At 42.8% G+C, this 143,738-nt stretch overlaps 2 protein-coding genes, 1 long non-coding RNA gene and 1 pseudogene across 19 annotated transcripts; 2 read left to right on the forward strand and 2 right to left on the reverse strand.

Moving 5' to 3' along the window:
- Positions 1 to 604: 604 nt before the first annotated feature.
- Positions 605 to 110,719, forward strand: LOC309615385 (zinc finger MYM-type protein 2). Of its 14 annotated transcripts, XR_014236790.1 has the most exons (28): positions 616 to 760; positions 1,696 to 1,764; positions 26,727 to 27,583; positions 32,286 to 32,571; positions 33,907 to 34,072; positions 34,860 to 35,072; positions 50,216 to 50,287; positions 54,984 to 55,134; positions 55,601 to 55,716; positions 58,458 to 58,574; positions 60,361 to 60,511; positions 62,780 to 62,952; positions 69,840 to 70,005; positions 70,656 to 70,690; positions 75,826 to 75,955; positions 76,906 to 77,021; positions 77,630 to 77,798; positions 79,030 to 79,155; positions 79,967 to 80,061; positions 81,318 to 81,486; positions 82,370 to 82,521; positions 87,545 to 87,659; positions 88,288 to 88,539; positions 88,831 to 88,951; positions 97,011 to 97,893; positions 102,252 to 103,552; positions 104,123 to 104,944; positions 105,037 to 110,719. XR_014236790.1 is itself a non-coding variant. In XM_082364895.1 (26 exons), exons 3-26 carry the CDS (start codon positions 26,737 to 26,739, stop codon positions 90,421 to 90,423), a joined length of 3,870 nt encoding a protein of 1,289 aa, XP_082221021.1. In that variant the 5' UTR covers positions 616 to 760; positions 1,696 to 1,764; positions 26,727 to 26,736; the 3' UTR covers positions 90,424 to 91,104. The 14 variants fall into 14 exon arrangements, 8 of the variants coding, with proteins under 8 accessions (XP_082221018.1, XP_082221019.1, XP_082221020.1 ...); XR_014236789.1 differs by having other exon boundaries at positions 104,123 to 110,719; XR_014236792.1 differs by lacking the exon at positions 102,252 to 103,552 and having other exon boundaries at positions 97,011 to 97,290; positions 97,844 to 97,893; positions 104,525 to 110,719.
- LOC309615404 (DNA repair protein RAD51 homolog 3 pseudogene) lies at positions 35,846 to 37,627 on the reverse strand (annotated as a pseudogene). Its single transcript has one exon. The product of its transcript is annotated as a DNA repair protein RAD51 homolog 3 pseudogene (transcript).
- Positions 110,720 to 114,851: 4,132 nt separating the features above from the next.
- On the reverse strand, positions 114,852 to 137,260 carry GJA3 (gap junction protein alpha 3). Of its 3 annotated transcripts, none has more exons than XM_082364958.1 (3): positions 137,102 to 137,260; positions 122,847 to 124,049; positions 114,852 to 118,715 (listed from the first exon to the last, which is right to left on the reverse strand). In XM_082364958.1, exons 2-3 carry the CDS (start codon positions 124,030 to 124,032, stop codon positions 118,573 to 118,575), a joined length of 1,329 nt encoding a protein of 442 aa, XP_082221084.1. In that variant the 5' UTR covers positions 124,033 to 124,049; positions 137,102 to 137,260; the 3' UTR covers positions 114,852 to 118,572. The 3 variants fall into 3 exon arrangements, with proteins under 3 accessions (XP_082221084.1, XP_082221086.1, XP_082221085.1); XM_082364960.1 differs by lacking the exon at positions 114,852 to 118,715 and adding an exon at positions 121,722 to 122,042; XM_082364959.1 differs by lacking the exon at positions 114,852 to 118,715 and having other exon boundaries at positions 121,722 to 124,049.
- Positions 124,002 to 127,397, forward strand: LOC309615425. The gene is made up of 2 exons (XR_014236815.1): positions 124,002 to 124,088; positions 126,590 to 127,397. It is a non-coding gene; the product is annotated as an uncharacterized lncRNA (long non-coding RNA).
- Positions 137,261 to 143,738: the final 6,478 nt, after the last annotated feature.

Consider the following 143,738-nt stretch of genomic DNA (forward strand, 5'->3'; position numbering starts at 1 on the left):
TCCAGCCTTCGGAGCGCGCGGGCCCCCCTGCTGCCGGCCTCCCGGCCCCCGGCTCCCGCCCGCGTCGCCGCAGCCCCTGCCCGCTCGGCCCTCACGGGGCTCCCAGACACTGGACAGGGAGGGCGCGGGGGCATCGAGGCCGCGGTGCTCCTCGGGCGGCGTCGCTCGCGGCCGCTGCAGGGTCAGGCGGCCCGGCTCAGGCCCTCGGGCCGCCCGGCCCCGATAGCTCTCGGCCCCCAGGGGCCGGGCCGAGCCGAGGCGGGTGCGGCGATCACAAGAGTCAGCGGCCCGACCCTGACGGGCCGGGCCGGAGTGGGGGCGGGGAAGGGGGGGGTGGAATGGAGGTGCAGGGGTGTGGCCTGCGCCTGAAGGACAGGGCGTCGGACCACCCCCTCGAGGGGGGTCCTGAAGGAAGGCGGACGCAGCCAATGGGCGTGCCCGAGGCCCCTGGCCCGCCCTCCCCGGCAGCCAGTGAGGGCGTGGGGGGCGGGGCTTGCCGGGCCGGGCCGCGCCGCCGCGGCCACAGCCTCCGCCTCCTCACAGCGCTAAAGCCGGGACTGGACCGAGCGGAGTTGCGCGTGTTGCCGAAGGGGGGGGGGCCGGGGGCGGGGAGGTTCGTTCCGCGGAGCCGCAGCCAGAACCGGGTGAGGCTTGTCCCCGCCGAGTCTCCAGCCCAGGGCCGCCGACAGTGGGGGTGGCCGGGAGCGGCGCAGCCTCCGGAGGCGGAGGCGGAGGCGGAGGCGCCGGGAGGCGGAGATGGGTGAGGGCGGCCTCCGGAGCCTCCCACCGACCCGGGACAAGCGCCCCGCGGCGCGGCCGCCGTCGCCGCTACCGCGTCGGGGCCTCGGGCTGCCGGCGGCTCCGCTGATGTCCCAGGCGCCTTGGCGGGCGGCCCGCGGGCTGCGGGAGTGCGGGCGCGGCCGCGAGGGCCGGGTGAGGCGGCCGCCGGCGGCGGGGGTCGCTCGGGGCCGCCCGGGGCGGGGGCCGGCGGCGGGGGTCGCGGGGGGGTGGGGGTGGGGCGGGGTGGGGGAGGGGCGCCTCCGTGGGTGATCGGGGCCGCGCTCGCACCCTCTCGGCGGCGGCGCGAGGTCCCCAAGTTTGGCGGCGAGGGCGCGGGCCCCCCGCGCCGGTCCCCTCCTCTGCCGCCCCGGCCCCGGCGCGCGCGCGGCTCGGCTCCGCACGTATTGTTTGGCCGGGTCTCTAATGGCGGACGGGGAGGCAGCGCTGCCGGTCGCCGACTGCGGGGGGGCAAGTCTCGGGCCCGGGGCAGGAGCTCGGGGCAAATGCGGGGGGTTTCCGCCCCGCGGTGACGCGAGCCGCCCCCCGCCCCTGAGTGGATGCGGGCGCGATGGGGACGGCGCTGGGTGGGCCGATTCGGGGGATAGGATTCCCCGCTGGCGTCGAGGCTGCGCTCGCCCTTCCCCCTCCCCCTCCCGGAGCAGGCCTGCTGCCCTCCGCCTCCTCCCTCCAGGGTTTGCCTTTCACGTGGGTTTTGGTCCCAAATAAAAATTTTACGCCGTTTCGCTCTACTTTACGTAGGAGGGGGTTGTTGGTCACGGGCTGGGGAGCAATAATCGAAGGTCCGAACCTCCTTGACCTCTTATTCCCTTCTCTGTCTCCTCCTGGTGGAAGGGGCTTGGTTCTCCCACCTGGTTAGGTGTTCTTGATCCATTTTTCATTTTTCCTCTTACCCAGGACCAGGAGTTGCCTTCATCTCTACCTGGTGCATCTCTGGCAGAACGTGAGGAGGAAAACACCCCCATTGTGAGTCTTTTGCCCCTCATTTGAGGCTCTTGAGGACGTTGTCAGGTTGTAGGGCCGGAGCGTCTCCGTTGTTTTGAGGGGGAGGAGCTTTCCCCTGGGTGGCAGCTGCCCCCGGGGCGCAGCCTGGGTAATGGCTGGTGAGGCAGCTGGGAGTGGGCGCTGCTGTTTGCACCGCTGCAGACATCTCTCCTGCTGCAATACCAACCTCAGCAACCAGACGACGGGCTCCTGCAGCTGCTCACGTTACCCGGGAGGAGGGGTGGGGGAAGGAGGGCATATTGCTGGCGCCCTCTAGAGTTCCAGGGCGGGAAGTGAAGTTGTTGCGCTTCTGATGCTCGGTGTGCAACCATCTTTAACACTTTCTCTTCCTTTACAATGGAGAATTGATTGAAGGGGTTGGAGGAACAGAAAGACGGATTTCACTCTGTGTGTACGACGTAAAACACAAATTTTGACTCTTGGGGTTCATGAGTTGGTAGATGTCTTTGATGTGTTTGCTTAGGAAAGGGCATGAGGTCCACTCCTCCAGTTCTCTTAGTTTACCAGCTAGTGTGCTGGTGAGACCAGTCCGCTGCTCTGGTTACTCTTAGTCCCCCATATTTTGTGATGCTTAGTCTTCAACTTAGTCTTCAAGTTGTTCTTGAACGTGTTATCTGAGGGTTATCGTTTATTGCTTTCAATTTGTTGGTTTTAAGATAGTCTTGGAATGTGCGAGACACTAAGGTAAACATAACGAGTCATTTTCCGTCAATTGAAATTAGTTACAAAATATCAGTGAATTTTAGCATTCTAGACAAATTGTATCTCTGGAGCCTCCTGACAATTGGTATTGTAACTTGCACATCTCTGTCAGAGGTGAGTCATGAGTATAGTAGCTCGTGCTTAAATATTAAGTCCCAAATGGGTCAAAAAATAATTGATGATGAACATACTGATTGCATACTGATTGTGAAGGATGATGTGAGGATGGCAACTTGTATGAAACGAACACTACTTTAGGCAGGTGCCGGGCACTTTCATGTATTATTTCCTTTACTCTTGGCAAATAGCCTGCAGGGTAATAAAAATAGCATGCATTGAGCCCTTATTGTATGCCAGCACAATAGTAAGCTAAGTTTTTTTAAAAAGTTAACTATGAGAACTTTCAAATTTATGAGTGAGAATAGTATATTGAACCTCTTTGTACCTATCATTTACAGTCTATAATTATCAACACATGTCCAGACTAATTTTTAACATGTATTAAGTAATTTAATCCTCATGAAAACCTAGTGTTTTTATTCCTAATTCGTAGAGGAGGAAACAGAGGCATAGGCAAATACCCAGGTAGTAGTATTTGGTAAAGCAAGGATTTGAACTTAACCAGTTTGATTACAGGCCTAAGTTCAGCAACTGTGTTGTCCTATTTTATTTTTAAGTTTTTTATTTATTTTATTTTGTTTTATTTTTTGGCCACGAAGGGGCGGGGGGTGGAATGTGGGATCTTAGTTCCCCCACCAGGGGTTGAACCCACGCCCCCTGCATTGGCAGCTTGGAGTCCTAACCACTGGACTGCCAGGGAAGTCCATGTGTTGTCCTGTTTTAAAGTATATAATATGCTTGTTTTACAAATTTAGAAATTGAAACTGAAAAAAATTGAAGGTTACAATTTTCTCAGCGTATATTGTTTTCATGGAGAACAGTGGGTAAACAAATACAAAATGTTTGACTCTTACTGAGTACCTTTTAAAAAAATAGTAGTACCACAGTTATCAATTAGATTATTTGACTGCCTTAAAACTAACAGGGTCTGTTTGAATCAGAAATAATATATTCTCTTTTTTCAGTGTGTCTGTGCAATTTAGTATCTATAATTGTTTCCTAAATACTGTAACTTTAATGACTCTAACTTCTGTAATGAGTTTAAAGCTCTTTTCAGGCATTAGATCATTCAGATATAGTGGATCAAGGATTAGATCTTTCAACTAGATGGGCATTGCTTATTTTATCACCCCATATTTTCACAAAAGATTTACCTTTCTGAAATTTTTTCCTTTGTTCTTATTTGTGACGTTGATGGGGGAAGGTCGATTGGTTGGTTAAGTAAACATTCGGAGATGAGGACATACAAAATGTATAATCAGGACTTTCCTGTAATGTCAACACATGTATACTAATGAAAACCATGGTTCTTTCTAATACAGTTGATCCTTGAACTACATGGGTTTGAATTGTTGGTCCACTTATACCTGGATTTTTTTCAATAGTACTACACTATCTGTAGGCAGTTGGATCTGTGGATATGGAGGAACTCAGTAAAAGGAAGGACCATCTATAAGTTATACATGGATTTTCTTCTCCCTTCCTTCCTTCCTTCCTCCCTTCCTCCCTTCCTCCCTTCCTCCCTTCCTCCCTTCCTCCCTCCCTCCCTCCCTCCTTCCTTCCTCTTTTCGTGCATGAGGGATCAAACCTGTGCCCCGTGCAGTGGAAGCTTGGAGTCCTAACTACTGGACTGCCAGGGAATTCCCTATACATGGATTTTCAACTGCTACCCCCTGACCCCCCCAGTTTTTGAAGGGATGTAGTTCTTGTTTTCCTTAATGATTTAGCTCAGAATTAAAAATTCTTTTACTTAAAAACACCAACTAATGGTGCTTTAATGTGCCAGACAATAAGATGAAGATAAGCTGACAATTTTAAATTGACATTGATTAAATCAAAGTTCTTTATTATACTTAAATTTATTGCACACTTAATGTGAGTTAGGTGCTTTTAGATGTACTTAAAAGTATTTTGACATTTAAAAATACTTCACATATTTATGGTACCTTTCTTTAATGCATCCTTAATAGTATGTATTCCTCCCATTGTCCTTTTTAAACAGTTGAGGGAAAGAGAGAGTGGTCTCTGCTTTTCCATGTTCTGCTTATATAATCTCATGGGCTGGAGTTTTGTTTTGTTTTGTTTTTAAGTATTTATTTATTTATTTATGGCTGTGTTGGGTCTTCGTTTCTGTGCGAGGGCTTTCTTCAGTTGTGGCAAGCGGGGGCCACTCTTCATCGCGGTGCGTGGGCCTCTCACTATCGCGGCCTCTCTTGTTGCGGAGCACAGGCTCCAGACGCGCAGGCTCAGTAATTGTGGCTCACGGGCCCAGCTGCTCCGCGGCATGTGGGATCTTCCCAGACCAGGGCTCGAACCCGTGTCCTCTGCATTGGCAGGCAGACTCTCAACCACTGCGCCACCAGGGAAGCCCTGGGCTGGAGTTTTGTACCTCATGTGGTGGGACATCTCTGAATCACTCAGATGTCACACAGATGCTGACAATGAATGTTTCAGACTTTTGTGTGGATATGGAGCTTGACATACCATCTTTGTACAACAGTGTTCATATCCTTAAAAGTTTTATTGTATGTTGCCCTTGTTTGAGGTACAAAAGTGCCTAAACAATGCATTTGAGACAAAATGAAATCTTCACCTTTAGTCAGATGCTGTGTTATTACTGTGATGGAAAGAATGTGTATGAATGCCGGAGCTCTATCTTTGTTGTCAAAAGGTGTGGTATAATTAGAAATTTTATATCTTTTTCTAGGCATTCATGTCTGTGTGCCCCATTAACAATATTATTCACACATGTATTATTTTACTGAATAACACTTACTATAAGAGGACTTCGGCATATTCAACTTGCATGTGTTTTTTTTAGGCAATGCAAGATGAGCTTAAACCCAAGTGCTTTCTCCGGTTGGATTATCTAACAGTATTTTATGTAGGGCATTTTAAGTTAGGAAACAAGTACACAGAGAGATTGTGTTGATTCCATGCATTTTCCATTTTTTCATTTCAGTTGGTTAATTTATTTCTGTTCCTGTCAGAGCATAGAATTGGGATTTTAGAATTGAACAGGACTTTTAAGCTAATGAAATCTCAGAGTTTTTATGGACAACTGCAATATGGAAGAACCATAAAGTTGTCACTGAGAAAAGTTGCTTTTAGATAAATCAGAAATTTTGAACTATGGGGCTCTGGGTAACAACTGTAGTTTTTTATTTTTTATTTTGGTTGTTTACCAGCAAGAAAATTGTTTTACATAGTTGGAATTGCAAATTTTTATATCTGTAATCTGTTTTTTAAACAAGTCACTTTTGTAATCTTAGGTTTCTGTTATTAAAATAGTAATGAGAAGAGAATTATGAAGGCCAGCACTAAACACTTAGTAACAAGATAAGTTGGTCATCTTGAAGTGTTAAAAGTTGGATTACAACACATTTGACCATATCTGTTGTTTTATTGCATATTTTAAAATGTATTAATTTTTTTGGATCAAGTTTTGCACAACACTTGAAGCACTTTGTAACTGCAGAATAAATTTTTGTGAACTATTGAAAAGTCTAGAGTTAAAATGTGTAGAGAGGTTTGCTAAACTGCTTGCTCACATGACTAGTTTGGGATTTGTTCTTAGTTCTATTTTATTTTTAACTTCATAGCAGTCCATTGAAAATTACAAGTAATAAAATTTAAGAAGAATTTGGGGTCTTTAATTTGAAAGAAGGATATGACTGTTGGGGGTTTTATTTTTACTGATTTGATCAATGTCCCATAAGTGTTAATGTTTACTACATCAAGAAATGATTTAAGAGTAAACTTTGGATATTAGGATAAATATTTGATAGTCCTGGCTTTAAAAAAAAACAACCAAACTTTCACATATTTGTGTTATTAATGTGATCTTGTTTTTATCTTTCTTCAAGAGTTACCAAATTATTGTTAGAGAATTTCAGCCATTCTCTTTAATATCAATAGGCTGCCAAGGGTCAGATTTCTCTTCTCCAGAGGGTTCTAGATATTTTTCTCTCTATGTTCCTAGTGAATTTGAAGGGCAGATTTGTTTTTGTGAATTTAAAGTATTTTATCCTTAAATTATTAAATATTTTAGTGTGATTCTGATATTAAATTGTGATTTAAGATAAATTTTCTAGGAATAGGATTAATTGTTGCAACCTCATTAAAATTTTTGGGAAGGATCTGTTATAGTTCTTGCAATAAACATTTTTTTTTCTAACTATACATTTTGATTGGATAAGAAAAATACTTAGGACTTCCCTGGCGGTCTAGTGGTTAAGACTCCGTGCTTCAACTGCAGGGGCCGTGGGTATGATTCCTGATGGGGGTAAGATCCCGCATGCTGCGCAGCACGGCCAAAAAAAGAAAAATACTTTTTAAGTAAATATTTTAAGTAAAATTGTGATGCACAGTTAGAGGTTTCAGACAGAAGAAAGTTTATAAAATATGACTAATACAATGAAACAAATTATTCAGTTGTTTTACTTTATAGCAATGCCATGTATATGTTACTTTTTCTGTAGTAGCCTAGATTCCTTTATTAATTGTAAGAATTTAATCTGAAATTATGGTTTTGTAACTTAAAAACATTAAAGAAACTTTGTAATACTGGAACAGTTTCATAATCATTCGTTTCAAAGAGGTATATCTTTTGCCTAGGAAGAGTGATGTTTCTTGGACTATTGAGCTGGACTAGACTGAGAATAGTTCAGGGTAATCAGGGCACTGTGGAAATCACTTATTCAACAAATTGGGTATCGTATACCATCTATTATATATCAAGTAGTCATAAAAGATGTGTTCTGTTAATGTTGGCTAGCAGTTTCTTTGGTGCTAGTGCTCATTTGGGGTGACCCCAATGATTATCAGATTAGTGAATTTTGTTTCCAGTTCTGTGGAAGTAAAGAAATATTAGAGTGGAAGTAAAAATTTAGGTTAAATGAAATTTTTATTTTGTCTTTTTGTTTTAGATTTCTATTGGTATTTTTTTCTTTGAAGCTTGTTTTATTTTAATTATTTTAGTTTATTTTGATTATTTCTGGCCCTCACATGGTATCTGAATTCTCGTATGTTCATGTTTGTATGTTTGTTTTTTTCCTTAAATTATTTTTTTAAATAATTAATTAATTAATTTCTGTCTGCGCTGGGTCCTCGTTGCTGCATGCAGATTTTCTATAGTTGGGATGAGTGGGGGCTACTCTTCACTGCAGAGCACGGGCTGTAGGCGCGTGGGCTTCAGTAGTTGTGTCACGCGGGCTCAGTAGTTGTGGCTCCCGGGCTTAGTTCATCCGCTGGACCAGGATTGAACCCGTGTCCCCTACATTGGCAGGCGATTCTTAACCACTGCACCACCAGGGAAGTCCTGTTTGTTTGTTTTGAAGTAATGAAAAATTTGCTCTTGTTTTAATTAGTTATATAAATTTGTCGCTTTAAAATTAAACTTGTTTTAGCATTACAACTTTCATTACTATGAATATTGTCTCACTTTCTATGTTTATTTTTGTATGTCTGTTTTAATACTGTGAAGTCCTGTTTCCAGGAAGTCATTACATTCTATATCTGCAAACAGTTTTAGTTGCTCATCAAAGCTTGTGTTGAAGTTGGTCTTTTTCTTCCATGACACAAGCTCCTGACTGCCACTATTCCTTGTTGTCTTCATTTGTATAATCACGTTTTCCATCCTTGATGTCCTTGCCCAGCTGTTTTCATCCTATCTTCCTCTTGGACTTAAGTGTTCATTTGCCTTTCCTAACTTTCTTTTGCATTAAAAAAAAAAAAAATTACCACACAGTATCTGGAAAAGCATCCTATGTTGTAAGTCTGATTTTGCTGTATTTATATGAGGCGTATCCAGATTTTATTAAACTTTTGAATTTGATGAGATCATGGAAAAAATTTGCTGAAAATTATCAAATTTCACTTAAAATAAATTTTATTTTATATAAATTATTCCTCAGTGAAACCGTTAAAAACCATTTTTGCTCCACCATTTACCAATTTGTGGTCTCTGGTAAGTCATTTAACCTCTAAGCCTTAATTTACTCATACGACAAGTAAGTATAGTACTGTCTGCTTTCTTGAGATTGCTGTGAGGTCGGTTAAAAATAATACAGAGTATGTGATTGGCCAATAGTAGGTGCTCAGTTAACAGCAGCTACAGTTCTTCCCTATTTATATAGAGCAAACATCATGAATTTGTTGCCACCACTGGGACGGTAAACTCAGTGAATGCTCATGCGATAGAAGGAATTACGTTCCTGTTCACAGCCTTCTCTCTCTGACGGCTCCTTCATTAGTCTTTTAAGTGTGCTAACATGCTGTCTCCTCCAGAATCTCTGCACCTTTCCCAAACTTCCTTTTCCTGTACTTTTCCAAAGAAACGCACTGATTTGCACTCTCAACACTATACCAAATCTGCTGTTTTGAGGTCACTAGTGACTTAATTTTCAAATCTTAGGTGCCTCTTTTTTTTGTCTTAATTCTGTAAGATTTGAAATTTATTATATTCCTTGAAACTGTTGACTTCTGGGACTTTGAACTTAACATTATCTTATACTTCTGATGATCTCCTTCACGTCCCCTCATTAGATTCAAATATAGAGACCTTTATGTATCCTTATTTCCTAAGGTACTTAGCCCTCTCCTGTTTTGTTTTGTACTTTGACCTTAGTCCATTTTGTTAGAAAGTGGGAGTTATATTTACAAGGCACATTCATCCTGTTTCTTTCTCCAGTCTACAGCCAGATTAATTTTCCCTAAAGCCCAGTCTGATCACATCACTCACTTTCCAAAATCTTCAGGGATTCTTGCTGGCATGTGAAACAAAATAACAAACTTATAAACTAAGCCTGGGCTTTAAAACCCTTAAAAAGAAGAAATCAATTAGGAAATGCATAATATGTGATTTTTTTAAGGTAGATTCTCAGTGTTCAGATTATGGAGACAGTCATGTAAATGAATAACTGTAAGCAATGAAGCATAATCGGTGACCTACAGAAATGAGTAGTTGTATGCATATCAGAAAAGACAGTTCTTAATATTTTGGTTATAAAGATAAAATGTGCCCTTACAATCAAATAATAAAGAAGTATGTGACATAGAAAGTGTAAGTTCCCCCATAATCCCATGATGATTTTTTCCTGCTCATCATACTAATAATTTTGCATATATATTGTTATCAACAGTCAACATTTTCGATAATTGCTTCCCTGTCCTTATGTTGCCAAAGTCTTCAGCTGATTAATGTTTGAATTCTACTGATCAGTGTATTAGAGCAGGTCACAAATCTCAGTTGTATATGATAGAGGGTAATGTGGTAGCATTAGTTCAGCAGAAGCTTAATGAGCAAGGTGGGAAGAGCGGTGCTGAAACTGAGCCTGCCCTGAAGGCGGGGTCAGATCAGGCAGGAGTCTTATATAGGAAGTAGACTGGAAAGCCACGGAAGAAGCAATTGATGTAGTCTGATTTAATTTTTAAAAAGATCTTTAGATAGTTTGGGGAATATAGTAGGTGACGTCAGTAATCCAGCAGAAAAATGGTGATGAATTTCTAGGGCTAGAGGAGTGTCAGAAGAGATGGTTAAAAGTGGACAGTTTCAAGATTTATTTTGGAAGTAGGATAGGAATTGGGGATGGCATGGCTGTAGGTGAAGAAAGGAGAAGAAATAAAGGCCTCCAGACTTCTGGTATGAGTAGCTAGACGCATAACATCCCCAAATGGCAGAGACTGGAGGAGGGGCAGATAAAGAGTGAAAGAGCATGCTTGAATAACTAGATGTAGGGAGTAGGCAGTTTGGGGCTTTGAAACATCTTGATTGAGATAAATTAAGGACTCTGGGACATTGAGGTATTATTTAAAATCATGGGAGTGGATGAGATCCCCAAAGAAAGTTAAAATTACTTGAAAGTACATTGCAGTTAAAGTTTGGTCCTATGGGAAAGAAGAGATTATTCCTTACCCCAGAAATTCTGTGCCCTAGAGCTAACCTGAATCAATTAATTAATTAATTAATTTACTAGATCAAAAGGGATTTTTGTTTAGACGCTGTCATAGCCCTTGAATGGATTTTTAGTATGTTAATTAAATGATTCCTGTCAGCTTCTAAAGCCAGAGTAGCATTGTTGTGGATCTCTGATAAAGATATGTTATAAAATGATTTCATGGCTAGATGGTAAGCAGCATGAGGTCATAATCTGTGTTCATCTATCATTGACCCCTGTCCCCTTTGCTCACTCCCCAGAGGTTAGTGGTAGCATCAGTTTAGTGTGTATTACTATAAATCCTTTTTGTGCATATACTAACATGTACCTGTAAGAGTAATAAAGTAAATTTATACGTGCATTTTAAAAACATGTATATGTATCTTTCTGCAACTTGCTTTTTCACTTAGTGGTATGTCTTAGACATTTTTCTGAGTTAGTACGTAAAGGTCTTTTTAAACTGTTGTGTGATACACTTCATGACATGGATTTAACAGTTTAGCTATTCTGTTGGTAGACATTTAGTCTATTTGGAATTTTTTGTTATATATAAAATGCTGCATGAAATATACGTGTAGTAGTTTCTTTGGGTTCATGTGTGTTTTCTCTGGGGGAGATTCTGGAGAATAGGAATTACTGAGTCAGTATGTGCGTATTACATGTTTTTATAGGTACTGCCTAATTGCCTTCCACTGGACCACAGTACTGACTACCCTTTCTACTAGTTTCTCTACATTCTTGACAACACTGGATGTTCTCAAATAGTTAAAGTTTTGTCAATTTAATTTATGTTCTTTCTAAAGTATGGATATCAGTTCTTGTTATATCGATTGCAAGTATATTATATATACACATTATATATTATATATAACGTATAATATATATATTTTGTATATTTTTATACCTTATTTATGGTGCTTCTTTGCTATGTAAACATTTTATAATGTAATGGGAAAAATCCATTTCACTATTGCAAGAAATAGGAACAATTATAATGAATATGCAAGACTTTTATGAAGGAAATTGTAAAATAATACAGTAGGACATACGAGAAAACCAGAATGGACAGATTTACATATATCTGGATGGGAAGACTTCAATAATGTAAAAATAATAATACTTTTGTCTTCAAATATCTCTAAATTCAATGAAATCCTAACTAAATACCAGAATAGATACATATGGTACCAAATTTAAAAGGTAAAAAGGGTAGAAAGGTAAAAAAGGTAAAAAAAAAAAAAAGGAAGACTCCCCCCGCTCCATCCACATGGTTCTCTTCCTTAGAAGCAAACCACTGTTGTCGTTTTCTTGGCCGTTTATCTAGAGTTATTCTGTGCATGTGTGTGCGTGCTCACGGTGCGTGTGTTTATCTGTTGTTAGGTGCCTTGCTTGCATTTATTTTATGGGAGAGGTGGTTCCATGTTAGTGTGGAAGTATGTTGAGAGCTGCCTCAGTTGTTTCCAAGGCTGCCTAATATTTCACTGTTTGTCTTTATTGTCATTCATTTTATCAGTTGTCTATTGAGAGACATTTAGGGTGTTTCAGTCTTTTAACTTTACAATGAATGTCCTTCTACATTTTGTTCTTTAAAACATGAGATGATATATCTGTAGGAAGAATGTCTAGAAGTGGGATTGCTTGGTCAAAGAAATACTTTTTTGAGTTGCTGTCAGTAGAAGTTGTACCAGTTTACACTGATTTACACTATGAGGGTACACAGTTAAACCTTTTGATTTTTGTCAGTGTGTTAGGAGAAAATTGGTGGCCCTTTAGAGTTTTAACTTGGATTTCTCTTAAATATTTCATATATTTAAGAGACATCTGTATTTTCTTTTCTTGTGAACTCTGTTCACTTTTTTTTGGTCCTTTATTCTCACTGGTTGTTGGTTCATCTCATTGATTGTAGGACCTCTTTGTCTTCATTTTTTTAGGATATGAGTTGCAAATATTTCCTTTGTAGTTAATCATTGTTGTATGTTTGGTATTTTTTCCCCCCATAGAGGTGTCTTCTATTTTTTTTTTTTTTCAGAAAAAATTCTGGTAAAATGTATTAACATAAAATTTACCGTTTTTACCTTTCTTTTTTTTTTTAAAGGTAGAATAAGAGACTCTTTTTTTTAAAAATTAATTTATTTATTTATGGCTGTGTTGGGTCTTCGTTTCTGTGCGAGGGCTTTCTCTAGTTGCGGCGAGCGGGGGCCACTCCTCATCGCAGTGTGCGGGCCTCTCACTATTGCGGCCTCTCCTGTTGCGGAGCACAGGCTCCAGACGCGCAGGCTCAGTAATTGTGGCTCACGGGCCCAGTCGCCCCGCGGCATATGGGATCTTCCCAGACCAGGGCTCGAACCCGTGTCCCCTGCATTGGCAGGCAGACTCTCAACCACTGTGCCACCAGGGAAGCCCCGTTTTTACCTTTTTTAAATGTATAGTTCAGTGGTATTAAGTATATTCATAAGTGTTTTTTAAAAGTCACCACTGTTAATTTCCAGAGCCTTTTCATCATTCCCAAACAGAAGTGCCATACTCATTAAACATAATGCCCGGTGCCTCTTTACCACAGCTCCTAGTGACCTCTCTTCTACCTCTGTCTCTATGAAATTGCCTATTGTAGGTACCTTAAATAAGTAGAATCTTTAAATGTTTGCCATTTTGTGCCTGGCTTATTTCACCTAGCATGTTTTCAAGGTTCATCTATGTTGTGGCATATATCAGAATTTCTTTCCTTTTTAGGACTGAATAATATTCCATTGTATGCCTACATTTTGTTTATCCATTCATTTGTTGATGGACCCTTGGGCTCATTCTACCTTTTGGTCATTGCGAATAAGACTGCTGTGAACATTGGTATGCAAGTATCCATTTGAGTCCCGGCTTTCAGTCCTTTTGTATATATGTATATAAATAAATCTAGACGTGGAATTGACTGCTCACATGTTAATTCTACATATAACTAATTTTTGTATGTCTCTCCAGGACTTGTTATTTTCCTTTTTAAAAAAATAACATCCAGGGCCTCCCTGATGGCGCAGTGGTTAAGAATCTGCCTGCCAGTGCAGGGGACATGGGTTCGAGACCTGGTCCAGGAGATCCCACATGCCGTGGAGCAGCTAAGCCCGTGCGCCACAACTCCTGAGCCTGCACTCTAGAGCCCACGTGCCACAACTACTGAGCCCACGTGCCACAACTACTGAAACAGGTGCACCTAGAGCCCATACTCCGCAACAAGAGAAGCCACCACAAGGAGAAGCCCACGCACCGCAACGAAGAGTAGCACCCGCTTGCCGCAACTAGAGAAAGCCTGCACACAGCAGCAAAGACCCAACACAGCCAATAAATAAATAAATAAATAAATTTATTAAAACAAAACAAAACATTCAGGGACTTCCTGGTGGTCCAGTGGTTAAGACTTCATGCTTCCACCATAGGGGGTATGGGTTTGATCCCTTGTCGAGGAACTAAGATCACACATGCCGCATGGCACAGCCAAATTAAAACAAAAAATCCATCTTCATTGCTGTGAAGTGGTATCTCATTTTGTTTTTTTTTTTAATTTTTACTTTTAACTGTGGTAAAAAAAAAAAAAAACACATACCATAAAATTTATCATCTTGGCCATTTTTAAGTTGTATAGATCAGTAGTGCTAAGTATATTCACATTATTGTGCAGCAGATCTCCAGAACTTTTTCATCTTGAAAAGCCGAAACTCTATAACGATTAAACAATTCCCCGTTTACTCCTCAGCACCATCCTACTTTCTATTTGTATGATTTTTGACTTCTTGAGGTACATTATATCCTTTATGTGTGATCATACAGTGTTTATCCTTTTTCACTTAGCATAGTGATCTCAAGGCACATCCTTGCTGTAGCATATAACAGGGTTTCCTTTCTTTTTAATGCTGAATAATGTTCCATTGTACGTATATACCACATTTTGTGTGTACATTCATCTGCTCGTGGAACTTTTGGTTGCATCTACCTTTTGGCTATTATGAATAATGCTGCTGTGAACATAAACATGCAAGTATCTCTTCGAGATCTTGATTTTAGTTATTTTGGATATAGTATACCCAGAGTGGGATTGCTGAATCTTATGGTAATTCAATTTTTAATTTCTTGAGTAACCTCCATGCTGTTTTCTATAGCTGCTGCACCTTTTTACATTCCCATCAGCAGTGCACAAGGGATCAAGTTTCTTCAACCAACCAACCAACCAACCAACCAACCAACCAGTTTCTCTTCAATAATACGTGTTACTTTTTGTTTGTTTGTTTTGATAGTAGGCATCCTAATGGATGTGACATGTTTCCTGGTTTTGATTTGCATTTCCCTAATGACCGATGATGTTGAGCATAGCATCATTGGGAAGAATTTGAGAAGGATCAGTGTTAATTCTTCTTTAAGTGTTTGGTAGAATTCACCTGTGAACCCCTCTGGTCCTGATTTCTTTGTTGGGAGATTTTTGATTACTGATTCAATCTCTGTGCATGTTATAATTCTATTCAGAATTTGTATTTCTTCTTGAGTCAGTTTTGGTAGTTTGTATTAGGAATTTGTCCATTTTGTCTTGGTTATCCAGTTTGTTGGCATGTAATTGCTCATAATGTTCTCTTACTCATTTCTGTAAAATCAGTAGTGCTATCTTATTTTCATTTCTGATTGTTTTTTTAACTTTTTTATTTTTGGTCTGCTATTCACATATCAATTGCTTTCTTTCTTTTTTTTTTTTTTGGCCGCACTGCATGGCTTGTGGGATCTTAGTTCCCCGACCAGTGAAAGTGCCAAGTCCTAACCACTGGGCCCCCAGGGAATTCTGTTTGTTTCTGGTTTTAATAATTTGAGATTTTGTTTCCTTGTCAGTCTAGCTAAAGATTTGTTAATTTTTTCAAGGAACCACTTATTTTTTTCTCTATTTTTCTGCTTTCTGTTTTGTTTATCTGTGTACTCATCTTTATTACTGCATTCTTTCTGCTACCTTTAGTTTGCTCTTTTTCTGGTTTCTTAAGGTGTAAAGTTTGTTTATTGATTTGAGATCTTTTTAATGTAGGCATTAATAGCAATAAGTTTTCTGCTGAGCACAGCTTTCATTGCATCCCTTAAGTTTTGATATGTTGTGTTTTTGTTTTTTGTTTCAAAGTATTTCTTCACTTTCCCTAGTGATTTCTTCTTTGGCCCATTGGTTGTTTAAGTGTGTTAATTTCTACCTATTTTGTGATTTTTCATTTGTGCTTCTGTTATTTCTCGTTCCATTCCATTGTGATTAGAAAAGATACTGTATCATTTTGATCCTTTTACATTTTTAAAAAAAAATAAGTTATTTTTAAATTTTATTTGTTTGGCTGTGTTGGGTCTTTGTTGCTGCGCACTGGCTTTCTCTAGTTGCGTTGAGCAGGGGCTACTCTTCATTGTGGTGCGCGGGCTTCTCATTGCGGTGGCCTCTCGTTGCAGAGTACGGGCTCTAGGTGCGCAGGCTTCAGTAGTTGCAGCATGCGGGCTCAGTAGTTGTGGCACGTGGGCCCTAGAGCGAGTGGGCTTCAGTAGTTGTGGCGCACGGGCCTAGTTGCTCTGTGGCACGTGGGGTCTTCCTGGACCAGGGCTCGAACCCGTGTCCCCTGCATTGGCAGATGGATTCTTAACCACTGTGCCACCAGAGAAGTCCCTCATTAACATATATTGATAATTATTGTTTTATGCATTTGCCTTTTAGATCATAGGGAAAAAAGTAGTTATAAACTGAAAGTACATTAATACTGGCTTTCTATTGATTTTCTATATTTACTTTATATATATATTTATATATTCATTTGTGTTCTTTATTTCTTACGGTTTCAATTTACTCTCTAGTGTGTTTTTATTTTTGCCTGAAGGATTCCCTTTAGCATTTCATGTTGGGTAGGTCTGCTGGTAATAAATTCCCCTTTGTTTATCTGGAAATGTCTTAATTTCTCCTTAATTTTGGAGGAGTTTTTTTGTTGGATATAGAATTCTTGGTTGACAGATTGTTTTGTTGTTGTTCACCTTTTTAAATGTCATGCCATAGCTTTTGGCTTCCATGGTTTTGGATGAGAAATATACTGATGATCCAAATCTTTTTGAGAATCCATTGCATATGATGAGTCACTTCTCTCTTAGTTTCAAAATTCTCTTTTACTGTCGGGTCCACAATTTGATTATTACCTGTTTTGGTGTGGCTATCTTTGAGCTTATCTGGCTTGAAGTTTGTTCTCTTAGTTTCAAAATTCTCTTTTACTGTCGGGTCCACAGTTTGATTATTACCTGTCTTGGTGTGGCTATCTTTGAGCTTATCTGGCTTGAAGTTTGTTGAGCTTCTTGGGTGTGTATATTCATCTTCATCATATTTGGGAAGTTTACAGCCATTGTGTCTTCAAATATATTTTTTGTCCTTTTTTTTCTCTTTTTATGTTACATGTGTTGGTGCACATGGTGGTGTTTCACAGATCCCTCAGGCTCTGTTCATTTTTCTTCATTCTTTTTTTCCTTCTCCTCAGACTGGATAATTTTAATTTTTCTGCCTTTCAGTTTACTGATTTTTTCTTCTGCTTGCTCAGATCTGCTATTGATCCCCTCCAGTGAGTTTTTCATTTCTGCTATTATATTTTTCATCTCCAGAATTTCTGTTTGGCTACTTTTTTTTTTTTTTAATTGAAGTATAGTTGATTTACAATGTTGTGTTAGTTTCAGGTATATACAGCAAAGTGATTCAGTTATACATATATATATTCTTTTTCATATTCTTCTCCATTATAGGTTATTACAAGATATTGAGTAGAGTTCCCTGTGCTGTACAGTGGGTCCTTATTTATCTATTTTATGTATAAAAGTAGTGTGTATTTATTATAAAAGTAGTGTTTATCTATTTTATATATAAAAGTAGCATGTATCTGTTAATCTGAAACTCCTAATTTATCCCCCTCCCCCATTTCCCTTTTGGTAACCATAAGTTTATTTTCTCTGTCTATGCGTCTGTTTCTGTTTTGTAAATAAGTTCATTTGTATCATTTTTTTAGATTCCACAAGTAAGTGATACCAAGTGATATTTGTTTTTCTCTGTTTGACTTCCCTCACTTAGTATGATAATCTCTGGGTCCATCCATGTTGTTACAAATGGCATTATTTCATTCTTTCTTCTCGCTGAGTAATATTCCATTGCACGTATGTGCCACATCTTCTTTATCCATTCACCTGTCGATGGACACTTAGGTTGCTTCCATGTTTTGGCTATTGTAAATAGTGCTGCTATGAACATTGAGGTGCACGTATCTTTTTGACTTAGAGTTTTATCTTTTCCAGATGTGTGCCCAGGAGTGGTATTGCTGGATCATATGGTAGTTCTGTTTTTAGTTTTCTAAGGAACCTCCATACTGTTCTTCACAGTGGCTGCACCAATCTACATTCCCACCAACAGTGCAGGAGGGTTCACTTTTGTCCACACCCTCTTCAGCTGTTTGGTTACTTTTTTTTTTTTTTTTGGCCGTGCCACATGGCTTGCGGGATCTCAGTTCCCCAACCAGGGATTGAACCCGTGCCCGCTGCATTGGAAGTGCGGAATCTTTTTTTTTTTTTTTTAAATATAAATTTATTTATTTATTTATGGCTGTGTTGGGTCTTCGTTGTGGTGTGCAGGCTTCTCATTGTGGTGGCTTCTCTTGTGGATCATGGGCTCTAGGCACGTGGGCTTCAGTAGCTGTGGCACGTGGGCTCAGTAGTTGTGGCTCATGGGCTCTAGAGCACAGGCTCAGTAGTTGTGGTGCACAGGCTTAGTTGCTCCGCGGCATGTGGGATCTTCCCGGACCAGGGCTCGAACCCGTGTCCTTTGCATTGGCAGGCGGATTCTTAACCACTGTGCCACCAGGGAAGCCCTGGAAGCATGGAATCTTAACCAGTGGACCGCTAGGCAAGTCCCTGTTTGGTTACTTTTTATGATTTGTATCTGTTTGTTTATGTTTTCATTTTGTCCATACCTTGTTTTTGGATTTCCTTTAATTCTTTGTCCATGCTCTCTGTTAGCGCATTGAGCATATTTAAGGTAGTTGATTTAATGTTTTTTTTTTTAAATATGTATTTATTTATTTGGCTGTGTGAGGTCTTAATTGCAGCATGTGGGCTCTTTTAGTTGTGGCGTACGGGATCTAGTTCCCTGACCAGGGATCGAACTCGGGCCCCCTTCATTGGGAGCGCAGAGTCTTAGCCACTGGGCCACCAGGGAAGTCCTGATTTAGTGTTTTTGGCTAGTTACTCCAGTATTTGGGATTCCTCAGGGATGGTTTCTAATTCTTTTATTCCTGTGAATAGGGTGTACTTTTCTGTTTCTTTGTGTGTTTATACCATTCTGAGAGTATTATAGCTCTGGGTATCTGATTCTCCCATTCTCCTTAGATTGCTGATATTTCCTTGGGGATGGAGCTGTTTATTTTTGACTTTTTAAACATTTTTTTGCAGAGTGTGAATTTCCTGTTGCTTGTGTCCTTGAAGTTACTGTTGCATCACCCCTGTGGTGAGCTAGTGACCTGACAAAAAGTTTACATAAATGTCTGGAAGAAAAGAAAAAGAACGTTATACAGGGTTGTGTTTCATTTAATCTGAGAGATGCTACTGGGAATGCTTCTGCTGCCCAGAGGGCTGAGACCAAGAGGAGCCCAAGCCACAATCCCAGATTTTGTTGGAAGTCCCTGACCGCCAGTCCTGTGTTCAGCCAGACCCCGGAGGACTGCAGGTGCTGTCCCCTTGGCCGAGCGGGGTTAGAGGAATGGGGGACGCTCGCCCACTTAACAGTGAGCAGCAGCCTCTTCGTCACACACTCCCCTGGTGCTTAGTGTCCAGTCAGGTGCAGAGATCCAAGAGGTTGCTTCCAATCCCTCTGTCCAGCTCATTAGTTACTTGGGTAAAGGGACCCATACCCAGAACTTCTGACGCTGCCATTTTGGGTGACATCTGTCTTCATCTGTTTTTAAGGACCTGTGAGGACCTGTTGCCTTATTCTTCTAAAAATTATGTTGATCAGGATACTTCCTACTTTATGACAAGTGAATGTTGACTATAAGTTTAACTTCATTTGTTATCCGGTCATTTCAAAACTTTCTTTACTGTGGGTTTTTGAGGTGTGCTGAGTTGGTTACAATGAGTCATGCTCCTTTGCTTTCCCTCTTCCAAAGTTTTGGTGCTGTTATCCCTTGTTCTCCTTGTTCTTGTGGGTTTGTCTTTTTTTTTTTAAATCTCCTTATTTAGTTGGTCTTTTGATGGAAGCAAAATTTTATCTCTGTCTCCAGTTGACCATCCAATTAATTTAATATTAATTTCTACATATTAAGTTTATACCCATCACTTGACTAAATGACAGGCATACCGTGTTTCATTGCACTTCTCAGATATTGCATTTTATTACAAATTGAAAGTTTTTTGTTAAAAATTGAAGGTGTATTGAGCAAGTCTATCGGTGTCATTTTTCTAACAGCATTTTAAAATTAAGGTATGTACTTGTGTTTGACATAATGCTGTTGCACACTTAATAGACAACAGTATAGTGTAAACATAACTTTTATATGCACTGGGAAACCAAAAAATGCATGTGACTCACTTTACTGCGATATTTGCTTTCTTGTGGTGGTCTGGAACTGAACCCACAGTATCTCTGAGGTATGTCTGTATCACACTGTAGTAGTTTTTTGTTTTTGTTTTTTAATTTAAATTTATTTATTTATTTATTCTTTTTTTGGCTGTGTTGGGTCTTCGTTTCTGTGCGAGGGCTTTCTCTAGTTGCGGCAAGCGGGCACCACTCTTCATCGCGGTGTGCGGGCCTTTCACTGTCGCGGCCTCTCTTGTTGCGGGGCACAGGCTCCAGACGCGCAGGCTCAGTAGTTGTGGCTCACGGGCCTAGTTGCTCCACGGCATGTGGGATCTTCCCAGACCAGGGCTCGAACCCGTGTCCCCTGCATTGGCAGGCAGATTCTCAACCACTGCGCCACCAGGGAAGCCCACTGTAGTAGTTTTTCAGGTAAATTTTTTGAGTCTTTTGAGGTAAAGGCTAATACAATTTGCATATAATGATAATTTTCCTTATTACAAATTGTTATATCTTCCTTTTTCATATTATTACATTGGACGGTACTTCCAGAGCAGTGCTGTGTAGTAATAATAAAGAATATCCTTACCTTAACCTTGACTTTAATGGTAGTATTTTAATATTTCCCATTAAGCTGGATGATATCTTTTGGTTTGATAAATATATTTATAAATCCATCTTTCCCATTTTATTAAGAAATTTTATTCTTTTCTTTCTTTTTTTTGTGGCCATGCTCTGTGGCTTGCGGGATCTTAGTTCCCTTACCAGGGATTGAACCTGGGCCACCGCAGTGAAAGTGCCAAGTCCTAACCACTGGACTACCAGGGAATTCCCAAGAAATTTTATTCTTAAAATTTTTAATTTGTCATACTGCCTCAGAACTATTACAAGTGTCATTAACACATGTTGAATAATACCCTTTCCTCTAGAGTAGAGAATAATTCACCTTAGCTTTCTTTGTACCTCTTACGGTACCTAGAAAGCTCTGGGGCTTATTAATGAGAAAGTGATGAATGTTTTTCTTGAATCACTTTGAAATGCTTTCTTTGTGATTTTCTTTGAAAGTTCATAAGCTTTTCTCAGCAACTACTGATACTTTATTGTTATGAATGTCAACATTTTATTTTTTAACTACCTTTTCTTTGTTTTTTCATGAGAACATCAAGCATTATGTTGATTCTCACTGAATCAAAATATTATAAAGCTGAAAGCATTTATAATTTATGGTGATTGTCTCAGTCCATTTGGGCTAGTGTAACAAAAGTACCATAGACAACAAACATTCATTTCTCAGAGTTCTGGAGACTGGCAAGTCCATGATCAAGGCTCCTGCAGATCAGGTTGTCTGGTGAGGGCTTGTTCCTGGTTCATAGACAGGCTGCCATCTTGCTGTGTCCTCACATGGTGGCGGGGGAAAGCAGCTCTCTTGGTGTCTTTTACAAAATGGTCACTAATCCCACTCATGAGGGCTCCACCTTCCTGACTTAATCACCGCTCAGAGGCCCCACCTCCTACTACCATCTCGTTGGAGGCCAGGATTTCATCATGAATTTGAGTGGAGACACAAGCATTCGGTCCATAACAATGATGGAGTATCACAAGGAAGCTTAAAAATGAATTAGAAACTTACTGAAATCTTGAGGTATAGGCAAAAACTGCCTGGTAGTTATTAGGAGTTAACTGTGTTAATTGATTTTCACATTCAGTTATTTATCTCTTTAAATTCTAAGAAGAACCCTGGGAACTATTTTTATATCCTTTTATTCTAGGGAAAGTTGAAGCCCAGAGAAGTGAAGTTATTTGCTTGACGTTAAATAGCTAATTAGAATTGACTTAATGTGGAAGAGTGGCTAAAAGGAATAGATTTTATTTGGATAAGGTAGAAATGATCAACTTTAATCAGATTCTTTTCTTTATAGGACTAAATGAGTGTTTGGTAGTTGAAGCATATTCTCAGTGACATATAGAAGTGACCAAATTTATTTATAGTCTAGGATTTGAAAATAACTGTTATGGTTGAGTAATTATTCTGCTTGGGAAGTGGATTACTGCAGAGAACTGTGTAGTAAAGAAAGTCTTATTCTCTGCTCCACGGTTATCTTGTGAGGAGAATGAATGGATACCTTACAGCCACCAGAGGGCACTGTGGATTCAGTTGTGGCTTAAGCTCCAGAAATTGTTGTTTTCTGTTTTAGGTATGCTAAAACATAGACAAGATCGAGAAAACTCGTGCTTTAAAAGTGTTTGCATTCCATAACCTCAGTAGATCTACGCCACATTCCTCTGAAAATTGTTATTGTTGATGAGGATACTTCCTACCTTCTGGCAAATGAATGTTAACTACAAATTCAGCTCCATTTGTGTTTAAAAAGCTCGGCTCAGTGCTCTGTGTCAACCTAGGTGGGTGGGATGGCGGTGGGGGTGGGAGGGACATACATACAGCTGATTCACTTCGTTGTGCAGCAGAAACTAATGTAACATTGTAAAGCAATTATACTCCAATTAAAAAAAAAATCTCATTTTAGCTTGGCACTTTGGGCTTCATATTTCTTTCTTTTGATACCTGTGTATTTTGAATATTGATTTGGTTACTGTTTTATTGAATGGCTGTGTCCCTTTTTTAATTAATAAGAGCTGTGCTACATTATTTTATTGTTTAATACTTAATCACATATAACATAGTAGTTATGAATATTCAAATCCTGACCTCTCCCACTTCCTGGCTGTGGTTTTGGACAGCTTACTTTTTTTTTTTTTTAATAAATTTATTTATTTTTGGCTGCGTTGGGTCTTCGTTGCTGCACGTGGTCTTTCTCTAGTTGCGGCAAGCGGGGGCTGCTCTTCGTTGCGGTGCACAGGCTTCTCATTGCAGTGGCTTCTCTTGTTGCAGAGCATGGGCTCTAGGCGCTTGGGCTTCAGTAGTTGTGGCACACGGGCTCAGTAGTTGTGGCTCGTGGGCTCTAGAGTCCAGGCTCAGTAGTTGTGGTGCACGGGCTTAGCTGGTCTGCGGCATGTGGGATCTTCCCGGACCAGGGCTCGAACCCATGTCCCCTGCATTGGCAGGCGGATTTTTAACCACTGTGCCACCAGGGAAGTCCCTTGGGCAGCTTACTTTTTTTTTTTTTTAATTTTAACAATTTCATGTATCTTTATTTATTTATTTTATTTATTTATGGCTGTGTTGGGTCTTCGTTTCTGTGCGAGGGCTTTCTCTAGTTGCAGCAAGTGGGGGCCACTCTTCATTGCGGTGCGTGGGCCTCTCATTATCGCGGCCTCTCTTGTTGCGGAGCACAGGCTCCAGACACGCAGGCTCAGTAATTGTGGCTCACGGGCCTAGTTGCTCCGCGGCATGTGGGATCTTCCCAGACCAGGGCTCGAACCCGTGTCCCCTGCATTAGCAGGCAGATTCTCAACCACTGCGCCACCAGGGAAGCCCCTTGGGCGGCTTACTTTTGAGGGCTGGATTTTTTTAAAAAAATCTGTATAAGGGAGATAATGATTTTACTTCATAGTGTTGGTTTAATGTTTAACCATCATGAATATCTGGCTCATAATAAGCATTAAATAAATGTTAACTATTACTGGATGAATGTACTTGTATTTTAAGAGAACCTAATTGAATTAGTTATAAAGATTTTGAATCAAATGTTATTCAGCTTATTTCAACCTTTAAAACTTTCTGTAATGGTAATGTTAAAAATTTTTTCATGTTTACTTAAAATTAAGTGAAGGCCTTATATGAAGGTTTCCCCCAGCATATTGCTATGGTTTTACCATAAAGAGGTCTTTCTTACTGAGGAGCTGTGTTCGGGTGATGTAGTATATATTTTAGTATTTGAAAGTGTATTTAAAGTGTCTTAGAGTATGGAATGGTAATTTGTAGCTCTTTGGGTAAGGCAGATAGTCACCCCTTAAGTTTTTAAATGGAATTATCCATTTTCTTTAAAGCAGATATAAATGTGTCTTTTCCTGTTTTCCAATATTAGCATGTCTTCCATCCTGACACACACAGCTTTGGTTTAAGAGGAATGAAGAGGGTTTTAGAATCAAGCTTGATTCATAGTGCTTGAATCCTGATGTTGTCTTGGAACCTTGGGCATTTTTAATTAATGTATCTGAGCTACTGTTTTTTTCTTAATTGAGGTGTAGTTGATTTATGATATTATAAAAGTTTCAGGTGTACAACCTAGTGATTCACAGTTTTTTGGGGTTTTTTTGGTTTTTTTGGCCACGCTGCGTGGCTTGTGGGATTTTAGTCCCCTGACCAGGGATTGAATCCAGACCTTAGCAGTGAAAGCCCAGAATCCTAACCACTAGACCACCAGGGAACTCTCAAATTCATGATTTCTGACGGCGGGGATGTTTATCTGTTTTGTTTATTGATTTTTCTCAAGTGTCTAAGACAGTGTCTTGTGGATATTGGGTGCTCCGTAAATCTTTGTTGAATGCAGTTAATTACTTGTTGCCTTTGGTATGTTCTGTGCTTGTCTTTATGTCTCATCTCATCCTGTTCTTCCCCACCCACCTTGTTCCAGCCACGTTGGCCTTTATTCTGTTGCTTGAATTTTCCAGCCTCACTCCCTTTAGGCTTTTGCAGGAACTGCCCTTACTTCAGTTTTCCCACAGTTAGATCTTTCTCATCAGTCCAGATCTCAGCATAAATGTCACCTGCTCGAAGAGGTCTTTTCTGACTCCAAAGTAGAGTAGTTTTCTCTTCATTCTGTTATTATCACTTTTTTTTTTTAAATTTAAGTTTAGCTTTAAAAAATAAGTGAGAAATCATGCTCAAAAATTAAGAAAATGCAACAAAATATACAGTGAATAATTTCTCCATCCCTGTCAGCCGTCTGTCAAAGTGATAATTATTTATCTTAGTGTTGTCCTCATCCTTCCAGAGGCTTTTATAGCAATGTAAGCAAAGGGCAATATGTATGAAGCAGTAAGTGTTCTTAAGCCCATTTGTTTTGAGACTGGGCTGAGTGGCCTTATAAGAGAGAGGATTACCGAAGAGCTAAGAGTTGGCCTTGGGGCCCTTAAACCAGTCTTAATGCCTGTACAGCTGGTGTCTCCTCACCTTCTCTGAGGCTGCAGTGAATAAACCACTTCACACTCGTATCTGTCCGTCTGCAAATTGACCTGCAGTCTATACTCACCCTTCATTTCCCCTTCTAGTTGGTTTTTTCCTTGTTTAGTCTCTGCGATTAAGGTGATCCATGTTCAGGACTAGTTCTACTACCACCTGTGCCCATGACCTCATCCCCTCTGTGTGCTCAATAACTTATTTTCTTTCTTTTCTGGCTTTTTTTTTTTACTGTTAACTGCCTGCTGTCTCTTTGGCTTTAGCACAGCTCTGCATATCTAATTGGTGCTCAGAACTATGAGTTAACTGTGGCAGAGTCGTGAAGAGTTTGGATTGTTGAGTTATAAAGACCTGGGAATGAATTCTAGCTGTGTGACTTGGGCTAGTCAGCATCTCTAAGCCACAAAACGGGACAGATATTGTAACCATATCAAGGGTTGCTTTGAAGATGTAACCAAGGAGTGGATGATATTTTCCTAAGGCTGTTGTAACAAGTCGCCACAGACTCGGTGGCTTAAAACAGACCTTTTTTCCTTTAACAGTTCTAGAGGTCACAAGTCAGAAGTCAGTGGCCCTGGGCTCAAACCAGGGTGTCAGCAGGGCCATACTCGCTCAGGAGGCTCTGGGGGAGGGCTCACTCCCTGCTTCAAGTTCTGGTGCTGCCGACATTCCTTGGCTACATCACTTTCATCTCCTCCAGGCACCTCTGTGGTTACGTTGCCTGGAATCTCCTTCCACCTCTGTTGATGAGGCCACTTAAGATGCAGGTAGGGCCTGCCCAGGTAATCTCATTTTTAAGTCCTTAACCATAATCATCTCTGCAAAGACCCCCTTTCCATCCAAGGCAACATTTACAGCTTCCAAGGATTAGTATCTGATTTCTTTGGGGCCGTTATTCAGCCTGATACATGGATATAAAGGACATGGCAGATGGGGATTTAAGGTTTCTAGATGGGGTCAAGAAAGATTTCAGATTCTCAGGAGGATTTAATCATACAGCTGTGGGAGCCAGGGAATATGGGAACAGTAGATTAAAAAAAAAAAGATAAGGGAAATTAGGGATTAAACCATGTCATTTTATTTAATACAGTAGATAAATGGGATAAATATAGAGAAGAGATTTTCATGATCAGATTTTAGTTATTTTTTTGTTCACATGTGTGTAGAAGGATTTATCTGTGTTTTCAGTGTTAAAATTTATAGGGTAAGCAGTGGTGGAAAGGAGGTGGTAGACATGGGAACATACTGCATATTCTTACTGAAAATTCGATAATTACCTTTCTTTTTATATTGCAAGAAGTTCACATGTAAACTTTATGAAATGATTAGTGAATGAGAGATCACAGAATGCATATAAAATTTTTCCTGGATATTAGATAAGAATGATTTTCATTTAGAGTAAGAAAGAAAGTAAAAGTACCTTTAAGAAATTTTTTGAATTAGAGTAACATCAAAAACCATATAGTGACATTTGTAAAATTTTTTTTTCCCATCGCCTTAACAGGTTCTTTGGCATGGACACAGGTTCATCGGGAGGAGTAGAAGTGGCTGATCAGACTCCTGTTTTGCTGGGGAGGACGGCCATGGCAGCTAGCCTCACGGACGCAGGACATTCATTTAGTGGGCCGCCTAACCCTTTAGTGAACAGAGCTAGTAAATTCCAGAACTCAGCAGTGGAAGACGATGATGATGTTGTGTTTATCGAGCCTGTACAGCCTCCTCCGCCTTCTGCTCCAGTGGTGGCCGATCAAAGAGCCGTGACATTTACGTCATCGAAAAATGAAGAGCTACAAGGAAATGACTCCAAAATTCTTCCTTCCTCAAAAGAATTGGCTTCTCAGAAGGGAAGTGTAAGTGAGACAATTGTCATCGATGATGAAGAGGACATGGAAACAAATCAAGGGCAAGAGAAAAATTCCTCCAATTTTATTGAACGGAGACCACCCGAGTCTAAAAACAGAACCAATGATGTGGATTTCTCCACTTCCAGTTTTTCAAGAAGTAAGGTAAATGCAGGAATGGGTAATAGTGGTATCACCACAGAACCAGACTCTGAAATTCAGATTGCTAATGTTACGACCTTAGAAACAGGTGTCAGCTCTGTGAGTGATGGCCAATTAGAAAATACTGACGGGCGAGATATGAACCTAATGATCACACACGTAACATCACTGCAGAATACCAGCTTGGGAGATGTCTCTAACGGACTGCAGTCGAGTAACTTTGGTGTTAATTTGCAAACATACACCCCGTCTTTAACTTCACAGACCAAGACTGCAGTAGGACCTTTTAATCCTGGTAGAATGAATGTGGCAGGAGACGTATTTCAGAACGGAGAGTCTGCAGCTCATCACAATCCTGGTAAGCCTGGAGGGGGCTTCTGCCCCGTGGAAGGGATTTTGCACTGGTGGATTCTTTTTTTTATTGTAGTAATTGGTGCTACTTTGGTTAGTTTATTCATGTAAGATACATTAATTCTATTGCCTTTTAAGTTTGAAATTTTAACTAATAAGAGATGTAAAACCGTGTATATAGTATTTCTCTGTAGATTATTAGAAAATCAGATAAATTAATGTCTAAAGGAAGTAAAACAAAATACTCTATATTTACTACCACTAAAGTCTAATAATTTGGCATCTTATTTGTCACATACTGACTTTATGCTAGTGTATTTTTTTTTTTAATTCATTTATTTTTGGCTGCATTGTGTCTTCGCTGCTGCGCGCGGGCCCTCTCCAGTTGCAGCACGCGGGGGCCACTCTTTGGTGCGGCGTGCGGGCCTCTCATTGTGGTGGCTTCTCTTGTTGTGGAGCACGGGCTCTAGGCACAAGGGCTTCAGTATTTGTGGCGTGCAGGAGCAGTAGTTGTGGCGCACGGGCTTAGTTGCTCCACAGCATGTGGGATCCTCCTGGACCAGGGCTCAAACCCGTGTCCCTTGCATTGGCAGGCGGACTCTCAACCACTGCGCCACCAGGGAAGCCCTATGCTAGTGTATTTTGAATAGTATTGTTTTAAAGTGTAAAAAGAGAACAAAAATATAAATAGCACGTGTAAGGAGCAATATGTTGTATAATTGCATTTAGATTTGTTTTTACTTTCCCTGTGTTTAATTTTGACTGCCTGTCTGATTTTAATTTTTACTTATTAGCACTTTGTTATTTTTTCTTATATTTAAAGATTGGTATATTTCTTGACTACTTGAAAACATTTTCTGCAGGCAGCTTTGCTCTGTGGAAGCTGTGAGAAGAGCTCTGTGGCTTTTCCTGACTGTGTCTGTGTCCGCCCCAGGCCTCTGTATGGCCTGCCTGTCTCTCACGTACCTTCTCTCTGTCCTTCTCAGGCTTCATCGTTTCAGGCTCATTAGCAACTTTATCAACCTAGGATTGTGGAGAATAATAAGGAATGACTGAAACCAAGGCCATGTAGAATGTTCTGTGAAATGCTAGTTGTTTTCCTTTCATACTTATTATTCTTTTGGTTATGAGAGTAATGTCTAATTATTGAAGAATGTTTGGAAAATCCATAATTAAAAAATGATGAAGAAAGGTTACCACTGTTGTTAATGCTTTGAGTGGTTGTCTTTCAGTGTTTTTCCTTTGTATTTCTTACCTTGGTTGAAGTGCAGTTCTTCATAATTTTGCTTCCTGTTTCCCCCCATTTAATATTACTCTGTATTTTCTCATACCATTAAAATTATTTATACACAGAAGTTTTAACGACTGCACAATGGATTTGGTTATACCATTCCCATATTTGGTTTTTACATTGTTTCCCTTTTTTGCTCTTGTCGGTCTATGATAAACTTTTTTTTTTTTTCAAATTTCTGATTATTTCTTAGAGTATATTCCCAGAAGTGAAGTTACTGGGCCAAAGACTATCACTACTCCCATCCCTCCAAAGATTTATGGTTATAAAAATTTTCTGCTTTATAGTGATTTTGAAAGAAATATGTTTCTTATTATTCAGTTTTGAAAATTCCTAATGTCTTCCAAGATCCTTTCCCCCTGTATGTATTTATATATATCTGTTGGTAGGTCATTGTATGTGTATGTGTGTATGTGACGTTGTATGAACATTTTCACGTTGTGGAAATATATTGTCATACGGCCTTCCGGAAAGTTTTTACCAATTTATACTGCTATCAGCTGTGTATTAGAGGGTCTTTCCTTCTAGCTCACATAAAAGTTTAAGACATGATAATAGTCAAATTAGTTTCAAAATAGCTATTTTGTCTTTCTTATAAATATATTAAAAATATAAGCATATGAAAAAGAACATAACATTCAGTCTTACTGTTGAGAATGGTACATTTAATTCTAACCTGAGATTGCAATATAGGTATAGCTTTGCAAACTTTCCCTTTCTCCTGCTCCTTTAAATACCTAACAATAATCTTGAACTTTTGGCCATATCAAGAGTATATGGTTGATTTTGTTAATTCTCTATTTAGTTCACTTCCAGTTTTTACTATTTAAATAACTCTTAAGAATATTCTTATTCATGTATCTCGGGATACGTAGTACCTGAGGACTATTGCTGGGTCAAAGCACATTTATAATAAGAATTGTGTTCCTGTTCACACAAACTCTTAACACAGGGAATGTAAAGTACGCATCAGAAAACCAGACAGATACACCTCTTGCTCCTGAGTTTATGGATTAGCTCTTGTGTGTTTGTGCTGTCTTTGTTTGTCATAGAGAATTATAACATCTTGGCTGTTTATACTGGCTCTCAGACTAATGGTGACTTGGGCAAATTGATCTCTATCCCTTAATGTCCATTGTATAAAATAGAGAATGATTAAGTCTCTTCCATTCCTAAAAGTATTTTGATGTTGGAGGAGGTGAAAATTTGAAAGTAGGGGAATATAAGAACTGAAGCATAGATAAAAGGAGCCATTGCATTACTTATACAGGGCCTAGCACGAAATTGAAAAAAATTGCCATTTTTCAAAATCAAGTTAATAGATAGATGCCTTTAGGTTTAACTAGGTTCCTTTTTAAGAATATATATATATATTTATTTATTTATTTATTCTGGCTCTGCTGGGTGTTAGTTGCGGCACTCGGTATATTTAGTTGCGGCATGCGGACTCTTAGCTGTGGCATGCATGTGGGATCTAGTTCCCCGACCAGGGATCGAACCCAGGCCCCCTGCATTGGGAGCAGGGTGTCTTACCCACTGGATCAGCAGGGCAGTCCCTAACTAGGTTCCTTTAAGTATATATTCAAATGACAAGCCTGCAGGGTTGAAAATCCTAAGGAGCTACTATTTATGTTGCAAAAGCTATTACTTCTAACATGTATTCAAATATAATTTTTCTTTTAATTATTTGTTTATTATTTTTGGCTGCATTGGGTCTTCGTTGCTGCGCAGGGGCTTTTCTCTAGTTGCAGTGAGCGGGGGCTACTCTTCATTGCGGTGAGCAGACTTCTCGTTGCGGTGGCTTCTCTTGTTGCAGAGCACAGGCTCTAGGTACACGGGCTTCAGTAGTTACGGCATGCGGGCTCAGTAGTTGTGGCTCGCAGGCTCAGTGGCTGTGGCGCACGGGCTTAGTTGCTCTGCGGCATGTGGGATCTTCCCGGACCAGGGATCGAACCCATGTCCCCTGGGTTGGCAGGTGGATTTTTAACCACTGTGCCACCAGGGACGTCCTCAAATATAATTTTTGATTGAAGGCCCTTCATAATATGGAATTGCCAGTTGCTTCAGTGATTTGCTTTCTTCATGTTCCTTAGTATTTTTACCTCTTTATTAAAACAGGTCAGTTACCCTGATGATAGCAGGATAACAGGATTCCAGAAGTCACTCTGTTTACTCTGTGTATAAAACATATATTTATTTGGAGAGGTTGTGGAGTATAGTAAAATTTGAATAGCAGTATATGTAGCCCCTTGAAACCACTAGGTTGATGGACTGGGTCAGAACCAGGAAATTGCCCTCTTCAAGGTTTTGGTAGTAAAGAAATTTCCTCATACTCTGGATATATTTATACATTGTTTCTCATATGGAAGGGCATCTTTTTTGTATGGAAATACAAATTTCAGAAGAAACTAGAAAGGAAAAATATTACAAGAGACCAAAGTAGTAGAAATTATAATAGAAGTGGTAGCATGAAAAGTTTCAAAATGAAAAAACATTATGGTGTATTGGTATTGTAGTGCGAGTCTGTGTAACAGTAAGTAGTATGGTGAGCTGGAGACGTCCTGCTAAGTCCCAAAGAAGCTTACTAAGAAAGAGAGGAGGAAGAACTCAGCACCCTGGCGGTCGGTTCCCCAGGCCTTAATGCTGTGCCATTGAAGCTGTGCTGCTGGCAGCGGTAGAGCAACGGGGTGTCGCATCAGTCACTAGACGTTGGCTTAACATCACCACTTCTGTGTAACACTCTAATTTCTTTGATATTATGTGGTATACTTAGAAGCCATGGAATGAAACATGTATATGGAAAAGCTGTTCTTAGAAAGATTTTTTTTTTTTTTTAATTTTTTGGCTGCACCACGTGGCATGTGGGGATCTTAGTTTTCCTACCAGGGATCGAACCTGAACCCCTTGCATTGGAAGTGTGGAACCTTAACCGCTGGACCACCAGGGACGTCCCTAGAAAGATGTTTTGAATATAGTCATTTGTAAACTTTATCCGAGCTGTATTGTATTTGTCAAAGGTTCTGGTTGGTAAAGATTTTATTACATATTTATGTTGATGTATGTGTTCCTCGCTTAAAGTAATATTTTGTAAATTCTTCCTGTTTAGTAATTAATGGCAAATATTTTTTAGTGCTGCCTATGTGCCAGTCACTGTGGTTTATAAACCATGTACTATCTCATTTAAAGTTACCGTTTCCAGTTTAGAGAAGAGTTAGGCACAGGGTTAGTAACTTCCCAGTCTAGTAGGTAATGGAGCCTGAATGTCAGCCATCAATTCTGACTCCAAAGTTTGTGCCCTTGACTGCTCTGCTATACTGCGCCTTATCGATGTCTGAAACTTGGAGAGAATGGGAAGTTAAAACTGTGTCTCTGATATAAATTTCAGTGTATGTGTTTTTGTTTTGTTTTGTTTTTTTAGATTCTTGGATCTCCCAGTCAGCATCCTTTCCCCGAAATCAGAAACAGCCAGGGGTGGATTCTTTATCACCAGTGGCCTCGCTTCCTAAACAGATCTTCCAGCCTTCTGCCCAACAGCAACCCACTAAACCAGTTAAAGTCACTTGTGCAAACTGCAAAAAGCCTTTACAGAAGGGACAGACAGCGTATCAGCGAAAAGGATCAGCTCACCTCTTCTGTTCTACCACCTGCCTCTCTTCCTTCTCTCACAAGCCTGCTCCAAAGAAACTTTGTGTTATGTGTAAAAAGTAAGGTTTACCTTCCAGCATATTTCCTTATTAAGGTTGAATATTGGTGGTATAAAATTTGAGAAAAATTGTTTTAGAGGTGAATTACTATGTTTTAAAAATTTGTAAGCTTGTTTGAATATTAAAGCCAAACTCAAATTTGTAATGGCTTTGGAGTGTTCTCTATCAAGCTGAAGTGGCTTAGGATTAAAAGCCTTCCTATTTGGATAGGCTTTGGGGTTGATTTAGTTACTAGGTCCTTATAATTAATTTTATCTGTAATCTCCATTGGATTTCTTGAATTCGTAAAAATACATACATGCGTATTTACATTATTAATTATAAGAATTTAGTTCTAGCCAGACAAAATTGTTAAGCAATTTATGTATGACTAGTTTTGTATTAAAATAGGTCAAAATTTGGACTACCTTCATGTTAAGATTATTAAAAATTGGCAAATCTTTGGATATTATATGCATTTATTTATGTTTATCTTGAACGTTAAGTCATTTTAATACTCACTTCTCAAGACTCAGGTACCTTTTTTTTTGACAGCCTTGGAGTGACAGGATCCTCTCCTGCCATTTTTAGGTCTGCTCTCACTAGTTAAAAATGAGCTGAATATAGTATGTTGTGTGCAGGGTTAAACAGGTGGATTTTCTGTACCATCTCTTGAAGCAAGCCCAAGTTTGTAAAGATATTTTTAGATCTTAGAACTGGAAAAGGCTGAGTGCTCTGTATAGGTTTAGTAAATTCAAATATTGGAACAATTGTTATACAGTTTTTTGGTTGCTTTACAGTAGTAGACTTGCATACAGCAATATAAGGCCTGGAACTTCAGAATTAAAGGAAAACTTCAAAGGTCATCAATATTGTCATTTCCTAACATTTCTAATTGTAGTTGAAAGCTGTATAGAATGGTAGGTGGGGTTATTTTGGGTTATGGGATGTATTTAAGTTCACTTATCCTCTCTAGAAGGATGCCATATTCCTGTGACCTAGGTACCTCATGCTTTCTACTTACCCACGAGAGGGAAATTGCATAGGTATCGTAAATTTATACCTCAGTAAATTAGGCCTTGACATTAAACTCCATGTAAATAACAACAGCTTTTTTTTTTTTTTTTTTTTTAAGTGGTTCCAATATCTGAAAGCCTTGTTAAGGAGCTTGAAAATAAATTGAGTAGTGGCTAGGGTTTAATAGTATTGCTTCTCAATCTTCTGTGTTCATATTTTATTGCCAAGAGTTTTTAAATAGTAGAAGTGAGTTAATGAATCTAAAACTGGGTTTCAGTCTATGGAAATTAAAAATGTCAGTTATTACTCTTTGACTTTGCTGCTCCTCGTATTTTTCAGGGATATAACTACAATGAAAGGAACCATTGTTGCTCAAGTGGATTCGAGTGAATCCTTCCAGGAATTCTGTAGTACATCTTGTCTGTCTCTTTATGAAGACAAACAGAATCCTACTAAAGGAGCTCTGAATAAATCAAGATGTACAATTTGTGGTAAACTAACAGAGGTTTGTATTTTTGTGCTTTATCACTTAGTCCTAACTAATGGGAATATTTTTGACTTTTAGCTGTTTTGACATAATCTTTCATCAGTATGTATTTCCTTAAAAGTGAGGGTATATAAAATCTATCTTATAAATATCCCATTATGTAATCCCATTCTCCCATAGGGAGAATGATTTACAAAAAAATTGAAATATCACATCAATTGACTTTTTTCCTGAGGTTGGGAACCCTCACAGAAAAAACCATAGTGTTTAAATAGGCTGACTGCACATGAGAGACAACAAACAATCTTGCTTAAGAAGTGGAACAAGCGGAGGGGATGTTTTTGAGGACTTCGTTAAAAACATATTACGGTTTTTGCATTTGATGAAAAAAAGAAATCTGTGTATACGTACTTCATTTGAATTATTTATAATGTTAGTCCTCTCCTCCCTGTTGTACAGCAGTGTACTTATACTTAAATAATTTCCTTTTGGATTTGTCTAAAGATTTCCAATCTGTTTGGAAGTTTTATACTAACACTGCCCAAACTGGGTTGTTTCCTGTCACTTTTAGATACCTCTAGAGAAGTTTGTGCGATGACACTGGTGGTCCTCCCTGCCTTGCACCTTATATATGTGTGTATAAAAGAAGTTTAAAGGAGAATGAAATGTACTTTGTCTTGCGTTTTCCCTAAACAAGCCTTACACAGAAAAACTGAGGCATTTTCTTTCTATTGGAGCACCTTGTTACTTAGCTACATGTCATATATTAATTTGTTTTTTAAAATTTTGCTTGTTTTTCTTTTAGATTCGCCATGAAGTTAGCTTTAAAAATATGACTCATAAGCTGTGCAGTGACCACTGCTTTAATAGATACAGAATGGCCAATGGTCTAATAATGAATTGCTGTGAGCAGTGTGGGGAGTACCTGCCCAGCAAAGGTGCTGGAAACAATGTCCTGGTTATCGATGGTCAGCAGAAGAGATTTTGCTGCCAGAGTTGTGTCAGTGAGTACAAGCAGGTAATTCATGATCTGATCAGAATCAACCGTTGTTTTGAATGTGCTTTTTTTTTTTTTTTTTTTCCCACAAACACACACTGTATTTTATTTTTACAAGAGATAAATAGACTGACACCAAGCATTGTACATGGATGACCACAACAAAAGCAACAATGATTGCAATTACCAAACATGAAACACACTCATACTATGTCATAATATTGACATTCAGTCCAGTAATCCTCCACTGTAATAGCTCCTTTACTTTGCAGTGAAAATTGATTTGTATATTGAATGTACTTTTTTTTTTTTTGACAGGTAATTTTTTATAATGACTTCATTAATTATAATAAAAACATATGCCTTAAAGCCCTCAAAAATAAGATAGTTACAATTAGTTATCCTATACTAAAGTAGTCATTTGAAATTAGTCTTACATAATTAGGATGACCATAAGCCTGATTTGCCTGGGACAGTCCTGATTTATGTCCTGGTATAATTGTTAGCAGTGCCTATTTTCATTCTTTAAAAAGTCCTTGCCAACTATGGTTAGTCTATGTATAATCAATTACAGAATAATTACATTTTTAAAATTTTATGAATTTAGTGTTCAGTCTGGGACAGGAAATACCAACTGTCACTAAAGTCTGGAAAATATGGTTGTCACGGTATATAATATTCAATTACTTAAATAATTTTCTTCCACTGGGAGTCAAAGTAAATTTTGTAAATGAATTAAGAAGCACTAAGAACCAGGTACCAAAACATTTTAAAATTTTGAAACCGCTCAAGAATCCAAATTTTTAATTTATTCAAGCAGTATTAAGATTATTCAAAGGAAAATGTCAATACACCTAGAACTGGATCACACCATGTTTCAAAAATATAGAAATAAATGACTGTAAGCTTATCAACTTGACAACTTAGATATATGTTCCAGTCAATGTTCTAGATGGGATAACAACTCCAAAGTCCTTCCTTTAATGTTACAAAATAACATTAAAAACTGAACAAATGACTTCGATTTTAGGATTGGGGTCACTAAAATCAGACTGGTCATCCAAAATTTGTATCCTACTCATAAACTGAATGTAATGATATGCTGACTCATGGTGCTGGCTTTTCTTCATAATAGAAACATGTCATTTTTGAGAATTATCAAAGCTACATTTAAAGAGAGCACAATAGGAATGTGAAAAAAATCTTTTCTTCCTAGAAATGTCTAGGCAATTGGCAAAGAAAAGAGGAAAAAACAGTCTGAATATTAAATTCAGATTGGCCACAAGCGATCAGCATTCCACATTTGCAAAATACAATACCTGTATCATCTCTACTGAATGTTACTGAAAATGAAAACAGGGTTAAATACAACTGTAGAACACTGCTTAGTTTAGAAAAACTCTTTCAGAGAATCCTATTTGTTAAGTATTTTTACTTAATATAGACCTGATCCATTCACTCACCATTCACTTAATATAGACTGGATTCATTCACGCCATAGTGTTTATATTCTAAAGTAACGAGTCTACTACTTGTAAGCACTGCATCTCTCACAGCATCAATACATATGTATACTCTGAGACTAGTCTTTGGATTCCTTTTCTTCCTCTGAGTCCCGTGACCGCTTCCGGATATTCAATGAACCTTCTGTTTGCAATGAACGTGCAGTAGCAACAACAGCATCTCTAAATCCCTGAGGTGTGATTTGAAATAGTACTGTAGCATCCTTCTGGTTTGGTGATTTGTACAATGTTGCCAACCTTTGCTTCTGGTCCCAATGAAAGATTAGTCGTATTGTAGCAGCATGCCCCCAACTTTCCCCCAGTGCAGGAACCAGCAAGGCCTGATTTTTATCAATCTTCGTTGTCATCTGATTGGTTAAAATTGCAGCTAATCTGTGGTTATTTGCAAGGCTGATCATTTGCTGCGCTAGGCCATTTAGTAATCGAGTATGAAGGGATAGGTCATCTAGGTCATGACGAAAAGGAAAAGCAATACCGTCCACTATCACTAATCGAACCTTTGAGTGTTCTGAAAGGAAGTCTGGAAGCAGATAAACTGGTGCCAGTAGCTCTGTGTAGTCACGACAACGAAAATAATAAATATGGGAAAGAATATTTTCAAGAGTGAAATCCTGCAAAGCTTTTGGGTGCTCTTCTCCCATATGTGTTCCTGCTATAAGCTGCAGGTGCTGAATGCAGGCATTAGCAAGGTCTACCACTCTATCAACCATAAAACTCCCCTCTGTATCAATAAAAACTGCTTCACCTTCCACTCCTCCAAAACATTCTGGTATCTGCACATCTACTGCCAACTGCATACTGACTCAGCTGTACCAGCATAACTTGCTTTATTTGTGAGACATTCTCTTCTTATAATTTGCAGAGTTTCTAAGGCTTCCTCTTTAGATATCCCAACTTCTTTGCTGAGCTCGGAGGGTTTCACCTCTAGGAGTTCCTCAGCAGTCTGGAAACCTGCAGCCACCAGCTTCACCCGCACCGCTGCGGATAGGGGCAAACTCACTAAATCCCGCTGCATTTCAAAGCCGAACACCTACGCTCGCAGTTGCGCAGACGCAGAAGCGCGAATGTGCTTTTAAATTGCTATAATAGTTCCACTCTAACAGCATTAATTAACCAGATTTATCTTGAAGTCTCATTTAATTCCATTATTGTCTTAACATCTTAGAGATAACCAATCTCAGGTGAATACTGAAATACATGTAGGTTATTGGAAATAAGCTTGTGATTTTACATAGAAAGGTAAATGCTTACCAAAGTGATTCCTTTTTTGGGTGGTGGAGAGGGGTCGTAAATATGGTTTTTCAAATTGTTGATGCTTAGCTTAGGAATGATTATTTTATTTCCATTTGATTGTTAATTTAAAATTTAAGGTCTTTGACTTAGTTTATTTTTTAATATATACCTGTGGTTTCAAAAGTCAGAGCAGTCTAGCTCCCATTTCTTTCTTCTCTTGGTTCCTACTTATCCTTTATACATATCAGTTTTTAATTCTTACTATTTTGTTTTCTCTTCTTTCTGAAAAATTAAGGAAATAATGTATTCTTAGTTTCTCTTTTATGTGTACAAAAGGCAGCATACTGTATGTACTGTACTGTACCCTCCATTTGTATCTTGGAATCATTCCCTGTCAGTATATTCCTTATTCTTCCTTATTCCTTTTATGGCTGAGTTAAATTTTCAGGAATTCTGTGAGCCAGTTGTTAAAACGCCCATTATTAAAAATTAAGTTATAGAAAGTTACAGATAAATTATATTAGTCTGTTAGGGCTGCTGTAACAAAATACTGAAGGGCTCAGACAGCCAGGAATTTATTTTCTCACAGTTCTGGAGGCTTAAAATCTAAGATCGAGGTGCCTTTCTGGGGTGGTTTTTGGTGAGGCCACTCCTCCAGGCTTGTAGGTAACCTCCTTCTTGCTGTGTCCTCACGTGGTCTTTCCTTTGTGCTCAGAAGGAGAGAGTGTCCTGGTCCGTCTTCTTGGACCTAACCTGTAGGACTTCATTCAACCCTAACCACCCCCCTTAAAGGCCCTATCCCAAATACAGTCTTGTTGCGGTTAGGGCTTCAAGATACTCCTTTGAGGTGGGGGGAGACACAATATTGAAGACAAAGAAAATAAATACTTAAAACGTACCACTTCCTAATTATTTGATTACATTTCAGTATTACCTGTGCTCTTGAGGTTATTTACATTATTTGTGAGATGGAAATATTATACATAATGGTGTGCTTCTGTGTATCTCTTCCCAATTACATGTTTAGTTTCATGTTGGTGGCCTGAAATTAGCCACGGTGGGGAGAGTCTCATGGTAGATGCTACAATAAATATGATGCTTGCTTTCACCTCCCGAGAGCTAGTGGTTAACCATATACAAGACAGCACTGGGCTGACTTGTTTATTTGATCACTTTGCTGTTGGTGGTGTTTCGGTTATTTCCAGTGTTTTGTTGCTGCAGATGACAGATGATGAGTAACCTGTGCAGGCACAGCCCAGAGGTCTTGTGGGTTCAGTTCCAGACCAGTGCAGTAGAGCGAATGTCGCAGTAGAGCGAGTCATGTGAATTTTTTGGTTTCTCAGTGCACATAAGTTATGTTTACTATTAAGTGTGCAATAACACTGTGTCTAAAAAATTGTACACACCTTAATTTAAAAAAATATTAACCATCATCTGAGCCTCAGTGAATCATAGTAGTAGCATTCCAAGATCACTGATTATACCAAGAGATCACCGTAACAAATACAGTAATAATGAAAAAGTTTGAAATGTCGCAAGAATTACCAAAATGTGGCACAGAGACATGAGGTGAGCAGATGCTGTTGGGAAAACGGCGCTGATGAAGTTGCTCGACACGGGGTCGCCACAGACCTCCTACAACGAGGTCTGCCTGTATATGCTTGACTCCTTGGAGATGTGGTTTCAGGGTGGATTCTTAGAAGCAAGACTGCTCAGCCAGAGGTACATGCACATGTTAGTTTGTTAGATACTGTTAAATTCCCTCTGTTAGAGTTGGACCAGTTTGCATTCCTTTCAGCAGTGTATGTGGAAGTGCTTGTTTCTCCATAGGCTCTCCAGCAGGGACTTTTATTCTGTTTGGTAAGAACAGTATGTTTAGTAAAATTTGTATTTCTTTTATTAGGAATACTGATGAGCAGCTTTTCATATTTCAGAGCTCATTGTCTTTCCTTTTCTGTGAACTGTTTGTTTACCTCTTATACCCATTTTTCTGTTTGGGCTTTGGTTTGTCTCAGTCTTTCCCCCATTAAGTCAAACCTTTAATGAGCAAAATGCATCGGTAATTTGTTCGTGAAACAATTATTTAGCAACTATTATGTTGCAGGTACTGTGCTAATTGCTTGAAATAGTCTGATGGGAAGTACAGTAGACAGTTCCTGCTTTCATGGGATTTGCATTGCGCTGGTGTAATTCAGGTTTGTTAACATAAGGAAGGTTTTGTGGTGATTGAAAGGATCAGACTAATTATAATCTCCAGAGCTCAATGTGGTGTTTGATGTTGGTGATGTCATTGCATTAGTTATCTTCCGATACCTAGGTGTGGTAAGAGCTAGCTGCCCTGGGTTAAAGTCGTGGCCCAGCACTCATCCTCTGTGTCCTGGGCAGTGTCTTAAATCCCCCACCTGCCCCCCCACCCTGCCTTTTTTCATCACGTGTCTTGCCTGATGGTATTTCCTACAATTTTTTAAAAATTTATTTATTTTTGCCTGCGTTCAGTCTTTGTTGCTGCGTGCGGGCTTTCTCTAGTTGCGGCGAGCCGGGGCTTCTCTTGTTGTGGAGCACAGGCTCTAGGCACGCGGGCTTCAGTAGTTGTGGTTCATGGGCTTAGTTGCTCCACGGCATGTGGGATCTTCCCAGACCAGGGCTCGAACCTGTGTTCCCTGCATTGGCAGGTGGATTCTTAACCACTGCGCCACCAGGGAAGCCCCCTACAATTTTTTTTTTTGATTAATTTATTTAATTTATTTTATTTATGGCTGTGTTGGGTCTTCATTGCTGCACGCGGGAGCTACTCTTCCTTGCGGTGCGCGGGCTTCTCATTGCGGTGGCTTCTCTTTGCTGCAGAGCACAGGCTCTAGAGCGCAGCCTCAGCAGTTGTGGCGCACGGGCTGAGTAGTCGTGGCTCGCAGGCTCTAGAGCGCAGGCTCAGCAGTTGTGGCGCACGGGCTTAGTTGCTCCGTGGCACGTGGGATCTTCCCGGAACAGGGCTCAAACCCGTGTACCCTGCACTGGCAGGCGGATTCTTAACCACTGCGCCCCCAGGGAAGCCCCCTACAATTTTTAATGAGTGGAAATGGTAAGTACCTTTTTCTTTTCCCAGTGGGAATGCCTTTGGTGTTTCCTCATTAAATTAGATGCCAACTTCAGGGTTGGCAAATATATTTTATCATATTAAAGAAGTATCCATGGATTTGCTTCATTAAATGTTTTATCAGAAATGAGAATCGAGTTTTGAAGGTCTTTTCAGTGTCTGTGGCAGTGATTGTATGATCCCCCCGCCACCTTTATTTTTTATTTATTTATTTTTTTGGCTGCGGCATGTGGGATCTTCGTTGAGGCATGTGGGATATTTCGTTGCAGCGCATGGGCTTCTCTTCTAGTTGTGGCGTGCACGTTTTTCTCTCTCTAGTTGTGCCGTGTGGGTTCCAGAGCGCATGGGCTCTCTCGTTTGCAGCACGTGGGCTCTCTCGTTGAGGAATGCAAGCTCAGTAGTTGTGGCACGGGGGCTTAGTTGCCCCGCGGCATGTGGGATCTTAGTTCCCCCACCAGGGATAGAACTCGTGTCCCCTGCATTGGAAGGCAGATTCTTTACCACTAGACCCCCAGGGAAGTCCCTCCCCACCCCTTTAAATCTATTAATATGTGAATTATTTTAATGGATTTCCTAATTCATCTAAACATTCTTACATTATTGGAATAAACCATACCAGATCATTATTGTATTTAAAATTTTATTTCTAATTGGTAATATTTAGTACTTTTCCATTGGTATTCATAAGTGAGATTGGTCTTGAATTTCCTTTTTTTGGTGCAGTCTTTAAGATATCAGTGTTATATTTGCTTTATAAAAATGCTCAGAGGAAAATTCATATCCTTATATGCTTAAATGAGTAAAAATGAAAATAAATGAATTAACTATTAAACTCAAAGTTGTAAAAAGAAAATAAATTAAAGCAAAAGACAAAAATAAAAGTAGAAATTAATGAATTAGGATATAAAAATAGTACTAAAATAATTCAAAATGCTGCTTCTATAGGAAATCAACTCTTTGAAAAACTAGACAAACCGATTGTCAATCAGGAACAGAGGTTTAAAAATGCACAGATTCACAAAGATAAGAAATGACAAGTTGGAGTTACCCATCAAAACAGAGAAAATGGAAGAAAATCAACAAGGGACTACTTTGTACAACCCTATATAGAAATGTTGAAAATCTAGATCAAGTGAGTAATTTTCTGTCAAAATATAATTTCCCTAAATTGACTCCAGAGCAGATAGAATAAGGCAGAGAAATTTCTGTAGAAGAAATAGAGATAGTTATCAAAGAACTACCCCACAAAAAGAAATAGGCTCAGATGGTTTTACAGGGAAATTCCATCAGATTTGAACTAGGTAACCTTAATGTTATTTAAACCATTCCAAAGCATTAAAAAGGATGAAAACTACTCATGTTAAAAAAAAAATTTTGGTAAGTGTATATAATATAATATTCCTAATTTTAAACATTTTTAACTATACAATTGAGTGGCATTAATTATAGTCATAATTTGTGCAGTCATCACCTCTATTTCCAGAACTTTTTCATGACCCAAACAGAAACTCTGTGACAATGAAGCCAATAACTCCTCATCTTCCCCCTCACCCCTGACCCTGGTAATCTCTGATCTACTTTCTGTCTATGAATTTGCTGATTCTAGGTATTTCATATAAGTGGAGTCATACAATATCTGTCCTTTTTGTCTGGTTTATTCACTTAGCATAATGTCTTGAGTTTCAGCCATGTTGTAGCATTGTTTTTTATGGCTGAATAATATTCATTGTATGCATATACATTTTGCTTATTCATTTATTTGATGATGGACATTGGGGTTGTTTCCATCTTTTGACTATTGTGAATCATACTGCAATGAACATTAGCATATAAGTATCAGTTTGAGGTCTGTTTTTCAGTTCTTGTGGGTGTATACCTAGGGGTGGAATTGTTGGGTCATAGGGTAATTCTATGTTTAGCTTTTTGAAGAATGGTTAAACTGTTTTCCACAACAACTGTATCAGTTTAAATTCCTACCAGCAATACATGAGGGTTCCATTTGCTGTCCATCTTTGCCAACACTTGTTATTTTCCATTAAAAAAAATTTTTTTTTTTATTATAGACATCACAGTAGGAGTGGAGTGGTATATATCTTTGTGGTTTTGACTTGCATTTCCCTAATGACTAATGATGTTGAGTATGTTTTCATGTGCTTTTTGGCCATTTGTATGTCTTCCTTGGAGGAGTATCTATAGAAGTCATATATAGTTTTTTTTAAATGTTTGTTTATTTATTTGGCTGTGTCAGGTCTTTAGTTGCGGCATGTGGGCTGTTAGTTGCGGCATGCAGCATCTTTTCCCTGACCAGGGATCAAACCCAGGCCCCCTGCATTGGGAGCACAGAGTCTTAACCACTGGACCACCAGGGGAGTCCCTCATTTTACTTTCTTGATAATGTCATTTGCAGAAAACTTTTTAATTTTAATGAAGGCCAATTTACCTCCTTTTCTTTTGTTGATTGTGTTTTTGGCGCCATATCTAAGAATTTGTTACCAAATCAACGGTCAAGGTGGTTTATCCCTATGCTTTCTTCTAAGAGTTTTATGATTTTAACTCATATTTAGGTCTTTGGTCCATTTTGAATTAATTTTGTTGATGATATGAGGCAGGCATCCAACTTCATTCTCTTGTGTGTGGAAATCCAGTTGTCCCAGCACCATCTGTTATTGGACTTGTGTGATTTTTTTTGTTGTTGTTTTTAATTGTTTTACTTTTTCATTTATTTATTTAGTTTTTTGGCTGTGTCATGTGGCATGTGGGATCTTAGTTCCCTGACCAGGAATCGAACCCGCATCCTCTGCAGTGGAGGCTTGGAGACTTAACCACTGGGCTGCCAGGGAAGTCCCTGTTAATTGGACTTGTGATATTTGTCAAATATTAATTGGCCATAGATGAGTAGGTTTATTTCTGATAACCATCTTTGTAGGAAGTTTTGAAATCAGGAAATGAGTCTTCCAACTTTGTTCTTCTGTTTGGATACTCTGACCCCATTCTAGTTTTGTATGACTTTTCCATTTCTACAGAAAAGGCTTTTAGAATTTTGATAGTGATTACATTGATTCTGTAGATCACTTTGGGTAGTACTGACATTTCTGCAATGTCAAAGCTTCCTATGTATGAACATGGTATGTTTTCTCATTTACTTAGGTCTTTATTAACTCTAGTAGCTTTATTGTTGATCCCTTGGGGTTTTCTTTTTTTTCCTTTTTTTTACAAATTTTTTAATTTATTTTTATTTTTGGTTGCGTTGGGTCTTCGTTGCTGCTCGCGTGCTTTCTCTAGTTGTCGCGAGCGGGGGCTACTCTTTGTTGTGGTGCGCAGGCTTCTCATTGCAGTGGCTTCTCTTGTTGCAGAGCTCATGCTCTAGGTGTGTGGGCTTCAGTGGTTATGGCACGTGGGCTCAGTAGTTGTGGCTCTCGGGCTCTAGACGCAGGCTCAGTAGTTGTGGCACACAGGCTTAGTTGCTCTGTGGCATGTGGGAACTTCGCGGACCAGGGCTCGACCCCGTGTCCCACTGCATTGGCAGGTGGATTCTTAACCACTGTGCCACCAGGGAAGTCCCTGGGTTTTCTTTATATAGAGTCAGTTCATCTCCAGTAGTGATAGTTTTCCTTCTTCCTTTCCAATTTGGATGTCTTTTATTTCCTTTTCTAACTTGTTCTGGCTAGAACTTTCACTATCATGTTGAATAGAAATGGCAAAAGTAGGCATCCTTTTCTTGTTCCTGACCTTAGAGGGAAAGATTTGTGTCTTTCTTCTTTGAGTATGCTGTTAGCTATGGGAAGTTCATATATGGCATTTGTTATGTTGAGATGGTTTTCTATTCCTAGTTTGTTGACTGTCTTTTATCATAAAAGGGTGTTGAATTTTGTTAAAGTTTTTCTTCATCATTTGAGATTATCATGTGGTTTTTACCTTCATTCTATTCATGTGGTATATTACATTGATTATTTTACATTTGCATTACTGGGATAAACCCCACTTGGTTATGGTGTGTAATACTTTTAATATGCTGCTGAATTTGCGTTACTGATATTTTCCTTTGGATTTTTGTATGTATATCTGTAAGAGATATTTGTCTGTAATGTCTGTCTGTCTTTGGATTCAGGGCAATGGTGGCCTAATGGAATAGGAGTGGGAGGTGTCCACCCTGTTCTGACCTGGGGAGAGTTTGAGAAGAATCTGTGTTAGCTCCTCTTTGAATATTTGGCGGAATGTCCCAGTGAAGTCATTTGATCCTGGCTTTACTTTGCTGCAACGCTTTTGATGACTGATTCAGTCTCTTTACTTCTTACAGGTCTGTTGATATTTTCTGTTTCTTCCTGAGTCAGTTTTGGTGGTTTGCCTTTTTTTTTTTTTTTTTTTAAACAGAAACCACTCCAGGTATTTATGTATTCATTTAATTTATTTTTTTACCTTTGGCTGCGTTGGGTCCCTGTTGGTGGCGCGTGGGCTTCTCACTGCAGTGGCCTCTGCCACTGCGGAGCATGGGCTCCAGGCACGTGGGCTTCAGTAGCTGTGGCGCATGGGCCCAGCTGCTCTGTGGCATGTGGGATCCTCCCAGACCAGGGCTCGAACCTGAGTCACCTGCATTGGCAGGTGGACCCCCAACCACTGCACCACCAGGGAAGCCCCTGGTTTGCATTTTTAAGGGATTTCTGTTTCATCTAGGTTATCCAGTTGTTGGTGTATAAGTATTCATAGCATTTTCTCGCAGTCCTTTCTTTTTTTTTTTTTTTCTTTTTCTTTTTTCACCGTCCTTTCTTAGGGAAATATTTGTAGTATTGTCCCTACTTTCGTTTCTCTGTTTTGTTCTTTGCGTCTTTTTTCTTAGTCTAACTAAAGGTGTGTTGACTTTTTTGATCTCTCCATTGGCCAGCTTTTTGTTTCAGTGATTATATTTTCATACTTTTTATTTCTCTGCACTCTATTATTTCCTTTCTTCTGCTGGCTTGGGTTTAGCTTTCTCTCTTTTTCTGTCTCTTTAAGGTGTAAGTCGTGTTATCGAGTTAGGTCTTCTTTCCAAAACCAGGCGTTTGCAGTTATAGTTCTTCCTCGGGGCACTGTTTACACTGCACCCTGTCCCTTCTGGTGTAGCTTGCTTTTGCCTTGACTCATCTGTTACGTACTGAAACATTTCCCGTGTCATTTCTTCTTTGACCCATTGGTTAAGAGTGTGTAGGTTTTATATCCCTGTATTTGTAAATTTTCTGGTTTTTTTGTTATTCATTTTTTATTTCATTCTGTTATGATTGGAAAAGATACTCTGCGATTTCAATCTTTATACATTTATTGGGACTTTTTTGTAGCCGAACATATGGTCTTTCCTGGAGAGTGTTTCATGTGCACTTGGGGAGAACATAGTGGCTTGTAGTGTTATTCAGATCCTGTACGTAAGTGCCAAAATCCCGTGTGGCTGGTCTGTCCATTATTGAAATGGGTGTATGTATTGAGTTCTACAGCTGTTACTGTAGAATTGCCTGTTTTTCCCTTCACTTCTGTCAATGGTCGCTTAATATATTTTGGGTCTCTGATATTTGGTGAAAAAGTTTATAATTGTTTTATCTTCTTGATGAATTTACCCTTTTTCCAGTATGGTTTTGTTTTGTTTTGTTCCTTGTATTAGTTTTTTGACTTAAAGTTTATTTTGATGTTAAAATTTTTTTAGAAATTTGTGGTGTATTGTGGGGATTCTTGTGGTTTATCCATTCTAGGGTTCTTTCAGCTTCTTCTCCCTGTTGGTTTATGTCTTTTGCCTAATCTGCGATGTTTTCAGACGTTTTTCGAGTACTTGTTCAACCCCACCCTCTTTCCTCTCCCTCCGGGACTCGAGTGATGTGGCTATTATATTACTACAGTTACGGTCCTGCAGGCCCCTGAGGCTCTTCTTCTTTATGTTCATCTCCAAGGCTGTGTTATTTCTGATATTCAGATTGGATGATTTCTCTTTCCCCCTTCCATGGTCCTGTCCTCTGTCTTTTCCATTCTGCTCTTGGTCCCATCCATTGGGGTTTTTTTGGTGGTGGTTATTTATTTATTTTACTAATACTTAATTTTGTTTAGAACAGTTTCAGTATTACAGAAACATTGATCAGATAATACAGAGTTCTCATGGTATAGCCCCTCCCCACACCGTTTCCCTCTGTATTGACACCTTAAATTGGTATGATAATTTGTTACAATTAGTGAGCTCATATTGAAATATTATTAGTATGTAAAGTCCATAGTTTATGTAAAAATTAAGAAAATCTGAATAATGTCCATTTCCTGTTCCAGGATCCCATCCAGGATGCCACATCATATTCAGCAGTTGTGTCACCTTAGGCTCCTCTTGGCTGTGACATTTTCTCAGACTTTTCTTGTTTTTGAAGAGCTTGACAGTTTTTAGGAGTCAAGTGTATTGCAAGAGGCCCTTCTGCTTTCATCTCTAGACATACGGCGCTCTGGGTTTAGGAGGGAGATGACAGAGGTGTTGGCCTTTTGCACTTTCGCAGTTTTCATCACATAACAAGGGTACATGTCTCAACATGACTTATGACTGTTGACGTTGATGTAGATCACCTCGCTCAAGTGGTGTCAGGATTCTCCACCGGAAAGCCCCCCGCCACCCCACCGTTCCTTGTTTAATGTTTGGAAGAAAGTCACTCTCTTTTAAGGTGGAGTATATAGTTACTTGGAATTTTTCTGCATTGGACTTTTGCCCCTGTGTTCAGTCCTGCAGTTTCTATTTGGACCTTCTATTTCTTTGATGAGAATTTCTATTTTTTCATTGTTGTGTTTTTTTTCCTTGTTGAAGCATTTTTATCATGGCTGCTTTAAAATCTTTGGCGCATAATCCTAGGGTATCTGTGCTTTCAGTGTGAGCATCTTTTGACTGTCTCCTTCTGTGGCTCTGGCTCCCTCCCCTCTGGGCTCCAGGAGGGCCTGCTACTGCGCTCCCTGCAGCCCCACTGGCACCAGGATGATGTTCCTCCAGAGGATACAGAAAGTATTCTTCATAATATCAGTAAATAAAGCTTATTTCAAAGTAGTGTTTCATCTTTTTTTTTAGTTGTCATAGTTTTTATATTTCTCATACTATATGTTCATAATTTTAAGTAAATAAGAGGGAATCTGTGTGTATGTTGTTACTGATAAAGGGACATAATCAGACACGTTTGGAGAGCACTGCAGTGATGCTCTAGTGAATGTCTTCTTTTTCTGAAGCCTGGGAACTAAAACTGTACAGTGATTTTTTGGTCCCTGCTCCCGCACTCCTCCACCCCAACCTTTTGTCTCTAACATCTGAGTTGGCTGCCCTTGTTGTTTATGCCTGTCCCTGTAGCCCAGTTAGTGTCTGGAGTATACAGATACAGGTGGTTAATCATCTAGATCCCAGCAGTGGGGACTGTCTAGTGCTCAACACTTGTCTTTCAGTATTTTTCATTTTCTTAAAAAAATTTTTTATTTAAAAAAATTTTAATTTTTATTGAAATATAGTTGATTTACAGTGTTGTGTTAGTTTCATGTGCACAGCAAAGTAACTTGGTTATACATAAACATAAATCTGTATATTCTTTTCTTATATTCTCTTCCACTGTAGATTATTACAAGCTGTTGAGTGTAGTTCCCTATGCTGTACAGTGGGTCTTTGTTGGTTATCTACTTTACATATAATGGTGTGTGCATATTTTAATCTCAAGCTTCTAATTTATCCCTGCCCCCCCTCCCGCCCCTGTTTTCCCCTTTGGTAACCATGAGTTCTGTATCTGTGAGTCTATTTCTGTTTTGTAAATAAGTTCATTTGTATCATTTTTTTTTTTAGATTCCACGTATAAGGGATGTCATATGATATTTGTCTTTCTGTCTGACTTACTTCACTTAGTATGATAATCTCTATCTAGGTCCATCCATGTTGTTGCAAATGGCATTTTTCCATTCTTTTTTATGGCTGAGTAATATTCCATTGTATATATACCACATCTTCTTTATCCATTCCTCTGTCCGTGGACATTTAGGTTACTTCCATGTCTTGGCTATTGTAAATAGTGCATCAGTGAACATTGGAGTGCATGTATCTTTTCAAATTATGGTTTTCTTCAGATAGATGCCCAGGAGTAGGATTGCTGGATCATATGGTAGCTCTATTTTTAGTTTTCTAAGGAACCTCCATACTGTTCTCCATAATGGCTGCACCAAATACATTCCCACCCACAGTGTAGGAAGGTTCCCTTTTCTCCATACCCTCTCCAGCATTTACTGTTTGTAGGTTTCTTGGTGATGGCCATGCTGACTGGCCAGAGGTGACACCTCACTGTAGTTTTGATTTGCATTTCTCTAATGATTAGTGATGTTGAGCATCTTTTCATGTGCCTCTTAGCCATCTGTATGTCTTCTTTGGAGAAATATCTATTTAGACCTTCTGCCCATTTTTGACTTTTTTTTTTTGATATTGATCTGCATGAGCTGTTTGTATATTTTGGAGATTAATCCTTTGTCGGTTGCATCATTTCCAAATATTTTCTCCCATTCTGTAGGCTGTCTTTTTGTGTTGTTTATGGTTTCCTTTGCTGTGCAAAACTTTTAAGTTTAATTCAATCCCATTTGTTTATTTTTGTTTTTATTTCCATTACTCTAGGAGACTATTTTCCATTTTCTTGCATAGTATTTTGACTTTTAAGGAAAGCAGGATGCTTTCTGCAAAGAGTAAGGGTATAAATTTCTATGTGCTGGAAGCTGTTACATGTGCTTTAAAAACAGTTTCCAAAATAACCTATTTGCAGCTGATGAAAATTGTAACTGTGTAATTTCCAAATCAGTTTTCTTTTGTTTTTGTTTGGTTTGTTTGTTTGTTTTGGCTGCACTGCAAGGCTTGTGGGATCTTAGTTCCCTGATCAGGGATTGAACCCAGGGCCACGTCAGTGAAAGCTCCGAGTCCTAACCACTGGACCGCCAGGGAACTGCCGAGATACCATTTTATGTATTATTAATAGATTTTACTGAATACATTTAGAATACATTGCCATCTAAGAGAAATATGTGATTTTTTTTTTGCAAGGTCTACTTAGAGGTGAGTCAAATCTAAGGGTCTGTTTTTAATTCTTTATCTAGTTACTAGTATTTTTCTATAGGATAATTAAAGTTATGATATATAATAATTATTCTGTAAGCTGGTCAGTGGCACTGTAGGACAGATAGGCATTTTTAAAAGTTGGATCGAGGTTGTAAGTCACAAAACAGGTAATTAAGAATCAACTTTTAGAGATTGCTTGTTGACCTTTCGATCTAGCAGCCTTTCTTTATGTCTTTTTATAAAGCCTTTTAAAATCTTTTTTTAGGTAGGTAGCCATCCAGGCTTTCTGAAGGAGGTTCGCGATCACATGCAGGACTCTTTCTTCATGCAGCCCGAGGTAAGCGGGACGTGGCTGGGCTTAAGGCCTCGGCATGACATGCTCTGCTACTGCCTTTATTGTGTGTCTGAAAAATTGTGTACATTTTGAAGTGTATTAACATTTATGAACTTAAAATATGTCAGATGATGATTATTTTCTTACTTTATCTCAAGACCGACGAACTTTCTCATTTCACTAAATTTTACATGTGTTTTCTTGTGATGCACTCATTTGCTTTTAGGTATTTATGTTATTAAAAATTATTTTAAGATATAGATTTTTAATGCACAGTCCTTGACCTCAGTGGGCATTTTTTTAAAAAAATAAATTTATTTGTTTATTTATTTACTTCTGTCTGTGTTGGGTCTTTGTTGCTGCGCACGGGCTTTCTCTAGTTGTGGCGAAGGGGGGCTACTCTTAGTTGTGGTGCGCGGGCTTCTCATTGTGGTGGCTTCTCTTCGTTGCAGAGCGTGGGCTCTAGGGTGTGCGGGCTTCAGTAGTTGTGGTACGCGGGCTCAGTAGTTGTGGCTCACAGGCTCTAGAGCACAGGCTCAGTAGTTGTGGCACACAGGCTTAGTTGCTCCGCAGCATGTGGGATCTTCCTGGACCAGGACTCGAACCCGTGTCCCCTGCATTGGCAGGCGATTCTTAACCACTGTGTCACTAGGGAAACCCCCAGTGGGCATTTAAATATAGGATATGAGTCCTTCTCTTGTGACTACCTGAAAGAGGGGGGGAAAAAACCCTTTCTTTCAAAAAATGTTTCCAAATCTATATTCCCATTAAGCCACATGAATAAATTAGGACTTGAATAATAAGTGTATATAATTAAGAATAATTATAATTGTAGTACAGTGATCAAAGTAAGGAATTTTATATTGATATAATACCACTGATTAACCTATAGACCTTATTCAAATTCTGTTCATTAATGTCTGTTATAGCAAATTGGGGAAAAAAATTGTATTGCATCCAATCAGGATCATAAGCCATTATTTAAAAACAAGTTTTTTTCAGTTTCTCCCTCTGTTCTTCTGAGACCCTAATTCCAGGTGTATTAGATTTCCTGCTCCTGTCCCATGGTCACGGTGGCTCTATTATTTATTGAGGTTTTTAAAGTCTTGTTTTCCTTCTGGCTTCATTTTAGAGACTTTGTAATGTGTCTTCAGTTTTACTAATCTTTTCTAATCAACTGTTAGTTCCATGTGGTGTATTTTTTGTCTTGGACTTTATTTGTTATCTCTAGAGGTTACATCTGGGTCTTTTTTATGTCCTCTATTCCTGGCCTCATTGTGTTCATATTTTTCCTCCATGGGTTTCTTGAGTATATCAGCGTATTTATCATAGTAGCTCTTTTAACATCTTTGCCTACTATTTTCCTATCTGTCCTTTCCATATAAAATTTCTATATAATGAGTTATACAGTTGACTGAGAGTCAACTTGAGTGAATAAAAGAAGTATAAGGTTTACTTGAATTTACCTCTTAATCTTCACTTAGTATAAAAATTAGTATAATATCATGTCATTGTTGAAGTTTTATCACTATCCCCCTCTCCACAGGGTTCTTCACTATTTTTATGCATTGGACTCCCTTGGTAACATGGTTAGACGGTTTCTCAGAATGCTTTTAAATGCATAAAATAAAATATCTTTGATTACAACTAGAACCAATTATTCCAAATATAGTTATCAAAATATTTAAAAATTTTTGAAATGTGATATATATATACACTGTATTAATGCATTAAGTAATAAGGTATAGTGGTTATTAACTATAATGTTTTTTGAAGTAATGTTGGACATCAATGATATATTGAGCCACCTGCCAGTATAAGATAAAAAGTTGGGGATTTTTGTTTTAGCAGGTTCTGCTAAAACTAATGTGGTTTATTACCTCTAATCAGAATGAAAAGAAAGCTACGTTTAGGTTAGATGTTAATGAATATAAAGATAATAATTTTTCCATGCGATGTCATGGACTAAGTTAGTTTTCAGTTGTATCTGTGTGTGGCCAGGAAGTCAGTTCTCTGCAGCCACACTTGTGCCCATTTCCTAGATTAGATTTGCAGTAACAAGTCCATCAAGGCTTTATCTCTTGAGCACCTACCCTTGCCGTCCGTCCACTTGCTTGGTTAAAAATGTAGTAAATGAGATGTTTTACTTACAACTAAAAGGAGAAATTAGGGAGAAGTTTTAGAATCATGTGATGGTTAATTTTGATATTCATGTGGAGCTGGTTAACATGAAAATGTAAGGCACCTTTTTTCAATGACTAGACTGAAAATGAGCCAATTTGCCGCAAACTCCCCATTATTTTTTCGTTTTACCTCACCAGTGTTGTTTCGATCACATCTACCTCATACTTTTTTTTACTGAATTTATAATTTATTTCCCCCCGTGCCTGAATGGGGAATATAATAATTGTGAATTTGTTCCACTTAATTTTGTTCCTTAAATCACTCAATGCATATTTATAGGGTGCATGAAATTTAAATATGATTACGTTGTTTACATAGGAAGCAGAGAAAACATGGCATGACAGCATATGTCTTTTTTGCTTATACTCTCCCGTTAGATGGGCCTTTTTGTTGTTGAAGTAGTGGCAACTGTGAAAGTGGCTGTTAAAGTGTTTTCAGTGTTAATGATTCTGTTTTTCTCAGTTTCATACAAAACTATTTCTCAGTGGGGACCAGTTGCTTAGCTTCTTGCTTATTTGACCCAGGTCAACTGGTCTACTTTTTATGGGTACGTCTTAAGACTTACTAATTACTTAACCATTCTGGCAGTAAAATCATTGTCAACTTGAAGGATATTTCTAATAAGTTAAAAAATCTAGTGTGAGATTGGAATGGATGATTGGACCTCATTTATATCTGTAAAAGAATTCTTCATAGATGCTGCCCTGTGGAGGTCTCACATCCACCTGCTGGGAGCTGCTTTATTTTTCTCTCTGTAACTCTGTGATACAATGGCAGGTGTCCTGATATTTTTAGTGTTCCTCATTTGTACTGTGGTGCCAGATTCTAAACATTCTTTTATTTTTCTTTGTTTTATTGATGTGTTTTCCTTGATACTTCTTCTGATATAAATAAAATTTAAACTATTATATTAGGCCCCAGGAAAACATGTTGTCCTTCCAAACAAAACAACAGCCTTCTCCTCTATTGTCCTGAACATTGGGAGAGTCATAATCAGACTTAATAGGTTTGCAGTTATTCTTATTTTTTCCGTGTTAGTATCCTTTTGCTATTGATAAGTTTTTCTTTTTGGTTTTTCTTTTTTTTGAGCCTATCAGAGCTTGAAGAATGAGTTGGTTTCCACTTTGAAAAGTAAAACTTACGGCTTCCTTTGGGTGATGTTTAAGTAAATAAGGAACCACTAGGAATAGAACACGCATTCCTGGCATGGAAATAGCTGTGTTTTCTCATGACTTTTATATTAATTGTATGCTGAGAAGATTTTTTCTTTTTTCTTTTTTTGGTGTTGATGTTAAGTTGTTTTTGGCTAATGTTTTTACCTTCAATTTCTTATTTTATTTTCTCAAATCCTGTGGCATTTGTGAAATTTATCCATGCAGTTTACTCATTTTTTTGTTATTTTTGGCCTGATTGTCGTCTTCCCTGACATCTATTATTCATCCATCCATGGAACGTTGAGCACTTCTTATGTCATCATATTGTACTAGGTGGTGTTGGGTGCGAAGATGCGTGAAGTAATCTAAACATCATGTGGAAAGACGGATGCTCAAGTCCCTTCTATAAAATGACCTTGCGTCTACGAATGCGGAGGACTGACTGTACGATTACTTTGCATCGTGACATGTGATATTTGATTTAACTGATTATGACAGTTCTGTTACAGTTCAGAAAAGAAATCAAATACAAGTTGCACTTAAAGGCTTGCTTTTACTTTTGTTTGATTTCTAATTGTGACTATCAAGTTAATTTTTAAATACAAACACACCAGTTCCTCTGATTTGTATTTTTGTAAGACTGTCCATATTTCAGTGATACTGCTTTTGTCTAGTAATTTCCAAGCTGCACCTCCTTTGGCCTTTCCTCCTTTGGTCTTACCTCATTCTCTGAATTACATCAGGGTTGGCAATATTCACCTTTGACACGATTGACTTTATTATTACCTATTGACTAATTATTAACTTTAATAACCAAAAATCATTTTGAATGAAGTTTTTTTAAATTAAAAAAATGTTAAAGTTTTAATATTTTATTTTGGTTGAACGAGGTTTTAAATGTAGTAGAAAGGTGTTAAATGAGTTTTAAGAGAAGTGTCAGAGTGCTTGGGACAGTAGCAGCTCAGCTCTGAAGGAGGGTAGCTGTTTGATTATTAGGACTTACATTTTGTAGGTTCATTTAATTTCTTCTGTTGCATGACAAGGAGGTGTGTCATCATTGTGAACAGAAAACACCGTGCCTTTCTTACATCTTCAGTTTCTACTTACTTATATGTAAGGATTCTATTTAATTAATAGGGAAAAGCACTATTTTTGAAGGAGACTTAGCTTAGATCATAGCTTTGTTTGACCCTAATCTAGCTGCATTGCAGTTAACACTTTGCATCAGATGGAGACTTCTGACCCACTAAGCCTGATTAGCGGTGAACAGAATTGTTTTGCACAGAGAAAAAGTATAATGAAAAGTAAAATATTTTGTTCTAGTTAAATTTTTAATTTTCTTTTTATGTTTCAAATTTTAGAAATATGGAAAACTGACCACTTGTACTGGCTGCCGAACGCAGTGCAGGTTCTTCGACATGACTCAGTGTATAGGTCCTAATGGGTACATGGAGCCGTATTGTTCAACTGCTTGCATGAACAGTCACAAGACAAGATATGCAAAACCACAAAGTAAGTCTCAGGTATTTGGGAAGTTAAAAACCTTTAGTAACGTTAATAATTTCTTAATTGCTCTTTCTCCTCTGACTTTCTTTTTATGCTCACTTTTAACTGCATAATTGGTTTATTTTTATTATCACACTAAACTTTCTTAGTGCAAACTTTGATGGTTTTGGTCATTTAATTTTTAAATTATTGGTGAAGTTCTGTCCATGTCTGTGTTCCTAACTAAAATTGTTTTTCCATCCAAACATTATCTAAAACTGAGATTGTTTCATGTATCTGTGTATGTTTTAGAGATAGTATCAGAGTCTTCTTTTATGACAGTATTTTTTTAAGGTGTAAATAATCTCAGAAATTAATAAAATAATATTTACATAAAGTTTCATTAAACTATTCTCAGAGGTCAATTAAGATTTTTTTTTTTTAAAAACTGATTATTTTATAAAAAATCAGATATGTACTTTTTCTCTCCTAGGTTTGGGAATTATTTGCCATTTTTGTAAGCGAAACTCTTTACCTCAGTATCAAGCCACAATGCCTGATGGAAAACTGTATAACTTTTGCAATTCCAATTGTGTGGCTAAATTCCAGGTTTGTTATTTACTTTGCCTAATGCTTCCAATAAAATACACAAAGAAAATAAGCGGTGTAATATACTTCATCTTTATTCAGTGTGCTGATTTTTACATATTTTGTTGAGGGTCAAATTGGAGGGTAGAGATTCTGGAGTCACAGCAGAGGTAGCTTCACCAGCTCGCTGCTTAGCACAGATGCTCGAAATCGACTTCTTAATTGTTACTTATGATACAGACTTGGAAGGAAAGTAAATTTTAGCTATCAACCTTTAAAACAAAAGGGTAAGTGGTCTAGCCAGCAAAATCGAGTTTATTCGGGAGTAGCGAAGGAGGCGGCACCACAGGCAAGTCTGGAGACTGAAGGAGGGGAGGAAAGGGGGGAGGTGGGTGAGGTTTGAGCCCGGGGTAGCTGGAGGAGGGCGAGCGTCCCGGGCGGGGCCGCTCACCGCTGGGTCGCCGCTGGGTCGCCGCTGGGTCGCCGGGCAAGCAGGCAGCCCTCCTCCTGCTGGTCTGAAGTTAGCCGCCCAGCTTCCTGGCCCCATTTTGAATGAGGTTTTTCTTGATTCATTTTCACATAGTGTCATTGAGCTCAGTGCCTGCCGTGCAGTTGTTTCTTAGCAGATGGTTTGAGTAGCATCTGACTTTTTCGGGTTCTGTTTTATGTTAAGTGGATGGAGGATGTAGGTACACTTACCCCGGAAGTGACAAGCGTGCACGTTTTCTTCACGTATTAGAAATTTGCTGTGGGACTGGAGATTGGACTTGTCCTGGTCAGCCTTCGTTTCATTCAAGATCAGCTTCAGGGAGACATTTTTCATTTCGGTCAGTGTAAAGAAGAGCTCTCTGACACAGTTGTCAGAGCTGGAGTATGGATAGTCTCAGAATAGGACTGCTGGGTGTGTTCAGATGTAAGCTGGTTGACCAGTAAGGTGGAGTAGTTGGGGATTCAGCATGAGCTAAGTGGTTTACCTGATGTGTGTGAAATTTCAGGGTAGAATGAGTTCATTCATCCAACAGTTCTACTGTGTTGCAGGTACTCTGCTCTAGTTAATTGATTTAAACTGAAAATGCAGTCTCTTAACTACCTTAAATTGAGGTAGTTTGAATTCAGCCAGGGGAATGTTGTTTTTGTTAATAGTTATACCTTGCCTGAGCTTAGGTAATTAACCACATTCAAGATTAAACTTTTCTTTTGGAAGTTGGGATTGTGGCCACGGATACATCCTGAGAGTGGTAAACATTGCTTTCGACTTGTTGGTTCTTCTCAAAATAGAAATTAAGGGCTAAGGATTAATTGTGGGAGAGGAGGACAGTGTCTTTGCTGTTTGTCAGATTTTTAACTTTCTTCCCTTTTGATGTTGGGTAAACTGAAATGTTAATTGAAAATGTTTTAACTACTTTTTTCATTTAATTGAAACTTGTATTGCCCATCATTTGATAAGAACATTTGTGTATGTACCTTGTATATTTTAAAGAAACAGTTTAGACTCTTACTTTGGAGGAATGCATCCAAGATAAGCCTGTAGGGCAGCCTCACCACTCTGTGACTGCACAAAAGTACAAAGTTGACGAAGAGAAAAGCAGCATTTTTTCTTTATCTTAAAGCAAACCGTAGATCTTGAACTTTTATGTCTTCCTTAGATGTTTTTCCATTTCATAGTAAGATAATAGGATAACATTTCATTTGTTTTGAAAGGATAATTAACTTTAATGGACTTCAGTTTTTTGGAAACGCTAAGGGTATTGTTGCTGGGTTTTATTTTTTTAAATAATTCATTCACCTGGTAGTTACGGTCTTAAATATGCGTGTTTTCTTTCTTTTCACAAATTCTAATTGTGTTGTGTGATGTATGTAGAAGTTATAAAATGATAAAGGTTTTTTCTCCTACCATTGCTGCCTTGAAAAATTTTGTATTAACTATTTCATACATTCAACAGATTATATGTAATATGGATTAAAGAGTGATAATTAAATATCAGCATACTCATTACTCAGGTTAGAACAGATTCCTCCCCCCCTCCGCCGGACACGCTGCCTGGCTTGTGGGGATCTTAGTTCCCCGACCAGGGATTGAACCCAGGCCATCGGCAGTGAAAGTGCGAGTCCTAACCACTGGATCACCAGGGAAGTCCCAGAACAAAACTTTTAAAGCACATGTATGCTTATATCTTTTTCTACTCTGTAAATCATTTTAACTCTTAAAAATGTAATAAAACTAAAATTTCTGGCATCAATACCAGTCTGTAAAGCTTACCCCTCCAACTTTGTATAAAACAAAATCAATTAAAAGGAAGTATAAAAAGGCTGTTTTCACGGATGGACTTGGAATGAAAATGATGGCAATAATGCAACAAATCATTAGTAAATTAGCTACTAGAGGCAGAACCAGGAGCTAGGTTCTTTTGTGTTTAGTTACTAGTTCAGGACTTGGTGAACTGACCTCACTATTATTTGCTTGTATTTTCTTAAAGAAAAAAATCATAATTGAACTTTATGATTTTTTTTCCTTTTCCGTATTATTTTAAATAATTAGTAGTAATCATGTGGTAGAAAATGAACTTCAATTTCGTAAAACTAACTTAGCATACTAGTATTTTTAAAGACAGAATTCAGAAATGTAATTTTATACGTTGAGGAAATAAGTATTTAAGAAGGATACGTACTATTTTCTGGACGTCGTTGATATTTGATGGTCATCACAAAAAAAAACTTCTAAAATCCACCTCAGACTCGGTGTGTTTTGTGCTTTGTTTTAGGCTCTCAGCATGCAGTCATCTCCCAACGGCCAGTTTGTAGCTCCAAGTGATATTCAGTTGAAGTGCAACTATTGCAAAAATTCCTTTTGTTCAAAGCCAGAAATCCTGGAATGGGAGGCAAGTCCTATTTTGTTAATGTATGTTACCTAGTGCTAAAATGAAAGTCTGGTATAGTAACTATGACATTTCCATTTGAGAACCTATTTCTTAGTGGATGAGGATTAGTTTTTCAGATTTTGTGGTGATTGGATTATTTGCTTTTTTTATGTGGGAGTAGCACCAAGAAAGGATCTGTTTCTTTTTAGGTCAAACAAAAAATTATTGAAGTCATATCCACAATATATTATGTTCATAGTAGTGTACAGAATGTCATTTTAGCCACATACCTGGGGTGTCTTTTGTTTCTGCAGTGTTGTTCCCATCTCTTTCCCCACCCCCCATCTTTATAAGTATTGTCTGTGAACTGTAGTATCTTACATTGCCTTACGTTTACCATGATTTACTTTGCCACATCTTTTTGCCATAGCAAAAACTCTGAGCATTAATGTTTGGTTCAGTAAGGGGGCAGTAATGAATGGATGGGTGGATGGGGGTGGGAGGAGGATGGGACAGGGGGGCCCGGCTGGATGCTGCTCCTTGAGCAGTGTTCACCTTCGGCCATTCTTTCTTTCCATGTTTTTAAGGGCATGGAGTATGTAATAAATGGTGTACAAGATGTAGTGCTAACAACAGCTGCTCTTGAGCCAAACTTAATAGTGGCTCTTGGCAAGTCCCGCAGTATCTGAGTCTTAGGCAGAAGGTGATCCCCAGGACTGGACTACATGATTTCTAAAGTACTTGGGAAATCTGAAATTTTATTATTTAGTCCCTAGAAAATTTTTTAGTTTTGTTATTGTGTTTGGTGCTGTCTCAAGAGCATTTAAACCAGTCATTCTTTGAGACTGTTGTCAGCACCCAGTGATGAGTTTTCGTGACTGTTACGGTCTTTAAATCACAGCAGGAAGGATGTTGAAGGCCCTGAAAAAAACAGAAACAAAGTTAAATCATTTACCTACTTAATGTTGTAATCCTTAGTGATACATTTCCTATAGGCCACAGACACCCAGTTTAACTAATTCACTGCTATATTTAGACGTAGCTCCACAAAATTCAATACCATTAACTACCCTAAAATTACTCAGTGAAAGAATAAAAGTATAAGTATTACTAAGACAAGATGGCAGTCTGGTGTTGCTAACAGAACTGGAGAAATGGGAAAAGAAAAGCTGCCGCCCTTTCCTGGTCGGCTGGATATTTGAGAAGTAGCTCTGGCTCTTGTGGATTTGGGGCCAGGAGAAATAACTAAATAATTACTAACCTTGCTCTATTCAAGGGAATCAACTCAGTCTCACACTTGGCCGCACACTGTGTGATGACCCCCCAGTGGAATACTTTACCCCTAGTAGGTCTGTCACTATTAAGCTGTGGTAGGAATGCGATCGAGTCTGCTTGACTGTACTCAACAAAGAATATTTCTTTTTGAGTGAAAATGATATGATTGTCATAGTTCTTATCTTTTTGTAGCTTATCCATGTTGTATCTTCCATTGTTTTCGTCCCATTTCTCCAGTCCTGTTAGCAACACCAGACTGCCATCTTGTCTTAGTGATACTTATACTTTTATTCTTTCACTGAGTAATTTTAGGGTAGTTAATGGTATTGAATTTTGTGGAGCTATGTCTAAATATAGCAGTGAATTAGTTAAACTGGGTGTCTGTGGCCTATAGGAAATGTATCGCTAAGGATTATAACATTAAGTAGGTAAATGATTTAACTTTGTTTCTGTAAAAGTGGCTTGTGTATTTCTTAAACTTGTTCTTGAGGTGGATGTCATATACTTACCAAGGTTCCCATTGTGCATTTAGAACAAAGTGCATCAATTCTGCAGCAAAACTTGTTCAGATGACTATAAGAAGCTGCACTGCATAGTTACATATTGCGAATACTGTCAAGAGGAGAAGACTCTTCACGAAACAGTGAATTTCTCTGGAGTTAAGAGACCTTTCTGTAGTGAAGGCAAGTGCATATACAGTGTTGTTCATAACTTTCATTAATATTTAATGTTAATTTTTTGCCAAAATATTTTCAAAATATATAACTACATATGTTCAGAGTAGTGGTACAATTTTAGTATAGCTGAACAAAAAAGTTGAGTTCACTTTTCTACTGTTATTTTATATATACTTATAGACCTCTGGGCCTCAGGGTTTTTTATCTCTAAGAATTTGGTAACATGTTTTTCCATTACAAGGAAGTTTTGAGAATAAACTAAAAGCATTATCATACCACGTTATTTCTAAACAGACAAATTGTGATATGAAAGTTGATTTTCCAAGTGGATTAGAATTATTTTCCATTGGCTTCATTCCCTGTCCGTTTACTGCCCAGTCTACAAAGCTATTCAGTATACCAGAAGGAACATCACACGAGGCATTACTACAGTCAGAAAAGACTTTTAGGTTTTCAATTTGGGATGCCAGGGAGACACTGGCTTTTGTAACAGTACATTCAGGAATTCTCTTTCCTCTCATTTATACTTTTTGCTGCTCTGGTGCCAGGCGGCAGATTAGAAAAATGAAGTTTGTTTCTCATTCCGATTCTCCAGAGTTAGGAGCCAGGATTGTAGCTAAGGGTTTTGGGCTTTTTCTATTTTTACTTTTCCCCAAACGTCCTATTCTGCTCTGTGGCTTTCACTCTCTGTTCTTTCTTTGGCCCCAGGCACTGGACTCCCAGCTTTCCTACCTGCTGTCCTCATCAATTATTTTCCAGGTTTTTTTTTTTTTTTCCCTTCTTCCTGGATCCACTTTTTCTGTCGATTTCTACCACTAGTTAGAGGCAAGAAAAAGGTTGGAAAATCCTAAAAGCAGTAGGGAATTGCAGCAATATCAAAAGATTATTAGTCCATTCAACAAGTGCCTCCGTTTATACATTAAACATTTCACACTTGAGGTCATGTCTGCAAGAGGGTACTGCTTACAGCAGGCATTCCTGTTCATGTAGGCTCAGTCCCCCAGATGAAAAGTAACCACGTTTACTGTTAAGATGGCAGCTATAATGAAAAGTGACATAATGTTTCATTCAAGAGATTGATTCTGAATTTAATTGAACTCTTTTACCTGAATTTTTGTGCAGTGACAGTCTCAGTGATTCACAAATCGGGGTGCATTAGTGTTGAGGGCTAGCACACATGTCAGGCACCTTGCATCATTTGGATTATATGGATTTAACTAACATGAAAAACAAGTTGCAACAAAAAGATAGTTGACATTAAAGAACGTAATTTTCAATTGGAAGGACTTTCTGGGCAATAAAAAGTTAAAAAGGACGTGTATTTTTTTCCTGTTTAATAATATATTTTGTGCTTTCTCTAACTGCACCTAGTTCTCTGCTGGAACCTGTCAGAAATAACAAAACATGTAATAATACCTGGTACTACCATCAAAACCTAGTTAGAAAGATAAAGCTAATAAAGGTAAAATATTAAACATGTTTTAAGATATAGTTCAAAGTAACAGAAAAGAAGCCATAAGGACAGTTTATAAGTAATTGCTAAGTAAATTACATAGGAAACAATTGCAGTCCCTATTAAAGGATGGGTGTAGTGTTTTGGTAGCTACACGAGTGGAAGGTCATTCTTAAGTGCACAGCATGAAGATTATTTAATCCTTATAGAGATATCATAGGGAATAAGTAAGATTTAAATGTAAGGACCGTTAAAATAATGCATTTATATAGTACGTAAAGGAAGTGTTTTGATTAAAGAATAGAATAACAAAATGCTGTTTTTGGACAGGTCATTAAACCAGTTTTACTTCCCTGAAGGTCCTTTAGGGTGACAGAGATGGGTAAGGCTAGAGAATTTAGCTAAAATGCCTGCTTAGGTGAATGTATCTTTAAGTTTGCTCAGTGCCTCTCAGCAGTCTCCACTTTTCATTTCTCTAAAATGCCCATTTGTGGTGTGTTTGTGATACTTAAGCAGGATTATATTGGATTATATTTACACAGAGCAGGTACAACAGTTCTGAAGCGTGACTAGATTTGAAAGTCTTAGAACATGAATTATTTGAACCCACACCATATCTAATGTAATACTCCATGTTCTGTTCCAGTTTTCACAGGCTGGTGTTGATCACAGTAGATTTCACAGTTTTGATCAGGAGAGAAAGAGGACTGTATATGTGAATTTATAAACACTTTCTAAAGCCAGTGCTCTGTTTGCCTGTAAACTCTTTCTTACCTCAAAAATGAGTTTTTGTTTTAATACTAAAACCTTATATTTCTCAGGCTGCAAACTGTTGTACAAACAGGATTTTGCAAGGCGTTTAGGATTGAGGTGTGTGACTTGCAACTACTGCTCTCAGCTGTGTAAGAAGGGGGCGACGAAGGAGCTGGACGGCGTGGTGAGGGACTTCTGCAGCGAGGACTGCTGCCGGCGGTTCCAAGACTGGTACTACAAGGCAAGTACCGCCGGCCCCCTGGGCCCCCAAACTAGGATGTATCTGTATTTTCAGCAGTGTAGTTTAACAAAATGGATTATTTATCTAAAATTTGTGTCTTTATGTCACTAAATAGAAATGTTTTTTGATGAGTACTTTACCAATTATGAACATTGGCAGGTAATTGTTTTAGATACTTAGGATGTGTTTTTTTCTTTTCTTTTCTAAGTCCATAGTTCATAACAGGGTTCAATCTTTTTTTTCTTTTATACATTTATTATTTATTTATTTATCTATTTGGCTGCGTTGGGTCATCGTTGCTGCTCACGGGCTTTCTCTAGTTGCAGCGAGCAGGGGCTACTCTTCGTCACGGTGCACGGGCTTCTCATTGCGGTGGCTTCTCTTTTTTTTTTTAAAGAAATTCACGTTCTTTTATTTATTTATTTATTTATTTATTTATTTATTTATTTATTTATTTATTTATTCATGACTGTGTTGGGTCTTCGTTTCTGTGCGAGGGCTTTCTCTAGTTGTGGCAAGTGGGGACCACTCTTCATCGCAGTGCGCGGGCCTCTCACTATCACGGCCTCTCTTGTTGCGGAGCACAGGCTCCAGACGCGCAGGCTCAGTAATTGTGGCTCACGGGCCCAGTTGCTCCGTGGCATGTGGGATCTTCCCAGACCAGGGCTCGAACCCGTGTCCCCTGCATTGGCAGGCAGATTCTCAACCACTGCGCCACCAGGGAAGCCCGCGGTGGCTTATCTTGTTGCGGAGCACGGGCTCTAGGCGTGCGGGCTTCAGTAGTTGTGGCACGTGAGCTCAGTAGCTGTGGCTCACGGGCCCACTTGCTCCGCGGCATGTGGGATCTTCCCGGACCAGGGCTCGAACCCGTGTCTCCTACATTGGCAGGCAGATTCCCAACTACTGCGCCACCAGGGAAGTCCCCAAACATCTTTTTAAATAAAGAGAGGAACAAGATACTTTCCAAGTTGTTGTAGGCTAAGATTTTGTTGCACTTTTAAAGTTACTTCACTATTTTACTGTTGTTTCTGACTACTTTAAGCCTTAGAATTAAGGTTCACATTTTAGAAACACACAGCACAAATACTGACACACGGGAGGCTGCATCCCTTTCCGTCTGAACCAGCACCTTGTTACAGACAGATGAGAAATCACTCAGGAAATGTTACTTTGATGGCTCTAAGCGCTCAGTTTCAGTTTAGCACACAAATATACCTTTTCCTCCACTGTTTAGGAGGTTTTATTTTTAAAAACTGGTTTTGGATGCAGGTATTTAGTGGGCACAGATGTGGAAACTCCATTTTGTTCTTACTGTCTGTCACCCTTTTCACCATTTGCTTTGCTGTTTGACACAGAGGTTGTTACTGTGTGATACTGAGGAACCCCTGTCATTAGTTTATCATACAAATTTCTGTCCAGTCGTGTAATTGTGAACTCAAAACTTCAATTCTTTCAAATAATCTTTCTTGGAGGATATTGTTTTTTGTTCACAGCACATGGGCTGTATTTCTGTTTGGCTTCTTTCTTTGATTCTTCCTGTTCTCTTTTATATTACTTATAATTAAAAGAGAGAAATCTTTTGGTTTCCTTTTTTTTCTTTTTTGGGAAGCAAAGAAGTGTTCTTTGGCAAAAGACCAAATTATTCTAGATGGTGCCATTTGTTCCAGTTTCCTATTTAAAGGATAATTGTAGCTAATGTTTTTATAAGTTCAATGATGAAATTTCAATGAGGCAGAGCATTTCAGAAAGTTAAATAACTAGTGACAATTATCTGTTTATGTTTAATGTCAGTATTCTGTACGTTAAACATTTTTATTATTCCTTGTCTTACTTTAAACCCCACAAATCTTTGTATAATATATACAATAGTATTATTACAAACTGTACTAATCTGAGGAGTAAAGACACATGGTAGGAATTTGTAAAGCAAGCAACAGTGATGATTTTTGACGTAATCAATAGGATTACAACCTTCAAAATGAGGAAACAGTTGCCCTTCCTAATTAATTGGGCCCTGTGTAGAGGCAGCCAGTGCTGAGTCAGAGAATCCCTGTGTTCTGTGCTTTCTGCTCGAGCAGCTGTCTTTTCTGACGTTTCTCATGAGTCCCCTCATCCACTGCTACCATTACATGGTCATCTTGAAAATGCGTTAAATTGAGTCCCAACCAAATTATGGTTTTTTTCCTGACCTTCTTTCCCCTTCCACTTTTTCAATTTAAGAACTCAGAATTTTAGATTTTAGTTCATTAGAAACTGTGACCCATAATCTATAAAAAGTGCCTCATCAAGGAATGTTTACAACGAGAGCAGCCAGCCCAGCTGCTGCCGCCACAGAGGAGCACACGCCGTATTTACCTACAGTCTCAAGAGCTTTACATTTTTGTTTGTTTAAATTTAAGTATTTGATATTATATTTTTAAAATTTCCGCCTATGTTTGTTTAACTTGACAAGACATTTTGAATAATCTGTGTCTTCAGGCCTGTAAAATGGTTTGCTTTTGGATTTAAAATAGAGGTTAATTAAATACCTTCTCTTCAAAATTAGAATACAAAAGCCATTGAAATCATGCAACCAAAAAATGCTGAGAATAAAATTAATGTTTTTTTCTTCTCCCAGATAACTCTTTAGAAGGAAGTAGGTTTTACTTTTCCTCAAAGTTAATGTTTCCAGGCATAATGTGAAACCAGGTGGGAGGATAGTTCTTTTCATTTCTATAAGTTTAAATTGTTTGGAGAAAAAGGATTTAGTATTGTAATAGAATAAAAGCTAGTACAGTTTTTTAATACAGGCTTTTTTTTTTTTTTTTTTTTTTTTTTTTGCCTGCGTTGGGTCTTCATTGCTGCACGCGGGCTTTCTCTAGTTGCGGCGAGCGGGGGCTACTCTTCGTTGCAGTGCGCAGGTTTCTCATTGCAGTGGCTTCTCTTGCGGAGCACGGGCTCTAGGCGCGTGGGCTTAAGTAGTTGTGGCATGTGGGCTCAGTCGTGGCTCGCGGGCTCAGTAGTTGTGGCTCACGGGCTCTAGAGTGCACGCTCAGCAGTTGGGGTGCACGGGCTTAGCTGCTTTGTGGCATGTGGGATCTTCCCGGACCAGGGCTCGAACCCGTGTCCCCTGCCTTGGCAGGCAGATTCTTAACCACTGAGCCACCAGGGAAGCCCTAATACAGGCTTTGATTTGCCTTAAAAACCAGTAGTGAAGGGTGACAGTGTTAAATTCTTCAGTGCAAATGCCCCAACAGTCGAACAGCATGACTTTGGGCTGTAATCAAATTAATAATTACATTTTAATAAGCCTTATTCATAAAAGGATACCTGAATGAAAAATATTTTGGGGCTTCTATGTTTTTCTTTTTTGTCTATAAACTGCCAGAAATATTGATTTTAGAAAATCATTCATTGTTTTTGACATTAAGTTTCGAAAGGAAATAACTAATATTCTCGCTTTAAATGTACCTTTGGGTAACTGAAGAATTCTTATCACTTGAATGCTTTGCATAGTATCCAGTGCCCAATCTTTTATTACTGCATTCTTTTTTTAAATAAATGACTATAAAATCCCCTGTTTCATTTTGTTCATGGTTCCCCCTTGCAAAATTAGGTCTGATTGGGGAAGTGGGCAACAAGAGGGTGGAAGGTTACAAGGATGTGTATACATCAACTCAAACTGTCCAAGACAGGTAAGGGGCTGTGTCAGTGTAGGTCCAATGACCTTTCCTCAGTTACTGCAGAGGAGGCTCCTGGATTAGCTGAGCGGTTTTATTATCAGGTTTTTGAATTGAGTTTAGGTAGTACCTGCCTATTAATTTAGATTGTTTGAATCAGTAACTGTTTTTTTTTTTTCCTCCTCAAAATAATACACAACCCTTGATTTTTCACAGACAGGAAAACCACGAAGTGTTTGTTAAACCAGAAACATGTGTCACACTTCAGTTCTTACGCTGTAGGAATGTTAAGCTTTCCTAAGAGTCCTGTCTCGTGAGTAGGAGGTAGTGGTGTCGGTGTCGGTGTCGGTAACGAATGATGGGCATTAATGAGATTTTCCATTTAGCGTGGTTTCAGACACTTTACCAGGAGTTTGTATGAGTGGCTGCAAAAGGAAAAAACAAGCCAAAAAACAAGAGGTTCACAACCTCTAAAATTTTGATTATGGTATTAAGCTTGAATTAGTATTGAGTTCTGTTATTATCCTTTTTCCTGAAAAAATACATACATATTTTGTTGCCATTTGCAAATTAGCACTAATCTTGCTCCTTTTTTTTTTTTTTTAAATGAAATCATCTAAATTTGTTTTGAACTTCCTGGAAGAAAGGAGCTTAAAGTGTTGTTAGGACAGAATTCCAAATGTCTATAATTATAAAATAATGAAGCGATTTTATTGTTCAGATTCTTTGGGTGGAATGTGCTTGGTTGTAGGCTCTAGGCCTATTAAATTATTGTGTAAGTGGAAATATTACCGTATACAAAGAGCACAGTACGTTGTATACAAATACAAATTGTATACAAATTGATTTGGGTTTTAGATGTTACGCTGAGAACCTTCTTGCAGCATTTTACATCTGTTAGGATTTTTATTTCTAGTTATTCATATTAACTCATTTGTTTTTCCATTGTCTTTGTAACTTGGTGCACTAAATAAAGCCTTGGTTTTGACTTGGACTGTCTGCTTTGAATCCTGCCTCTGCACTTTGGCATTTGGCCCTAAGAAGTCACTTACTGTATTGGGACTTTAGTTTCCCACCCTGTTGTGAGGCTTGTGGAATGGAGAGGGCAGCCTGGCCTTTGTTTTCAGGTCTCATCTTCACTTTTGCTGTGTTCTTGACTGTTTAGACTCAGTTCCTCCCGTGGTGCTTTGGCTTTTCTTTGAGTATAAAGTATAAAAAGGAAAAAATCCCGGAAACCTGGAGCACTTCAATGATTATTTTAAAGAACAGTCTTTGCTGGTGAGAGTTTTACGTAGGGACTTTTTTTATTATTGAGTAAACTAGGACCTGGTTGATAGTGAGTGCTAATATTATTGAGATTACCATGTTATATTACCAGCAGTATAACATTTAAACTCACAAGTTTTCGGACAAGAGATGCGATATTGGCATCACTTAATAGTCATAATTTATACTGCAAATCTTCATTGGTTTAACATTTATTCGGCAGGAGAAATCCCTGACCTGGAGAAATAAAGAGCCTGTGTTCTGACCCTGGGGTATGTCTGTGACATAAGACCTGTTTACCCACACAGCCCTGTGTTCATGTGCCAGCCAGGAATTTGTTGTAGTGTTGATTCATGGGACTCCTGTGGAGACATAAAGTGAGTGGTTTCCAAACCCAAAATATGAAAGTCTAGGTGATTAGAGCAGTGAGGGAAAGCTACAGCTGTGACTGTTACCAGCTACCAAGTACTTAATATTTACTGCTTTGTCAAAACTTCTAAGTTGGTGGCTAAACTAAAGGGCAATTTTTAAAATTGCAGTAATTTATTTCTACTGTAAGTAGATAAAAAACTTAATTATGAAAGGTACTATATTTGAAATTGATTGTTATACCTTTTGGCCCCCTCATTGATCAAGATGTTAAGAAATAGTGAAAATGGGCAAAATCTAGGTAAAATGGAATCTCTCAAAAATCTGTCCCTAGATTAATTGGTTCACCATCATGAAGTATAACTTTTTATGTATGAATTTTAGTTGGTTTTATTTTGCATATTAAGTTGTAGACTAGTTAGGGCCGATTGTTTTCCTAGATGTAGTTCACATTTGTGATCTTAAAATATAATTGTTTTTTAATTAATTAAATACCGAGTGTTTTAAGACATGAACTTGAAGTTCTTGTTATTAAAACAGTATTGGGGCTTCCCTGGTGGCGCAGTGGTTAAGAATCCGCCTGCCAAGGCAGGGGACACGGGTTTGAGCCCTGGTCCGGGAAGATCCCACATGCTGCGGAGCAACTAAGCCCGTGCGCCACAACTACTGAGCCTGTGCTCTAGAGCCCGCGAGCCACAACTACTGAAGCCCGCGCACCTAGAGCCTGTGCTCCGCAAGAAGAGAAGCCACCACAACTAGAGAAAGCCCCTGTGCAACAACAAAGAACCAACGCAGCCAAAAATAAATTTAAAAAAAAAACAGTATTAAAGCCCTTCAAATTTATTATATTAAACTATTGAAACAAAACGTTTCAAATTAACATCCATGGTTTTCTCAGCATAAGAGCTGGTTTCAAAATTTTTCTGGTCTGTACAGTTGTATAAATGGGTCCATTATGAGCTCAGTTGAACCTGGGAAATCTGTTCATTAATCAGAGATTTTCAGTGTAGTGTGATTGTGGGAGACTTCAACCAGTATATCATTATGGCTCTCAAAATTATTTTGTAATATTAAAATACATTGTACCGGGACTTCCCTGGTGGTCCAGTGGTTAAGACTTTGCCTTCCAATCCAGGGGGTGCGGGTTCGATCCCTGGTCAGGGAGCTGAGATCCCACATACCTCGGGCCAAAAAACCAAAACAAAACAGAAGCAGTATTGTAACAAATTCAATAAAGACTTTAAAAATGGTCCATATCAAAAAAAAAAATTCTAAAAAAAAAATACATCGTACCAATTTGGTCTACCACTGTTCGGTTTTTTTTGGTTAGCCTATCTTTGTAATGCTGGTCTTTGACTTCTGGTAAGTATAGAAAGGGATTTTGACAATTAGGTAAATTGCTACTTTTTAAACTTTTGTGGATTTTACTGTATGTTTATGACTTATATTACAATTTTAATTTTTTCTTTATCAGACATAGTTTTATCACATTTGACAACAGTCACTGAAACATCTAGACATCTTGTAAAATACATGTCTGACTTTTTAAACCTTGTCGTGGGAGATGTCTGACACCTTCCTTTTGTCGTCAAGGCTGCAAGGTGTGACTGCTGTAAATCTCAAGGCACCCTGAGGGAGAGGGTGCAGTGGCGAGGGGAGATGAAGCATTTCTGCGACCAGCACTGCTTGTTGCGTTTCTACTGTCAGCAGAACGAGCCCAACATGACAACCCAGAAAGGACCTGAAAACTTACATTATGGTATGTGATCGTTGAGGGTAGTACCTTGAAAAACCTGTAAAGCAGTTTTTAGTTCCAGAGATCTGGATTCAAGGTAATGATAATAGACAGTTGATTTCAGAGATAGTTTAATAGCAACTTCCGTAGTTTCCCTGGGTGGAAGTGCCTTCAGTGATGTTTCTGTAGATGTACTGCTTTTTGTTTTATTCTCTTAAAAATTTAATGCTAGTTGAAAAAAATAGAGTCTACTTGGGGATAGAGAGAAGCTAAACAGAATTATAACAAAAATTGTAAAAAAGTTGATCTGCCTATCATGTGTCACTTGTAATTTTAAATGAAAACTATTTTCAGCAAATTGTATGTGCTGGGGGTAGGCAGGAGAAACAACGAAAACCCTTTAGACTTATTTAATAAATGAGTTAAATCTAAGAACATAGTATTGCTCCCAAAGCAGTGTATACTTTCTGAGGGGACAAAATGGGGAAAGAGTTAATTCCACTACTTAGCTCTGTATTTCAGCTCTCAAATCTCATATTCTTTACTTGAAAGAACTTAAAATATATTTTCTTCAGTAACTATTTTAAAAATCAGTAAAAATTAATGAGAAATATGGTTTTAGAAAATGCTGAAGAAAGTGATATTTGTCTTATTTTAAATTTGTTTTTTTTTAGATCAGGGTTGTCAGACGTCCCGAACCAAAATGACAGTAAGTATTGCTTAAGTAAAGTGCTAAATACTGACTTTCATCATGTGGGGAGAAAAAGTAATTAGACCATTTTAATCTGATTGTAATAATAAAAGATTTTTTTACTTTCCTCTGTTGAGACAGTTGAAGCATTCATATTCTGCTAAATTACCCGATATAGAAACAGGTCCTTTTCTACCTACTAAGGAATATAAAGGTGAATTAATTAATTGTGTCCCTTACCCACATTGGGCGAGATAGACATATAAATATTTGCGTTGAAGCGCTCATCCCAGCTGCATCTTTAGGGCAGTAGCAATGGTGCATTTGAAATGGTTGAGTGTATGCGGTCCTGGCAGCTGTGACAAAACTTCTGAACAGCTGAGTAGAAGGTTGCCAGTAGACGATGAAAAGTCGGAGGAATAATAATGTCCAGAGGCGTGCGTGTTTGGCCAGACTGTTCACTGGGGCCGAACTTGGAGGGACCTGAGGGGATCCTGGGAAGCGGGAGGCAGGCCGGGCTAGGCGGATGCCCCTCAGACAGGTCTGGAGATCTGTCCTGGGGGCCAGGCCCTGGGCGTTCATAAGCTTGAGGAGTTCTTCCATAATGCTTTCTCCTGGGGTTTTTTCTGTTTTCTTGTTTTTCTGTAGTGTTTTTCTTTCTCTTGGTGTAATACATCAGATTCTGCTTTTACATTAGCATTTCAAGGCTCTTGTGGGCTGAAAGGGGCCGTTTCTGTATAAAAGGAGCCTTGCACTGAACAGTGGGCCGGCCCTCTTGTGCCCGCCTGCAGGAGCCACCCTGATCCAGGGGCCTCTGTGGGAGCCATTTACCAGCATCATGGTGAGCCTCTGCGCGTGTGGTCCTGGGCAGGAGTTAACCAGCTCTGGCTACAGATTGGAATTACCTGGGGAGTTTTCAAAACCTTTCGAATACCTGGGCTCCAACTCAGAACTTATATAGTTTTGAAAAGTTCTTTAGGTGATTTTAACATGTAACCACAGTTTAGGATCTCTGATGTAGATGAAAGATTGGTGTTTTTATATTATTCCATTCAGTGTTTGTTTTTGGTGGGATCTTAGTTCCCCCGCCCAGGGATCAAATGGAATGGAAGTGCAGAGTCCTAACCACTGTACCACCAGGGAATTCCCAGTTTTTGGTTTTGATGTTAATAGCTATTATTAGAATCCTAGACAAATAAGAGTGCTTTTTTTCTTTGCTTTCCTCCCCTATCTGTTCTGCCCTTTACCTTGTGGTAATATATTTTTAAGTCAGATAACTCAGGAGTGTTCAGCTGAATTGTCAGATTCTAACCAGGCACTTGATCCATGCTGAGGAGTGTAAAGATGATCACTCCCTGTTTGGCACCTGCATGCAGCCGTAAGGCAACTCCCAACCTTGTTTCAAAGCTTTGACCAAGGCTTCAAGACACCCTTCCGCCCGCACAGAAGCAGGTACTCTTCTTCTGCAGCAGCACTGAGGCCACCTCATGGGACGGATGGAAGGACGGGCCTTTGCAGCCATCACCTCCTGTCACGTAGAGCCCCTCCCACCTTCTCCTTGGATGAGAGCTCAGCTGTAGGGTTTGGGGCAAGTCATTTCACGCTTCTTTGTGGGACTTTCCCCTTATTTGTAATGTGGGCATGAAGACGGAACCTCCTCGGGGTCGTCACCAAGAGTACTAACCCACGGGGGCAGGGCGTGTGGTGTTGGAGACATAGGGCCTGCATCGGGGAAGCCACTTGAACCCTGACTTCAGAACTCTTCGCTCTGTCACCTCCACTGGGCTGTACAGCTTCTGAGCCTCAGTTTCCTCATCTGTAAAATGGGAGTGAGAAAACATCTACTACCCCTTGTGGTGCTGAGAGGGTTAAAGAATTCATTTCATGAGGTGTGTGACTTTGGTGCTTTGCATAGTGTCCTAGTCCGTTTGAGCTACTATATATTATATAACAGGATGCCATAAGCGAGGCAGCTTAAACAACAGAAGGTATTTCTCGGAGTTCTGGAGGCTGGAAGTCTGAGATCATGGCTCCAGCAGACCTGGTGTCTATTGAGGGCCTGCTTCCTGGTTCCCAGACGGCCGTCTTGTTGCGTGTCCTCACGTGGGGGAGGGGTTTTTTTTGGGTCTCTTCTATGAGGGGCGCTGATCCGATTCACAAGGGCTCTGCTCTCATGACCGAATCACCACCTAAAGGCCACACCTTCACTCGACATCCCCTTGGGGATTAGATCTGAGTGTGAATTTTAGGGGGACATAGACATGGTCTATAGCTTATGGTCCCTGGCCATATAGCAAATGCTCAAGAGGTGTGGTGGCTTTCGTCATTATAATTTTCATTATTTGGGATCCTTCTTCAGAATTCATTATCAGTAGGTATAGATCCTGCCTGTTGACCAACAGAAAAGTAAGAAGCATTATCAAGTGTCGGTTTTTACCAGGTGGCATAGTTTAGTCGATATAGTGCCCTGTCGGCAGAATGACGATTAACCTAGGATGTCTGTGACTTTGACCCCTGGTTCATAAGGGGGTTCTAGAGTATTTCCCAGTTCAGACCCAACTTACCCAGGTTTGGTATGTAGTAGATACTCAATAGCTGTTTGTTAACTGTTCCTCCCGCTTTACAGTTGAGAAAACTGAGGCCCAGGAGACCGAGTGACTTGCCTGATGTTGCACGGCGGTGACGTCAGACCAGCTCCGTGGCACAGGGTTGGAAATCCTGGTGAGCGTAGAATGAGCTCACACGGGACCAGCCCCCTTGGCCATGAGCATGACTTGAAACTCATGAGAGATCCACCGTATACCGTTTTTTATTAGTACCCTTTCATGTTTGTGAATTGGCCAGCTCTCTAAGATGTGTCTGTCACCCCTGAATCAGTGCCCACTAGCTGTTGAGGTCATGTGCAGACTGTGAGTGTCCAGGGGTGTGGGCCCCTGGGGCTGCTTGACCAGCTCCTCTCAGCTTATGCTTTAAGCAAGTGCCCTCTTCGCAGTCTGACAAGTGCCAGTTTTTCCTATTTTTGTGCTTTGTGTTGCTGATTTTGCTGCTGGGTTAAGCACCAGAAGGTGCTGTGTGTCTGACTGGGGGACCTGTGTGAGTTCAGTTTCGTGGATGAACGATATGGTTCATTTATAAAGAGGGATAAGAAATCCAACGTCTGTAGGGCTAAGGTAAACTCTAGTACGTGGGGGAGCTGTGGGAAAGATGGTATGGTGACTAAATTTGTGGATTCGTGAGCTTATGACTGATTACAACACAGCACAGTGACCAGCAGTGTGGTGAGACTGTCAGCTCACAGCCTGTCACCAGGATCAGGGAAAGGGTGGCCTCTTTGTGCCGCTGCTGGCCCACTCACATGTGAAAAAGGTGGGCCTTGCAGGCCCCGGTGGGTTCTGCAGGTCTGGGCTCTGCAGAGGGGGCTGCTGGCGCTTACAGGAAGATGCAGGTTGGCTAGTTTTTGCAAGGTCATTGGTAAAACGAACGTACCGAATGCAAGTGATCTCGAAGCCCTGACTTGAATCCTTCTGAGACTCTGTGACCTTGCTCTTGGGCCAAGGCCAAGGGTGACCAAGTGCAACCCTCTGGTCCATAGAGCCCCAGACGACGAGCACTTAGAGGGGGAACCTGGCCCGTGTGCCCGTCCGTGGGGCGGGACAGAAAAAGTAGGGGTGGTGTCTGAAATATTCTGGGGTTGGTTTCGCAGCTGCATCATCCTAGACGTTGAACTCGGCCTCCAGAATGAAAACCTCGAGCTTTCGGGTTTTGATTGTCGGATGTTATCCATTGCGGTGGAGGACTCAGAAACCACCCCCAGACGCTGAGTACCCCCTCCCCCTCCCCCACCCCCAGCCCCAGCAGGGCGCACTGGGCTTTCAAGGCCCAGTTGCAGCGAGGACCCCGGGGACGGGCCCCGCCCGGCGCAGCATCAGGAGGCCGCTCGGGAAATGAGTGGCGTTGGAAGATGTTTGACGAGACTGCGTGGAAAACGTCCGTCTTTGAAGGTGTTACAGAAAATAAAAAGAGGAGCGTTGAAAACATGGTGCGCATCGCACACAGATGAGTGGAGGCGGTTGTAGCAGAAAAGGTGGCCAAGCCCAGCGGGGAGACAGGACAAGGTGGCAGAGCAAAGCCGCAGAATCGCTGCTGGAAGACGACCCGAGACCCCCGGAGTTGTGCCCTGACCGCGGCTGAGATACTGCCCTGGGGTCCTGCCGCGGGGCCGGGAGAGGCCCGGGCGAAGCGCCGGGAGACCACGCGGGCTTCGTTTCTGACGCGAGTCCCGCCGGGACGCGTGGGTTCCCCCACGCAGCGCAGCCCCGGGACCGGCGGCGCGAGGCGCCCTTGCTTTCCGGGACTCGGGCTCCGCCTGCTGCGCATGCGTGCGGGGGGAGGGGGCGGGGGCGGGGCGCCGTCCGGCACGTGCGGAGTGAGTTCCGTTACGGAGCGAGGGTTCCGTGTGCGCAGGAGCTGTGTGCACTTGGCACCCGAAGACCCGGAACTCTGAATTGTGTCGTTTTCCCCGTAGCGGTAGGTGGTGTGCACAGCACCTTCGTGTCGCCTCTTAGGCACGGAGCTGCAGCTTGCTTTACAGCGCGTGTGTGTGTTTCTGTGGTGTAAACGGTACTGTGGTGAACAGACTGAAACATCTGAGTGTATCGAGAGGAGACGGTCCTAAAATTGCAGTGGTTGGGGCAGAGGAAACAAAGTTTGATAACATTTTTGGTAATAATTTTCATCATTTTTCTTTTCAAATTTAGCACCACGTATAAGCAGTTTATGCAGTAGAGAGAGCTAGAGTATCAGAAAGCCATAATAAGAGTCTAATTATTTTCAAAATTCAGGTTAACAACCTTGCTTTTTTACTTAAGAGTGAGACTTTTATGTTATTTTTAAAAGTATGCTGTGGTATCCTTCGAAAAACACAAATCTGTAGAATGAACGATTACTACTGCTTCGCCAATAGTTGGGATAGATTCATGTTGATCCTTCCAGATTAAGATTTTGGTAAACATAGTAGAAACAGCATAAATTGGTTATATTCTTCCACTTTTGTGTGTTCCCCCTGCTGGACCTAGAAGCCAGATATTATTAACAGCATAAAGTAATGAAAATTAGAGGCAGAAATAAAAATGTTTCTCTTTGCTTTTCTGTAGGGCTCAGCACCACCCCCTTCTCCAACCCCCAACAAGGAGATGAAGAACAAAGCAGTTCTGTGCAAACCTTTGACCATGACGAAGGCAACTTACTGCAAACCGCACATGCAGAGCAAGTCTTGTCAGACAGGTGACTTGCATCCTGACACTCGCTGAGTGAAATCCATGCTTTTCTCAAATAATGGGCTACAGAATAGATTTGTTGGGTCACTTTGTTACTTTCTGTTGATTTTGCTTATCTGGTTTTAGACATGCCTTTAGAATACAGCATGTCATTAAAAATCATTAATAAAGATCAATCTCTAACAAAGGCCTGCAAGTTACATCACCAGTGATAAAACGCTGTATCAAAAATTTCCTTGGGGGCCAAGACCCACTAAAGTTACAGTGCTCTTCTGAGAAAACCATCTCTTTGAGTGCGGTCTATAACCGTAACTATTTTGTTTCCTTGTCAGAATGAGTTGAAATCATTCAAATAGGTATTTTCATCAAATTTAAATGTTAGCTGTATTCTGATTGTTTGATTAAGTAAACATTTTTGTGGGGGTGTGAGAGTGTCTGGGACCATATAATACTTTAAAAGATGTTTTCTTTCTATTTTAAAAAAGTCTAGAGACTTCCCTGGAGGTCCAGTGGTTAAGACTCCGCTCTTCCAATGCAGGGGGCGCAGGTTCCATCCCTGGTCGGATCCCCACATGCCACGTGGCCAAAAAAAAAAAGGTCTAAATTCTGCTTGTGCTGTCTATAACTTAGGACAGCTACTGCATTCAGTTTTGTTGTTTTTGGTTGGTTGGTTGGTTGGTTTTTGGCTACGCCGCGCGGCATGTGGGATCTTAGTTCCCTGACCAGAGGTGGAACCTGTGCCCCCTGCAGTGGAAGCGTGGAGTCTTAACCACCGGACTGCCAGGGAAGTCCCTGTTGTTTTTAACTTACCTAATTTTGTGAAAACTGAGAACTTCTTTTAAATGGGTACTGAGGCACTTAAATTTTTCTTTGTTATCAAATTACTTTGACTGAGCAGCTGTGTTTAAGTGGTGGTCATGGTTGACGTTGCTCCTTGAACACGTTCTGTCCCCCCAGATGGTGAGTGGAGGACGGAGTACGTCCCGGTGCCCATCCCGGTGCCCGTGTACGTGCCGGTGCCCATGCACATGTACAGCCAGAGCATCCCCGTGCCCATGACCGTTCCTGTGCCCGTAAGTCAGACTTTCAGCTCCCCTTCCTCCTGAGATCTCTCAGGTGCAGGCGGGGCAGCACTGGGGTGGCAGTGACTACTTCAGTGACGCTGGTGGGACAGAGAGTGGCGGCTTGGCTTTTCTTCAGCAGTACACTTGGGTCTGGTTGAGGCTTTGCCAGGGGTGCTCTGTGTGTAATCAGGTAAGTGCTCGTCCTTGAGAGTGAAGTTCAGCTGATGTCTGCACCTGCTTTACACATACTGTGTAAACATATTTGTGTTCATTTTAGAAAGAAAGATTTGTGAACCATAAGGTTTACAACTGATACATGGATTGGAGGCTCATATGAATGTCATCCCCTGCAGTGCTGGGGACACTGTGTCAGGGCTTGGCTACTGTACTGTAGTCCCCTGGCGACAGAAATGCCTCAGAAAATACTTTAATTGTTACTTCAAAAAGTAGTTGCTTGTATTCGGGGCTTTCTTTGTGATACTTAACATACGTGTTCTTTCCAGAACTTTTAACCAACGCAGCATTATGAAGTAGATCATGTGTCAGAGCGATTTTCAGTTTGAAGAAATACCTTGTAGTGTTGCGTGAGCCTGACAGTCAGCCCTTTGCTTACTCAGGTGCCGGTCCCCGTGTTTCTGCCCGCCCCCTCGGCCAGCAGTGAGAAGGTCCCCACGGCAGCCCAGGAGCTCAAAAGCACCGTTTCTTCAGATGCCCTGGGCGCAGAGCTGCCGACAGTGGCCGGCGTGGCTGAGGATGAGGGCAAGGCAGAGGGCACCGACATCCACAGTGAGTCCCCCGCTGCTGGGGGGCGCGGTGGGGGGTGACATCGGGGTTGGGGGGCCGCTGTTAGAGCGAGGCCGGGCTGTCGCTGTGCTTCAGCCTGAGCGGGTGTGGGCAGGCGGCAGCAAAAGTGGATTTTGGGTTATGAGGCCCGCACTGTATCTAGCAGGTGCTGTCCGATGTTGAGCCCAGGAACTCGTACGGTCCCTGTTTTAATTGCTAACAGGATTTAACTTGTAAAATCGACTCTTAAGTTATTCTCGTTTCAGTGGACGAGCTCAGACACAAAACTAAGTTGTAGTAGGCTTTTATAATTCAAACTCTTATTTTATGATGGTTATCCCCAATGTTGTTTTATTGATTTATACTAAGAAAGTAAGTTGCATTATCTAAGCCAGCGTTTGTCCTAACTTCTGCTAGGGCAGTGCTTGGCAAACGGTGTAGCAGGACGTGTGTCTCTGGGAATGCTTCTCCGGCCTCAGCCCACCGGGGCCACCCTGAGCTTCCTGCTCCCTCTCACCCAGAGCACAGTGCGTCTCGTGGGTGACAGTGTTTGGGAAGCACTCTGTTAGGCAGTGTGAAATGAATTTAGTGGGTTGCAACCAGTGTTTTCTGGGGGGGTTTTTTGTTTTGTTTTTTTTTTTAAAAAGAAAGAAACGGAAAAAATATGTCAGGATGAATCCCTCCTAGAAAGGGTATTGTTTTGTGAAACTTTTGTTTCCAGTGTGTATGCATGTGTCTCTGTTTCCCACCACTACCGTGAACTCAATAAAATGCCTTTCTCACTGGGTTGCAGTACAAACGTGTTTAAAGCAACCGATCAAAACGTTCGAAGCCAGTTGTGAATAAGCATATATTGAATGATGTGAAAACCTAGGTCACAATTCAAAAAGAATGTTGAAAATTACAGTTATCCATGCTCGTAAGTTTATTTTTGACAAGAGAGTGCTCTTAGAAACACTCTACAGAGTTGTTTTATTATTGAAGCATGCTTTTTAACTTTGTAGAGGGGCAGTCAAAACTTACAAGATTGAAAGTTTTTGTGTATTCATGATTATCTAATACAAAGTTTATAGTAGCTTACATTTCAAGGTAGCTGCATGCTTTTTCGTTTTGTACATATTAATATAAGGATTCCTATTTTGCATTTACAATTAAATGGCTTTTGTCAGATTATATGTAGGTATTGTTGCAGTTTTCTATTTTGATTTCTGATGATATTATGGCTTGATTACAGGTGTAATTATTGAAACGGACATAATTGGTTCAGATCTCTTGAAGAACTCTGACCCAGAGACACAGTCCAACATGCCTGATGTACCATATGAACCACATTTGGACATTGAAATAGATTTCCCCAGAGGTAGTAAAAATGCTGTTTTGTTCTTTCAGTGCGAAGTGTGGTTCTGCACTTTAGTTACGGTGTCATAATCGTGGTTATGATCATTAACAATCTAATGTTCAGGTCATTGCCTGTACTGTTATTATTGGTCTTTTCTTTTTTATCCAGATAAAACTCAGCAATTAACTTCCAAAATGAAGCATATGTTGAATTGTAGGAACTTAAAAGGAATTTCCCAGAGCCTTAAAAAGAAACTTTCTTAAAACTAATTCATTATAGAAACTTTTACAGATATAGAAGTGTTGGTGTCTTTTTAAAAATTTAAATAAAATATCGATAGTATTTTTCTTAAAATCTTTTTGAAAATTAAGTTAACCTTCAAAGGGAAACAAATATTTTCAGGTCTTTTGTTGTAAAAGAAATGTGTTCTGTTTTTCATTGTTTATTTTCTGTATCGATGGCCAATAAGCGTATTGAATAGAATGTAAAGCCTTTTACATTGGAAAAGATTTAATAGATTGAAACAGATTTGTACTGAGACCATTTAGATCTTATAATTAAATTTCAGGTTTTAGTAATTTTTCTATCACACACTTCCACAAAATTCTGTGTTGATACGCACTGTACATGTGTTTTAAGAGTATGAACAGGCGTTATCAGAACTTATAGACCAGGTTAGGTAGAGAAAATGGTTTGCTCTCCACCCAGCACAGGCTGCCCTGTGCATGGTGCTTGTGCGCATTCAGTGGGTGGTCCTTCGTTGGCTGAGTTTATATAGCGTAAGTCTGTGCTATTATGTTTGAAATGAAAGTTCTTCTGTTTCAATTGTCAGCTGCTGAGGAGCTTGATATGGAAAATGAGTTTTTATTACCACCTGTTTTTGGAGAAGAATATGAGGAACAGCCTAGACCTCGATCTAAAAAAAAGGTAATGAAACGTAACAGTATTCTTGCATTCATGTCCTGTCTCTGTGTAGTAGAGGGCAAGGGTACTTGAGCTTCAGTTGTGCCTGAGAATGTGGGAAGGTACTTTGTTTTCTGGAATTAAAAACACTTAAGAGGTAAAGCTTTTATTACTTCATTTCTAGGTAATAAAAATATATCCTATTTAGTCATAGTTTCATAGAAGAAGAGTGGATATTATTGCAACTTTTTATTTTTAATTTTTATCTTGATAAAAGGTGGTGATTGATAAAAGGTTTACATATTTGCTAAAAAAGTAAATTCAATTATTAGACAACAACTGAGACTATTTTCTAGGGAGCTGTTTTTTCCATTGTTACTTTTGATGAGGTTGAGGTACACAGTTTGTTATATCTGGTCTCATTGTAGCATCCCAGCACATAGGAAGACGTGCTAGACAATTCAGTCATTCAGGGATCCCAAATCTAAATGTGCGAACAGATATCATTGTTCTGAACATTTTATTAACAACTTTCTGTATTTCTGATTTCCAACGTAAAGCAAGGTTTAAAAAAAAAAAAGATGACTTTCACAAATTTCTCCAAAAAAGAAAGAAAGGAAAAATTGAAAAGGAGTGAGTACCTGCAGTAGAATGAAATTGGACTCTTACTTGACACCACACACAAAAATGAACTCAAAATGAGTCAAAAATCTAAATGTAAGAACTGAAATTCTAAAACTCAGAAGAAAACACAGGCCTAAATCTTCATTAACTTGGGTTAGACACTGTTTCTTAGATGTGACACCAAAAGCACAGGAACAAAAGGAAAAAATAGATGAATCGGGTTATACCCAAATTTAAAATTTTTGTACAGCAAACAGTACCATCAAGAAAGTGGAAAGGAGTTGAGGAGTCATCTCCTATGAGGTGGAGTCTTCAAGAAGTTCTTCAGTTTCTCTCTTACATTAACATTTGGAATCCTTCTATTTCAGATTTTAATTGTTATTTATGTATTTTCTCATCATCAGTGACTCTCAACTCACAGCAGTAGTTAATATGATTTTGTTGTACCAAGTAGTTTATGCAGAAATACAGCATTCCTGGAGAGAGGTTTCAAGTAATGTCATAGGTAACTGTTCTCAGATCAGAAATTCCAGTCAGTTCTGATCATGTAAATATATTTCTTTGTAATGTACATTTGTTGAGAGATGGCTTACATAAAGTCATGAAATATATAGGCTTAAGAAAAAGAAGATTTGACAGTGGTGTTTTACTACCAGGGAGCCAAGAGGAAGGCAGTGTCAGGGTACCAGTGTCATGACGACAGTTCTGACAACTCGGAATGCAGCTTCCCTTTCAAGTACACGTACGGGGTAAACGCCTGGAAACACTGGGTCAGAACGAGGCAGCTTGATGAAGATCTTCTGGTGTTAGATGAGCTAAAATCTCGTAAGTGTTCTGATTTTGTTTCCCCTATGTCCTATGTAAAATCAAGGTTTTTATTCATATTTTGGTAACTATTCTCCTGTGCATCCGTTTATGTGCATGAGCGAGCTTGCGCGCGCGTGCGCACACACACACACACACACAGAGACACACACACACGGGCACACACCGTGTTGCACAAATGAAGTCCTTACAGTAATGTCGGTTCATGGAGCTCTTGCTTGCTGGTCAGTACAACTCAAACAAACCTTCTGTTTCCTTACTGAAGTTGATGATTATGATGATTGTGGGTAAAGAAGAAAGTTTGCTCTAAGCAGATAGAGCCCTTTGCATCAGGCCAGACTCTTTACTGTGGATGGACCAGTCCATGGCACCACAAAGAGGGTAGGAAGTATGGCCTTATTAAGGTGCTAGAGTCAGACTGCCAGGGCTCCCTCACGTACTGGCATCTCAGTTCCCCAGCTCCAAAGGGGGGGGTAACAGTACCCACCTTGTAGGGTTGTCATGAGAATTACATTAGAAAATACACGTAAATTTAGAACATTCCTTCATCCACAGTAAAGGCTTAATGTTGACTGAAATTAGAATACCCATAGTATGTGAAAATCCAGAAGGTCTTCAAGTGAATCATTAATTACCATGAAGCTACATGTACTGTACATTATAAAAAAATGTTTTTCCTTGAAAAAAAATAAATAAAATCAAGGTTTTTGTTATTAACTGCCTTTGATTTTAAAAAGCATGAATGTAGCTTAAAATATTTTACATTTAAATGTAGCTGTTATTTTACCTTTAAATTCTTACACAGAATAAAGTGATTTCAGAAAGTTTCTTAATCTTAAGACAGTAAATAATAATTATTATTTTAAATTTTATTTCTTTTTAGCTAAGTCAGTAAAGTTAAAAGAGGATCTACTCTGTCACACCACGGCTGAGCTTGACTATGGCTTGGCCCATTTTGTCAAAGAGATCCGAAGGCCAAATGGGGAGAATTATGCACCTGACAGCATCTATTATCTTTGCCTCGGGATTCAAGAGGTGAGTGATTTCATGGTTACTTTTGAATATAACGTTGTTAAGAAAGGTTGTTGTGGTAGGTTCTTGGAGAAAAAAATGTTTTGCTTCAAGAATATTACAGAACATCCGGGTTTATTGGCTTACCAAGAAAGGCAAAAGTAATTTATTCGAAAATACTGGGGTATTATAAAGGGTTTTCTTAGCTACTTTGTATACAGGGGTTTCTGCTATAATGTGCTATGTCCCTAAAAGTGAACTTCAGGTTCTCCAAAACTGTGTACCAAAACCAAAAAGAACTTAGGTGAAAAACAGAGTTAGTAACGGACCCCTCGAAGCTCATGCATCTTTTGTAACAGGACTAATGATGTGTCTGTTTGTTACCATGTGTATATATGATAAACAGGTTGCTTTCATCCCCACCTTACAATTGCGAATAAATGAATTAACATTCTGAGGCATGGTGTATATATGTATATATAGATCTGTGTTGATATACATGTAAACAGATAAATGACTTCTCTCTGCAAATAGGTCTGTTTCATCTCTGATCTGTTTCTAACTTGTTAAATAGTGTAAGTACTCATTAGTTCTTTGGAATCATCTTATAAAAGATTTCATTCTTTAGAGGTTTTAGGTAAACTTCAACCACATGTCTGTGAATCTTGAATGAATACATTTCCCATAATAAACATGAAGATCCACTTTAGATAATGACTTTTAGTTTTTGAACAGATCGTACAGGTTTGAGCCCAGAGGTCAGAAAAGGTCCTAGCTTTACATCCTATGTATTTGTAAATATGGTAAATGATAGGAGGAAACATTCTTATGTAGAGTTTTGTTTATAGGCCTAAAATTAAATATTATGCTGCTAACAGGTAGTAGGTGCTGAAATAAATCACTGGAGAAAACTAGAATTGTCTTAATTTGTATTTCACTTTCCCTCTTCAGGATAGAAATTTGCCTAAGATTATCTAAGCAGTGGTGGGGAATAACACATAGCTCTAAATTACTGTGTATTCAGAGACCACCACATATTTTCCAGTAGCAAAATATTTACATATTAGAACTTCAAATACCATTAGAGGTTTGAAAGCTAAATGGATTGTAATATTAATGATTATAAATTATGTCTTCAAGTAGGTTCATTTTTTTCCAATGTTTTAATTGTGGTAAAATACATATAACAAAATTTACCATCTTAACTATTTTTAAATGTACAGTTCTGTGGTATAAAAGTACATTGATAATCTTGTGGAAACATCACCACCGTCCATCTTCATAACCCTCTTCATCTTGCAAAACTGAGACTTTGTCCCCATTAAATACTAACTCCTCATCCCCTACTCCCCCGCTGCCCCTGGCACCCACCCTTCTTCTTTCTGTTTCTGTGAGTTTGACTCTCCCAGGTACCACATGTAAGTGAAATCAGCATAATGTCCTGAAGTTCATCCATGTTGTAGCACACGTCAGAATTTCCTTTTTAAAATAGGTTCTTTATGTACTGAAAAATGTTTCCTCGAAATAAATTTTTACTATTGGAACAGTACTCTTAAAAATGGTCAAGATGGGGACTTCCCTGGGGGTCCAGTGGTTGGGACTCCGTGCTTCCAGTGCAGGGGGCTCGGGTTCAATCCCTGGTCGGGGAACTAGGATCCCACATGTCGTGCGGCGCAGCCGAAAAGTTTATAAAAAAGAAAAAGAAAAAAAAAAGGTCAAGGTGGTAAATTTTATGTTCTGTGTATTTTTACCACAATTGGAAAACCAGTTGTTTTACTCTTCTCATCACTGGACAGATTTTCACAGGCTTGATTTACTTTTTGTAAGAGTGTATGGTATCTATAACCAGCTTTAAAAATAATCTTCAAACTCACTGTGGTGTTAAGATGTCTAAAAGATAGTTTCCAGAAATCATGCTGTTTGTTGGTACTTCAAGGATGCTTACAGAGGTAGAAGCTGTTCTGGAAGAATGTGCGTCTTTTTCTGTGTGATGCGTTTACTCATTCCGTCCCCGGCTGACAACAAAAGCAGCATGGCTTCCTCTCCAAGCCCTGTGGACGTGTGGGGCAGGTGGTGTGTTGAGAAGTGAGGGTGGGCCAGCCTCTTTCCTCCCTCACAGATGCAGTAGCTAATCCTGTCCTTCCGATGGTGTAAGGGGTGGTGGCTGTCGCCAGAAGGTCACATAATGTGGAAATGTCGGAGGAAGAAAGAAGGGGCTGCGTGAGCCCCACAGTCCCGGTCAGCCTTTCACACACTGGTTTACATCTGTGTGCGCGTCCTTCACACCACGTTTACCCAGAATGGGTGGTGGGCACCCGTTCCCCTGGGTCCTCCCACCCCATCGCGCTTGGCTAGATGTGCGTGCATCTCCGTTTCTTTATGAATGTGGCAAAAGACACGGAAGCTTTGTCCCCAAGTACAGGGAACCGTGTTACACGCTTTGGTGTCTTTCCTTCCCTCTGCTTCCCAGTCGTTGGTGTCAGCCCCTGAAGACGTCTGGGTCAGAGCTCAGTGAATTCAGTCAGTGATGAGCATTCCTTTTGTTTTATAAACAGTATGCACCCCCCTCTCCCCCGCCGCAAGGTCTTATGTAATTGTCCTGACGAGCTGGTGCTTTTATTTCTAATCTTCCTTCTGACTAGCGGGAGTAACGGTAGGTCAACTCAGATGATGGTGCTCTGGCCTAGTTGCTGGTTAGCATACACGTGGTTTATATTCTTTATCCTTTTACTTTCCACTTGCTGTGTCTCCAGGTATAAAGTAGGTGCCTTTTAGGCAGCATATTGTTGGGCCTTGTTTTTTATTTTTTATTTACCTTTTATTTTTTTTGGCTGCATTGGGTCTTCGTTGCGCTGCACGGGCTTCTCATTGCGGTGGCTCCTCTTGCTATGGAGCACGGCACGTGGGCTCAGTAGTTGTGGCACATGGGCTCAGTAGTTGTGGCTTGTGGGCTGTAGAGCGCAGGCTCAGTAGTTGTGGCGCACGGGCTTAGTGGCTCCGCGGCATGTGGGATCTTCCCGGACCAGGGCTCGAACCTGTGTCCCCTGCACTGGCAGACGGATTCTTAACCACTGCGTCACCAGGGAAGCCCCCGGCCTTGTTTTTCAAATTAAAAATATTTTTAATCCAGTCTGATAATATTTGTCTTGGTGTGTTTCGACCAACAAAATTTTTTATTTAAAGAACCGGCTGGTAAACATTTTACGCTCTGTAGGCCATACTCAATCTGTGGAAAGCAGCCTGGGCGCGTGCACTCTGTTTTAAGAAAACTTGGTTGTATTTGTAAATAGGCAGCGGGCCAGCCTTCAGGACTGTAGTGCAGACCCCGGTTTAGACCTTTTACATTTAATGTAATTAATCACTGGATTGAAAATCCTGCTTGTTTGTGCTTGTTATACAGTTGACCCCCCTTATCTACAGGGGGTACTTCAGGATCCCCACTGGAGGGCTGAAGCCTGTGTATACTACACTGGCCTCTACACACCTACTTGTGATACAGTTTTGATTTGTAAATTAGGCACAGTAAGAGATTAACAACAATAATTAATAACAGAATAGAATAATTATCATAATATGCTGTGATGAAAGTTATGTGAATGTGGTGTCTCTCTCTCTCTCTCTCTCAGAAACCTTATTGTACAAATTTAACACCTTTTCCATCTTAACTAAGCACTGACCACCCTCTGTGGCTGTAGCTTTTATAGTTTGAGGTGTGACAGCAAAACTAGTCTGAATTTTTTTCCTGCTTTACGACATCACAGATAGAAGATTCGTTCTTACCGTGGATCTCAGCAACCTCAGCATCTGATTTTTTTCTTTCCTGATTAAGTCCAGAACTGTCACCTTTTCACTCAAAGGAAGCACTGTGCGTCCTCTCTCTGGCGTGTCCGAATTGCCAGCTTCACTCCTCCTGCCTTGGGGCCATAATTATGTAAAGTAAGGGTCACTTGAGCACAAGCCCTGCGACCCTGCAGTGGATCTGACAACCCAGATGGCCACCAGGTGGCTGATGGGCGGGACGCGCCGGACCAAGGGTGACTCACGTCCCTCCGGGCGGGATGACATGACATCGCGAGATTCCATCATGGCTTCTCAGAATGGCCTGCAATTAAAATTTATGAATTGTTTATTTCTGTCATCTTTCATTCAATAGTTTTGGACTTTGGTTGACTGTGGGTAACTGAAACCACAGAAAGTGAAACTGTGGATGATGGGGGCACTGTATCTGTTCTTTGTGGGGTTTTTTTGTTTTTGTCTTTTTCTGCTTTCTTTTGAATTATTTTTCTGTGATTACATTTATCTCCATCATTGGTTTATTATTTATGCCTGTTAAGTTATTTTTAGTGGGTTTGCAATGTGCATCTTCAGTTAATCATTATATACCTTCAAATCTTCTTGCCCTGTCTCACATGTGATAACCTCAAGCCCTGTAATCCCAGTTACCACCTCCCGTTCTTTGTGCTGTTGTCACACATTTTACTTGTACATTATTTTTACCCACTGGAGATGGACTTTGCAAACTTTGGTGTTTAAGTCATTCTTTAGCAACCCTCACTGTTAATGTTTGTCATAGTAAGTTGTAAGATTCATAAATTTGCCCTAACTCAAGGAGAGTGGGGCATAGAGAGGAAACAAGGGGAAAAGCATCAAGCTCACAGGCTGCTGGGAGAGGCTTCACGCACAGAAACCCTCCCGCCCTGCCCTCACCCTTCGTGTCCGTGGACTGTGTGCTGAGCATTGGAGCCACGTGCGCTGTTTGTATCTGACGGGCTGAAGATGCTCATCCAGTTCTCACGTTCTGAGCTCTTGCCTGTGTCTTTCAGCTTTGAGTTTTTTTAAGCAACAGATTAATTGGTAACTTACGTTTCTTTGATTTCCAGATATATAGATAAAGGCAATAATCTCTTATTAGTATGCTAATAAAGACAAAGATGTAAGACGTTTATTTTTTCCTTAGGAAATAGAGTGTAAGTGGTCTGTAATTAGCTCATATAAATCTTATATAAATTTTAAATCCTTAAAGTTTTTTTTTTTTTTTTTTTGGTAGTACTTGTATGGTAGTAATCGAAAAGACAGCATATTTATTGATCCAGGATTCCAGACATTTGAGCAAGAAATGAATAAAATACTCCGAAGTTGGCAACCAAGCATACTTCCAGATGGTAATGCTCCTTTAAATAAAATGTTACCGACTTGCTGCTGGGATTTTCTGTGTTTATAGAAAGTGTACTAAAGATAATTAGGAAATAATTTAAATGAGAGAGTACTTATTCATGGACGCATCAGCTCGTCTTTTGTTGAATTAGAAATGAATGTGGTTGATAGCTAGTGTTTATGAAGAACTTTGTAATAAACGTGACTCACTTTCTCTGGAGTAAGAAACTGGATGTTCATTTCTTAAGCCCTCCAGTTGAGATTCTGATGTAAATTTCTCTTAGAAACCTCTGTTTTAGATGCATAAAGAAAACTTGTTTGAATGGAAATCAGCTATTTTTTTTCAGGATTTCTACAGATTTAAACTTCCCTTCTGACCATGGTCTGCTTGTCCTCTGGAAGACCAGGAGCAGACTCCAGGCCTGACCCCAGGGGTGCTAGTTGTGTAGTCTGTTGTGTTTCCTGGCTCTGTGTTGTTTCAGAGCAGCATAGGTGATTCTGAAATTCATTCCAGTTGATCTGGAGTGAATGGAGGATTGGAATAGGTTTGTTCTTGAGTTAACTTCTACCTGTTTCTAGCTGGTTACGTGAAAACTGTTTATTGTAATTCTTTAAAAATCTTTCTCTCTGTTTAAGGGTCGATATTTTCTCGAGTTGAAGAAGATTATCTCTGGAGGATAAAACAGCTAGGATCACACTCTCCAGTAGCTCTTCTGAATACCCTGTTCTACTTTAACACTAAGTATTTTGGCCTGAAAACAGTGGAACAGCACTTAAGGCTTTCCTTTGGCACTGTGTTTAGGCATTGGAAAAAAAACCCTTTAACAATGGAAAACAAAGCATGTCTTCGATACCAAGTGTCTTCCTTATGTGGAACAGATAACGAAGGTAGTGTAACAGGTTTTCATTTTGGCATTGTCTGTGGCAGGGACTGCCACTTCTTGCCTTACTAAAGACCACCTGGGTCACTTGTTAAGAACCTAAGGACTGTCGTTTTCATAAGATAAGACAACCTATGTTGTCTGAAAATTAGGAATTACCAGAAGCCACGGTTTAGAGCTCTGAAGTACACCTGGTCCCATTCTTTGGTGTAAGAGATACTGGGGGTGATCAGAGTGAATGGTGTCACCTTTGTTCAAGGTTGGTCTTAGAAAGTTTATGTAATTTTTATTTCTTAAGATAAAATTACTACTGGAAAAAGAAAACATGAAGATGATGAGCCAGTATTTGAACAAATTGAAAATACAGCCAATCCTTCTAGATGTCCTGTGAAAATGTTTGAATGCTACTTGTCTAAAAGGTAAGTGTTAATGACATTTGATTTTTTTTAAATGGTAGTAACAGTTAGTTGCTGTGAATGTATCACTACCAAGAGGTGACGTTTTTTTCCTTGGTCCTTTTTTTTAGATTTCTCTCTTTTCTCACTTATGACGTCCTTTCAGTTATAACGTTTTTAGTCCTGTTATTATAAAATACCCAGCTTATACTTCATGTTTTAAGCACATGTTAAGAAATCGCTCTCTACTAACGAAATGACTGCTGTTGTAGAGGGTCAGACAGTACATGTCTTAGGCTTTCTGGGCTGTGGTGTCTCTGTTGCAGCCAGCTCTGCTGTGGCGAGCAGAGAGCAGTCCTGCTGGGCCTGGGTCCCGGTGACGCCCTGGTGAGAAGGTGGAGAGAGGCGAGCCCTCAGTTGTGGAGGGAGATCCCTGAGGCGTCTGCAGGGCGCGGCGTCTTCTCAGGGCCCTGTGCGTTCCAGCTGCACCACTGCTTTCCCCCGCGGGTACCGACAGGCGTTTAAAATATTTTAAACCAGTGAAATTTTTAGAGACCACAAATTATTTTATGCTTGTTCATTATTTTAAGTATGCACTCTGTAATTTTTAAAAGGCAAGCATGAACTCAGAATGTATTTTCTTATGTAAACAGTTTTATAAATTGTTTTTATAAATTTTCTCCAGGTTAACTTTCAAGAACCATAAAAGCAGTAATGTCACCTATAGGATGATTATTTTTAATAATTAATATTTCTGACGATAGTTTTGGGTGGCCCTGCACCAGTATCTGGATCTTCCAATGGTAGTAACTATTTATTAGTTGGAAATTCCTATCTCAGTATTATCTTATTTTAAAAATTATTTCTTTTGTGTAACGTTGTTAAGTATTTTTATTTTATGTGCTACCATATTTCATCAATTCTAAGACACATTTCTCACATTTTATGCTGTCTCTGAAACGGGGATGCATGTTATAATTGATGCATCTTGAAATTATAATTGGCAGTGCTTTACTTGTTTAATGGCAATATTAAAATAATGATTAAAAATAATGTTTCTATCGATGGTGTCTTGGATTCAGTGAAATACAGAATTTAAATTATAGTGGGAAAATAATCTTTTATTGTAGAAATTAACTTTCAGAATATCTCAGTGATAGAATATTTAATGTAGGTAATTATGCATGTGGTCTGCCCAGGTAATGTGGTTAATGGTAGCAGAATTATTCTTGAAAGAAAAGAAGGAAGTTGTGAGGAATTTCGTGTACATACTGTGACATGGACTTTCTCCTTTCTCCTGAAGTCCACAGAATCTTAATCAGAGAATGGATGTTTTCTATTTGCAACCAGAACGCTCTAGCTCTGCAGACAGCCCTGTCTGGTACACGTCTGCTTCGCTGGACCGAAACACCTTGGAAAATATGCTCGTACGGGTTCTTTTAGTAAAAGATATTTATGATAAAGACAATTATGAACTGGACGAAGACACAGAGTAAAAAGGAACGTTTTAGAAGCAATCGGGAGAAAACAGCATTAGATAGTCATGCTGCTAGATCTTTACTATGGAAAACATTTCAAGTTTACTCCTTCTGTTTTGAGTTTTGTAGCAGTGTACCCACACTGGGTATTACCTTGTAAATAATCTGTGAGTGAAAGTTGCCATTATTCTATGTAGTGGTTTTAGGATACTTACAAATACATTCAAATTCTTTTTTTTATTATTATTTATTTGATTAGGTATGTTTGTAACTTTTTACATTACAAGATATGAATGAGAATGTGCCATGTATAATTTTTTCTTGTAGTAAGAAACACCCATATTGCACAACTCTGCTGTTGCAAAGCTTCCTGCAAAGGGGGCTCTTCTGCTGGGTTCTTGACAAGATGGTTGTGTGTGGGGAGCACCTACTAAAAGTTTAGAACTTGCAGTGTCTTTCAGAATTTTTAAAATAAACTGTAAACTAATAGGCTGGGTTTTTTGTTTTGTTTTTTGCGGGGGTTTTGTTTGTTTGTTTTATGCTTTAGTTACTGAAGCCTTACCAGGTTATGTAGAGAGATACCATCTTCTGTACCAAAAATAGACAAGAAAATGCTGTCGATACTGGTGTACTGTAATGTGAATCTATACTGGTGAACAGAACTTTTTGTTCCCCTTATTAAAACCTTAGTGTCCTTTTCTCATTTGTGGCTTTCTGCATCACCCCAAACAATAATAATTATGTATATATGCTTATATATATGTGTGTGTATATGTACATATGTGTATACACACACACACATATATAAAGAATGATGTTGATAACATGATCATGGAGACATTTTCTTTGCAAAAACGATGAAAATATAAAATTCTGTTTTCTGTGTCAACACTAAGCATCCCAAATCCCCTTCATTTATAAGCGTTTGGTTTTCCTCTCCCCTCGAGGATACAGGTCACGCTTCCATCCCCGGGTGGTACTCCACAGTTTCACCAACTTGAGGAGGATTCTTGTGCCTGCCCTCAACTATGACTGATGCACACGCTGGGTATTTAAGAATGCCACTCCTGAGACTGTTGTTACGGAAAGTCGAGCTAGTTTAAGTAAGATAGCACCCGTTTCACTATGAGGGTTAGCAGGGCAGTGACTGACGGTTTAGACTGATGGATAAAGTGTATCTCGAAGGGAATTACGTTCGATGTTAGATTGTTTGGCTTTTACATTTTAATTACTTCTTACAGAAGATTGCATTAAAAAAACTTTGTACTTCTGCTTAGCGATTTATCCATTCAGACCTTTTCTTTTAGAACAAGAAGTTTACATAAAATCCTACCTTCTAAAGACCGAGAAAGTGCCAGCTGCAGTTATCATGAAGAAATCCTTTGGCTGACTTCATAGAGCTTGAGTGTGATCATGTAGTCTTGTTTCCAGTTCCTCAGTCACCACAGTGATGTTCGTTATTAAAACTGTTTGGGGGAAATTGGGCTATTTTCCACAGTGGTTAAGCAATGTCTACACATCCCCTAAATATTTCTCTCTTCCTTGGGATAAATGTTAGCATTCAGAAGAAATCTTCTCATTTATGATTTGGAAAATTTCACGAGTGTAATCAGCTGTATATTTAAGCAATAATTAACAAATATTTTTGGCATAAAAATTACTTTATAATGTTCTAACTTGTTTTATAAGTTTGAATAACGTTTCTGTCCCTTAATTGATTTTGTATTTCTGGATTTGATAATCAGACTGACAGTAGCAAATCTGATACACTTAAATAGGTATAGATTGCTTGTTGTCTGTTTAATGAAGTAGTTAACATATTTAAAATATATAATACAAAAAATTTCTCATCCTCACCTTTTTCCAGAACTACTGCTTTAAGCACTTTTCATATAAACGCATATTGTTGATTAAAGGTGATTAATCCTAACCATCTTTTATTCTTTGAACTGGTGCTATATTCCATCAAGAGCAATAAAGTTTTCCCCAAATGTCACTTAATGTATATTTTACCAAATACCCTACATTTCTGCTATGATCCCACTATTAATAGCACCTTGTCTTGCTATTTTCATTTCCTTTATTGTACATTTTGGCTTTTCTAAACAGAAGTGTCTACATAGTTTTGATATTGATATGATTAAGGATTTAGAGCTCTTGTCTTTGTCTTGATTGCAATCCAAGGATTGGTTAACTTGACTCTCAGGGGGGGGAAAAAAAATAATACTATTTTATGAGAATTGTTTGTTCTGTGAAACTTGCTTCATCTAGAATATGTTTCGTTAGTTCCTGGATCTCCTTAGTTTGTGTGGTCCTAGATGACTGCTGAGAAAAGGGTAGTGAAATGATAGTTTCTTTCTGCTTCTTAGTGATTTCTGATGACGGCATCCTGTAAATATAATATTGTTGCCTTTAGATGTCTGTTGGAGATGCTATATTTTTCTGTTCTGAAGATTTTGCCATTTAAAATGAATCAAATGAAAAAGTTTTTATCCATATTGAGAAAACTGAATTTCCCATGCAAAATTGAACACTTTGCCTTTTTTTTTTTTTTTAAGACTTTTAACTGTATTGGGTAATGTAAGATATTAAAGGACTTTTCTAGGCAAGAAGCTCAACTCTTCTTTTGGCCATAAAAATACTTTTTGTTTGAATAGTAGTTCATGTTTCTTTCTCTCCTACTGCGTGGAGTTGTTACCAGTGGATTGCACACGCTGAGGCAGGGAGAGGGGGCGTGTTGTGCTGTGCGTTCAGACTTCTGTCACTTTTCTGATGGGGTTTCCCTCTGTCCTGGGCGACTGTGCTTTGTGGTTGAGGTGGTTATGAGTGTACCGTGTTAAGGGTCACAGTAACGCAGAAGTGATAACATTGCACGGTTTTGGTCTGTACTACTCTAATATCGGTCCATTTAATCTGAGATCTTAAATGTCTTGCAGACTTAAATCACTGTGAAAATTTACACTTTTATTTTGCCAGTTACTTCCAAAATGTATTGTGATACGCATATCACTTACGTTCTGAGTGGACACTGCCTGTAGGATCATCTCCTTACCCCCTCAAACAATGCAGTCATGAAAGTGTGCATGAAAATGTTTTTAAAGAATAAATTTCTTTAACTAAATTACAATACTGTTGAATTTTCCCCCTTAATAAGCCCCTTACTCATTTTTAGAGAAGTTCTTTGGGTTTTAGGTATTCCATTCTACTATGTTCTTAGGAATAGACCATTGTTAATGTTGTTTTCCTGTATTAAGTACTTTTTTTGTCGTTTCTGGGTATATCATGCTTGAAAATGATACCACTTAACAAAATCTTATAAATTTAGAAATTGATGACCAGAACAGGTTAATTGTGTCAGTCTGGATCTGAGAGTAGAAACATTTAAAATGCTGTCTCGATTTGTACTTTTTTTTTTCCTCTTTACTTAGAATCTAGGTACCCCAAAATACCTAGAGGGTATTTACTTAGAGGGGTACCCCAAATAAGTTGCTGTGATCCCCTGCCTTATAATGAACTGGACAAGAGAAAGTTGTTCTTAATATCTGGACATATAATGTTCTAATTAATTACTGAGTTAAACAATCCATGAATTTAGACCTTTTGAGAAAAAAGAACCAAAGAGAAACTAAGATTTAATCTGTAAATAAAGTATGTATTAGGAATAGAACCGGAGGGGGTCCACAGATCCTGTGGGTTTACCAACGGAGGTCATTGTATTGTTGGATAACTCCTCAGAGGTAAACTCAGCACATGAAAATTCACTATCCCAAAATCTAAACAACAAATCTTTGTTTCATATTTCCCCTGTGCTAAAGAGCTACTACCAACCATGGTAGTTAGGGAGGGAGAGAAAATAAAAGATTAAGACAGCAGTGTTCCAAAGGTTACAATTATGAGGGGAAACAAGATATACTTGTATGGTTATTTAACTCCTAGGGAACACGTAGGGAATGTATCCATAATAGTTTAAAACAGAGAAGATGGTGGACACTCAGAAATACCCTAAAAGGCTATTATGGTCTAGAGTAGTTTTCATAGAAGTAGCACTACCTGTGGTTTATTTAGATTCCTGTAACCTTGACATTGCTTATGGCTCTGTAAGAAATGGTCAGTGGAGCAATTTCTGGTTATTTTAATGGTTCCATTTTGGTGGCATCAGTCCTCACCTCTGGCTTTCAGACTAACTTGTAATAGCACCCAAAGGGGTCGCTAGAGCATGAGTTAGAGATAATACTGAAAAGTATGAAACCACATTGAATTAAGATAATTCAGCTTCTAGTTTATGTGATGTGGATGGAACATACGAGGTCCAATACATTATAGAAATTTAAAAGAACTTCAACCACTGAGGATTTATTTCATAGCAATTGCTTTTGAAAAAAATAGAATCTCAAATTTTTTTAGGTCACCGGTGTGCTGCTCATAACCCTATGAGCAAGATGAAACGTTTCCATTTTGATTACGTATTTGTACTTCTAAACTGCCGTCAGCAGATGGCAATAGTGTACAGCACCAGGCTTCAGTGGCTTTTTTGTCTCTGTTTATACGACTGTAAGTATACTGTAGTCCCTTAGCAGAAATTCTTGGGGGTTTAGAATTCAGAATTTTCTTTTTCAAAAATATGTGTGCTTGTAGGTTACATAGGACCCTCAGTGGGCTCGGGGCAACACCCTGTAATCGGTATCTCCTCAGCAATAAATCAGGTATCGATAGTGACGGGGTGAGCGGTGTGCGGCCACAGAAAGCTTTGCATGGCTTAGCTCGGCTTTTGTCACAAGCACAAAAAGCTAGATTTTCAAACTTCTTGGATCTCAGACTTGCTGATGAGGAATTGCAGGCCTGTAATAAAACTAGTGGCAGATCTAGTATTTTCCTTCAATAAAACATCTAGTATTTTTTTCTCTTGTATAGCTTAGTTTGGGTAGAGTTAACTGAAGGCTTGCTGTAAAATTTGCCTGTTCAATTTAAAGGAAAATGCAAGGAATGCTTAGAACAGGCATAAAGATAATGGCAGTTGTAGAACCATTATTGAATGCTGAAACTTAAGAACACCTGCTTTCTTTTACTTTCCTTTTTGCCTCAGTATTTGTAGCATGACTGTTCTACATAAATGGGATAGGCCTTTCTGAGTGGCTGCTGTCGTGTCCTGGAGCCATTGTTTATTCATTCAACAAACACTCGAGTGATGGTTCGCTCAGGTACCCTAAGCCAGGTACTGGGAGCACAGTGCCTCTCCTCAAAGACTTAGTCTAGTTGGAGAGAAGTGAAAGTGTGATGGAATGTCAGAATAAGATGGGGCCATGGGCGCCATTGAGCACAATCACTTGTACGGTGAAATAAATTAATACACAGGTCAAGTAACTTATCGAGCCCCTGCTCTTAGAGACTGCAGGCCAGGTCTCTGTACTGTGCCCTCTGCTTCCCGTCCTGCAGAGGGAGAGTGGGCGCCAACCGCCCGGGTAGGGCAGGGCCACGGTCACGGGCGCCATGCTGCAGGAGCAGGTGTTTCACCAGAAGGTAAGGTCGCGGCCTGGGGCAAGTGTGCTTCCCTGCTCTGTCCCGAGCACCTGGAGAAGCTCCCAGCATACGCTAGGTGGTCATAAATGTTTGTTGAGTGAATTATTGATTGTAAGTACCTTAAGGTTCAAGCACCTTGAAAGTGAACCATGGGGAGCGTGACCCACGATCCGTGAAATAGTGCCTGCTTTATGGTTTGCCTTTGGCGCTGGTCTCCTGGATTCTTTGTGTGTGTCCAATTTGCCCTGTGTTCGCTGGTGCTGCTTAAGCTCCTGTAACCTTCCGTTTATGACGGCCGAGGGGGTTGGGATGTAGGTCTTGATGATTCGTAGTAGTGATCAAAATAGAAACACTTAAAAATCACTTGTGAAGTTTGTTAAAAATGCAAATTTCTGGGACTTCCCTGGTGGTCCAGTGGTTAAGAAGCAGCCTTCCAATGCAGGGGACACGGGTTCGAGCCCTGGTCCGGGAAGATCCCACGTGCTGCGGAGCAACTAAGCCCATGCGCCACAACTACTGAGCCTGTGCTCTAGAGCCTTCGAGCCACAGCTACTGAAGCCCGTCCGCCTAGAGCCCGTGCTCCACAAGAGAAGCCACCGCAATGAGAAGCCCGTGCACCGCAATGAAGAGCAGCCCCCGCTCGCTGCAACTAGAGAAAGCCTGCGCGCAGCAATGAAGACACAACGCAGCCAAACATAAATAAATAAATTTATTTTAAAACATCTGCCACAAACATTTTTTTAAAAAAATGAAATAGAATTGAACGGAATAGAACTTAACACTGGCGTTTTTCTCATGAAAATTGTTCTGTACTTGTGTACTGAAATATGCTTTTTGGTCAGAGTTTGAAAGACCCCCTGCAGGAAACTCACTGAGAGAAGCCACACATCCGTGGAAGGACTCGCTGTTAATGGGAGCCTTCTGTTTTGTTTTCAGTCCCGCTTTCTTGGTTTCACCTACATCGAGCTGTAGCGAATTGTGAACAGACAAGCTTTTCGTTTCGCCGTAACTAAGTGGCCGCCCGGCTCATTTGAGATGGACATTTTGTCTGCCTGTTCCCATAAGTTTGAGGCTTTTTTTTCTTCCAGGGTGGCTGTGGGGATGAGATGAATAGTTGCTGGAGTGCTTTCTGTGGGAAAGCCCACGAGGTATTGTTGAGACGGTCTCCAAGTAAAGCTCGGTAAGTGGTGCAGCTGTGAGCCCAATTCAGGTCTTCCCCGGGCCTGAGTCTCCTTCACCCCTCTGCTGTCCACTTGCTGTTCTGGTCTACGCCGGCTATCCAGGAACTGCTTCCACTGATAGAAGGAATGTTTCGTAAGCATCTACCAAGACTGGAGTGAAGGCCGAGCTGCAGCACAATTCTGGAAGGTAGGCAGATGGACTTGGGGGCCACGAACAGCCGCCCCCGGAGCAGGTGCCCTGCCTGCCCCTCACCTGCTGCTCTGTCCACCCACTGTTTCTCCTCGATTATTTTCAGACCTTTTCCTCTCTCCTCAGTCTAACACTTTCCCCCATACTGAAGCTCAGGGGTCAGCAAACTCATGTAAAGGACCAGAGAGTCAATATTTTAGGCAACATGAAGCATGGTATGTGGGCACTTGCAAGAGAAAGCAAATTTCCACAGATTTTTTACTGACCAAATTCGAAATATAATAATTGAGTACAACATTTCCTAATACACAGCTACAATGAGGAGGACGGAAGGTTTCACTGTCATCAAAATTGATGGCAAATGTTCCCCTCTTAGCTTTTATGTATTTCACCTTTGAAAACGCGTTTTCAAACGTAAGTGCGGCCACATTGCTCTCAGTCTGTGAGCACAGGGTTTTAATTAAGCACGTTTCTCACTTGGGAGGCGTTTGTACAACTTCCTAGATTTTGATACTTGATGTTTGCCTCTCAGCAAGTCATTATGTTGCAGATTCATCACTTCCAACTGAAGATTAGAGGGAATCTCCTCAGTTGCAAAAGGTAAATAAAATTTGAAATACGGAATTTTCCTTTACAATTGCAATGGTCTTTGAAAAACACTGCTGGATCTGTCATCTGAGCTTGGAAAATATACCTGCTCTATGTGGGTGGGAAACGTGTGTGGGAACCGAGATGTTGCTGCTTTCACTTGGGACAGCCTGAGAAGTGACGTTACTTGGGACAGCCTGAGAAGTGACGTTACTTGGGATTCAGGCAGCGTTCGTTGCTGGAAGTAACTGCGGTGTGTTTTGTGTACAAGCACTGCTTTGGAGAACACTTTGTTTTGATGTGGTGGGTTTGCACTGGTAAGAAATAAATACGTGCCATGGGGGCGCAGGGCGGTACACTCAGTGCTCGTCAGTTTAGGTTGACTTTATTCGGGAACTTCTTCAAGCCTGCAACAACAGCTGATTTCCCGTGACAGTGGGTGGGTGCCGCTCCGCCTGTTCAGCCCGGGGGACGCCTGGCCGTGGACCGCGTGTGGCCTCTGACCCAACACCAGGGGCTCGCCCTGACACCTCTGGCTCAGTGTTCACCTCAGGGCCCGCTGGTGAGCGGATAACCCGCTGAACACTTCCATTTCAACGAAGGCGGCTTCTACTCCACGCGCGTTTTTGCACCGTTACTCACCTCTTCCCAGATGCCACTTTCAGGTTTTCCTGAGTGAGTGTTGCGTCAGCTTGTTTGAAGATATTCTTGTCTGTAGTTGTCACCTATAGACAAATCATGGAGGCCAGTCTTCAGGCCCTTCAGACTTGGCATTGACTTCTTGGAGAGACAGCTGAGCAATTTGGGTAAAAATTCTTTTCACTCTTCAAGAGCTGAGGAAAAGCACTTGAAGACATTTGCCTCATATTTCAATTTTTGACTCTTCAACTCTGAGCTACTCTTTTGCCAAAAGGCTGCGCTTGTTTTCTCTGGATACATTTCTTTGGCTGCTGCAGTCAGATGATTTGATTTGATCCATAAATGTGCACCTGGCTGACAGATGAGCCACTTGGAAACTTACTTTGGTTGCAGCCTCATTCGGATGTTTATGTTTTGTGAGGAAATCCTGCTGGAATAAGGTATTCCATCTTGCGTTTTCTAGCTTTCTGACCGTCGCTCTCCCGTAAGTTGGAAACACTGGGATGGAGCCCCAGTCTAGTCGTGTTGTGCATATTGCATTCCTTCAGCACAGCTGGGGGTCTTTGCAAAAGCAGCACAACAAACGCCCTGTAATTCAATAACAGTAATGCAGCATGACATTTGGAGAACATTTTGTTTCAACGTGGTGGGTGTGCACTGGTAAAAAAATAAATAAATATGTGACCCGGGGGCACGGGCAATACACCCAGCACGCGAAGCACTGCCTGCCCGCTGGTGGGAGAGGCCGGACCACCCTGTGCATCTAAGCTGCCCTGGATGACGCGCCGCTGCAAAGGCATGGATGGCTGTGTTCCCATAAGACTTCAGTTGTGGACACTGAAATTTAAATTTATGTCGCGAAATATTTTAAATTAATTTCCGAACCATTAAAAAACGTAAAAAAGTCATCGTTGGCTAGTGTGCTGCGCAGAAACAGGCGGCGGGTGAGGTGTGCTGAGTCGCTTGGCCTGCCTCTTCCTTCAGTGGAAAACACGAGCGGTGTCCCAGCCGGCAGAAGGCTCCGTGGGTCCCCGTCACGTTCACCTACAGCGCGTGGGCCTCCTGCCAGCCTGCGCTCCCTTGGAGGGCTTGTCTTTCAAAATCCTCTGAAATTCCCCACACACTGTGGCAGAATTCCTCAGAGTTGTCTGTCCTCGTGGTCCTTAACTCCTGTTTTCTCTTAAATGTTGAGAAGTTTTCTGTCCATCATCCCACTAGGCGAGCTCACCGTGTCACCAGGACCCGTGGAGACGCTGAGGCCTCGTGTTACTAGCCGGTCAGCAGCTGCAGGTCACTGCCTCTTTCTGAAATGCTTTTTAAAACTTAGTTTCCCGTATTCTACGTTCTCCTGATTCTTCTACTTCGTATAACGCCTCTTCTTGGTATTTTGATAATATCCCCCTTGTCCTCTGACCTCTAAAAGCTGGGGCGTCTGTTCTATTAACTGAGCCCTTTGGGCTCTCGTGTGGGCTTAGTGGCTCTCAGTGCCGTCGATACACTATGGACTTCATCACACGTGTGAAAATAAACATATCCAAACTGAGGAATAAAGGGAAGAAGGCTCTATTTTGCTGTAGTACTTTAGCTGCATTAACTCAGTTGACACAATCGCCGTGAAAGCCAGGCTTTTACGATCTGTAAAAGGCCAGATAGTAACCATTTTAGGCTTTGTGGGCCCCTTAGCAGTTTTGTCTCATGTTCTTCTTTGAGTTTTTTCAACCTTTTAAAAATGTAAAAATCATTCTCAGCTCACAGGCCATGCAGACACAGGCTGTGGGCCAGATCTGGGCTGTGGGTTGTGTGCTGGCCTCACTAGGAGCCATTGTAGGGTAGTTGTATTATCCCTATTTTGCAAATGGAGAAACTGAGGTACAAAGAGGCTGAGTAACTTGCCCAAGCTCACCAGCTAGGAGGTGATGGAACTAGGGTTCCCATGGGTGGCTCCAGACACCACGTGTTCAGTCACTACACTAGTGTCTAGAAGGCTAAATACATCCAACAAAGAGCTAATGATTTACGCCCCAGCATCCCAGGAATTGGATTAAGCAGATACCCTGAAGATAGGGTGTAGTAGATGGTTTAAAAGTTTGTAAAAGAAGCCGTTTAGCCCTTTCCAAAATCCTCTGCCCCAGCAATGCAGCGTTCCCCACGCCCATGGGGTCTGGAGGCTCAGGGGAGGGTGAGGCCAAGGGCCGCAGACGCCAGGCGGGACTGACAGGAGGGCTGGTGGGAGACCCAGCCTAGCGCCCAGGAAGCTGGAGATCTGGGGCACCCCCAACCCCGGGAAACAGACAAGCCCAGGACAGGAGGCAGAGACCCCACAGTCTGCTCCCCACGGTGAGCCTTCCTTGAGTCTGGCAGGAGCCCCTGCTCATGTCCACAGCCTCCTGTCAGGTGTCTTCTCGTTCTGGAGAAAGGACAGACACTTCCAACTGGAAAGATGGACATCCAAATAAAAGGAAGGTGCAAGAAAAAACTACCGTGGAGGAAGCAGAAGAAAACTTTTAAAAAGTTTAAAAGTGATATTCGAGGGAAGAGAAACACAGGAAGCAGTCAGAAGCTATGGAAAAGGAATGTTAGATTAAAAATGCGATGGAGGGACTTCCCTGGTGGTGCAGTGGTTAAGAATCCACCTGCCAATGCAGGGGACACGGGTTCGAGCCCTGGTCTGGGAAGATCCCACGTGCCGTGGAGCAACTAAGCCAGTGCGGCACAACTACTGAGCCTGCGCTCTAGAGCCCACGAGCCACAACTACTGAGCCTGTGCTCTAGAGTCCATGAGCCACAGCTACTGAAGCCCACGCGCCTAGAGCCCGTGCTCCGCTACAAGAGAAGCCACCGCAATGAGAAGCCCGTGCACGGCAACGAAGAGTAGCCCCCGCTCGCCACAACTAGAGAAAGCCCGCACGCAGCAACGAAGACCCAACACAGCCAAAAATAAATAAATAAAAATTTTAAATATATACGATGGAAATACGCAGTAGAAAGACTGGATAACAAGGTTGGGAAGATTTACATAAAGGCGAGCAAGAAGATGAGAAAGAGCAAAGTATGAGAGAGAAAAGAAAATTTGAGTTTCGGCCTAGGAGGTCCAACGTGAAACAACCAGAAGTTCCAGAAAGAACAGAAAATGCAGGGGAGGAAGATGGAACAGGGCCCAGGGCGCACAGAGTGACTAAAGACTTCTGTGACCCAAGACACATCGTTGGGAAATTTAAAAAGTCTGCATGTGAAGAAAAGATTCTAAAGGGAAGGATTAAAAAAACAAAACATCACATACAAAAGATCAGGAGTCAGAATGTCATCAGGCTTTTTAGCAGCAGTGCTGGGAGATAGAAAATGATGGCACAGTGCCTTTAAAATTGTGACAAAAGTGATTTCCAGTTTGGAATTCGGTAGCTTGCCAGACTACCAGGATGTGTTCAGATATGCAATTCTCAGAAAGTTTACCTTTTGGATACATTTGTCAAAAAGCAACTCAATTCCCCCCAAAATGAGGTGACCAAGGAGGAGAGGGAAGATGTGGGTCCAGGAACAGGATGGGCGGGAGGTGACGGGTCGGGACCAGGGTGCGTCTCTCCCGGCCCTGCCTTGTGGTGCTGGAGCTGGACCCGCCCAAGTCTCCTTTGTGATGTCACAGTGTCAGGTCTCGCTGGAGGGCACTGGAGGGCCTGGAGAGAGTAAGGGGCTGGCTTCTCTTGGGTTTCAGGCGTCGGTTTTCTCTTTTCCAGGCAAGACGGCCAGGTTTCACTGAAACCTCAGCACTGGCACATCACCCACCTTTTCTGCCACCAGGAGGTCACAAGCACAGGTCTCTGCCCCGGGGGGAGGGCGCTCTCTCCCCATCCCAGAGACAGCAGCTGCTCCCTAGCCCCGATGTTTCCACACTTAGAGTTGTCAATTCCCTAATTACTAGTTAATAATTGTGTTAAATTTTCTCTGTTCATATTACTGGTGTGCTGTCTCCTGGCTGGACCCTGACTGCACACACGGTACTATAAACACTGAAACGTATTTTGCCAAAATGTGGGATGTGGTTGTGTTGGGACAGTGGTGTAGGGAGACGTTTCTGGGTGGGTACACGAAGGGTGTGTGTAGAAGCGGGGCCAGTCTTCTGTGGTGGGGAGTCAGGAGATGACATTACACATTTTAAAACTCAAGAAAATGCACTGCAAGTATGTTTAGAAATACGGTTGTAATGACCAGAAGAAAGAGCTAAGTGATATGGAAGTTCTTGCCTTTGGGCAACAGGACAGGAATCACGAGTGTGACAGGAGACGGCTAGGTCTTGCTATTTGCCCTTGGTACTGCTTTGTTTTTAAATCATATAAATGCACTACTGAAAAAAATTAAATTAATTCACAATAACCCAAAGGTGGAAACAACCCAAATGTCTATCAATAGATGATAAACAATGTTGTGTGTAGATACAAGGAGATATTATTTAACCTTGAAAGGGATGGAAATTCTGATACATGCTACAACATGGATGAACCTTAAAAACATTATGCGAGGTGAAATAAGCCAGACACAGAAGGAAAAGACTTATGATTCCATTTATATGAAGTACCTAGAACAGGGAAACTCATTGAGACAAAGGAGAATGGTGGGTGCCAGGGGCTGAGGGGAGGGAGAATAGGGAATTAGTATTTCATGGGTACAGGGTCTCAGCTTGGGAAGATGGAAGAGTTCCGGAGCTGGATGGTGGTGGTGACTGCACGTCAGTGTGGATGTACTTAATGCCGCTGAACCACACACTGAATAGTGGTTACAGTGGAAAGTTCCATGTATATTTTATAAGAATGAGAAAATTTGATAAAAATTGGTGCATTAAAAATATGAGTCTCAGAGAAAGAGCATTAATTCATGTCCGCGACTTGAAACGGGAACGTCTGTGAGGAGCTTGAGCCTTAGCCTGAGCGTGAATTTTAATTTGCTTTTTTCTGTGCCAGCGTCAATGTCCCCCTTCCTCACCTGGGCCGCCGCCTCGCTTCCTTATCTGGGTCGTGATTTCGCCCCAGCGACGAACCAGGTGTGTTGGGAGCTGCACTTGGGTGCCAGCACTGCCCCCCCTACCAGGGCGTACGTGGACGCCCTGGAGGTGGGACAGCGGTCCTCGCGGGGTCCCCGCGGTCACACAGGACAGACGGCGGATGGACAGACGGACGGGGAGGGGGAGGTGCGGGGGCGTGGGGCGAGCCTGCGGTCGGGTACATGTGTCCTGTGGGTGGGGGGGAGGTGGGGCGCCCATTTCTCCCGCGGGTCCGCCGACCCCCGACCAAGCGCTGTGCTCGGAGCCCCGGGGCCGAGGCTCCAACAAGCGCGACCCGGTCGTTCCGGGAGAGTCGCCGTCGGGGGCGCACCGAGAGGCCTTGTGGGGGTAGGGGGTGCGCCGAGGGCGGGGCTGCCTCTGCACCGACGGGCGGGCGCGGGGTGCGTGGGATGCGCGGGGTCCCCGAGGCGCCGGGCCCGGGTGCGGCCGGGAGCGGCCCCAGCGCAGACAGGCTCCGCAGTGGGGGCCGCGGGCGGGCGGGCTGAGCGCGCTGCTGGAGCCGTTTCCGAATAATCTTTTTAAACATTTGCTCGCTCGTTACTCTAACAGAGATGCTGACCCGGGAGTGGTGGCGGGTGGAGAGGCTTGGAGGAAGGACCAGCCTCTCTGAAGGCCGCCGGGGAGGCCTCGGGTTCGCACCCAGTCGGCGGACAGAGGGTCCCTTGGGGCCTTCCCTGGAGGCGGCGGGGCAGCCTTCCCGGGGGCCTGGCCTCCTCCCCAGACGGCCCAGGACAACGTGTCTTCTCCCCACACCTGCTGCTCCTTCTGCAGAGTCCGTCTTTCTCCGCCTGGTTCCGTTCTGGTCATGTTTTGTGCCCGTGGACGGGCCCCGGGACCACCGGACACCCCGACCGCCGGCCACGTGCCCGGGTCCAGAGGTGGGGCTGGCCTTGCAGTAGGGCTTGGCGCACGGTGGGCGCTGAAGGGTGACTCTTGTTATTATTATTACAGGAAGTTGATAGCTTACAACATTCTTCAGTTGAGAAGCTGCAGGAGAAAAACTATGCCCTTTCCCCAGAACTTGAAAGGAAAAAAAAATCTATACTGTGTTGTTCCGGAGCCTGTCTGGGTACACTTGAGCTTGTTCCTCTGTGTGAAAAACAGTATGTTTTGACTTAAGCTGGTGGGTAGTTAAGCAGCTTCATGCCGCCACATCTTGAAAGCCTTGTGTGTATTGGTTGGGCGCATTCACGATTTTGTTCCCCACTGTGTGTGCAAGAAGGAACGAGGTTTTCTCTTTGGCAACGTGGGATGGATTCCTGTGCGTGACATTTCCAGTGACACGGGGGAGCATCAGCCCAGAAAGAAACGGGTTTATTTTGTAACTGAAATCTCAACTCTGTGGTAGATTCCAGAAGCCCTCAAATCTAGGTGAGTTTTGCTCAAAGACTGTGAAAAGCAAACCTTCTGAAATAAGAGGTAGTTGTTTAAATCCCCGTTTGTCTTTCTTCTTCTCCCCCTAGTCTGGTGATGTGGACCAGAAGCTTCTCCATCCTATTGAATTGAATCTCTGAGATAATCATGTGGTCAAGCTTTCAGTCAACACAACAAAGAGCCACGGCTACACAGTGACACTGTGATGAGGGGCTGATGGACCACATTTTGGTGACCTGCAGGGAACCGGGAGCAGGAAGCAAAAAAGGTTCTAAAGAGCTTTTTTAATCAGACATAGTAGAAAGTAATTAATTACATTTTGGAGTGAGGGTTTTTAAATAATCGCTTTCTGGACAATTCTCATTCTTTTTGATAAATATTCTGCTTTAGATTTAAAAAAATATTTTGGGTCATATTATTTTGTAAAAGCAGTAAAGAATATTAAATTGTTATAATAAAGGGGAAACATTTTAATACAACAAATAATCTGAAACTTCACCCTCTTGGCATATCAATATTGCCTCCATCTGTCCTTATCCATATGTTCATGTAATTTGTATATAAATACAATTACATTTATATTCTGCCTTTGCATTGATAGATCATAAGCATTTTTAATGTAGTTCCCCTGAGCATTTTTTTTTTTTAAAGAAAGATACACAGTTCTTTCTTTCTTTTTTTTTTTTTTTTTAATTAATTTATTTATTTATTTTTGGCTGTGTTGGGTCTTCGTTTCTGTGCAAGGGCTTTCTCTAGTTGCGGCAAGTGGGGGCCACTCCTCATTGCGGTGCGCGGGCCTCTCACTATCGTGGCCTCTCGTTGCGGAGCACAGGCTCCAGACGCGCAGGCTCAGTAGTTGTGGCTCACGGGCCCAGCTGCTCCGCGGCATGTGGGATCTTCCCAGACCAGGGCTCGAACCCGTGTGCCCTGCATTGGCAGGCAGATTCTCAACCACTGCGCCACCAGGGAAGCCCAGCATTTTTGATTATATAAAATATTTCTGTAGTTTACCGTGACCTCTTAAAAATGTTTTTTAGCATAACGTCATTGGGAATAGGCTGCCGTTGTGCTTTACTCATTACTGCTGTTTTCTTAAGATTAACTTTATATTTATTAAGACCCACCTATGAGGACTTCCCTGGTGGTCCAGTGGCTAAGACCCTGCACAATGCAGGGGTCCTGGTTTCCATCCCGGTCCGGGAACTAGACCCCGCGTGCCGCAGTGAAGGCCCCGTGTGCCGCAACTAAGACCCAGTGCAACCAAAATCAATAAATAAATATTAAAAAACAAACAAGCAAACAACCTACAGCCCACCACCTGTTAAAAAAAAAAAAGGAAAAAGAACCACTTGTGAAATACATGTCTGTGCCTGTCTGTGAAGTGACTTAAAAGGTACCAAAAAAACAAAAAACAAAACCCAACCCCCAAACACAAAGGATCTTATCTCTAGGAATGGTAGAAACAACGTCGTTTCTTCATTCACGCTTCTTCATTTGATCAGTATTGATCGGGCATCAACAATGGACAAGGCAATGCGGGAGAAGCGTGTTACAGAGCAGTCAGGGAGCGTCAGGGCCAGCAAGGGCACCTCCGCCCTTGGGTGTCACGTGATCCACGGGATGGGAGGGCCACAAGATCAGGGCCATGGTGCAAGGAGGCTAAAGGAGCTGTTGCCCACGTCGGTGATGTGGGGAGATGTCTGGAGGGACTGGATTTTAAATTGGGGTCGATGAGTGGGTCGGGAAAGACAGGAGACATTCTACTCTTAGCGACTAACGGAAGCAGTTACTGAAGCAGGACCCGCTAGCCGTGTTAGGAGATTGGTGGGTGAGTGGGGGGGTCCCCTTGGTTCAGGTGCGGAGTCCACGTGGGGAAACGGTCCCCAAAGCCAGTAACAGCTGGAGCTGGACCGCGGGACCTCGAAGCTTTATTTAAATGGGACCCACAGATGGTTTTTAAATAGGTGAGTGACTTCAAAATGGAGCTTTAAAATATTAATCTGAGTGGTTTTGTTCAGGATGGGCTGAACCGGGCCCAATCTGCAGGCAGAGAACGCAGTGCCATGGCCAGGGAGCAGGTGGTAGGAGTAAATGTGAGAGTTGCGAGGCAGGGGAGCTGGGGCTGAAGAGCGGACAGGAGGTGGGATTGAAGGGCAGGGGAGCTGGGGGTCCTTCTCAGGATTTGAAGGAAGGCCGTCGGGAGCGGCGCGCGGCCCGGGCAGGCCTTGCACCCAGCTTTGGCTGTGCACTGTTGGGGTGCAGGTGGGACCCTGAAGACCACGGGCACCTCCTCGATGACAGACTAGGAATGGACGGGATCTCAGGAGAAGCCTCAAGGGAAGAGAGCAGAGGACAGGGGCTCTGGGAATGACCACATTGAAGGAGAAGAGAGAGAAGAACAGATGGCGGGGCACGTCCAGGAGCTAGGCAGGCGGCGCTGAAGAGGGTCCTGGGCGTCAGATGCACTGGGGCCAACAGGGATGGTGAGTTAAGAAGACAGATCAGGAGCTTGGGAAGGGGAGGCCGCCCCCATCCGAGGACTTTGCTGGTGAAGGGAGTGGAGATCAGAGCCCAGCCTCCCTTTGGAGGCCGCCCTGGAAGCAGGCGCTGCAGCTGTCAGAGGGCGATGTGTTCCCACTCACAGTCGTTCTAGAAGGCTCTGTGAGGGCACTCAGCCCACCGGCCCTTTCGCACCCACACCGTCTCGTCATGAGCTTACGCCTGGCCTCTGATGCGGCGAGGGTTCCTCTCCTTAGGTGAGGGGGCTTCCGTCCGCGGGAGGTGAAGTGTCCTCATCACAAGACCGTCTGGGAGCAGGTTTAACGGATCGGTAGACTGGAAGGTTTACCCCGACTGAAGAGAATTTAACAGGATCTGAGTTAAAAAGAAAACAAGACTCAAATGTCAACATCGAAGCCAAGAGAGAAAGGCAGGGAGCGGGGCGTTTAGTCTCCACGGCTGGTGGGTGTTACTGCCGGGGTCTGTCTGCCTCTGCAGATTGGAGCAATTTCCTCTCCCTGCACCCTCATCCCCACACCAGCCGGCCTCGGGCAACCTAATCCAAATGCCACATGCCAAGCCTACTGACAGATTCAAAGGATTTCAGGGCTGGAGGGGCCCCTCGAGGTGACTGTCAGATGAGAGCCAGGGACTGACTGGCAAAGCTGCTGCCTGCAGGCCAGGTCCTGCCCCGGCCTTTGGGGTGGTTTCCTGGTGTGCGGGAACACCAGGGGCTCACAGAGTCTGGCTGCTCTCGAGCAGCAACAGCAGAACTGAGTAGTTGCACCAGAGACCGTCTGGCTTGAAAAATCTAAAATATTTGCTACCCAGCTCTTTACAGAAAATGTGAGGAACCCTGGCTGATACGGCTGTGCTGCCTAGCTAGCTGTGCTGCTGTCGTGAGCGGACGGGCCTTTCTCTTGCAACCTGGGCGAATTGTGATGCTTTAGAAAAGAACCAGGGATAATTTTTAGAAGTCAGAGTTTTCCATTAAGTGGCCTGGCCGGATTCCAGAGAGTTTCTATTCACTGACGGTAGAGCAGGACCGGGCACATATCGTGAACACAACCCTCAGACCTCACTTTTGTTTCTGCTCAATCCCTTGTCCTTTGAACCAGCACAATAAAAGTGCTTCAATAAGCAGGGTCAAGTAGGATGGACCAGAGAGAAATGTGAAAACGAGATTACGGCTGTGATTAGAGGCCGAATGCCCTCAGTCACACAGCATGAACTGAGACCACCTTTATTATAAACAGTTGCCTGGCTGGTAGAGAATAGATGGCAACTGCATTTTAAACTGTTTTGTTCAAGTGAATGAAGCATAGTCATTTTGGAAAACAGGGAAGCAAAGTTTTAAAAGAGCTGAAAAGGTTTTCAAATGCTCATATTTTTTATGTTCCTGAGGGACTTTGGTCACTTTAGTTCCTACATGGGATGTGAAGTGGCCCCACATCAGGGGGACTCTGATCTCCCCTCCCTTCACCAGCAAAGTCCTCAGACGGGGGCGGCCTCCCCTTCCCAATCTCCTGGTCTGTGTTCTTCTACTAGTATAGAAGCGTCAGGTCTTTTGGTTTTGGACTGATGTGTAAATGAGAATCAGTTAACTTGGGAAGTGCGTCCACCAAGCCGTCCAGAGTTAGCTGGACATCCTCTCCTTAGGTGAGGAGACTTCTGTCCACGAGAACTGCTGGTCTCTTTGGGAAGCAGGGGGGCAGATACATCAAAAGTCTCAATGGAGTTTATGTCTTTTGACCCAGCAATTCGACTTCCAAGAATGTGTCCTAAAGAAACAGTGATGTGGAAAAGATTTATGTACCACACGCACTATTTAAAATAGCCAAAAATCGGAAGTAATTTAAATGTCCAACAGTTGGATTCTGCTTAAACAAATTGTCATACATTTATATGGTGGAATGTCATGAAGCCTTTAAAATTATGATTTAGAAGAAAATGTATTAACCTGGAGAAATGTTCATAGTATATTAGGAAAAAATGTCAGAATAAATATGATCACTTGGAAAATATCTCAAAGAAAATAAATCAAAACGTTAGCAAAGTTTATCTCTGGGGGTGGGATTTTAAGTGTCCTGTGCATTTTTCTTCATGCTTTGGTGTTTGTACTTTCAGTATCATGTGTCTTGGTGTAGATATTTTTTCCTTTGACTTGAGATCTATTGGGCTTTTTTGAGTCTATGGATAGGATCTTCGATTAATCCTGGCAAATTCTCAGCTGTAATCTTTTCAAATATTGTCTCTGCTCCTTCTCCGTTTCCTGTCCTCTGGTTACTGATTAGACATACCCTTGACCCTCTCTCTCTGTCCTCACGTCCTTGAACCTCTTTTTCATTCTTCCCATTTCTGTGGCTCTCCCTGCAGCATTCTAATCATTCCTTCAACTGTATCTTTAGTGTTTCTTCATCTGTGTGTTCAGTCTATCCACTGAGTCTTAAATTTCAAATATCATTATTATTTTTTAAAATTTCTAGAACTTCTATTTGGTCATTAGTTACAATTTCTTGTTCTCTGCACATATTTTTAGTCTTGCCTTTAATTCTTTAGACATAGTAAACATAGTTCAATTACATTCTGTCTGATAATTCCAAAATCTAAAGTCCTTGTAGGTCTATTTCTGCTATCTGTTGTTTCTGTTTTTTCTCAATCACGGAGCCTCATTTCTTTTCCTTGTTAAAAAAAAAAAAATTACTTTTAAATTTTTTGGCCGAGTGGCTTGTGGGATCTTAGTTCCCGGACCAGGGATCAAACTCGCACCCTCAGCTGTGAAAGCACCAAGTCCTAACCACTGGACCGCCAGGGAATTTCCTGGAGGCTCATTTCTTTTGTGCCTGTATGAGTTTTATCTGTGAGCTCTGTAAGAGTAAATTAAAAAATGAATTTTTCTGGTTGCTGAAAGGGAAAGAGAGTATTACTTCTCCAGTTGCTACTCACTGGAAAATCATTTGTGGGTTTCTTAGAGATGAAAGATAAAGAAAAATTCCTCCAGAGAGGAAGTGCAGGGTTTTTTTTCCCCCCATTTGGAGATGCCTTAAATCCAGCTCTCAGTGTGAAGGGACTTTATTGAACTAGGAGTGTGAGTTTAGGCTGCAAATCTGCAGTGAGAACTAGCGATGGTTGTAAGTACCTGGGGCAGGATACCCCGTCCACTGGGCACCAAGGTTTAAAGCAGCAACGTTTCTTGCAGTCTTTGGAGCAGGGGAGGGACTTCTAATTCTTTTCCTCTAATTTTTTTTTTAGAACATAAACACTGCTTTTTTTTTTTTAATTTAATTTATTTATTTTTGGCTGCGTTGGGTCTTCGTTGCTGTGCATGGGCTTTCTCTAGTTGTGGTGAGCGGGGGGCTACTCTTCATTGTGATGCGCGGGCTTCTCATTGCGGTGGCTTCGCTTGTTGCGGAGCACGGGCTCTAGGCGCGCGGGCTTCAGTAGTTGTGGCACGCGGGCTCAGTAGTTGTGGCTTGCGGGCTCTAGAGCGCAGGCTCAGTAGTTGTGGCGCACGGGCTTAGTTGCTCCGCGGCATGTGGGATCTTCTCGGACCAGGGCTCGAACCTGTGTCCCCTGCATTGGCAGGCGGATTCTTAACCACTGCGCTACCAGGGAAGCCCCCTCTTCTTCTAATTGTTAAGCTGAGTGTGCGGTCCTCTGGGTGCCAGGCTTTGGGTGTCTGTGAGACTTCTCGGATGGATGTTACCCTTAACCCTAGTTCCTCGTATGAGGTCATGGATACTGAGGCTCAGATTAATCCTTGACCCCTTTCTTCCTCTCTGTTTTGCACCGTGAATCTGACAGGACATCACAGTGGCTCTGTCTTTAGTTATGTCTGGAGTCTGACCTCTTCTCATGACCCCCTTCCGCTGTCCCTTCTGGCCTCCCCTCCAGCCTGACCACTGGCACTGCCGCTGAGCATTTCCTCGGCCATTTCTCTCCCCTGATCCTGCGTTCGGCTGTGGACTCGCCGCAGCCGTCGGGGGTTGGCACGTGTGGCACCGGCAGAGGCTGAGACACGTGCTGGCCTGTGTCCGCCGCTCCCGCAGCCTTGAGCATGGTCCTCCTGTCGGCAGACGCCCTGCGTCAGCCAACGGCCAGCCACTGTCAACCTTCCTGCCACCCTGCAGGTGACCGCGGTCCCAACGAACACCGACAGCACAGCCCGGCCCGGCCCAGCCGAAGCCCGCAGCATAGAAACGAAACCGTGTTTCCTGCAGATGCCACAGCCTGTTAGGCAACGGAAAACGGAGACACACAGGTTCCTGAAAGGTAACTTGGGATTTTCCTTTTCCACTGAATTAACTGCCAAAGATATAATCAAGTAACTAACCCCTAAAAACAGCATGTAAAGAAATCTGAGATCTCTTTGTGTATATTTCATGATTCCTCTATTTTCAATAAAAATATTTATCTTCCGTGTTTATTTATTTGCCAAGAACTAGGCAGCTTTACCTGAAGCCCTCCTACTCCGTTGGTGGATTTCCCCCTCTCTTATTTTCCTCTATGGCCATTTCCTTAAGAAGTTAAATGTGCACTCACCCCACGACCCAGTGGTCAGACTCTCAGAACTGAAATGTGTCTCCATGAAGACTTGTGCACAAATGTTCATATCAGCCCCAAACAGCAAACCGTTTGTGATGGTTAACTGTACGTGTCAACTTGACAGGCCACGCACGGGGTGCCCAGGTATCTGGCCAAACGTGATCGCGGGTGTGTCTGGGAAGGTGTTTCTGGATGAGATGAGCAATGGAGATGCAAGCCTCCTGAGGGTGGGCCCCATCCGAGCAGCTGAAGGCCTGACCACAATAAAAAGGCTGACCCCCCCATGAAGAAGAGAGAATTCTCCTGTCCGACGGCTCTGCACTGGGACATTGTGTTTTTCCTGCCTTTAGTCTCGGACGGAATCATTGGCTCCTCTTGGGTCTCAAACCTACTGGCCTTTGGACTGGAGTTTACGCGACGGGCTCCCGGGGCCCCCAGCCTGTCGACCGCAGACCTCGGGGGTCATCAGCCTCTACAGCCATGGGAGGCAGTTCCTCAGCATACACCCCCATGCCCCCCAGAGGGTTCACTAACGGGAGAATGGACGAATCCTGGAATTCTCAGCAATAAAAAGGCATAAACTACTGAGACAGCAACAACAGACATGAATCTTGAGAGCCCTGTGTGGAGTGAAAAAGACACAGATGAGTTCATACTGTGTTTCCATTTGTGAAATTCCAGAGAAGACGGATCTGTGACGCTGGAAGGCAGCCTGGCGGTGCTGGTGAAGGGGAGGTGACCTGAGGAGACGTGATGGGCACGGCCCCAGTGGCGGTGGCACTTTGGCGCACGCAGGGCAAACGCGAATTCTGTCTCAGTAGAGCTGGTTTTACAGAAAGAATCAGCCGGCCTGGTGGGGAGTGACCTTCTCTGAAACCATGTCCTTCGCTGCCCCAGCCTGTGTCAGAGGACGTTTAGACAGTCGAGCAGAAACCAAGTTGGGCGCAGCCCATCGGAAGCACAGGGGGCCGGGGCGGGGGTGTCCCTCCTGCTGCTGTCCCTTCCAGGCGGGGATGCTGGCCCTGCCCATCCCCCTGCCCCTCCCTCACCCCGTGGGGGGCCTGACGAGGCAGAGGCTGGGCTGGAACAGAACGTGGGGTGTCCCTGGCCCTCGGGCCTCCAGCCGGCCTCACCCTCAGTCTCACGATGCCTGGATGTCTGGGCCGAGCCGGCTCCCACATTCAACACGATCCGGAGGCCACGGATCACTTCTCACCAGGGAAAGCTTCCCAAGACCCAGCTTAGAGGGCACGAAGAGCAAACTGAAGTCTCACGAGGCCTGGAACACAGGTGAACGGGGAAGAACTGTTTCAACTTTAGCTGGATTTGCCCAACGGGTCGGTTCCAAATGTGTGCGAGGATTCTCGGCAGCTGTTCTGCGTCTCATCCGAACCAGCCCCGTCTGGCTAGTAGAGGCGGTCCTAGGAGATCTGGTCGTGCCGCCCACGCTGGGTGGTGACTTTGCTGCTGCAGTTAAAGAATCAGTTTCTTAACCACGCCTTCAGCCATGTTAACACCACTCCCCAGATTTGAGAACTCATTAAAAGAGAAACGCTTGATCATAGAAGCAATAACCAGAAGTTTGTCCACTGTACTGAGAATTCATTTTAAACGGAAATGTGTTTTCTTGCTGAGGACTTTGGGGGGTGCCTCGGGGTGTGAAGGAGCCAGTGCCCAGCTGACGTACACGATGTTCCCTGCGGGCTCAGAGCACCCCTCTCGGTGCTGGAGAGAAGGTGCTCTGTGACCTGGGGCGGGTGACTTGGCGTCTCTGTGCCTCAGCTTTTGCCCATGAGAAGGAGGTGGCGATGGGAGCCTCCCACACACACACACAGGCTGCTGCAAAGGACGAGGGCAGAGAACACACCAGCTGTGAGGGGCATGATTCATATTTTGCTTTTGGTCTAATTTGCAGCTTTTGCCTTTGACGACACTATTTGCCTTGTGTGGTTGTTGTGAGGATTAAATGAGATGGTTTATGTAAACTGTCTGATAAGTTCAATAAATCAAAGTTATTTATTTTGGAAGTTTATAGCTAAGTATGTAATTGTAAAAATTATTAATGTTGGATGATCCCTTTAAACCTAAAGTTATGTGTTATTTGCCTGTTTTCATTTGGATGCAGCCGTTTCACGTGTTCTCTGGGTGTCGATCTCAGCACAACCCCATGAAGTGAAAACCCTGACCCCAGGCAGCCACTAATCTGCCTTCTGTCAGTGTCAGTGTCACATCTTGTATATCGGATATTTAATATGTCCGTAATCTTTAGGAGAATCTGGCATATTAGGGAGTCTGACAAAATAGGTTTGTAATTTCTATGTAAAGTGTATAATCAAGTGTAGACTTGTAATTTTTTTTAACATCTTTATTGGCGTATAATTGCTTTATAGTGTTGGGTTAGTTTCTGCTGTATAACAAAGTGAATCAGCCATACGTATACATACATCCCCATATCCCCTCCCTCTTGCGTCTCCCTCCCTCCCTCCCTATCCCACCCCTCTAGGTGGTCACAAAGCACCGAGCTGATCTCCCTGTGCTGTGCTGCTGCTTCCCACTAGCTATCTATTTTACATTTGGTAGTGTATATATGTCCATGCCACTCTCTCACTTCGTCCCAGCTTACCCTTCCCCCTCCCTGTGTCCTCAAGTCCAACCTCTACGTCTGCGTCTTTATTCCTGTCCTGCCCCTAGGTTCTTCAGAACCTTTTTTTTTTTTTAGATTCCATATATATGTGTTAGCATACGGTATTTGTTTTTCTCTTTCTGACTTACTTCACTCTGTGTGACGGACTCTAGGTCCATCCACCTCACTACAAATAACTCAATTTCGTTTCTTTTTATGGCTGATAGACTTGTAATTTTTTTAAAATTTATTTATTTATTTATTTATGGCTGTGTTGGGTCTTCGTTTCTGTGCGAGGGCTTTCTCTAGTTGCGGCGAGCGGGGGCCACTCTTCATCGCGGTGCGCGGGCCTCTCACCATCGCGGCCTCTTTTGTTGTGGAGCACAGGCTCCAGACGCGCAGGCTCAGTAATTGTGGCTCACGGGCGTAGTTGCTCCGCGGCATGTGGGATCTTCCCAGACCAGGGCTCGAACCCGTGTCCCCCGCATTGGCAGGCAGACTCTCAACCACTGTGCCACCAGGGAAGCCCCAGACTTGTAATTTTTAAGTTAAAAAGTTTAAGAGCATTTGACAAAGTTTGTAAATGCTATTGGAACGTATACAAGAAGTTGAAAGTTCCTGTACTTACAACTTTGATTTATTGGATTTTTAACGAGTTGTTTAAGGTTGTCATGTTTTTTGAGTTGGGGATATAGGTTGCATGCGCCATTCAGACATTTGAAATATTTAAGAAGAAAAATGAATATATTAAATTTATAAATGCAGTTCAAAATGTGGAGAAGAATTTAATTAAATGGATTGATTTTTAAGAGTTTAGTTGGTTCAACTAATTGAAGGTGATTCTTACGTTATCTGAAGTTTTACACATAGTATAACACGACATAACAAGATTTGTACAATGAACATAAAAGCTAGAGGAAAAAAAGGTTTTTTGAATTTGAACTTTAATAAGGCACCATACATTTGAAATTTAAGTAGCTGTAAAGTTCTTTCTGTGCATTAAAGTCCCTCTTGCTCATTAAAAAAAAAAAAACACAAAAACCCAAAAACCCATACCACACATAGACACAGTCTCACATCTTTAAGTTATACAGAGCTGGACACGGTCCGCACTCATAACTGAATCGGCCTTGCACGGTCCCGGCTCCCAGCCTTCGGAGTGGGGGAGGGGAGGGAGGGGGAGGGGTTGCCTGGCGATGACCTCATCCTGGTGATGTCGGCCCTGAGCTCTACCCGGAGTGAGCAGTTGGGAGAGGAACCTGCAGACTGATGCTTGGATCTGTGATATTAGTGTTGGCCTTTTCTTAAGGAAAGAAAAAACCCTTCCTCTCCAGAACATACTGGGTTTCCTCTGATCACTCTGCTCTTGGTATGTGGCACGATGCCCCAGTACCAACCCCCGACACCCAAGAGGTGCCCTAGGACTGATGAGACCTGGTGTCCTAGCACCTCTGAGCGAGGGAAGCAGGACCCCAAGCGCACCCTCAGCCGCAGCCTCCATCCGCAGCGATGGGCAGGAAATCACACTCGGCTCTGCATCTGCCTCGCCTTTCGTCTGGTTTGGGCCCTAAACAGTTGCACAACAAACCTGAAAGGACGCCGAGGAGGACCGGGGTCCGCGCTCACACAGGAGAAATGCTGGAAGGCAGGGATGCGCTTTCTGAACGGGTTTTGAGGGTCTTGGGTATGAAAGTTCTTAGCTCCCGTGTTTCCTCCTTCGTGGGGACCCCGCGCACGTGTTGGGGAACCGGGACCCCGAAGCCTGAGACGGGGGCACTGCGGTGAGGACGGAGAGCCACCCTGAGCAGATCCGAGCTCCTGCCAGAGAACCGCTGACTTCTGAGGGTGACTTTGTTGTTGCTGTTGATCTCGCTTTCAACTTTGAGAAGAAACTAGAAGGAGGGGCGCGGCCTATATTCCACGAGAGTCTCTAGTTCCCTATTTGGGCCTCCACCCCATGGACGCCCTCGGAGCCCAGCCGTCGTCATCTCATCGCTGGGCGTCCCGGGGTTCCGCTCTCGTCTCTGGTAGCAGCGGGGCTGGACGGCTTCTGACGGTGAGACTTCGCCACCTGCTTCCCTCCGCACGGTTCCTCCTTCCCCCTCCCGAAGGTCCCCCAGAAGGAATACTTTCAGAGTGAATGACAACAACAGGAAAAGCGTGACACAGAAAAGAAAAAAGAGAGGGAGGCTTTGGGAAGGAGAAAAGTTCTGTTTCTTGCCAAGGTGTGTTCAATTCATCAAGCTGTGTCCTCTTATGTGTACATTTTAGTTCAATGTAAAACTTAAAACTTTTTGCATAGGTATATATATATATATATATATATTTAATCGTGGTAAAAATACACAACATAAAATTTACTATCTTGGCCCTTTTTAAGCAGCATTAAGTCACGTTGTTGTGCAACCATTGCTGCCATCATCTGCAGAACTCTGCCATCTTGCAAAACTGGAACTCTTCCCAGATAACAACTCTACACCCTCTCCCCTAGCCCGACACCTGCCCTCCTTTCTGCCTCTGTGAATCCGGCTCCTCTAGGGACCTCGGGACCTCATGCAAGTGGAGTCACACAGCGCTTGTCCTTTGTGACTGGCTTATTTTACTGAACATAATGTCCTCAAGGTTCATGCATGTTTAGCAGGTGTCAGGATTCCCTTCCTCTTTGGGGCTGAATAATATTCCATGGTATGGAATAAACCCTTCCATTTCTATGGTATAAACCCTTCTGTTTTAAAACAAAGGTAAAAGGTAGGAATGCATAGATACAAGAAAACTTTGGCAGCCCGTGGATAATTTTAATTCATTTACCCGGAGGATTTGTGTGGCGCTTCCGTGGGTCAGGGTCTACACAGCATTTTCTGTCCATTCTGGTCTACTCCCCGCTACTTTATTTCCATTTTTCGGATGAGAAAACATCAATAAAGGCAGAGAGGTGAAACCACTCCCCCGAAGTCACGGGGCTGGAAAGGAGCGGTGCTGAGCGCAGACCCTCTCCTGTGACCGAGGCCGACCCTGGGCTGGGCTGGACCTGCCCACCTTGCAGGGTGGCTGCGCGGGGGGATAGGGGACCTTCCGAGTTACAGGAGTTACAGGACGCGTGATGGCACCACTGAGCCTGCGCGGAACCCCTGACTTCCTGGCCCTAGAAGCCGACCACTTCGGGGTCACTTTGGGCCTGGCTGAGCTGGGCCTGCAGCCTGGCGGCCTGGGGTCGCCTTCCCTGACGGGGCCCGCCGAGCGCGCACCTGGACACCTGCGCGTGGCCCTAGTCCCCTCGGCTGCGGTGAGTCCTCTCCCACCCTTCCCTCCCCCCCCCCCCCCCCCCGTGCGCTTGGTCGTCCCCGGGAATGCCTGGCGGGGGCGGGGCGGTGGGTGCCACCTCCCCTCTGAGCGCCGCTCGTGTGTCCGTGGCGACGGGTCGGGACGCCCCCTGGAGCCCCGTGCGTGCAGCTCAGGCCTGGCACCGCCGGTGACGCGGGCCGAGCCCCTTCCCAAAACTGTCCATGGGGACAGCTTTGGCACCCGTGGTCACAACCAGTGAACAGTATGGGAACTTCTCGCAAATTCGTGCCTGGTGGTGTTGCATTTTGAATCTGGGTTTCTTTCGAGCCTTCGAAGCATCTGAGCTGGTCTTGGTGTTGTTATGCTGTGTCCTGCATCCATCCAGAAGTGGGTTTGCGAGGCGGGGGCAGTGTGAGTGGGAATGTTGCATTTCTGATTAAGAACTTGCCGTCAGACACATACAGGTATCGCCCCGTGTCATAAAAGCAGAGCTACAACTACACAATTATGTGTAATTATACACAGAAGAGTCTTCCCCAAGAACCGTAAACTCCAGCCTTGCTGGGGGAAAGATCTCTTGCTCTTTAGACAGAGCTTAGCAGCTTTGTGGATGGAGGAGGACTTCCAGGGACAGACAAGAAGGTTGACATTTACAGTATGACTTCTTCCCGAGAACTCACAGCAAGGGGCAGCAATGCCACAAGAATCCTTGAAGACACTTTTCTAAGTTGGTTAAGCACATGTGAAAAGACAGAAGAGCTACTGCAGTAATTCCTCGAGCTTCTTTTGTAGGGAAGAAGGTTTTGCTCCTTATCATATCTAAAATATAATATAAATAATTGTTACTTTGAAAACCTGCTCAGGAATTCTATTAATAAAAACAATGAGCCCTGCTCAGCCATAAAAAAGAACGAAATTTTGCCATCTGCAACAACATGAAGGGCCTTGGAGGGCATCATTCTGAGTGAAGTAAGTCAGAGAAAGGTAAATACTGTGTTTTCACTAAAATGTGGAATCTAAAAAATACAACAAACTAGTGACTATAACAAAAAAGGAACAGATTCACAGATGGAGAACAAACTAGTAGTTACCTGTGTGGAGGTACAAACTACTATGTATGAAATAAATAAGCACAGGGGATACAGCCAATAGTCTATAATAACTATAAATGGAGTATGACTTTTAAAAATTGTGAATCACTTTGTTGTACACCTGAAACTTACATAATATTGACATCAACTGTACCTCAAAAAAAAAGTTTTAAAAAGTTAAAAAAAGAAAAAATTAAGCCACTACAGAACTAGTGATTTAAATTTAAGGCCAGTTTTAATTACTTATCTGGTAAAATGCTTATTTTCAGTTACAATTTAATCTATGAAAGATACTGTTATAGCACAAAAAGTTTTAGTAAGAGTTTTGTAAATATTATGACCTAAGTTACCATTTACATATATGGTACTAGGAACAGTTCACTGTTTTAGAGTTATTTAAATTCCTAACTGACCATAAAAAGTCTTGCTATGGCATTCCATAATGCAAAGGGGAAAAAAAATCTTTTGGGCAGTAAGAAATCTTAGAGTGAATAAACTGAAGCTTTGCAGTGTAATATGGAATTAGGAAGAGAAATACATTTTCTGACTTTAATGTACAATGTCTACATGTTATTCGAAAAAGTTATTCCGAGAATACCCTGAGCCCTCTGAAGGCGGGGGTTGGGTGGCAGGATCTTTACAAAAGATTCACCCTTTGAAATCATGCAATACTCTGTATAAGAGTTTAGTTTTGGTGGAGATCCAAAATTGATCCATAAATCAGTGTTACAAATATCAGAAGAAAAATTTCAAAAGAAAGCATTTTAGAAAAAGCACTTTATTCAGTAACACTAAAGAATTAAAGAAAGTGTTAATAGAAGGAAAAAAAAAAGCCTAAACAGAAAAGAGACCTAAATCTCACCAGGTTAATTTTTTTAAAGGATGTTTGAATTGTCTTCATAGTTCTTATTCTAGGTGTTCTCGTACAAGAAATCTATGATCTAGCCACTTATTTAAAGATCAAAGAAGCTGGGATATATCGGAAATAGTCTGGCTTGCTCTTTTCCCCTTTCTCTTTTCTTTTTAAACTTAAGGTATCTTTTCTGTTAATTTCATGGGGAAAAACAACTCAGTAAAAGTTTAAAAAAGGGAAAGTGAGTGATGATATATGAAGTGTTTTAGGATTTTAAAAAATGGATTTGGGGACTGAGAATGTAGTAATACTTGACATTTTGTAACCACTATAGATTGTGCAGTGCCAGCTGGATGACTGGGCTTCCAAAAACAGGGGTGGAAGAATATAATTGTCTTGTACGCTGTGGATTAAAGAAACAGAGTGTGTAAATGTAATAGGTATGGCATTTCAGTTTAAAAATAAGCTTAGGGATTTAAACAATTTCTATTAAATTGGGAGAAAAATAGTTTCAGTGAAATTTCCAAACAGTTAACAAGCCAGAAGAAATACATCTGGAATCTTGACCACAGGGGTGATGGTTTCTGTTTTTAACACACATATTCGTGCTAAAAGTGATTGAATAGAGGCAGCCGTTTCCCTGGCCGTGTCCCTGTGAGGGAGGAGGACCCTGGCCTTCAGGGTCACGGACGCCCCCAAATAGCAACATAACGTAAGACATGCTTTCATTTTTTACACGAACTGAAATCAAAACACTAAACTGAAGAAATACCACAGGCACCGTGGAATTGTGAAATTTTGCTTCTTTATCAATTAGTGGTTTTCAAGGAGGAGCATCTAATTTTACCCTCCTGCCCCGGCACCGAGCTGCCCCACTAGACTATAGACCAAACTGGCACCTTCATCAACATGCAGGGAATAAAATCCACATTTAAAGTGTAGAAACGAACTACAATTACAGTTCTCACTTCCATCTCCAGCCCCACTCAGAATCCCATCGTGGGTCACGATTGTACCTGACATTTGTCCTGGTGGAACCTGGGGTACTGAAACATTCACAGCCACCCAGTGAGCTGTCCTTTCACCGTCTGGGCACTGTGACAGCGGCTGAAGCTTTTTTATCAGAAAGCTTTTCAAATTTGGATTTTTCTAGCGGCCCTTCTCGCCCAGGAAAACTCAGCCCCACAGCCGGGGGCCTGAGGCATCCCCTGTGGGTGAGGAATTACCTTCTCTCCTGTGCACCAGCCCGGGGAGAATGGAGAAAATAGCCACTCGGATAAGTCTCTCCATCAGTCTGCTGGGAAGGGCTTTAATTTCCAAGCAGGCGGTCACCAGCCAGCTGCACACAGTCATCTTTTCATCAGATTGTCAGTGGGTCGCTCTTTATGATATAAAACACAGTCTGGGCTTCCCTGGTGGTGCAGTGGTTAAGAGTCCACCTGCCAATGCAGGGGACACGGGTTCGAGCCCTGGCCCGGGAAGATCCCACATGCCGCAGAGCAACTAAGCCCGGGCGCCACAACTACTGGGTGGGCCTGCGCTCTAGAGCCCACGAGCCACAACTACTGAGCCCACAAGCCACAACTACTGAAGCCCGCATGCCTAGAGCCCATGCTCCACAGCAAGAGAAGCCACCGCGATGAGAAGCCCGCGCACCGCAACAAAGAGTTGCCCCCTCTCGCCGCAACCACTGTCCACTGGCTTGTACACAAACAGCGACGGGACCCCTGTGTCATCTTCCAGCCTCCCCGGTCAGCGCAGGATCCGTGTAGACGCCAAACGGGGCCCTCGTCCCAACCAGCACATGCACTCACGCGGGCAGGAGACCCCGACACTGTCACTCATGCTTCAGAAAGCAAACAGGCTGCCCACAGAGAATGGTTAGGAAACTTGAAGAGTTTTATTTTGTACTGTTAAAAAATGTAGGTCGTGGATTCATGTGTATAAATAATTTTTCTGGCAACAGTAGTTAACTTTTAACCTCCCGTTCAAAAACTTCACAACTTCAAGCATTTGAAATGCACTTAAAGATTTCCCCTGCTTTTGTTTTATATGGTCCATTTTCATAGTAATTAGCCGACTCATAAAGTCAAAGAATTTCTTTCAAAATAAAGTTCAAATCTTTACTAGTATGTAATGGGACACATTTGCATTCTCTTGGTCAGTATGCATTTTAATACTTTTATTTTCTTTCATTTTTTCCTGAAAGATAGAAAGTGGGGGAAATAGGCTTACCTGTACGATTCAGATCAAAGCACAAAATGTCATTTAAAAAATAAATACCTAAGGCATACCGGCCACACGTTTACTCAGTTTCCTCGGCTGTTCAGACTTATCTCAAGGGTCCGCCTCTCCTCCTGCTCTCCCCCTGCCGCGGCTCTGCCTCTGGTGGGTGACTGCTCCCAGTCACTTGTCATGAAGTGTGTGGCTTGATATCCTGGGCTTCACATGCCGGTTCAGAAACTCAGTGACGCTACATGGACTTGCTCAAAATCTTTTTTTAGTGCGGTTTGGCAAATATCCCAAATGAAATTCAACTCTAAGTTAAAGTCTCACACAGAGATAAGGCTAAGAGCATCTAGACTTGCTGGGCCGTCCAGAGAGGCTCCGGGGCGGGGATGCGGGCGTAGGAAAGGAAAACCGAATTGCCCCGAACTGAAGTGCCGCAGACGCCCCTGCTTTCCCACCACGGAACAGCCCCCCCCCGCGGAGGCCGCAGCACCTACGGAGGCGGCCGGGGCGCTGGGCGCGGGGGCTGCTGGGAGAATCTCTGGCGGCCCCCCCCCTGCGCCCCCTCCCTGCCTCGGACGCGCTCCCCACTACCTCCCAGCGTTAGGAACAGCAAGCACTGACACATGAGCCCGCCCCTCGCCCGCCCCCTCCTCCCGCTCCAGCCCCTCCCGCCTCCAGGCTCCACCCGCCGGTGTGAGCCCCCTGGGTCTTGGATGCTAGGCCACCGCTAGATGGCCAAGTCACTGGGCCTGGCCCGGCCGCCGCTGGACTTACTGGCCTTGCTGGACCGGCCGGGGTCTGCGGGGAGCTCGGGGGGCGCGTGCAGCTCCACGGCCGTCACCGCCCCCTCCCCGTCGCTGTCGCCCGAGCTCCCCGCCCCGCCCTCCGGAGGGGGCTGCTGGGGGCCGGCCGGGGGCTTCGGGGCTGCGGTCGCGGACGCCGGCGGGGACGCCTTCCCGGCCGAAGTCTGCTGCTCGGCCTTCCGGTCGGCCCAGTTCGGCGCCGTCGCGAGCAGGTGCTGGTGGCCGCCGGGGGAGCCGGCCGGGTGGCCCTCGCCGGGGGTCCCGGGCAGGGCCGCCGGCGGAGGGGGCTCGGGGTAGCCTGGGGCCGACGCCTGCCCCAGGGAAGAGGCCGAGGGCGCGTAGTAGGGCGGGAACCCGACGGTGAGGGCGGGCGGGTTGGAGTGGGAGGGCAGCAGGAGGGGGCTCCCACACCCAGGCTTTGCGGCCCTCACGCTGGAGCCGGGAGTGTCCGGGGGTAAGGGGTCGGTCATGCCCTGTTTCAGCTTCTTCCAGCCCAGGTGGTAGATCTCCAGCATGTTGAGCAAGAGGGACACGCAGGCCACGGCCAGCATGAAGAGGATGAAGATGGTCTTCTCTGTGGGCCGCGAGATGAAGCAGTCCACCGTGTTAGGGCAGGGCCACCGGTCACAGCGGTACAGCGGCTTCAGCTGGAAGCCGTACAGGAAGTACTGCCCGGCGATGAAGCCCACCTCGAACAACGTCTTGAAGATGATGTTGAAGACGTAGGTGCGGAGCAGGGCGCCGGCCAGGCGGACCTTGCCGCGGTCGTCGCGCACCGGGGGCCTGTCCTGCCCGGGGGCCGCGCCGTCGGTCTTCAGCCGCTCCTCCTCCCGCTCCTTCCTTTTCTCCTCCATGCGCACCAGGTGCAGCACGTGGCCCAGGTAGATGAGGGTGGGCGTGGACACGAAGATGATCTGCAGCACCCAGAAGCGCACGTGCGAGATGGGGAAGGCGCGGTCGTAGCACACGTTCTCGCAGCCCGGCTGCTGCGTGTTGCACGTGAAGTCCGACTGCTCGTCCCCCCAGACCTCCTCGGCAGCGGCCCCCAGCACCAGGATCCTGAAGATGAACAGCACCGTCAGCCAGACCTTGCCGATGACGGTGGAGTGCTCCTGGGCGTTCTCTAGGAGTCTCCCCAGGAAGCTCCAGTCGCCCATCGCTTCGGATTGCTAACCTGCAAGGGAACAGGCTCGTTACTAGGCGGGCTCGCCAGGTGAGCTGAGGGTGCAGCCCCCGGGCAGCCCTGGGCCCCGACGGGCGTCGGAATTTGCTGTCATGGGGAGCTGTGCTCCCACTGACCAGCGGGAACTCTCCACGGGAAGGTGTGGGCGTGTACGTGCACGCACAGGTGTGTGTACGTGTATGTGTGTAGGTATAGGTGTGAGCAGGCATGCGCATGCGTATCTCCCGGCTGTCCACCGAGCAGGGTTTGGTAACTGTCCGCAGCACCTGTGGTGGCCCTGAGCGGCAGTTACACGGCACAAGTGCCAGCGTGAGGGAGGCGACCACAGGCTGCTCACGCTCTCACTTCAGAGCCGAGGACACTAGGAAAGGTGCCTGAGCGGAGGGACCTCTCCCCAGCCTCCCGACTCCCGTCCTGGTCTCGTCCAGTGGCTCTCGGGGGCCATGGTGCTCTGCACACAGCTGGGTGGATTCCTAAGCGGACCTTTCTGTTCATGTGAAATCAGAGTGATTTTCCCAAACGCTGTGGTTCCCAGGCCACTGCTGTAACTCCTGCCATGTCCACCTACTGCCTCCCCTCCCCTCCCTTCTCACCAGGCAAATGTTCCACAAATGGTCAGCTCGCTGCAGGCCCGGCCATGCCGCCTCCCCCTGCAAGACGGGACCCGGGCGCACGCGGCCAACTGCCCCACGGGAGGCGGCAGGGGGGACCCGGGGGCCTCCGTGCCCCGATTCGGGGCCCCACCAGCCTCACGGACACACACACAGACACACACACACACACACACACACACACACACACACACGCATGCACACATACAGACACATGCATGCACACACAGACACACGCATGCACACACAGACATACACGCATGCACACACACATGCACAAACACACAGAGACACACATGCATGCACACGCACACGCACAGACACACACAGACACATGCATGCACATACAGACACACACAGACATACACAGACATACACAGACACACACAGACATACATGCACACACACAGACACACACGCATGCACACATACAGACACATGCATGCACACACAGACACACGCATGCACACACACATGCACACACACAGAGACACACGCATGCACACACAGACATACACGCATGCACACACACATGCACAAACACACAGAGACACACATGCATGCACACGCACACACACACAGACACACACAGACACATGCATGCACACACAGACACACACACAGACACACACATACACAGACATACACAGACACACACAGACATACAGGCACACACACACAGACACACACACACACAGACACACACGCATGCACACACACATATATACACACTCATGGCCCTCCAGTGGAACCAAAGACATCTCTTCTCACATGGAATTTTAAAGTTTAAAAATATTGATGTTCATGAGTTGGTTCCGAGGCAAAATACAAAAACTTTACTGTGACCTAAAGAAACAGACAAATGTTAACTCTCTTTAGACCAAATTTCCAACTCTGTTTTGGTTGTTTGAAATCTTTCAAGACATCTTACTCTTCTCAGATCCCACCGGCCCCCTGCCCCTTACTGTGACTGGCACCTGTTCTATTTTGCTTGTTCTCAGAGGGTAAAATGTTTACATTTAGAGACTTAACTTACTGAACGTGAAGGAAGTCAGGTGTCAGGAACTTTCTGGGTTAAACCTGACTCTCACGCAGACCCTGCAGCCACCCATCTGGGCCTGGACGGCACCGCCTCACCCTGGCCCCCCGGCCCCTGCTGCCCCCCGGCCCCTGCTGCCCCCCTGCCCCTGCTGCCCGCCAGCCCATCCGGGCAGGACGAGCCCGCTGTGCCCCCAGCGCTTCATTCGAGCTTCCACACCTGCTGTTTCTTCACCTTAAAGCTCGGCCGGGGGGCAGGGCCCGGCCTGCTGACATCCACACTTAGGCCACCTTGGGGCCGCGCTGGCCCTTCCTCCTCGTCAGGCTGTGCCCGCGGGTCTGCCGCCCTCCCCAACCGCCGCCCGGCCTCAGAGGGCCCCCAGCGGCGTGGCCTCAGGCCTCCACAGAAAACCTCCTGGACGGTCCTGACCACCCATGGCCTTCCCCTTTGGTTCCAGTTCTGAGGCCACGGCCCTTTGCCCGACACCTGCAGGCAGAGGGGTTGGGCACAGGGCACTCAGGGCCTCGCCGGCCGAACACTGTGGGCCATTGGTCCTTCTCCCGCCTCCGTCGGGATGAGCGGGTGCAGGTCATCCTCGCTGGGGAGCCGTCGGAGGGATGTGCCAGACCGAGGGCAGCAGGTCCCCACACCCGGCGCCCAGAGGGAGGGGACCCGGAGACAGGAGAGTGTTGCTGGCATCTCCCTGCGGGACCAGGGAGGCGAAGTGTCCCGCAGTGTGTGTGCGTGCATGTGTGTGTGTACGTGTGTGCGCGTGTGTGTGCGTGTGTGTGTGCGCGTGCATGTGCGTGTGTGTGTGTGCGTGTGTGTGTGTGTGCGTGTGTGGGAGGGGGCAGCACCCACGGCATCTGCCCTTTTATTAGGAAACCAGACACAGGAAGGAACCGTCCCCCCCAAACGCCCTCTGCTGAGAGACACGGGCTACCGATGGGCTTGTTCAGCCAGTCAGAGGGAGGAGGGGCCACGGCCCAGGCTCTCCAGAGCCCTTGGGTCCAGGGGCCGCAAAACACTTTCAAACAATGTGCCTTAAAGCTGCACCACGCCTCCCAAGTGCCGCCTACAGAAGGGGGTTACCACCTGCAAACCCAGCGGGCCTCTGGCAGCTTCCAAGTCTCACTAAGTCCACGACGTCACCAGTGAGCATGTGTCCCCGGTGGAGAGCCTGTGTCCCCCTGCGGGTGAGACTGCGTCCCCGGGCGGAGCACCCATGCCCTGCCCTGAGTGGCAGCACAGGCTGGGAGGCTTTCCTGGGAAGGAGCTTCATCTTCTGTGTGAAGAGCTGTGGCGGTGATGACATCCTGACCCACAATTCCACTTCCAGGACGTCACACTGAGCAGCTAATCAGAGCCTTTGCTAAGTGGTGCACATGGATGTTTACTGTAATGCTGCTGATGAGAAGGAACACTTGGGAATGAAGTGTCCCCTGAAAGACGAACAGTTAAATGAAGAAGAGCAGCTGTCTGTCCACGGCGACATCATGGTCTGGTGACCCAGCTGCCACGCCCAGTGCTACTCTTCTCTAACATGACCAGGAAGGGAATTCTTGCTTTCCCATCTCCTTGTGTGGCTGGCAGTGACTATAAAAGGCAGTTCTATCCAATGATGTGTAAGAAGTCAGCTGGGGAACCTCTGGGAAAGTTTTTGGATATCTAATAAAAGGGCAGATGCTACTCATGCTGTCCCTTCTCCCTTCTTTCCACATTGAGTACAGATGTGATGCCTGGAGCTGGGCAGCCATCTTGCAACCATGTGTCATAAGCATGAGGGAACCATCAAAAAAGTCCCCAGGCCCCTTCTGTGACACTGTGGACCTGCTGAATTGACCCCAGCTGCCACCTCCAGACTCACGGGAGAGGAAGAACCTTATTTGCTTGTCAGATTTTCTGTCGCCTGCAGACAAAAGAATTCCCAACTGATACACTATCTTAAAATCTTTATAAAATAAGGCCAGGCATAAGTGAAAAGCCACGGTTCATTCATAACTACCAAAATGTAAGGTATTCATTAGATTTTGCAAACATTTGTATGTGCAAATAGGAAAAGGAAGGGCAGGGATGATACGGCAATGTTAACTGCAGGGTTTCTGAGAACTGGGCAATTTTCTGTTCTTTTCATATTTGTTTGCATTTCCCATTACAACTTATCACATTTATCATCATAAAAGATTAATGACCATGACTTTCATTTTCTGAAGTTCTAGTTTTGGAAAAAGTCTGCCAATTCCTTTCTCCTTGTTCTCTCACTATGGTCTCTAACCTTAGAGCTCTTAAATCGTGTCCCTAATAAACAGGCAAAGGACGAGCACAATACGTGTTGCACCACTGACCCAACAGTGGCCGTCACGGAGAACACAGGGCTTGCCCTGGGCTACGTTCTCCCACACGGTGGGACCCCGAGTGCGCAGGGGCCAGACTGTCTCCTGCTGCTCCCAGCCTTCCTACCACACTTTGAAGCTTTGGTTTTGTTGTGGAAAATGCATGAATGAATGAATAAAAAAGTTAACCTAAGGGCTGAGTATCTGTTGGGAGGCTGGCAACACGGGGCCAGGTCGGATCCAAACGGGAGGCTCCGAAGCGCCTCAGCCTGTCTCTCCGGACGGCACACAGAGGCCTTGGGGTGTGTTGTCAATACCACGCGTCCCTAATATCAATTAAGGAACAAAATAACAGCAGAGGATGAGACCCTCAGAACAGCAGGCTCTGCTGGGCCAAGTAAGGACAGAAACGGACGACAGACAGACTCCACGCCCTACTGAGGCCAGAGTGGACCGTCCTGAGAGGCAGTCGGCAGAGGAAACGTACCATCCAGGCGCAGGGCCATCTCAGGACGAAGCTAGAGCCGCCCACAGGCCCCGGAGCCCAGCGCTGTCACACCACTGAGCTCCCACGGAGGTGGGACGTTAATTATCTTCATGGGATGGCATTTGATTGTTTTCTATTTTTATCTCAAGGAAAAATTTCGTTCTGACACTACTGCAGAACAAACTACTGAGAGCTTATGTCTCAAAGTTTACGTGGCCGCTTTCCCATTCTTCCGATGGTTGTGTTTTCCTTCCAAAATTACATGTTTCCCCTTGGGCTTGAGGTCATGTCGTTCTCCCTCCCGGTCCATCAGTGGTTATTTGCTCAGTGGCAGCCTGCTGCCCAACTCTGGGCCACAGGTTCCGTTGGACACAGTAGGAGTAAACACACGTGCTTCTGAAATCTGTGTGTGGAGACGGAAGTCAGGAAAACGGGCAGTGATGCAAGCGAAGAGGGTCTCAGAGGACAAGGACATCTGTGTGAAATCATGTACCCAGGGAAGAGGGGGGTTTGCCGCGGGACCAGGCGGTGCGGCTTCGGGAAGCAGGAGGGGGAAGGAGCGCCTTTCCAGGCCGGAGCATCGTCCCGGTGGCCATGGCAAAGGTGCGGCGGGCGGTCAGGGGGCGGGGCGGGGGCCACAGGGCAGACCTTCACTCGGCCACTCCGAGGGGACAGGACCCTGCAAGTGTTGTTCATAAAAAAGGGCCTTGGGGGCTTCCCTGGTGGCGCAGTGGTTGAGAATCTGCCTGCCAATGCAGGGCACACGGGTTCGAGCCCTGGTCTGGGAAGATCCCACATGCCACGGAGCAGCTGGCCCGTGAGCCACAACTACTGAGCCTGCGCGTCTGGAGCCTGTGCTCTGCAACAAGAGAGGCTGCGATAGTGAGAGGCCCGCGCACCGCGATGAAGAGTGGCCCCCGCTTGCCGCAACTAGAGAAAGCCCTCGCACAGAAATGAAGACCTAACACAGCCATAAATAAATAAATTAAAAATTAAAAAAAAAAAAGGGCCTTGGGAAAAGGGCGGTGATCGTGGAGTGAGTGCCGAAGGAGGGGCGACAGGGGAAGAAGGCCAGGAAGGAGACACGTGGTGAGGACGAAATAGAGCAGAACGCGGTGTCTGTGCAGAGCCGGAGGAGCACGGGGGGCGGGGGCAGGACGGGGAGGGAGGGGAGCTACCTTGGTGGTTCCCAAAGGAAGGGGCGGTGGAGGCCGCAGCTTGGGGCAGAAGTGGTGGCATGGGCACGCAGCGGGGCCGCTTCTCCCGTGGGAAGACCCACCTCGAGGAAAACCTTAGAGGCAACGTGGTCGCGCAGCTCCCGCCGCCTGCACAGGCCAGACCCTGCGGGGCAGCAGGTGCCGGAGGCGCTGGGCCAGCGGAGCGGGGCGCCCAGAGAAGCAGAGACGAGGCCCTCTGATGTGACAACAAGGCGGCCACGGACACCCTTCCAGGGCCCAGGCTGTGGGGCAAACAGGGCCCGGGGCACTAGCGCCCGGCGGAGGGAGGCTTTCCGGACGGAGCTGCGGCGCCTGGCACCGGCGAGGAGGGACCACGAGGCAGAGGAGGGCCAGTGGCCGCCTGGCAGCCAGGGCGGGGGCGGGACGGGGGCAGGTGTGGGAAGAAGCTTCTCCAGAGCGTGGACACAAGACAGGACTCCTCCGTGAGTCACAGGGGGCGTCTTCTCAGGCACGGGCAGGACCTGACCTCGAGAAGAAAAGAGTTGGACAGCAAGGGGACAGAAGGGTCAGGCCTGGGTGCCCTGGAGCCGCAGGGAGCTGGGGGCGCAGGACGGGGCGGGAGGGGCGCCAGGGAGGGTGGCGTCCTCCCCGAGAGGGAGACACTGAGCGGAGCTTCGGGCGGAGCCCGGCTCGGGAGAGGGCAGGCCGGGAGGCTCGGAGGGAGCAGAGCAGGGGGCAGGCGGGGGTCGAGCAGGTCAGAGGCACAGGCGAGCGGGAGGCCGATGGACCGCAGCGCCGGTGACCAGCGCCCGAGCTCTGACTCCAGGTGAGACAGGAAGGTACTGGGTGGGGGGCTCGAACAGCTGTGACGTAATCCCACCCACATCCTCACGGGACCCCTGGCATCTGTGCTGAGGGCTGTCTTGGTGGCCAGGGTGAAAGCAGGGAGTCCGATGGGGCGGGGCAGAGGACGCACAGGGTCACGTCGGACAGAGCGCAAAGAGGAAACAGAACTCAAAATCTATTTGTCAACATAACAGAAGACTCATTCTTCTTCTACTCTGGGGAGATGACCCCAACATGTAGCTCTGTCCGAACTCCCAAGAGCAAGAGGGAAGCCAGTCCTGAACAAGCCAGCCCGATTCAGGGCCACAGCAACGTGGAAAAGTTCAACCACAGAGACAAGCATGAAAGAGGAAAAAGCTGAACCTCCGAAGTGTCAGACTGAATAACACGGGGCACTTGTTCTCCAGAAGAGACGGACTGATCTCAGCGACCAGCAGGACGCCCAGTGGCAATGGCTGCAGACACATTTGATACCTGGCAGGACAAGTCCTCGGCTTTGTTCTTCATATTTGTCTCAACAATTTTTGGCCTTTTATTTCTTCCATATGAAATTTAGGCAGAGCTTGTCAAGTTCCACAAAAACCCAGACACTGTTTTGATTGGAATTGCATAGGATTCACAGATGAATCAAATCTACCTCTTTACAATGTAGGGCCCCCACCACTAAGCACAACTGCTCCCCACGGAGGGCATCTTTATGCTGTTGGACGCCGTCCCGAAAGGTCTTACACACCTTTTGTTAGATTTATTCCCAGGTAGCTCTGTGGTTGTTCTAATTCTTCGTTCTAAATAGTTGTTTTCATTATAATTTCTGAGTAGTTATTATTGCTACCTAGGAACCTTATATCTTTTCTTTTTTTTTTTTAATTTATTTATCTTTGGCTGCGTTGGGTCTTCATTGCTGTGCGCGGGCTTTCTCTAGTTACGTTGCTGTGCGTGGGCTTCTCATTGAGGTGGCTTCTCCTGTTGTGGAGCGCCGGCTCTAGGCGTGCGGGCTCAGTAGTTGTGGCACACGGGCTTAGTTACTCCGTGGCATGTGGGATCTTCCCGGACCAGGGCTCGAACCCGTGTCCCCTGCATTGGCATGCAGATTCTTAACCACTGCGCCACCAGGGAAGTCCCTAGGAACCTTATTTCTATATATTGATTTTGTATCCAGCGACCTGTTAGAAAGCCCCTCCTAGTTGCAACAAGTCAGGAGATTCCTTTGGATTTTCTGTGAAAGACACACGATCATATCATCTGCCATGAAGGAGAGATGTGTCGTTCGAATCCCTGTTATTTTTTTTTTTTTCTTGTCTTCTTGCATTGGCCTGGACTTCTGGTACAATGTGGACATGGTGACATCTTTCCTTGTTTCTGCCTTAAAATGATGCTTCTGAAGTTTTATCATGGAGCGTGATGTTTCAACTTGTATCTGGCGAAGAAATTTTCCTTCAGTCTTTGTCTGCTTTTGTTTTCTAAATAATGAACGAGTATTGGATTTAGTGGAATACTTTTTTTTCCCCCTGCATCTATGGTGATTTTTAGATGGTGAAACACCTTACTGGTCATGACTTTATTTTTAATATACTATCAAATTAAACTTGCTACAACTTTATTTTGGATTATGTGTTTGTTCATACTTAAGGTTGATCTCAACGTTTTTTGTACTATCATTGGATTTTGGTAAGAAAGTTATTTTAACCTGAAAAATTAAAAATTCTCTATGTAAAAAGCTTGTATAAGAATGTCCTATAAAAGCTTTTGGGACTAACGTCTCTTTTTTTTTTTTTGAGGGGGTTAGGAGGATGACTAGATCACAAATTCAATCTCATCAACTGTTACTGACATACAAGTAGGTTTGTTATTTCTTAAGTCATTTTTGATCATTTATATCTCTTGGAGAATTTTCCATTTCATTTAAATTTCAAATTTATTGGCATAAAATTGTTCATGGTATTTTCTTATGATTTTAAAACCCTATGGTATCTGTAGTTAGATTCCTTTGTTTGGTTCCAACTATTGTTTGAGACTTAAAATATTAGTCTTGCTAGCAGTTTCTCTTTTATTAAAGAACCAACTTTGATATGCTTGAAACAGAATGAGAGTTTACTTTTTTCAATGTCTTACCATGCATGCTATATTCACAGTACACAGAATACATCTACCAAAAATTCCTATGGATCTTTTAAATAGATAATGAAGATTTCAGTGTTTACTGGTAGTTTTATAAATGGCATACATACAGTTTAAGAGTACCCTTTACCTTAGTATAAAATTATTCATTATTATATAGTTCCAGGGGTTTTCTTTCCTAATTTTAAATGGAAATTCAACTTTTCAATAATGTAAAGCTCTGGCAGGAAACATCACTCTCATCCAGAACCAACTGGCTTAGTGAAATTATAATACACTAAGTTTCAACTTCTTTATTAATAATTCTAAAGCACTTCTAGGATTATATATTTTATTGGCAGAGAATAAATCTCCAGAAACATAAAATTGTTTTTAAATAATATTTTAATTATTTATTAAATAAGAATGTATGGAAAGCACTTATAATAGTTCCTGCCATCCATGTATTATTATTATCCTCATATTTTTCTCTTTCATGTGGGGATTTTAATCATTTATGAATATTCAAAAAATCATATGCTCCTAAGTCTTTATTTGGCTAAGGTAAATATGGGTAACACTTTGATCTTTAGTCAAAGGGAAGTACTCATCAGTCTTTGTTTTTGACCTTCTGTCACTTGCAAGCTTAGTGAGAGCTAATTTTAAATTAGAAGCAATTTAAACAACTGTGTTAGTTTAAGAACAAATGTCTTTAATGTTGTATATTCAACAATGGCAAAATTAAAAGTACACTTAAGTTTTATCCACAGTATTTCCTCTCAAAATACTTGAATAAAATAAATATTCCCTTCAGATATCAGTATCACATCACAGTTCCACAATTAGAGTTCTAATGTTAAGCTAGGAAATTACCAGCTGGTCGAGCTTCAGTTCAGTTGACAGAAAATGTAGATAGTCTGGAGTGGAATTAGAAACATGATTGTCTTCCAAGACTATTCACGCCATGCAGGGCTCCCTCTTTAAACCCTCCAAATAGCTTCCCTGCCCCACTACCCTGCAGGCTCCTCTAGTTTTTCTGCCCATTATTAAACGGCATTATACGTTCCTAGAATGACCTCTGTGAAAGACCTAGGAATACCATTAGAATTTTTCACTTATTCAAACATTTTATTTAGACATTTCAGTGATGTGTTAATTTTAATGTACTTCCACATCAGCCCTAAGGTTTTAATAACTGAATAATGAAAAACAAGTCATTGCCCTTAACTTAATGCATCACTTTCTGAAGGCTGGTTTGGGGCAAGAGTAAAAAACAATCAAGAAAATTATAGGGGTGCAATAGCTACCAGTGCTCTGAATAGCTCATCGTGTCTGAAACACAAGGTCAGGAAGTCTGAATAGTACACCAAACCCTGACTTCATACATGCAGTTAAAAGGTAATTTCCCTATATAAATCCCAGTGACACTTTTCAGGAATCTTACTCATAATCCCTGGAAGGAATATGGAATCAAAGCATTTTAGAGCTGAAGGAACCTTAGAAGTGGCCCCAGCATCCTCCTCATTTCACAGATTGGGAATGGAGGCCCAGAGAGGGTTCTATGATTTGTTTGAGGTTGCACAGCGCACAGTGCTGAAGTTGGCACAAAAACTCCTGACTGTCTACTCTGGGTCCCCTTCCACATGACTTCACGGGATTCAGCACCAGGCAGACTGTCCAGAGTACAACACTTGCCTTTTGAGTTGTTTCTGCCACACTTTAAAACATATGTGTAGAGACACGGGTTAGAGCACATTTTAAGCTTTTGCTTTTTTCTTCCAGTCCAGAGTATCTAAAATTGTTAAATATTATTGATGTGCTAACAACAGCCAGTTACTTCATCATATAAATTGGAATTATCATTTTAAAGCAAATTCAGGTATTATCTTTACTCTTGCAAAAACATACTGTTTTTAGAGACACGTGTGTGCTGTTTAACATGTCATGTTACATTTTGACAGCCTTATAATTATGGCATTTTATTATTCCTGTATACTACAGACACAAATTACATCTGTCAAAATGTTTTGTACTTTTTGCAGAAATAATAATTTCTATAGTATAAATAGAATTTGAATTTCCTTATTCAAATTTATTTCTATTAGTATAAACCAGAAATCTCTTCCCTGTTCTAGAATAAGAGATTCATTTTAAAGCTAATGGGGAAAAAAAAAAAAAAAAGCTAATGGGAAATGGAGTTTCATGAATAGATGAGCATTCATTGAGCTAATCAGGTGATCTGAATGAAAAAACTTAAGTGATTTTTACATTTAGTATCCTTTAGTTTGTTAACAGGAAACTTAAAGCAAACCACAAACTCTTCAAATTAAAGAAAATGTAAGAATGCAGAAACCCTAACATCAACCATTATTAAGTCACACCTTTGAAGATGCAGATACTAAAAAGCAAGCTGTAGAGTACTAACCTAGCTATCATGATGAATTTTCCACCACTCTAAGAATGAAAATTAAGATGAAAATCTATCGCTATTTTATTGCTTTTAAGAATTACATTGAAATTGCAAAAACATACTGGATTTTTTTTTAACATCTTTATTGGAGTATAATTGCTTTACAATGTTGTGTTAGTTTCTGCTGTATAACAAAGTGCATCAGCTGCATGTATACATATATCCCCATATAAACATACTGTTTTTAGAGACACGTGTGTGCTGTTTAGGGTCACATGTATTGGATATTTTTCCCTCTTCAAGTTAGTAAACGTTTATCAAACGCCTATTACGTGTGTGGGACTGTGCTACACACTAGGGTTAGCAGAATAATTCAGATCCCATCCATCCCCTCAGTGTATGGGAGAGGCAGGCTTGTAAAAAACTGGTCAAAATGTAACATGACACGTGTTACAAAGTACTGGTAATGGCCCTGATTGGGGAGGTGGGGGGCGCTGATACAGTCCGGGGAGAAGGAGATGGTATATTGAGATGGCAACTGAGTTTGGCTGTATTTCTTCACACACAGACCCTGGGAACCATGTCTTCTGTACAGGGTGAAGTCCTTCTCAAAGGCCTTCCCACTGTCTAGAGTGTCCCAATAATATTTTAATACATTACAAAAGCTATGTGTTTACTGATGTATCTATGTGCGATACTGAGGTAAAATCCTAAAGGCATGTGTATCCTATTTATTCTGTTACGTGTTCAAGTAATGGTAACAGGTGAAAGGCGAATTATGGTTTAAATTCTCTACATGTGTGAGACTGCGTAACATGGCTGTGATAAATACGTATAATTATTTTGAAGTCTCAAATGTGTAGTGTAAAAGTTATCTTAGTTAAGAAAATGAACACAGAACGTAAGCAACATTCAGGGAAATTATGTCAAAATTCTTTTTCTCACTGGCAAACAATGAAATTCTGTTACACGCCATTATTATAAGACAGCTTTAAGCCAGTTAGCGTTTGCTGGTCGACATGAACAGCATTGTCTAATTAGTTACAGTTGTAAAGTTTCTGTGAATTACTTTACACAACAGTCACGTGCACTGCCCTCATTAGATGCTTATCTCAACAAGAACCAAACTGCTGAAGCAGTGGAACCGGTGCCAGATTGATTAGCTGATGCTTACTTTGAATATACTGACCTTCGGAAAAAAAGTCCTTTTTCCTCTTTAATCTTTTAATGTCTGATTTGCAATACATTTCACACCACATTGATGGCCTGCCAGTGAAGTGAAGCACATGTCATAAATCATCATTTTGAATTCTTGGGTGATAAAAACCAAAGCTGTTCGCATCCCGGCTGTTTGTATACAACCATTTTTAACTGGCCCATCTGGGCGATATCTTGATAAAGCAAAAACTGGAGGACTCCCCTGGTCGCTGAAGTCCCTGTCACAAATACTCTGAACCGACAGGTCTGCACACTAGGACGGATTCTGTTCACCAGACCAGACAGCACAGCAAATGCCTGCGCCTCACCGCGACCACTGTCAGCACAGCCCCAAAGGGGCTCCGGCAGGGCGCAGATAAGGGATCTTTCCACTCTCTGCAAATTCTACTTAAACACACCACCACGCGCACACCCGGCAAGAAATGAGGTCCTGGCACTTAGAGCCAAAGTCTTCCCTTAAAAACTTTGAGAGAGTTTCTTAAAGGAACGCAGGCGAGCCAAGACCTTCGGGAACAGCAGCGCGCACCCCGCAGGGAGCGTGGCGAGGCCGGCAGCGGCCCAGCGTCCACAGGGTCCTTCAGACCCTGGACCTGAACTTCTAGGGCAGGTCCCGCTCCCCCTCAGGGGAAAATCCCAGAAAAAGGGGCCTGAAGCCGCCTCCAGCCGCCCACCCAGGAAGCCATCGCTCCGCCGAGCTCTCCAGGAGCAAAGGGGTGGCAGTGGCTCCGAAAGCCTCCAGGAAGTGCCCGAGCCCCGCTGTCCGTTCCCGCTGCTCCCAAACATCCCCCAGGTTCCCGAGGGAATTCCCAGCAGCCCGCGCTTACCTGCCGCGCCGACCCGGTGCGTTCCTCCCGCGGGCAAGGCTCGGGCCGCTCTGCCGGACACCGCCGTCCCGTGCGCGCGGCTCGACGCGTGCGCCCCGCGCCACCCGGGCTCCCCGCCCCGGAGCCATCCCGGCGCCCCGCGCTGCGTCCCGCGCCCGGGCCCCGCGCCACGCCCCTCGCCTCCGCCCCGCCTCGCCTCGCCTCGCCCGGCCCAGCCCCGTCCTGCGGCCGCCCCCCGCCCCGCCGACCCCATGCCACGCCCCCCGTCCCCATGCCACGCCCCGCACCTGCACCCGCACGCCGTTCCCCTCCCCACCGCCGCACCGCGCGTCCCACACCCCGCTCCACGGCCTTCCTCGCCCCCTAGTTCGCGTCCTGCGCCCCTTTCCACATTCCGAACTCCGCCTTCCACAGCCCGCGTCCGCCTGGCTCCGCCCCGCACTCCACGCGCCGCGTCCGCACCTGCCCCGCGGCTGGGCCTCCCGCCTGCTCGCTGAGGGTGCTTGGCGGGCGGGCGCGGGACGTGGAGTGCGGGGCGCCGCGCGGGGCCGGGTTCCGCCCGGGGTGCGGGTTCCGCGGCCGCTGCGGCCACGCTGTGCGGGGGTCTCTAAATAGCGCGGCGAGCCTGGCTCAAGTCAGACACGCTGAGTTCAGTCGAGGGCCCCGGGATTCCTGGGGAGGCGCCTCGCCCTGCGGGGGGCCAGGGGCCGGCTGCGTCTACGCTGCTCTGCGCCCGCGTACCCCGGGCGGCCCGGGAGGAGGTGTAGTAAATGTTGGGTGACTGGAGGGGCCGGCCGCGACCTCACCAGTCCCGAGTGAGCGGCGGCACAGGGGCAGGAAGGCGGCGAAATTCGAGGCCCTGGTTGTTTTCAAAGCCCCACGGAGCCTTTATTAGCGCTCGGATCTGTTTGATGAGCAACCTGCTTGCCCCGCAGAATTTGCCTGTTCAGTTGAGATCTGAACTTGAGGTTCTCCCACGGAGAAGGAAAGCTAAGCTGCCAGAGGCATGTCTACAACACCTTCACCTTGTAGAACTCGGACGTGTATGTGTGTAGTAGGTGGTGGTTATGTGGACTCAGGTTTTTAGGTTTTGTTTTTTAATTGGGAAATATTACTAGAGAAGGTCTTCAGATATTTTTCTCGATTTTTAATTCTCTCTGAGAAGTGCAAGAATAGTTTTATTTTTTCTTGACCTCAGAAGAACTGAAAGTTCTTAATACTTAGTCTCTTAAAACAAACACTATTATTGGTATTCCAAGGATAAAAAGTGGAAATACAATATTGCAATAATTTAAAACTTTTCATTAAAATTGCAGATTTAAAATGATATTGTGTCACTCAAATGTTTGTACGCATGTTCATAGCAGCATTATTCACAATCGCCAAAAGGTGGAAACAACTCCATGAATAGCTTAAAAAATGTGCTTATATGTAGAATGAAATATTATCCACCGGGAAAAAGGAAGGAAATTCTGATACAGGCTGCAACACATGACCCTCGAGGACATCATGTTAAGTGAAATAAGCCGGTCACGAATAGACGAATACCGTACAATTCCACCTATATGAAGTACCTAAAGTCGTCAGAAAGGGCGCTGGGCGCCGGGGCCGGGGGCGGAGAGGCGGTGTTTAGTGCGGGCGGGGTTTCCGTCTGAGAAAATGAAAAGGTTACGGAGGTGGTTGCAGAACAACGCGAATGTACTAAGACCGGAAGTGTACAATTAAAATGGTTAAAACGGTAAAATTTATAGAATGTATATTTTACTACAATAAAAATTTTCAGTGATGTTGTGTAAAGACTAGCAAGACTATAAAACAATGGTTTCTTTACGTGTCATATTGTACATACTCTGGGCAGACAACTAAGATGTTGATCATGTGGTTTAACTTTCAGTTGTAAAGACTGCTTCTCATTTGGTTTCAAGAGAGCTTGTGTTTAGGATAACTTCACGGGAAATATATATATGTACATACATGCATATATCACACACACACGCACACACACACATACACGCGCGCGCGCCAAACTGCTTAGAGCCGAATTCGCAACTGATAGGTCCCATTTCCATATTCGACAACATTTCCAGCTCAGAAAAGTGTGCAGAGACGAGAGCCCGGAGCGCACTGCTGCTCTGTGAGCGGGGAGCCCCTGGCGCGTGGGTCCCGCAGAGGCACCACCAGCCCTTGTCCTTCCCGCCGGCCACGAAGATGTGCTCGCCTCGGCTGCCTCCTGGTGGTCAGGGCCGGAACTACCTTTCAGGGCCTGTATAGAATCTGGAAAAATCCGCACTTTGTATACAAAGGAAGTTCAACAAATATTTGTTGGATATAGATGTCCTTCTTGAAGGCGAGGCCCAGAGCAAACACAGTAATCCTGTCGTAATCGTGGAGAGCAGAACTTAATGGTGCTTTTCTTTAAGTAACTAGGTTTAAGGTGCTTAAAAAATTGTTACCTGATATCTTTTTCCTTTTAGTTTAAAATTACTCGTTCATTACCTACTTATACTAATTGGCGATGCATGGTATTTTAGTTACTTGTGAGGTATATGTATCTTCTATGGTACTTTTGTAAATTAATTTTACTACTATTTATTAAACATCTGCTCATTCAAGGCTGTGGCTTGGTGCTAGGGGAAGTGAGATGGTCCCACTTCCTCCAGCCAAAGAATTTCTTGTGCTGAGCTCTGGGCCCAACTCTGTCCACTGGGGGAATTTGCAACCCGTTCTGAAATAGAAAGTATTAATTCACAAATAAACACTTTTTACATGGTGCTGAGGTCATTCAACGGGGAAAGGACAGTCTTTTCAAGAAATGGTGCCAGGAAAACGAGATATCCACATGCAAAAGAACGACATTATAACCTTACCAGACACCATATACAAAATTAACTCAAAATGCATCAAAGACCTAAAAGCAAGAGCTAAAACAATAACACTCTAAGAAGAAAACATACGGCTAAAGCTTCACAACATTGGATTTGGCAATAATTTCTTAGCTATGACACCAAGGGGACAGGAACAAAAAAAGAAAAATACTGTAGACAAATTGGACTTGATGGAAATTAAACATTTTATGCATCAAAAGACACTAACCACAGAGTAAAAAAACAACCCACAGAGTGGGATAAAGTATTTGCAAATCATATATCTGATATGGAATTAATATCCAGAATATATAAGGAACTCCTAAAACTTGACATAAACACGAACAAGCGACCCAATTCATAAACGGGCAAAGGGCTTGAGTAGACGTTTCTCCAAAGATATATACAAATGGCCAATAATCACATGAAAAGATGCTCAACATCACCCATCCTTAGGGAAATGAAAATCTAAACTATTCAATACGTTGAGCTACCACCTCACACCCATTAGGATGGCTACTGTCAAAAAACAGAACAAGTGCTGGTGAGGATGTGGAGAAATTGGAACCCTTGGGAATGCAAAATGGTGCAGCCACTATGGAAAACAGTATTGAAGTTCTTAAAAAAAAAAAAAAAGACTTACCATATGATCCAGTAATCCCACTTCTGGGAATACACCCAAAAGAATTGAAAGCGGGGTCTCAAAGAGATAGTTGTACATCCATGTTCACAGCAGCATTAGTCACCGTTGCCGTATCACGGAAGCAAGCCAAGTGTTCATGACAGGTGAATGGATTGGCAAAATGTGGTTCATCCGTACAGTGGAATATTATTCAGCCTTTAAAAGGAAGGAGATTCTGACACAGGTTACACCAAGGATGAACTCTGAGAACATTACGCTAGGTGAAATAAGTCAGTCACAAAAAGACAAATACTGTGTGATTCCCGTTATATGAGGTTCCTAGATTAGTCAAACTATAGAGACAGAAAGTAGGCTGGGTGAGGGAGAGTGGGGAGTTAGTGTTTAACGGGGACAGAGCTTCAATTTTGCAAGTTGGAAAGAGTTCTGGAGATGGTTAGTGGTGATGACTGCACAATAATGTGAATATATTAAAACCATTAAAGTGTACATTTAGAAATGTTTACGGTGGTACATCTTATGTTTATTTTACCGTAATAAAAAAAGTGAAAAAAAACACCACTCACACTTTCTATAGGCCCCTAAAAGAAAGGTGAATGGAGGGGTTAATAGGGTGGTGCTGAATTCCATCTCCTCGAATGGAAGAGGGTGATTTTTAAAGCAAGCAAAGCGCGGCTGATCAAAGTAGACCAGCAAGCGTGTAGGAGGCCTTGCCTGCCGGGTTAGCACAGGAGAGTACAGGCCTCCTGCCGGCATTGCATGCACTTCAGAAATAAAGACTTTGGGCTGAGAACGGTCTTCCTTCTGATAGCAATAATGTAGCTGTTCACAGCGGCTCGGTGTTTGGAAGTTTTCGAAGCGCTCCATCTTATCTGAGCTGCACAACAGAAGTGCGGGGGTGAGAGGGCAGGTCCTCTCCCGCTTTATGGAGGAGGAAGCAGAGACCTGGGCTGGGGGAGGCCTTTCCCACTGCTGGTAAATAGCTCGCCAGCCCAACACTTTGCACCATGAATTTAGTGCTTTCTGTGTAAAACCGTGAGACTTCTGAGGCCGACGAGGAGAAGAACTTTGTCATTTATGAATGAGAAACGTCTTGGTGACACCTGGGAGGGGTCAGATCTCCAGGCTGCGGTGCTGGGGTGGTGCCTTTGTGGTGCTGGCGCGTTTTCATCTCTTACTTTCTGCAGAAAGGCGCTTATCCTCTCCCATCTCCGGGGAGATGTTATGTTATTTTGCCTACTTGAAAATTGGGGAAACCAAAACAGAGAAAGGATAAGTGACTTTTCAAGAGGATGAAATTCTTTGGTGGAAAATGGCTTCTACGTCTCAGATTGAATGGTTACAGTGAGAGGAAACGGGAGATCAATCTGTGCAAATAAGGCAAAACCGCGGAATTTGCTTTAGAAGAGATTTATTTTTAAGGGTTGTTTTCGCATTGGGGGTATTTCATGCAGTTTGTTCAGCGTGTGCTGTACTTGGTGTGTTGAGCGTGTGTGTGCCGAGGTGGCCTGTTACAGGAGAGCGGGCGGGGGCCGCCGGCCTCAGCCTGGCCCCCAGTCCCGAGTTAGCGTGAAGGCCTCCCAGAGCTCTGATTGGAATGCAGTCTGTCCCCTCGCACCACTGGGCCACCTCGGGTGTCAGCTAAAGGCCTTTCCTCCCCCCTGGGCATTTAAGAGGCGGGTCTGTACACGTGGACACTGGGTAGGTATTGGTGGAGCACGGGCGTTCAGCTTCCACGGTCACTTCCGCGCCCAGTTCCAGGCACCAGCTGGCTATTCCTCCTTCCTCCCCGGGGACTTTGCTGCTTCTTCATTGGTTGTGGGAGATGAGGCCCTCACACCCTTTCCGAAAACCTGTCCTGGGACTGACCCAGAGAGCAGCGCCTGGCGGTCACCTGGGCCTCCCTCTTCACCCCACTCAGCCACCGGGATCTGCGGTCAGGGCCGCTTCCTCCAGGCAGGAGGATCCTGCTCTTTGTCTCGGCAGAAGGATCTCAGAATCCAAACACGCCCACTCTTGACTCTGTGATGGTGGGTTTTGAAAGTTCTTCCCTTTCGCTGGGCCTTAAGGTCACTGTTCTCCACCATTTTAAAAGCAGAGATGGTGCTTACACCGAGTGCCAGTGGTTGGAACTCTGGAGAAAGTTTAAAGTAATCTACCAGTGACATGACGCTTCCTTGGGCAGAGGTTCAAACGGAATGACGCGTTTGCAGGTCACGAAAGGCTGAGGTCTGTCAAGTCCCGATGCGGCCCCTGGTTCGCTGTTTTGCTCTGGACGAGCCGCTTAGTTCTTTGCAGCACTTTGCTCCTCCGCGACGTGGGGTCACTCCCGTGGCAAGGGCGTCGCGGGGGTGAAAGTGTGGCAGCCGCCAGCCCTACCAAGGCCCACGTGCGGCTACCGTGCCGGGCTCTTTCTCATATTGATCTTTAAATGGTCTGGATGCTCAAAAAGTTACTCGAGTGTTGGTTACGATAAGTTGTATAACCATGGGGGAAGTCCGTTAATCTCTCTGAACTTAATTTCTGTATCTGCGAACCTGGAATAATACCAACAAACTCAAAGTGTTGTGTATAGGACTTAAATGAACCCACAGATGTGAAGGTACCAGGAAAAGCTACAAAGCAGCTTACAAACATTGCATATTATTGTTGTTTATTTACTTACTTATTTTTAGTTTTGGCTGCATTGGGTCTTCGTTGCTGCTCACGGGCTTTCTCTAGTTGTGGCGAGCAGGGGCTACTCTTGGGTGTGGTGCACGGGCTTGTCATTACGGTGGCTTCTCTTGTTGCGGAGCACAGACTCCAGACGCGCAGGCTCAGTAGTTGTGGCTCACGGGCCCAGTTGCTCCGCGGCACGTGGGATCTTCCCGGACCAGGGCTCGAACCCGTGTCCTCTGCAATGGCAGGCAGATTCTTAACCACTGCGCCACCAGGGAAGCCCCTATTATTGTTGACGATAAATGTTTAAAGCCTCTGCCGTCTTCCTAGAGGGACCCATCTTCCCACCTGGGAGGCGGCACAGTTGAGGACGGCCAGCAGAATATCTGGTGTCCTTTATCCAACAGACTTTACACGCCCTCTGCTTAGATCACACGTCAGTTTTACAAGGGCTCGGGGCCAAACTCAACACTGC

The sequence above is a fragment of the Balaenoptera borealis genome, assembly GCF_965194805.1.
Source record: "Balaenoptera borealis genome assembly, chromosome: 18".
Taxonomy (NCBI): Eukaryota; Metazoa; Chordata; class Mammalia; order Artiodactyla; family Balaenopteridae; genus Balaenoptera; species Balaenoptera borealis.

Coding starts and splice junctions, on each gene's coding strand:
- GJA3 (XM_082364958.1), bottom strand. CDS start 124,032: ATGGGCGACTGGAGCTTCCTGGGGAGACTCCTAGAGAACGCCCAGGAG. Junction 118,716..122,846: donor CGGCCGGTCCAGCAAGGCCA/GTAAGTCCAGCG, acceptor ATTATATTTTAG/ATATGATAAGGAGCAAAACC.
- LOC309615385 (XM_082364892.1), top strand. CDS start 26,737: ATGGACACAGGTTCATCGGGAGGAGTAGAAGTGGCTGATCAGACTCCT. Junction 32,572..33,906: donor CTTTGTGTTATGTGTAAAAA/GTAAGGTTTACC, acceptor CGTATTTTTCAG/GGATATAACTACAATGAAAG. Junction 88,952..90,230: donor GAATGCTACTTGTCTAAAAG/GTAAGTGTTAAT, acceptor TTTCTCCTGAAG/TCCACAGAATCTTAATCAGA.